We start from the raw sequence: 113,098 nt of genomic DNA, 5'->3' as shown, positions 1-113,098 counted from the left end.
AATATGCCCTTGCTCTGATTCATTTTACAAATCTACCCTATTCTGGTTCGTTTTACACCACATCTTAAAATATGTGACTTTGGTTATTCTAAGGTTTGTAATTTTCGAGTTCTGGATTTGTGTTTGGTATCACGAACAAGAACTTTGACTATTCAACTTTTTCTTCTCTTTTCCCCTTGCATTGTAGTTAGCTTTACTGCACTCACAACCGAAATCAATAGTAGGAGCACCGACGTACATTGCTCCAAAAGTTCTATCAAGGAAGGAATATGATGGCAAGGTATTTAACTTTCCCTTTAATAAGTGAAAGAAAAAGAGGAAGCTTGCTAGGATTTTGATATTTCTTTATGTTGGTACATGGTACAAAGGATACTAGTTCTAACCATTTAAATATGAACAATACTTGGGTGATGGTCCAAAAGTGCAATTACATTTCATCAAAACCATTTCATCCATTGCCATTTCACTAATATTTTTGCAAATCAGTTTAGAGAGACCTTTTCTTTTTCTTTTTTTTTATAATTGGGGGTCGGGGAGCATTTCAGATTGTATGACCATGTGTTCAATATTCACATAACCAAAAAATTCATAACTTTATTTTTTTCAATAAAGACATGATATAAAAAAGCATTTTAGATTATAGTCTGGATTTTAATATTTTAAATGGCCTGGAAGATTGTGAAACAGGATTTTTGTAGCCAACCCCATATAGCTGAGATAGGGCTAATATGAAGATGGTGATGAAATGGCATGGAAGCTTGACACTTGGATATTATGGATTATAGAGACCAGGTGCTTGTGTTGTTCACTTACCCAACAAATAGAACCTAATCCATTCTTTTACAACTGTCTTTTATTGCAACCTCAGGAATGAGTTTTCCATGACAAAACTCAAAGATGATTTCAATAATCAAAGAGATGCATGTTATGGATTTTATATCATTGATCTAGGTTTTATCTATAACATTCATGTTTTTTTTGGCATTTCTTCAATTGTAGATTGCGGATGTTTGGGCCTATGGTGTGGCACTTTATGTCATGCTGGTTGGAGAATATCCATTTGAGGATCCTGATGATCCTAGAAATATTTGGAATACCATTAGTGTGAATTCTTTTGTAGAACCATTGTAGTTATTACCCTTCAGATATGTATATTTGAACCCATAGTTGATTCTACCAGCAAACTAATCTTCTACAATATGCTTAACAGAGAATAATGGGGGTCCAGTACTTCATACCCAACCACATGTGTCTCAACAGATTGCAAATAGCTCTTCACTCAAACTTTTGTTGCTAACCTAGCAAAGGCATCTTTCTGTCAATGACTATTTGTTTCTTTTTCAACATCATCATAATTTTGACATGTTATGGTTCATCATCTGTCTTATCCACCTCGAAGAGGATCACCATTCTGGAGATAAAAAAAGCATAATTGATTTCTAAAGAATTTGCCAAAGGAGCTAGTTGAATATGAGAAAAATTATGAGGATCCAAACAAGGGCCAACCAACTCAATGCATTGAAGAAATAAATCGGCTTTGATAATCAGGGCAAATATTTGGTTGGGCTTCTTTGGGGATAGTCAAATTAGCCTTTGATAATCAACTCAGTAAAGGTGGGGAAAACACCAATAGGTCAAGGTAAATTCTGCACAATGTTTTTTGAGCTTGGTTTAGGTGTTATTCCTAGCTAACCCAAGGATCCAAGATGACCAACCTTGGTGTTCAACCTATGGCTATGTTTGGTTTGATATAGAACATAAGAGAGAAACAAAAAGTTGTTGGGGAAAAGTATTTTATGATTCACTTTTCTTCTATTTTTTGTCAAACCAAAGACAGTGTAAAGGTCCAGTTTAGTATGTTGGATATCAGATGAGCCTAATAAATTTTGAAAAATCTGAAATTACTCAAATTCAAGCCCAACCAAAAAGAGGCAAAGAGCCAAAAGTGCCAGCCAACAATATTCAAGTTGAAGGGTCCAGTTTAGGATAGCTGAAACAAGGAAGACTATGTTTTATGATTTCAGCCCCTCACCTATAAAGTGAATATATAACACTTTGAACCATACATAATACAGTAACTCCGATGGTTAAGACTTAAAGAGTGCAGACTAGAGAAGACCCACTAAATGGAAAATGAGCTCTCTTCTCAAGTAGAGAAGCATTTTACTTTACAGTCATACAGTGTGTTTTGAATAAAGTTGGTTGCTTTTCTAGTAACAAAAACATTTATTATGTTCTCTGAATTGAGTGACATCAAACCTCAATGGTCTATAAGAGGTAATACCATCAAAGGTTGAAAATGTGTTTATGTACATGGATATATATGTGTTTATGTACATGAATTGAGTGACATCAACCTTATGTGTTTATGTACATGGTAATACCATCAAAGCACCCCTTTGTCCTACAATTTTAAAATGTCGACTTCAATAACGGTCATATATAACAAATATTTACAAAAAAAATCTATACATGACAAATAATGGAAATTATTTTGGTCACCGTTTATTTGTTTATGCTTTTAGCTGTAGCATCATTATTAGTTTGGTAGCCTTGAAATTTTGCATGTGTTGAGCCAATTTGATACTTGTATTGGTTCATTGATAAAAGATAAGAATACATATGTTGATGGACCAGGTTTGGGTTGGAACCAATTTGAATAGATTGGACAATCTAGACATTGAATTGGACCAGTCCAAAATGGTCTAAAGCATTCATCGGCTTGCATTGGACCTAATCCATTTATAAGGGACTCATATTGGACCAAATCCAGTCCAATTGATACACCTAGCTGTGGACCAATATTCTTTATGCCCCACGCCTACCATAAGGGAATAGACTAGCTAAATGTTATAGCTATTTTGTAGGCCATAGGATCTAGGGGTGAGAAAATGGGTAGGTTCTACTCGGAACCAAATGGAACCGACCTCGAATTGGCCTTGAATTGGCCATACCCAATTTGTTACAGGTAGACCTGTTCATGGGCCGGCCCCCGGACGGGCTTGAACACACAAATGAGTCTACAAGCTTAACCCCAAGCCAAAAAGCCCAGCCCATAATAAATTTGATCCAGGCTCGGGATTTGCCAAAATAGCCTGACCCGAGCCCGAGCCAGCCCGGCCTATAGACTAAAATTTAAAATCCCTAACTCCCTAAGTCGAACCTCTCTTATCTTTCCCCTTAGTCGAACCTCTCTTCTCTTTAGTCTTCACATCTTCAGTCCTCACACTCTCAAGCAGCTACACAACGGCGAGGCAGCGAACATTCATCGACTCAACAACTCTGGCGATGAGTCCTCTCCTTCTCTCTCTCTTTCTTTCTCTCGTTTTTCTTCTCACTTCTCTTTCAAATCTCAAACACCAGCAAGGCGACGAATATAGGCACCGGCAGCGGCGGTGAGTTCTCTCTCTCTCTCTCTCTCTTTGACCCGAACTAACACACTTTTCATTATTAAAATCGCAGCTCATAGTCATCGCGAACTCAGATCCGACGAACACAGTCATCGGTGAACACTCATCGTCGGGCTTCGGGCTCGGGCCTAACAAATTTCTATTCATGAAGAGTAAAAGCTTAGCCTGAGCCCGACCCGGCCCATGAACAGGTCTAGTTACAGGGTAGGGTTTGGTTCTAAATTCTTGGAACCAACCCCCACCCAGGCTGGTCCTAGAGTCTAGGAGTTTACCCTACCCGAACCAATCTGATGAACTGCCCTTGGTCAACCTTAGTGGAACCTGCCTTGGAACCGAACTTTCCTTGAAATAAACCCACAAATACTTTTGGGGATGTAAAAATTTGAAACCAAGCACTCATGGTTACAAAGGCCATGGTCTGATTTGACCATTGAGTTACTTAAGTGATTTGATCATTTGTTTACATTTTAATATTTGAATGTGTACAATAAATAATATAAAATTTAATATTTACAAAATTTAAATTTAAATTTAAATTATAAGTTCTGAACCATATAATGATAATTTACGTATTAAGGGCCCATTTGGCAAGTCTTTTTGAGAAGATCTTCTTGTAGCTCTAACAGTCAAAAGACACATTGAGCTTTTGACATAAGATCTGGGCAGTCCGGAGACCGTTTGGCAGACACACGTTTTTCTGTGCATCATTTCAGGTCTTTCCGCACGAGAATAAAACACGAAAGACACGGGAAGCTTCATTTGGAGCTTCTCGAAATCAGCCAAAAATGGGCTTCGCGCGTCTTTTCGGTGTCCCATCTTTTGGCGGCTAGATCTTCCGCGTGCCAAATGGAAATAGACCAATTTTCGGTCTTCCTGGCTTGTGAACAGCCGAAAGACCGCATGGAAAGACGCGCTAAACGGGCCCTAAGTTATTCAACTTATTCAATAAAAATAATATAAGTTTTAAACTATATATTATATTTGGTGAAAATTAAGTTTTTAAAGAACAGGCTTTCTTTTTTTTTTTTTGAAAGGGGAAAGTAAAAGAATGAACGGATTCTAAGGATGGACCGTGAAACTGACCCCGGAACCACCAAGGCCAAAACCAACCCTAGAACCAAACTGAACCTAGAACCGACCCCATGCTCACCCCTAATAGGATCAACCATAGATATTTTATGGTATGTAAAGCAAAATGATTGGTCCCACAACCTTTAAAACATCTATAAATACAGCTAATCCACTCTCCAGCCATAAATGATAAGTGAAAGGTGAGTGGTTGTGAGCAATGTGCACTTTATGGCTGGTGTGGGGTGTATATGATTGGTCTCACAACCGGTAACACAACTATCAAGTTCCACTAATTTGCTCTCCTGAAATAGACTCCTCCTGATCATATCACCACAGAATAACGTGATGTCCATGTCCGATGCTCTCTCTTTTCAGAATGTATTTATTTTTTTCTCCTCTTGAAAATAAAGAAAACCCATATGCATGAATAAAGGAAAAAGTTTGAAAGCTCTAAGGATAACTCATGAATGGTTTAAAATCACCCACTCATTCTGATTTTTTGTGCATACTGTCTGTACTCTATAGATTGAGGACCATTCCATAATAGTTGGTCTTGACCTTCGAAACATCCCTTGTGCTAAAGAAAAAAGAAAAGTTCTTCAAAACATCCAATAACAAGCTAAGTCAAAAAGGCCCAAATTAAATAACCCCCATCAACCTCCTTTAGGCCCCAAGTCCAATAGAATCTAGACCTCCAAATCCTAACATGTTAATATAAATCCTCTTGCCTGGTTCATGTCAGACTCCGGATCTCTTGTCTATTAGAACTCTGCCCACGTCTACCCACAACATATTACCCCCGTGAATTTAGAATATCTCCCCTTACATAAGAGGATGAGATATTCTTCATGTGTAACTGCAATATTATATGAATAGACATAGACAGAATTTGTGTGAACAAGAGATTCGGACTCATAGGAACAGCCCCGCCTGTTTTTTCAATACCCTAACAAAAAACAAGGTCTTATCCACGACATGGTGCTCCATGGGTCACCCCTCAATAAAGGTGGGTCATCGTCACCACTTAAAAAGGTCAATCATGGTTGAAAGTATCGATAGTGTTTCAATACTTAATACCTTCTTTTTAGTTTTCTTCTCCAAAATGCTTGGGTCGATTTTAGGTCTGCCTACCTTCTCAAAAGGTCTAAATTCCAAAACACCCTTATTTAGGGTTTCGAATAACCACCAAATATCATACGATACACTTGATGCGGAGTATATTATATCGAAAATTTGAACCTTGAGATCAATAATTCAATATATAATATATAGTTTTTGGACCCAAAAACTCAACATCTAAAGCTCCCACTTTATATCAGTGCCACCTGGTCACGTTCCAATGGCAAATCGGGTAGATTCAGTTGTATTGTATTCAATATGCCAATTTTAAGACTTTTTCAAGGAATAATGTTTTAAACATTAAATAATATAAGCCATTGTCAAAAATGTGAAAAAAATGGTTTTTGATTCATCCAAACACATCACACCTGATATGCAATTTTGTACGTATTGGGTGCATGATGATTTGAACCTTGACCACCCTACTATATCCTACCCACCCATTCTGTTCCCATCAGTAGCAATCCCAATCAAATAATAGTTTGGTGACTTTGGTCCACAACATGGAGACCTAGAATAGTCTTGTTCTCCGCATGGTCGCCCAAATAATGCCCCAACCCCTCAATGAAAGCGAAACCTCATTAGCTGAATGCAATGGCTGTGATATGGACTGTGAAACAATGCTAGTGATCATTTCAGCCTGGCCCAAAATCAAGTCTAGGCCGGCTTGATCCTAGAATTGTGTTTTTGGCCTAGAACCTGGGCCTAGGTTATAGCCCTTATCATAAGTATAAAGTCTGGCCTTATCTAGCCCATGTTTATCTAGTGGTGTTCATGATTTGGTTAATTGAGTCATGGTTGTTGACATTGAATTGGCCTTACCGGTTTTTGTAATTTTTTGAACCAAAACTAAATTAGTATCACTAGTTAATTGGTTGATCAGTTTCGGTTCTTTATTTTTTTTTTCATTTTTTATATTTATAACATATATTATAAATAATAAATGATATATAATATATTATATATTATGAATATATAACCACAAATATAATATATATATATATATATATATTATATATATAATACATAGATAACAAGTGACATATATTAAATATATATTCATTTATAATATTATATATACATACATACATATATGTATATATATGTACAGGTCAGTTTAGTTAATCATAAGTTTTTTCTAGGTTAACAAAAAATCGAAGCGATCCTTTGATTTTTTTAAAATATCAAACTGAAATCAAATGGATGAATTTGGTTAACCATTGTTTATTTTTTCTAGATTAACTAAAAACCAAACCAATTATTCATTTTCAAAAATACCAAATAAAAATCAAATGGATCAATTCAATTAACCACATTTTTTTGTATGCTTTTCTTGGTTCAATTTGGTTTTCGGGTTTTTTTTTTATGAATACCCCTATGCTCAGCCCTATTGATGCCCCATAATAACCGTAAAGTGAAATATGAGGTGCGTTTTATATTGTTATCAAATAAATTTTAGAATTCATCACACCTCTAATCATATATTGTGTTGGGAAGCATTGGGATTTAAAATATAAATATTTTTATTACATTATGTTAAATCAATATTTATCAAGGGTTACAAGGTATGACTTTATTCTTGTAACAGACCGTGTACTTGGTCTTCGTGTCCAAAAGCGATCATTCGTTGTAACTTCTGATATTTTGTAACCGAAATAAATGAATTGTTTTTGTTTGAACTTAAAAAAAAAAAAAACTAAAAAAGAATGTACATTTGCGGAGACTCGGAGACACATTTTTATATATAATGAAATGGATATCTACCCACCACAAGGTCCACAATACCAAACAACACCTGACTACCTGAATTGGAGACCGCATCTGCTCTTCACACCTTACGCCTCACAGACGCCTCACATGCACATCCGCACTTATTAGTTATTATTGATGGGAGATATTCCCAATGCACGGTGAATGTACTTGTGAGGCGCAGGCGCCTATTGTAAGGAACAGATCCCGTCACCCTGAGTGATGGTTGTGGTACTATTGTCTATTGCCGTTTGGCACGGTCTCTACGCACAGCATTTCATGCCTCTAAGTACGGACCGGTGTCAGCCTATCGAATTTGCCTTTTTACGGATGAATCCGGATTTCTACTAAGATAACACGTTCCAACTCTCTATCAACACAATCTGATATTTTATTCATGGCGGGTCATGTGTGGTCTCTACACACAAAAGCCTATGACCTCCCATGCATTTCATGCCTCCAAGTCCAACTGAAGTACGGACCGGTGCCGGCCTATCGAATTTGCCTTTTTATGGATGAATCCGGATCTCTACCAAGATAACACGTTCCAACTCTCTAGTAGGAGATCGCCATGATTTATGGACGTCACTCGTCAGACTGAACGTGGGTCGTTGGCCTCATCGAATTGTGGTAATTTCGTTATTTTTCAGTACTCGAGGGGCTAAAACGTAAAAGAGAAGTTATTGCTCCGACATTACCATGGTTCCCCCGTAACATAATCCCGTTAACCTGTTGTTTGAATAACGAGAATCGAAGAGAAGACCGACACGAAACTTGTCTACTTCCCTCCGCCTCTGTCATCTATGTAATAAAAAATCCTAAGAATATTATTTTCACATTTGGATCAGTTCCTTTGCTGGCGGTCTCTCGGTTGACTATTCTGCTTGCATAGAAAAACTCGCATTGAAGTTTCTGATTCTCTGATTCTCTCTTTGCAAAGTAAGTGAGTGAAGGAAAGCAAATTCCAACTGGTTTCGTTGAGTCCCGTTTTACAGGTTTTTTGTTCATGGAATTCCCGGGGAGAATCTCGATATTTTAGTTTAACTTTTACTAAGTTTTTTTTTTTTTTTTTCACTTTTGAATCCCCAATCTAGTTATTCCATTATGATTGATTATGTTCTTTCTGGTGATGATTTTGGTGTTTGATGTGACCTCAGCTTGCTTCGTTCTGTAACCATGTCGAGAAAGATGCTTATCGATGGAGAGGTGGGCAGCTCCAATGAAGAAGAAGCGCAGTTCGATTTTGATCTGTTTGTTATCGGCGCTGGAAGTGGTGGTACGCGTGCCGCCAGATTTTCTGCTGGATACGGAGCTAAGGTAACTATTGGAAGAACTAGAAATGAATTACTTCTGAACTTGGCTTTTCTATTAAAGAATGTGGTACTCTTGTCTTATTTTAATATTATTTCTTTTTTGTGCTCTTTCTTTTTGCATGCATTTTATTTTCCTCATTTTCCCACATATTTTTTTTGTCTAAGCTCAAAAATACCTTTAAATGAATTCATATCTAATGCCTCTCTCTCTCTCTCTCTTCCTGGGGGCCACTGATGCATAAACTGACATTTTCTTTTTGTTTTTGGTTAATTTCTCTTACATATATCACCCAGTTTTCTTTTTCTTTTAAATTTTATATGGATTTTGGTTCTTCAAGCAACAGTTTTATCAACCTCATTGTTTTCCCCTTTTCATCATAATTCCGTTCTCGAAATTATTTTGCAAGGTTGCAATTTGTGAGCTTCCGTTTCATCCAATCAGCTCAGAAGTCGTCGGTGGAGTCGGTGGAACGTAAGTCGGTGATCTTTCCTCCATCTTTTTGATTCCCTATCTCAACATTTTCTTTGTAAATGATAAACATCTTTCTGGCCATTTTGCAGCTTCTGATAAAATGATCTTCTCTGTTTATACTTATATATCTGAAAAGAAGTGACACTAAGAATTTCATGTAATAGAAAACAACCCATACGTTATTTGTATCAGTTGTTACTTGCTACTTTTCTGAAAGCTCTATTTAATTCTGAACTGCTGACATTGGTGATGGTTACTATCTTATGGGTCTGAATGACTTATTGCTTTATCTTTTAGTGAATAAATCATAAAGTAGGAGATAAGCTTCTTAATGTCTAAATGGTGTGTTGGGGCATTTCCACCATTAAGTAGCATGCCCCATACTTATGCCCTACTAATAACTGCTGAAGTAGGTGCTGAAACTGGAATGCAGAAAAGATTCCAAACATAAAAAATGACTTAAATTTGGGGGTATTGTCCGTATGTGATAATATTTTTCAGGGTAAAATAATCACCCCAATGCCTGTGCTTCATCATTAAGCAACTAAGTAGGTCCTCGAGTTGCTGAAATGCTGAATGACACTTTTTAAAAATTTGAAATCTTTTCAGCAGTTATCAAATGCCACCTTAGTGAATATGCTTTATCGACTAAAAGGAAAAGCAACAAATCTTTCAGTTCAGCTAGTTCATCCATTGCCAAACAACCCCTTGGATTGCTTATTTTTGGAGAAAATGCATTTGCTTTTTATTCATTGCTTCAATTCCATTCCTTTTAACTTGCAAATTTTGATCTACTTCAGTTTTAAATGAACAACCCTATAGCTCAACATGATCAATCATGTAGTTTACATCAAATTCATAGAGATTTTTGTTGAAGATGATCTTTTAATGAACCACACATTATAGTGATTGTTGGTTGGTATCATAGTTTTGTTCTTATTGAGGATCTAAATTGGTGAATTTGTTTATAATTGTACACGATGTGATATGCTGATAGAACAATTGATATTTCGACACTAACATTGAATGTTTCCATGTTATCCTACAATTCTTTTTTTTATTTTTTATTTTTTTATTTTTTATCGTAGGTGTGTTATTCGTGGTTGTGTTCCTAAAAAAATTTTGGTATATGGAGCATCTTACGGAGGTGAATTTGAGGTGAGATCCTCCTCTGTTTCTAGTATATCCAAAATATGCATTACTTTGATGAAGATCGTAATGAATATATTTGCAACAAATTGTGATTATTCTTTAGTTGTTTTACTAGGCCATTTGACTTGTGCATTACATAGACCAATTTGCCTTGTCTGGCCTGTTACCCTTAATAATAAGCTATAGTTAAGTTACATCTACTTTTTCTGATTTCTCCCTGAGCCTTTGTAGTGACCCTTTTACTTGCATGTTGTTTAAAATCTCTTTTTTGAATCTGTTGCGGCTGAAAACTTGAGTTCTTCTACCCAAATTTCTTGTCAATTGACCTTTTAAATGAGGAAAGGTTATTAATAATTTAATACATTAAAATAAACAATATTAAGTATAAAAAACAATTATCTTGGGAAGAAATCAAACCACAAGTTAACAGCACCTTTTCCAACTTATTAATGCTTGCCATCCTACATTTCTGAAAGCTAATGAATTTGTTTGTGCTGGGCATTTCATTAGATGTCTTTGGGATAGAATGTGTGATGAAAGATATCATTGAAATTTCTATATCACCTTAAGAGATGCTATTTATTTTTTTATTACTTTTTATCTGTCATAGATGTCACAGAGAGAGAGAGAGAGGGATGGGGGAAGAACAGACAAAGGAAAAGACAAGTTGAAAGAATCTCAATATGTGTGGCAGGTGTCCAAACTAGCTTATTAGTTAGAGTATTTAAACATGGGAAAGGACATTAATACCCCTACATTCCAACTTGTTATAAAGCTCAAGTTGGGTTGTATATATATTCATATAATATATCACACTTACCCAACTTGTTACAAAGCTCAATATGACACAGGTTATTTATTTTCTTAATAAATATAGAGCAAGTTGCTCGTTCAAGCTTATAAATGGAAGACATTTTACCGAATGAGGTGCTTGTCAACTTCAATATGTTTCATTCTTTCGTTTTGAATCTAGTTATGAGCTATGTTAATTGCCACTTGCTTATAATAGAGAGACATTGAACCAGAAATAGGAAATCCCAACTCAAGAGGCAAGTTTTATATCCACAAGACTTTAGCAGCTCCATATGCCATAGCACCTCTGTTGTTGTTCATTTTACTATCACTTCTTTCATACTTCTCCAGGTTACTAAATCCTCTCCTATAAAAGTGCAGTAACCTGTAGTAGATTTCTAGTCATCAATTGATCCTACCCAATTAGCATTTGTGTATGCTTCCACTCTAAGATGGCCATGCTTAAAGAAAAGAGTCCCTCTTCTATGATGCTTTTTTAAGTACTTGATGGCATGTTTAATTGCTTCAAGATATGTAATGCCCTAGGATAGTGCATATGTTGACCAAATCTATGATCAAGTTCCATGGTGGTATCTATAGGTTTCAATCCTGTCTTCCCTATATGCTTAACAAGATGTAGGATGTACTTCTTTGCGGAATAAAGATGCCTTTATGGGACATGGCAACTTTAATTCCAAGAAAGTACCTAATCCAATTGATGATTATAATAGACCATGGGTCCAACCGATGGTTAGGGTTGGGGAAGCGAAACTAGCACAAGGGTAGAACCAAATAAGAGATCAGAAGAAGAAAAGAAGGGATTCAAAGGAAGTGGGGAATAGAAGTTTGAAGACTGAGGGTAAGGAGATTATGTATGGGCATTACAAGATTCATCTATAGGGACAATGGAGACAAATAAGGGTGTGGTGTGAGTGCATTGATGAGAAGAGAAGAGATGTCAAAAAGACTAGTTTGAGGAAAACAAAAGAAACAACTAGTTTAGAAGAGAAAACTCAAGAAGGTCAAACTAAATGTAAGATTGCATCAGAGGGGATCAAGGAACAAGATAAAGTGGAAGTGGTACATTTTTAATGGAACAAATAGGACACTGTTTTTTTTTTATCAGTAACAAATAAGACACTGTTTGAATAGGGAGTGTGTTGATTCACATGCTAAAATGAAAAGATTATATATTAATGATGTAAAAGGAGTGAGAAAGGACCGTTGTGGCCTTCTCTTACAAGAATAAAAGAAACTATACAAGCAATGATATGGTACATATGACATACAATACAAAATGCTCCAAAAGGAAAATAAAGTGAAATTAAGAATCAACCCATAGATTCTCTACAACCCCCCTCAAACTAATGCCAGGGAACAACTTTAGCCAATCCACAACTATTTTGGAATCACCTTCAATAATTAATCTTTCAAAACCCAATTCTTGGCTTTCTCAACTCCAAAAACAGCTGCCAAGATTTCTCTAATTGCCACATTGCCTTGCTCAATTGGACCTGAGAAGAAAGCACACTTATTTCCTTCCTCGTCCCTGATTACTCCTCCAAACTTGTGAGAGAGAAGGTTGTTAGTGGGGAGATCATTACACCCTATGTGAAATCTGAAGATCAGCTAGCCAACTTCTTCACCAAAGGCTTGAATTGTGCACAGATGAAGTATATCTGTAACAAGTTGGAGCTTTATGATATATATGCTCCAACTTGAGGGGGAGTGTTAAATTATAGTAATTTTGTCAGTAGGGTCAGTTTGGTCTTTTCCCTTGCTGTTTTCTTGTTATCTCTTTATTTATTTAATTGAGGGCAGCCTTGTAATTTCAGTTCTTTTATTAAAATAAATAAAAAGAAAGGCGAGAGTTGAGGTCAGTTAGTTCAATTTCTTTGCTTTTATCCATATCCTTCTTTTCTTCTACTTCTCTCTTCTTCTACTTGAACCAGAACAGGTTGAATTTCTCATCTGTTTTACCTTTATTTAAAGTTGCTTCAGACCAGATCACACTGCTGATTAGTAATTAGTCCTAAACTGACAAATCTACTCCTACAACACATCATAAACATTATAAATAAATTCTAAACATAAATTCATAAAATCGTTAGTCTCAAATTCCACAAATTACATACTCTTCTTTTTGAGAAACCTCAAATTTATTTTCAACAAACTTTTGTCATTGTTACCCTTCATGTTGTTTATTTTTACTATTCAATAGACTTTTAGTATTTGATACCTTTCTTTATGTCTTGAAAGTGAAAAGTCTTTGTGGAACTTATTGTCTATCTCATTTCATTGCCTAAGATGTTTTTATTTAAAGTATGCCTGAATTATGATTGGTTCACTTTCTTTGGTTCATATCAGTGCTTCTAATTTGAAGGTCATATATGGTCTTTTCGTTTTGTAGGATGCAAGAAATTATGGGTGGGAACTGAATAAAAATATTGACTTCAACTGGAAAAAACTGCTTCATAACAAGGTTAGTGGTAATTTTTTTTTTTGATGAATGATAATAAATTTATTAATTCAGAAACAGATTTAGAGTGAGTTCATACAACATCCCAGGGAGAGGTGTGAGCTGCAGCCCCTCCTTGAATTTTACAAGTAAACTAGGAAAGAAAAGCAAGAATCACAACTGAGCCCAATACAATTCTTTCCTATTTACCCTTTGCTTGGCTAACACATCTGACAAAGTATTTGCTGATCTCCCCACCCACTGTACAGTGACCAACATTATTCCTTGTCAACCAACTAAATTTCTTCATTTCATTCTTGTAATGCCACATAGCCTCTTCAGGATTTTTCAACCAACACACCACCACTTTGGAATGGTTAGTGGTAAATTATATGCTCCTTTTTATGCTACTACACTAACTTAAAATTGTTTTTAAGTTTGAACTCTTCAAGGAACACTCCTTTTCTATTCAACAATTTTCTTTTAGGTTACTAAAATGGGAAAAATAGGGAGATATCATTTTGTGTCAAGGAAACAGGTAATTGTTCCGAAAGCCAGAGAATGATTTTGATTTGTTGGGTTGATTAGTGCTTTATCTGTTGCATCATAATAAGTGACTTAGAAGGTATAGAATTAATTTTTTTTTTGTGATAAGTGAATAATGATTTTATTAATAAGAAAGGGAGTGTACATTCACCCAAAGAGGAAGCATGAGATGTTACCTCTCCTTAGAGGTGAGAGCATAAAACAAAACTTAACAGAATACAATCATAGAGTGGCAGAAAATAACTCAACCCTTGAGACCCCTTGTTTTGCCCAAGAATCTGCCATGGCATTTGCCGATCTGCTGACCCACTGATAGGTGACCGACTTATTCCTTGTGAGCCAATTAACTTTCTTAAGAAGATCCCTATAGCCCCATAGAACTGTATCTGGACTCGACAACCAACCCACTACCACCTTAAAATCTTCAACTATCAGATTTTCCACTCCTAGTTGGTTTGCAGCATGTATTCCTTGCACCGCAGCCAGTATCTCAGCCCTTGTTTAATCTCCAACTCCCACTGGTCCTGAGATAGGGATAGGATGTTTCTATCCTTATCTCTTAAGATCCCTCCTATGCCCGAAGGCCCTGGATTGCCTAGACTGCTGCTATCAAAGTTCAGCTTTACCACACCATCTGTAGGAGGTTTCCACTCTATTTGTAGTGGAGGCCACCTTTGCCCAACTTTTCCAAAGATCATCAAAAGAATAACCTTTGAACAGATCTGAAATTTTTAGCCAATGAATTGTTCTTGTCATAATGCACTCCTTTGCTTTGTCAATGCTTCTTTCCTTTTCTTGGAATATTCTAAAATTCCTTTCCTCCCAGATAGTCCACAAAATGGTTGCTGTGATGCACTTCCACATTAGTTTCCCTCTTAGTTGCCTGCCCAAAAGTAGACGGATCAAAAAGCAGGTTTGCTTCAGAGGGCAAGGTCCACCTGCACCCAAACACCGTAAAGACCCATTTCCAAATATTACCAGCAAAAGAACAAGATAACAGCAAGTGGTGGTGATCCTCACTATGCATTTTACACAAAGTACACCAGTTTGGGGATATACAAAGGAAAGGTCTCTTCTTTTGCAGGTTATCCATAGTATTGATCTTACTGTAAAAAGCTTCCCAACAGAAAACAACTACTTTAGGGGGAATGGGCCTTGACAAGATTTCTTTGACAGGGAAACTCCAAAGAGAGAGGGGCAGAACAGAGCAACTCAAGATAAGAAGCACAAGTAAAGGAGCCATTAGGAGTTAGGGTCCAAATTCTTCTATCGGGTTTAGAGAGGTCCAAACAAATAGAGTCCAAAAGAAGCAAGAGCTTAGAGACACAAGTAGATTCCCCATCCCTTAAACCTCTACGAAACCCAAAATTCCAGTTCAAAGACAAGGGGAGAACTGGGGGAGAAAGAAATCTTGAAACCTGCTCCTTTTTAAAGAGGGAGATAGTGTAAAGGGAGGGAAAGTGATCTTTTAAAGGTTGAGAGCCCACCCAAATATCTTCCCAAAAAAGAACAGAATTACCAGAGTAGACGTCATATCTTACATACTTGAGGAAATTAGGGAGGGTGCCTGAAATAGCCACCACCTCATGCCTTAACCTCTCTCTTTCCAAGGGAAACTTCCAAAGCCACTTGCCTAGAAGAGCTTTGTTCTTCCTAGCTATCTATCCTAGCCCTAGCCCCCCTTCTTTTTTGATTCGGCTCACTACTTCCTAGCTGACCAAATGATCTTTAAACTTTGGATTTGTTTAAAGACTTCTCAGCTGAAGACATTTACAGGAATTGGGAAGTGGTGGCTTCTACAACTTCCATGAAACCTATTGTGCAGGAATTGTGGTCCCCACCAACACAACAAAGAGTGAAATTGAACTTTGATGGGAGTTCAAGAGGTAACCTAGGCCCTTCGGGTATAGGAGGGGTATTCAGAGATGAAAATGGAAGAATTGTGGCTTTGTTTTCAGGACCAATAGGAGTGGGGGACTCATTGAGAGCGGAGGTGATGGCCTTGCTTCAAGGTGTAAGATATGCAAAACAATTGGGGTTACACCAAATCGAGATAGAGGGAGACTCTAAATTGTTGATTGAGTGGCTGCAATCTAGTAAGTTGGGAGCCTGGATTTATAGATAGCCCATAAGGGAAATCCTCAACATAACAAGGGAGATCGGTGCATGCTTCAAATGGACAAGGAGATCAGCTAATGGTTTTGGTTGACACGTTGGCTAAACAAGGGACTATGAGGGAGAGAATGTTCTGGGTAGTTTAGTAAGAAAGATTACTGGGGGCTCAACACCTACTTAGGCGTTGACAACTGTACTTAAATCTGGAAAGTTATTCTTAAGTTATATTAATGAAGTTACTGTTTCCAATAAAAAAATGATAATGTTGTCTGCAAAATGAATGTGGGTTATCAGCATTCTATCTTTACCTATTCTCCAACCTCTCAATAACCCAACCCTATCTGCATTTGACAAAAGTCTACTAAAAGCATCAACAACCAAAGTGAATAAGAAGGGGGATAGTGGATCACCTTGTCTTAGGCCATTGTAGGCTAGGAAAAAATCATTAACTATCCCATTGACTAGAACAGAAAAATGACAGGAGGAAAGGCATCCCTTCATCTATTTACACCATATATTCCCAAACCCGCACTTCCTAAGCACTTCTAACAAGAAGCTCTAGTCCACTAGATCATAGGCCTTTTCAAGATCCAATTTACAAATAAAGCCTTGATTACCTGATCTTCGCATCTCCTCCACACATTCATTTACTATTAAAATTTGATCAATTATTTGTCTCCCCTAAACAAAAGCACCTTGAGCTTGACTGATGATTGAGGGAGCATTTTGATCCTCAACGTCAAGACCTTGGCCAAAATCTTGTAAATGCTAGTCACCAAATTGATAGGTCTAAAGTCTTTTGGATGAATAACCTCTTTCTTCTTTGGAACCAGGGCTAGAAAAGTAGCGTTAACTCCTTGCCTTGTTATTGAGCTTTCCTCAAACTCTCTAAAGACTTCAAGCAAATCTTCTTTAATGACATTCCAACAAACTTGAAAGAAAGCCATAGTAAAGCCATCCGGCCCCAGGGCTTCTTTAGATTTATCCATAGAAAAGATAGCATGTCTAATTTCATCCTCCTCAAAGTGCCTTTCCAACCATCCTTTATTTTCCTCAGAAAGTGTTGGCAAAGTAACACCTTCCAACTCCACCCTGTTACCTAGAGGCCTCCTTAGAATAGATTTGAAGTTGGCAACGAAACAATTGGCTATCTCCTCTTGAGACTCATAAGTCATTCCATCCACTTCAAGCTTAGTCACCTTCCTTAATCCATTTGCATCTAGATTTTTGCCTCCAAGAGATTTCTTCCCTTATTAGTACCTCTTCTATATTCCTCTTCAACTTCCATCTCAATTCTCACTCCTACATGTTCATGGTTCTTTGAGACTCCTTCCCATCTAACTCCTCTATTTGGGTTAGCAAAGATGATTTTGATTCCTCTAATCTCCCAAAATGGTCTTTATTCCATTCTTTTAGTTTTGATCTCAAACTTCTCAGTTTTTTGTGGAATCTCACCCCACTTATATCTTCCCTCAACCATTCCTCAATCTTCATCAGGCTTCACACAGTCAGGGTGTGTCAGCTACATGTTTTCAAATCTGAAGGGTCGAGGACTATGCCTAAAAGGTTCTTGTCCTAACTCAATGGGACAATGGTCAGAAGTAACTCTGGGTAAAGCTCTAGTTACCAAATCCATACAATGACTTTCCCAACTTTCATTAAAAAGAAATCTATCTAGCTTTGAGCAGGTTGGGGTTTCTTGGTAATTAGACCATGTAAAGTGAGCTTGTAGCAGAGGAAGTTCCTTTAACTCGCAACTGTTGATGAACTCATTGAACTTCCTAATGTTAGTTGTTATGGTCTGAAGGGGGTTGTTTGATTCATTAGTGAAGCGGATTACATTAAAATCCCCCCTCCCCCCCCAAAAAAAAAAAAAAAAAAAACCAAGGACCATCCCACAAATACTGAATCCCTGATAATTCTCCCCAGAATTCATTCCTTTCTCTATAGTTACATGGTCCATACACATTGGTTTAGTACCCAACTGAAACCATCCTCCACACTTTTAAACTTGAGGGATATTGAGAAACTCCCTATTAATTCTTCCACAACCTCTACAACATCCTCTCCTAAAGGTGACAATACCTAAAGCCCCCCAAGAAGGTGCTGAAACCCAACTAATTCCTTTAGATTTCCAAACACTTCTAGTCCATCTTTTGTCAAGTTCAACTAACTTGGTCTCTTGTAACATTACAATATCCGGCCTTTCCCTTCTAAGGAGATCCTTTTGTTGAGAATGTAAGGGCATTTATGTCCTTTCATCCTTTTTTTGTATTTGGGCGCCTATTCAAAGGCCCATTTGTAATTTTCTTAAAAAGGTTAAGAAAGCTCTTCTGGAGTGAATAGTAACATACCTGATTTCTTTGACAAATTCCTCTTCTTCCTCTCTTCTTCTTCTTCTTCTTCTCCTCCTTCTCTTCTTCTTCTCGAATCTCAAGTACTTTAACTAGGTATCAGAGCATCGGAAGATCAAGGAGAGCATCCGACGCTGGTCGTGACTAACAGACGATCCTGCTGACGTCAGCACGCCGTTGGTTGACGTTAGCAGTCCGTACAGTCGGTGGCATTCATTTGTGGTTTTGACACCCCTTGATGCGCCTCATTTTTAGAGGAATTTTGATATACATTTCATGGAGGCTTGAAGCTATTTTACATTTTTCTTGGATTTTTTAGATGAAATTGGCAAAAATTACAGATTTGGAGTTTAGGCTTTGCATGCTCGCATGGTGGGCTGGTTGCTATTAAACCTACTTGCGTTTGAAGCGTGGTGATTTTTTTAGATTACAGGAAGCAGTCTCAGATTTTTTGGAGCCCTAAAATTATTTTTAGGAATTTTTTTCTTCCCCTATTTTGCCGCCAGCACCTTCTTTTCTTTTGTTTATTGTTGTAGCCCATGTTTAACCTTCAAGGAAAGGTGTTTGGGTGTTCATCTAGTGTTGGAAGATTGTGGTGTTGGTGAGAAAAGTGTTTTTAGAGGGGTGGTGATCAATGGATTCACACAAGGATGTGTACGTACCTACCTGTCCTCCCGGGAAGTAATGACAGTGTTGGAGGGCAAATTACTACTGTAAAACTTGATGGAACAAATTTTCTTGAATGGTCTCAATCAGCTAAGCTCACAATTGGAGGAAGAGGTAAGCTCGGGTTTATTACCGACAAGGAAGCTAAGCTGAAGCCTGAAGATCCAAATTATTCCGAATGGGAGCAGGATAATTTGCTGGTTATGTCATGGCTAGTATGCTCTATGCAGCCTCACATTGCCCGCAACTATATGTTCCTTCCAACAGCTAAGGACATTTGGGATATGTTAACTTCAACTTATTCTCAAGCGAAGAATACGACTAGAATCTATCAGTTGCGGAGAGAAGCATGTAATATGCGACAGGGGGAGAAATCGGTGGCCATGTATTTCTCTTCCTTACAATCAGTTTGGGAAGAAATGGACCATTTAGAAGCTTTGGAGTGGAAGAATCCTATTGATGTTGAACAATACAGGAAGTGCATTGAGAAAAACCGAGTCTTTGATTTTCTTGCTGGACTAAATGCCAATTATGATTTCACCAGGCAACACATCCTTAGTGCTGATATTTCGTCACTCTCCACGACATATTCTTTGGTACAGAATGAAGAGAGTAGGAGGATTGCCATGATGCAAGTTCCTGTCAGTGAGCACACAGCTCTTGTGTCTACAAAACCCAAACAGAGTTCTGGTAAACATGAAGATGTAGTTTGTGAATTTTGCAAGAAGCCAAGGCACACCAAGGATGGGTGTTGGAAACTAAACCCCCACCTAAAGCCTGAGAAGTTTAAAACCAGAAAGAAGGTAAATGCTCATGTTGCTACAACTAGTCATGATTCTCAGACTCACATGCTTGAGGGAAGTTCTTTTGCTCAGGCATCTACTCATGCCACCTCTGATGTAATGGAAAAATTGAGAGGCATCTTGCTCCATCTTGAAAAGAGTGGGTTGCCTACATCTGCTGGTTTACATACACCTTCCAATGCCTTTGCAAAATCAGGTACTGCACTTGCGTGTCATGCTTCATCCTCTGGCTCTTGGATAATTGACACAAGAGCCAGTGATCATATGACTGGTATGCCTTCCTACTTTACCACGTATAAAAGTTTTTCAGGGAAAGGTAAGATTATTGTTACTGGTGGATCTCAGACCCCAATCTCGGGTTTGGGTGAAGTTAAACTTACCAACAACCTTTCTCTAAAATCAGTTCTCCATGTCCCACAACTACATAGAAATCTCTTATCTGTTAGCTCTCTTACAAAGTCTCATAATTGTTCTGTAACATTCTTTCCATCTTATTGTGTCTTCCAGGATCTGAATACGGGGAAGATGATTGGCAGTGGACATGAAGTCGATGGAGTTTATCTTCTTGATCAGTCTCCAAAGTTTGGGTTAATGTCTCAGTTTGAGTCCTGTCATGATGAAAAACTAAGTCAATTGAAATTGTGGCATCACTGTCTTGGGCATGTGCCTTCTGGTTCATTGAAGGTTTTGTTTCCTAGTTTATTTGAGTCCTTGTCTAGTTCTGGTCTACAATGTGAAGTCTATCAACTATCAAAGCAATGTAGAACCACATATTTTGCAAGTAACAAGAGAAGTAATGTTGCTTTCCATTTAATACATACTGATGTTTGGGGACCTTATTCTATTCCATGTATGGGTGGTTATAAATATTTTATTCTCTTTGTTGATGACTACTTGCGATATACCTGGTTGTATTTGATGAAGAGCCGAGATGAAGTTCCTTCAATTATAAAAGGCTTTTCTAATATGGTGGAGACACAATTTGAAAAGAAGATTAAGATTATTAGATCTGATAATGCCAAGGAATACTTTGAGAAGCACTTACAAACTTTCCTTGAAGAGAGAGGAGCAATTCACCAAAGTTCATGTCCTCATACCCCCCAACAAAATGGAGTATCAGAGAGGAAAAACAAACATGTGGTTGAAGTTGCAAAGGGATTGTTATTCCAGACGCATGTCCCAACTCGGTTTTGGGGGGATGCTGTACAAACAGCTATATATCTTATTAATAGACTTCTTTCGCGGACCCTTCATCTCCAGTCTCCTCATCTGCTCCTTTTTCCCGATGAGGATACCTTCCATCTTCCTCCTAAGGTCATTGGGTGCGTTTGTTTCGTCCACGACATGAGTCCTTCCTGGTTGAAATTTGATCTGAAGTCTATTAAGTATGTCTTCTTGGGATATTCTTCAGTCCAAAAAGGGCACCGTTGTTATGACCCTCACTCTGGAAAAAGGTTTGTGTCCAAAGATGTTACATTCTTTGAGTCTACTCCCTTCTTTTCCTTTTCTCATCCTTCTTTTAGGGGGAGAATGCTAGTGAAGATCATATTCCTTTTTGTATGCCGATTCCTGCTCTAGTTGTAACTGGTATAATCGATCCTTCTCCTTCTCCTCTTCCTCCTTGTGGCAGTAGTAATACTCCTCTTGTGCCTCCTCCTCTGCCTCCTCTTCCTTGATCTTGGCACCAGTGGTTCGTTAGACGAAAAAAGATGATGACTCCAGAGATTGAATGTCCATTACAATCTGACTTCCCGGACTCGGGTAATCTGGATTCTGAACCTCTTCTTGTTTCTGATACTTGCGGTGAACCTGTTACTGAGCTTCCTAGTATGGTTTCTGACCTTATCCTTCCTATTGCGATTCGTAAAGCAAAAAGGACATGTGTTAAATATCCTATCTCAAATTATGTCTCTTATAACACCTTATCTCCCTCTTATTGTGCATATATCTCTTCCATTGCTTCTGTTTTTATCCCTCACAATGTTACTGAGGCAGTGTAGTTCCCTCATTGGAAGGATGCTATGAACTAGGAAATGGAAGCGCTTGAGAAAAATCAGACATGGGAAATTGTTTCTCTTCCAGTGGGAAAAGTTCCTGTTGGTTGCAAGTGGGTTTACATAGTGAAGCATAAAGCTGATGGCTTAGTTGAAAGGTATGAAGCTTGACTTGTGGAGGCTACACTCAATCTTACAACATTGATTATCAGGAAACCTTTGCTTCAGTAGCCAAGATGAACTCAATTCAAGTTATCATATCTCTTGCTGCCCATTATTCTTGGCTCTTGTGTCAAATGGATGTTAAGAATGCATTCCTTAATGGCAACCTTCAGGAAGAAGTTTAGATGGAACTTCCTCCTGGAGTGAACATCCCTGGGAGTGAAGGAAAGGTTTGTCGTTTGAAGAAATCCCTTTATGGCCTTAAATAGTTCCCTAAAGCTTGGTTTGACAGATTCAGAAAAGCTATCTTAAAAATTGGCTTTTCTCAATCTCAAGTTGACCAGACCTTGTTTATCAGGAGAGCAAATGGAAAAGTGACTATGTTGATAGTATATGTTGATGACATTGTTATTACAGGGGATGATATCTCTAGAATTGCTGAACTAAAGTCTTTTCTTGTTACTGAATTTGAAATTAAAGATCTTGGAAATCTTCGGTATTTTCTAGGTGTTGACAGGTGTATTATATGTGTTGTACGCAAGTTTAGTGTCTGCAGGGGTATTTTTGTAATTTTTTGTAGTCCTCTTGTATTGTACGGCCAGTATAGTATAAATACAAATGCTTCACTTGCATGAAGTAGTTCTTTTTGAGGCCTTAAGTCTGCAGCCTCTTCTCTCTTCTTCTTCTTCTTCTTCCTTCCTTTCTTCTTCTTCTTTTGCTCAACATGGTATCAGAGCGGGACCGACTAGGCCTGGAAAACAACCAACTGAGGTCTCTCTTCACTCCTGCGTAGAAGCTATAGTCCTGATGCTCGAAGACAAGGAAGAGGAAGCATTCCCTAATGCTGCGATTAGTCTTCATTGCCGAGTAGGGTTCTGCTACAAGAAAGCTGACTGTTCAACTTCCTAGCGCAGAACAAGGTTCTGCTTCATGTTTTCTGAGGTGGCTCGACTAAGAAGACTGTAGAAAACCATCCCAGATGTTCGAAGAAGGGTTCTGGCCTGCAGAGAAGATTGGGTCCATGAGTGTACTGCCTATTCACAGTTCGGGTGACCTGGGTACTGAACTGAAGTTTCTCTGTTTATGGTTCTCTTCTTGCACTCTTTCGATGGACTGTTAATGTCCAGAAATCTGAGTAGGGACTGCTCGGCTATTTTGTTTTTCCCTCCTCCGATTGTGTGTTGCTCTATTCAGCTCTCTAAGGGACTGTTGTTGAACCCTAAACCCTAAGTGACTGTTCGGCTGCCCTGGAAAGTGGATATCAGCCGATTAGGTGTGTTGAACCACCACTTGTATTGCTGTATTGCTGTTCCTACTGATTAGGTGTGGATATCAGCACTTGTATTGCTGTTCCCACCGTGAAGCTGCATGAAAGTTGTAAAATTGTAGGTCATCTAGACCTGGTTACACTGCAAGTGCAGTGTTCGTATATGGTTCTGTGGACTCCTACAAAGCGTAGGTCATACAAACTAGTACTGCAGCTGCAGTGTTTGTGATTGGTTCTCTGTGAAACCGGAAATCAGCAAGTGCCTAGTTGTGGACTGTAGCAGCTCTGTAAGGCAGTGTACCTTTGTTTTTGAGTTCTTCTAAACCTAGAACCATGAATAAGGAAAGATTGTGGTGCACTAATTGTCAGAAGCCCCGACACACCAAAGATACTTGTTGGGATCTCCATGGGAAACCGAAGTGGGCTCAGGATTTACCTAAGAAGCAAGGCTCAGATGGTATTAGAAGACCCGGGCAGCAAGGTACCAAGAAACACCACATGGCCAATATGGTTACTCGGGAGAATCAGCCCTCCACCTCCACTGTGACTCAACCACCACATGGCCAACATAACTACTCTGGATCCGACCCAAGGGAGGATATTGTCAACTCCTTCCGTGACCATTTGGAGCTTTATGGTAGAACAATTCGCCAGATGGATGCTCCTCCCACCACCTCTTTTGCATCCACATCAGGTAATCCTGCCACAACTTTCCATGTTGCTTCTCACGACCTTGACTCTCCATGGATCATTGATTCTGGAGCGTCAAAACACATGACTGGTATGTCCTCTTTCTTCCAAACTTATCACACTCTTTCTGGAAGAGATAAAGTGAGACTAGCTGATGGATCATACTCTCCCATAGCTGGTCAAGGAACTCTCTCTCTTCCCCTTGGCCTTACTCTTTCTAATGTTCTTCATGTTCCAAAATTTCCTATGAATTTGTTTTCAGTCAGTAGTGTTACAAATTCCTTAAACTGTTCCGTGACTTTTTTCCCTTCCTATTGTGTGATTCAAGATCTGGCCTCGGGGAGGACGATTGGTAGGGGTCGTATGGTTGATGGACTCTATATGCTGGAGAATACGGCTGGGTCACTTGTCTTTTGAGTCGTTGAAAGTTGTTTTCCCAGAACTGTGTAAGTCCGTGTCTGTTTCCAATTTTTCTTGTCAAACGTGTCAGTTAAGCAAGCACTGTAGAACTCAATTTCCTAAATGAAATAGTAAATCTGAGTTTCCTTTTCACATTGTGCATTCGGATGTGTGGGGCCCTGTTACTTTACCTTCTGAGAGTGGCTACAAGTACTTTATTACCTTCATTAACGATTATTCCAGATACACTTGGGTATATCCAATGCGAACCCGTGAGGAAGTACCAAAAATTATCCAAGATTTTCAGCGGATGGTCTTCACCCAATTTCAGACTGAGATTCAAATATTTCAGTCAGACAATGCAAAAGAGTTTTTTCATAGTGATCTCACGGAGTTCTTTGCTTCACATGGCTCTCTTCATCGGAGCTCTTGTGCCCGTACGCCACAACAAAATGGTGTGGTTGAACGGAAGAACCGACATCTACTTGAAGTGGCACGGGGTTTACTACTCCACATGAATGTTCCCAAACGTTTTTGGCTTGAGGCTGTCCTTTGTTCTACATACCTCATTAACCGAATGCCCTCTCGTTGGTTAGAGTACAAAGCCTCACATCAGCTTCTCTTTCCTAAGGCCCCTCTTCTTTCTATCCCTCCTCGTGTTTTGGGTTGTCGATGCTTTGTCCAAAACCTATCTCCCACCCGGGGAAAATTAGACTCCCGTGCTATCCCGTGCATATTTCTTGGCTACTCATTCTCTCAGAAAGGGTATCGTTGCTTTGATCCTGTTTCTCAGAGATTCTATGTCTCCATGGATGTTACCTTCTTTGAAGATGAGCCCTTCTTTCCTGTTTCTCCTTAGGGGGAGTGTAGGCATGAAGAGAAACTGGTTCAGCTTCCTCCTCTTCCTAATTCTTCTCCTTCTCCCCCTTCTCTTCCTGATCCTCCACCTTTCCGTGTTTTTTCTCGTCGTCATAAAGGCTAACCAAGTTCAAGAGCCGTGGGGAATCCAGAAGTTGTACCTCAAGTGCCATCAAACTCCTCAGGGGAAGATCATACTCTCTCAGGTAACTTGACTCCCAATGATGGTCCTGACCTCCCTGTTGCTAATGATCTTGACCTTCCTATTGCCCACAGGAAAGGTGTTAGGTTGTGCACTACTAAACACTCTATTTCCAACTTTGTTTCCTATGAGAACATCTCACCTTCATTTCGTGCATTCCTTTCCTCCATTGACAGTATTCCTATTCCCAAGAATGTGGCAGAAGCTCTCTCAGTACCAGAATGGACAAATGCCATGAAGGAAGAAATCGATGCTCTTCATAAGAATGGCACGTGGGATCTTGTTGATCTCCCTAAGGGGAAGGATCCAGTTGGATGTAAATGGGTGTTCACTGTTAAGCATGGGGCTGATGGAACTGTGGAGAGGTATAAAGCTCGTTTAGTGACAAAGGGTTTTACTCAAGTATATGGAGTTGATTATGCAGAAACCTTTGCCCCTGTTGCCAAAATGAACTCTATTAGAGTACTTTTCTCTCTTGCTGCCAATCTGAATTGGGATCTACATCAGCTCGACATCAAGAATGCCTTTTTGAATGGTGACCTTGAAGAGGAAGTTTATATGGTTCAACCCTTGGGTTTTTTGGCTCAAGGAAGTGAACAGAAAGTGTGCAAGTTAAAGAAGTCTTTATATGGGTTGAAGCAATCACCAAGAGCTTGGTTTAGCAGATTTCATACTGCAGTTCAGCAGAGAGGATACAAGCAATATCAGTCAGATCACACACTGTTTGTAAAAAGGGTAGAAGGTAAAATGGCTGCCCTAATAGTATATGTGGATGACATAATTGTTACTGGTGACTGGAAGGATGAGATTCAAAGTTTGAAGGGCTTCCTTGCTACTCAGTTCGAAGTGAAAGATCTAGGACCCGCTAAATACTTCCTTGGAATTGAGGTTGCCCGATCAAAAAAGGGTATCTTCATCTCCCAAAGGAAATATGTCCTAGACTTGCTTAAGGACACTGGAAAGATTGGGGTTAAACCAGTTGACTCTCCCATTGACCCCAACCATAAGTTAAATGACAGCCAAGGTGAACCTCTTAAGGATGTGAAGCAATTTCAGAGGCTTGTAGGGAGATTGTTGTACCTCTCTATGACTCGTCCAGACATAGCATATGCTGTTGGTGTCCTTAGCCAGTTCATGGATGCACCTAGGTCCACTCATCTTGAAGCAGCGGAAAGAATACTGTGGTATCTTAAGAAGTTCCCGGGTGCTGGCTTATTATTCCAGAAACATGGACATTTGAGAGTTGAAATTTACACAGATGCGGACTGGGCTGGATCTCAAAGTGACAGAAGGTCTACTAGTGGTTACTGCACCTTTGTAGGAGGGAACCTTGTTACTTGGAGGAGTAAGAAGCAAACTGTGGTAGCTAGATCTAGTGCTGAATCTGAGTACCGTGCAATGGCACACGGGGTAGCCGAAGGTATGTGGATAAAGAATCTATTGGGAGTGTTGGGTTTTCCAGTAGACAAATCCATGACTCTACTCTGTGACAACAAGGCAGCTATAAGTATCGCTGCCAACCCGGTACTACATGATAGAACAAAGCACATTGAAGTTGACAAGCACTTTATCAGAGAGAAAATCATCACAGACGAAGTATGCACTCCATACATCAGCTCTGAAGACCAATTAGCAGACATCTTTACAAAGGGGCTAAACAATTCCAGACACCAAGGTCTCTGTGACAAGTTGGGCATGATTGATATCTATGCTCCAACTTGAGGGGGAGTATTGATAGGTGTATTATATGTACTGTACACAGGTTTAGTGCCTGCAGGGGTATTTTTGTAATTTTTTGTAGTCCTCTTGTGTTGTACGGCCAGTATAGTATAAATACAAATGCTTCACTCGCATGAAGTAGTTCTTTTTGAGGCTTTAAGTCTGCAGCCTCTTCTCTCTTCTTCTTCTTCTTCCTTCCTTTCTTCTTCTTCTTCTGCTCAACACTAGGGATTGAGGTCGCAAGTTCAAAGAGGGGCATTTATATTTCTCAGAGGAAATATGTCCTTGATCTGCTTCAGGAAGTAGGGAAATTGGATTGTAAACCAGCTGAAACTCCAATTGATCCCAATCATAAGTTGGGAGTTGATGATGGAGATGTCCTTCCTGATAAAGTTGTGTATCAAAGACTTGTCGGTCGCCTTTCTACTTGTGTTTGACTAGACCTGAATGGGGAAGCGGTTCAAGGATGGATCCTTCTCTAAGGTGCAACTGTGGGATCAAGTTTGGTTCAACTGAAGCTATGTTAGCCATAGCAGCTGAAGTGACCTCTCCAAGTTGTTCCCCAAATGATGGATCTGCATTCAATGGCATAGGAGAGTTCTGTTCCACTACACTGCTAACCGGCTTGTGCTGCTCTGCTGAATTGGGATTATTTTTTGGTTTAGGTGTACCCTGACTCTCCTTTGTAAAGCCTTCCAAATTTGTTGCTTCCTTGGGTGAAACCGGGTACTGAGAGGGCTTTATCTAGTACCTTCTATCAAGCTCGAGCTTTTATCTTCTAGAAACAATTGTTCAGTGCTGAAACTTTCATTGTCAAGAAAGGCCATCAACATATGCTGATCCACACTTCCAAGACTAACTGTATCCTCAGTGTCGGAGTTTGACCAGTTCTCTTCCTCCGACGAGAACTCCTCTTCAATGAATTCAGTTTTACTGCAAACCACCGCTTTTGAAACCTCAAAAGACTTCGATTGATCATGCGAAGGAGACTTCTGGTATTTTGGATTGCGCCGTTCTGGGGAAACGACTTGTTTTCCTTTGCTTGGGACCCAAAACCAAGATGAAGTCTCTGCCGGTCTGCTGTTTCCTGTAGCAGAGAGTCGAGGGGTGTTCAAAGGGGACAATGATGGACCAAACTTCGCGTCCATCACCACGTCCATCATCGCCCCAGAAGGCTGGTCATGTGCCTTTTAAAGTGTGTGTCTTGTTAAGAACTGGGCCAGCCTCTTTTAAAGTATGAAGCCCACTAATTCTGTTGACTGGCCCATTTGTTTCAATTGGGTCAACTTTTAAATGTTCCTCCCCTGCCACATGACTGCTTAAAGAGTCACGTGATTGACCCCCTGGTTCAGATGATCCACCCGACTCAAACCCATTGTCCGGTGCCATACAGAGTTGGTGAAAAAAGGGGTCAACCAACATGATCTTTGATATATCTGTTGATTTTTTGGGCACAATTCAACAGATTGAATTTCTAGCATATAAGCAGCTTCAAAACTCTCCAAAAGTTCTCCAAAAAATAGGCAGTTTATGAGCTATTGACTAGACAACTTAATTTTTCATACACTTCGCTGATCCTAGATGTGTTTGGACTTCATTCAAAGAGAAAATAAAATCCTGCTCTGATACCAACCAGTATAATCTAATCAATGTATACGAAAAATGTTTATAGATTTAAGTGAGAAAAGAGGAGAAAACAGATGAGAGAAGAGGAGAATTTCAAGGCAAAACGCAAAATGAATCATTGGGGTGTGTGCTTTTATTCTGTTAATTATTTTTATAGGAAAATCAAATACAGGGAGAACATCATCGTAAAGCAGAGAGACACTCAATACATTGGACTTGTGTTTTAAATGAATTCAGAGGCCTCACTTCCAAGAATTTCAGGGATCATTGGGTGCAGATGGTTTTTTGGTCTCTAGCTTTGGGCGCTATTTGATATACCTCCTTTTTGTTTTTTCTAAGATGCATAAGCCTACATTTTTTTTGAAGAATCAAATAAAACTTCATTAAGAAAAGGAGGTATATCTTCATATCCTTTTATATATTTGCCATTTTTCAAAAAAAAAGAAAAAAGAAAAGAACTGGCAAATGTATACAATGAGATGACCAGATTCTTCATTTCTAAACTTTATTTTTTTTATGATTTGTTTTTAGATTTCTATTCTTTTAACTGTGAAATCTTGAAGGTAAGCTCAAGCTTTTATGAGACTGTATTAAGAAAGTATTTGTTTTTTTTTTTTCTTTCAAGGTTCTAGCTGTTAATAGATGCTTCCCATCATAGTGTAGTATTCAACAGGTGTCTTTTACATGGAGGTTTTTGACTCCAACTTGAGTTCCCAAATAAAAACACACTAAAATCCTTTTCTTGCAATTCTGTTTAATTGGTTGTTTTTGTGCCAACAAAAGGGACATCAGAATAAGTGATCCACTGATAGGAGTTTTGATCTATTTATTATTGGAATTGGAGATGAAATTATCCATTTAATTGTTTTTTATAAACATAACTTTATGCCAGTCGTGTGTTCTTCTCTTGATGCTATTTCTTCCTCCCCGTTTCTGTATTCTCTCTTATTTTTCATTTGTACCATTGGAAGGAATATATTTTATTTTCTATTTTTGATTGACATTGCAGACACAAGAAATAGTTAGATTAAATGGAATATACAAGCGATTATTGTCAAATACTAGGGTTAAATTGTTTGAAGGCGAGGGGAGGATAATTGGCCCCCATGAAGTTGAGGTGATACAGATAGATGGTACTAAACTGTGCTATTCTGCAAAGCATATCCTGATTGCTACTGGCAGCCGGGCCCAGCGTCCATCTATCCCTGGACAGGTGAATTTCTATATATATATATTATACCTAATGGGTGCTCACTAAATAAATACTAGACTTGGATAATATGATTGAAATTCTTACAGGTGTTGCAGGTTTTCAGTCTATGTGAACTAGTAATTAGTATTTATCATTTGGCAGATGGAAGAAGATTAGTAGAATGCTTTTTATCTGCTTCATTGACTTACCTTATCTTTTGCTATATGCAAGGATCAAAATTTTGCAACGTATTGGCCTATACGTATCGTATTGGTTGGTCACCAATACGCTAAATATGGGTTTTTTGGGGTTTTCACACATTTCAGAAGGCAGACAGGCCTTAGACAACACCCCAAGCATTTTTTGAAAAAAAAAAGTAAATAGTGTGATTGAAACACCTAATACACCCCCTCCAGCGCATTGGGGTGTATTGAAACTTTGAACCTTGGTTATATGCAATGCAAACTATTATCATTAAACATTGTTCATGGCATCCACATTAAGGTAGATAAGCTAAAGTACCCCAATTAATAGAGAAATAATGCGTAATTCATTGATAAATGTGGGCAACTTTTTCCTTTGAAATGTTTTAATTTCAGTGGTACTGTTTTTTTCTTCATTAACTGATTCTTGATGGGCCCTGAATACATATCAATCTGATCCACACCTTCTCTTGCAAGAAATCCTGCTTTTGCTGATGTCTTGACCCAATTGAGTAGATATTCAAATTGCTGCACTGAAATCCTGCTTCCCTACTGATGATATCATTCAGAAGCATTTTTCTTCTGGTGATATCATTCAGAATGGGAATGTAGCATATTCATTTTTGTCAAGAATGGCTACAATCAGATTTTTCTCCACTCCAGCCATTATTAAATTAAACTTTGATGGTTGTTGTTTTGGCAGCCCATGGAAATTGGGTATTGGTGGTGTTTTAGAGGTATGAAGGGTAATGCAGTAGTGTTGTTTTCTGCCCCTATTTGAAGGGTAATATAGTGTTAGTCTCCCAATTTACCAGATCTCTTTATATATTCAGTTTACCAGATCTCTTCTATGAAGGAAATGAATTGAGAAAGGTGAATAATCTGAAAGGTCTGATCAATGTTAGAAAGGGTTTCAAATTTAAAAATCAATTTGGAGAAGAGTTGTATTGCAGTAATTAACTTGGAGGAAGGAGTTCTTTCATCTATAGCAGCCTATTTGAAGTGTTCTACCACTAGTGGGCCTATGATTTACTTAAGTCTTCCTTTAGGTGCAAATCCCAAAGAAAGTAGCTTTTGGTGCCCAATCTTAGAGAGGTGTGCAAGAAGACTAGTGGGGGTGGAAGAGAAATTACATATCGTTGGGGGGGGGGAGTAGGATTACCCTAATAAAATCAATTCTAACAAACTTACCTCTTTAGTATCTCTCAATCTTCAGAATACCACAGAGGGAGGCTTGGAAGATAGAGAAAGGCATATACACATTATTGTAGAAGCTAGTCGAAAGATCCATATACACCTCCTCTTGCAAGTCCCCATTGAGAAAGGCATTCTTCACATCAAGTTGGAAGAGTGTCCAAGAGTATATAGCCACTAGTGATAGAAGAATCCGGACTGAACTTATCTTTGCCATTGGTGCAAAAAGTTTCCAAGTACTCTATGCCATAAGTTTGAGTACACCCTTTTGCAACTAGCCTCGCCTTGATCTTTCTATACTCCCATCAGCCTTGTACTTCACTGTATAAACCCATCTGCATCCAACTGTCTCCTTCCCATCAGGCAAATCCACAATCTCCCATGTCTGAATTTTAATCAATGCTTTCATTTCCTTTTGCATTGTTGTCTTCTACTTAGGTTTGGAGAGAGTCTCACTAGCACTCCTGGGTATAGAGACAGAGTCAAGGGAGGAAATGAAGGCTCGATAGGAAGGGGATAATCCATTGTAGGAAAGATAGTGTGAGATGCAATGAGCAGTGCACTTCCTCTTCCCTTTTCTGAGGGCAATAGGGGGATCTAGGTCATATGCAATGGTGTTAGCAGGTGTAGTAGTATCAATAGGAACTAAACCATAAGGGGAAACAAGAGGCATACCTGGGTCTATGTCAGTCGAACCTGGAATCTCCGATGAGCCAATAGGGATGACGTGGGTTCCCCTGTTGTAGAAATCATCATCCCAGTGCTGTCGTAGGTGATGTCGTGTAAAACACTGAGAGATAGGACCCAATGGAGGTGGCAAAATGGGTGAGACAGGTAGGTTAGACACTGGAGTAGGTAAAGGAGCTGGAACTGGAAGTGGTATAGATTGCTCACTTCCTCCAAAACACTCCCCTTGAGAAGAACTCCTCGAGAAAAAAGGTTTGTACTCATAAAAGGTGACATCCATAGTAACATACCGACTCCCGGAGATTGGATCATAACAACAGTACCCCTTCTGATTTCTTGCATACCCAAGTAAGACACACTTCTTCGCCTTAGGCTCCAACTTTGAGCGATTAGGACCAAGAACATGGACAAAGCATACACATCCAAACACCCTTAGAGGAATATGTAATGTCTCCCCCTCAGAAAAAGAAGGCTGAACAGAGTGCTATATCCAAGAACATGAAGAAGGCACCCGATTAATCAAGAAAACCGCTATAAGAACTACATCACCCCAAAAGAGAATTGGAGCTGTAGAGCTCAACATCATGCATCTTCCTACTTCCACAATGTCTGCTCTTCCTTTTTTGTACACCATTTTGTTGTGGAGTGTATGTACAACTGCTCTGATGGACAACTCCATTCTCCAATAGGTATGATGCCAGTTTTTCTTCAAAGTATTCCCTCTAGCATTGTCTGATCTAAACACTTTCACTCGTACCCCAAACTGTGTCAGCACCATCTGATGGAATTGTTGAACCAAAGACGGTACTTCATCACGGGATCTCATCAAATATATCCAAGAGTACCAAGAGTAATCATCCACAAACAAAAGAAAATACCGATAGCCACCCATAGAGGAAACATGGTATGTCCCCCACACATCAGTACGAACAATATAAAAAACAAAAGAACATCTTTTGTTACTTGCTTTAAAGGAATGTTTACAATGCTTTTCAAGTTGACAACCCTCACACTCCAAACTAGACAAACTGACAGACTCAAATAATTTTGGAAACAAAAAACACCAAGAAGCAAAAGACAAATGTCCTAACCGATTATGCCGAAGCATAATCTGACCCACTGAATTTGATTCAATACTCTTGCTGACATGATGACTTTGGTGACTGGGAAGCGCATCAAGAAGATAGATTCCATTCACCTCACGACCACTCCCAATCGTCCTCTTTGATTCTAAATCCTGCAAAACACAATAACCAGGGGAAAAAAATCAATGAACAGTTCAAGTTCTTTGTCAAGCTACTAACAAATAAGAAATTAGTCCTCAATCTAGGGGAACGAAGGACAGAAGGTAGGGTAATGGTATCGGTTATCTTGATAGACCCTTTCCTAGAAATTTCAACATGTGATCCATCAGTTGTGGAAACTCTTATCTCTGCCAGAGCAGAGGTGGTATGAGGTGAAAATGTTGGAACTTTGGTCATATGTTCTAAGACTCCTGAGTTTATAATCTAGGGAGGTCCCCCCTTACCTGTAGTGGTTACATAATTTGCAGTGGCGTGTGAACTACTTGTGTGTACAAACCAAGTAGAATGACTACCTACTGATCCACCTGCACCTTGTTGTCTACCTGATAATGAGTTGGAGTTGGTTGTATCCTTCTGATTCAGAAACTACTCATATCTCTCCAATTCGGTTCTCACTACAGCTGCTACAACAGACTCTAGTGACGTTGTAGTAGGTGGCCCTGATAAATCACCAGTTATTGCCATATTCACATTTCGCTTATTATTTTTGAGCCGGCTCAATACAAGGTGTGGGTAAAGCTTCCAACAAGTATCTCTTGTATGTTTGGATTTCTTACAGTAGTCACATAACAAATCCTTTTTGTCCTCCTTCCTCAGTCCATTTCCACCCTTGTCCCCACCTGGCTTAGGCTTCACTGTGCTAACCATAACTGCTCAAGGCCTGGGTTCCTCATCATCACATTCACCTTCTCCTCTCCAGACACAAAGGCATATGCCTGAGAGAGAGAGAGAGTTACACTGTCTCGAGAAAGAATATGCTATCGTGCAATGTCGTACTTAGGGTTAAGTCCAGCTAAAAACTCAAAAACCCTATTCCTCTCTACCAGCTTTTGATAAGTTGTTGCATCTTTGCCACTTTTCCAAACCACAATCTCCAAATGATCTATCTCCTCTCATAAGGTTTTGAGGGCTGAAAAATAAATAGCAACAAATTTATCTCCCTGCCTAGTAGCAATCACTTTGTTTCTCAACTAATAGGCTCTAACAACATTCTCATTCTGTGAATAGGCTTTTGCTACTCCATCCCAAATCTCCTTAGCTGTGTTAGCCCATAAAAAATTATTACTTATATGGGCCAATATGGAATTGCATAGCAAAGTCATCACCTCAATTTCCCATGAGCACCAATGGCCATCTTGGCAGATTGTCACCATTCTAAGTAGTTTGCACCATCCAACTTGACTGTAGTGATGGTCCCGACCCCGAAGAGGTCTCCAACACCTCCTCTCCCTGATCTCATTTCTCCTGTAAATTTGTTTTCAACTCCACAACCCTTTATAACTCCCAGAATTTATTAGGAAATCAATTTGAGATGAAAAAAAAGGGTATTTATCTCCTTTGGAAACCTCAAACACCCTCCTAGAGCCCTATAAGTCCCTCCCTCCAAAGTTTCCCTTTTCCATGGGAGCGGGAGAAGAGAGAGTAGTAGAGGTTGTAGCTCCCTCTAGAGACCTCCAAAAAGGCTGGGACTTGAACCACCCCCTTCAAAAAACCTCAAGGAACCCTAGAAAACTAGAGCACCACTTCCTTGGTCAAAGTCGAAGAGTCCTACTAAATCAAGACTCTCCCCCTTTCTCCAGTTCTTCCTGATTTTGGTGTAAAACCCTAGACCAGCTACAAGGGATTGCAATTCCACCAAAAATAAAAAAATAAAAAAATTGGGCTTACCTGAAGTCTTCAATCAGCCCTTTATCTTATCATGCAGTCAGCCGATCTAGGGCTGCATGATGGAGCAGCTCAAGAAATCTTGAAACTTGCTTCGATACCAAGTAGAAGAGTTTGGACAACCTGTTTTGATATAAAAACTGAAAAAGAAAGAGAAGAAAAAGGCTTCAGCTAAGATCTTAGAGACAACACCTTAGCCAGAAAGGTGGAATTCACACCCAGGTTAACCACTCCTCTCCTGTGAAATTCCTCAAACACCAACAATATATCATCTTTCAAAGTATCCCAACAATCTTGATAAAAGGCCACTGCGAACCCATCTGGACCTGGAGCTTTTGTTCTATCCATAGAGAAAACAACCTCCTTAATTTCTTTCAAATCAACCCCCACATCTGGCCAGTCCAAACCTTCCATCTACACCCCCTACTCACAGACTTCCTTAAGATAGATTTAAAATGTCCTACAAAGGCCCTTGCAATCTCATCTTGTTGTGTCAACTCAACTCCATCCACCTCCAGTTTGGAAATAAAATTCCTCCTCCTTCCATTAGCCAGAGAATGAAAGAAGCTGGTATTCCTATCCCCCTCTTGCAGCCATCTACATCTAGATTTTTGCCTCTAACTTATTTCCTTCTTATGTAGGAAGTCCTCTAACTGTCTTCTCATACTTCTTCTATGCTCCTTGTCTGCCTCTCCAAACTCTCCCCTCTCTTCCTTCACATCTAAGTTCTCAATTTGGTCCATCAAAGTTCTTTTTCTTTCCTCAATCCTTTCAAACTCCAATTGATTCCATTCCTTGATCTTTGTTTTCAGAAATTGTAAATTTTTATGGAATCCCATCCCTTCCCATTCCACTATTGGGTTGCATTCACTTCACCATTCCCTTACTCTTTTAGTGAACCCCGGATGGAGTAACCACATATTTTCAAACCTAAAAGGGGAAGGTCCTCCACTCCTCTGCTCCTTACATGTCACAATAGGCCAGTGGTCAGATGTCAATCTAGGAAGAACCCTAGAGTCTAAATTCCCCCAATGTTCTTCCCAATCCAAAGAGATCAGAAACCTATCTAGCTTGGAGCAGATGGGATTTGCTTAGAGATTTGACCAGGTGAATGTCTTATGGGCTAAGGGAATCTCTTTAAGTTCAAAGACATCCACAAACCGGTTAAACTTCCTCATACTAGTTGTCACTCTTTGATTGATATTATTGGTTTCCTCCTTGAATCTTATCACATTAAAGTCCCCACCCACGCACCAGGGCCCATCCCATAGCCCTCTGATATCAGTCAACTCCTCCCACAATTCCTTTCTCTCTCTATAGTCATTTGGTCCATAAACATTTGTAAGCACCCACACAAAACCATCCTCCTGTTGCTTGAACTTCAATGAAATTGAATATTTCCCAATCAACTCCTCCAGTCCTAAAACCACATCCCTCCTTCACAGTCATTATCCCCCTTGAGGCACCCCAAGAGGGAAAAACCACCCAACCGATCCCCCTAGCTTTCCAAACACTCATTGCCCATCAATCATTAAACTCCATTCTCTTGGATTCCTGTATTAAAACAATGTTTGGGTCATATTTCTTAACTACCACTTTGATTGTAGCTCTTTTCCTCGCACTTCCTATGCCCCTCACATTCAGCTAAGTATCTTCATAGTCATCTCTTTCTTACCTCCCTACAGCTCCTCACCACTACTTCATAGTCATCACTACTTCTCTCTCCTTTCACCCCAAAGCTCTTATCACCTTCCACATCTCTTTTCAATCTCTCCACTTCACTCATTTTCCTTTTCTTTGTTCTTATTTCCTTCTTTTGTAGTCCACTTTTCAAACCATTTAAGTCCTCTGATCTACATCCTAGCTTCCCCACAAAGCCTGCTATCAGGTCTTCTCTATTAACTCCCTCCACCACTTTTAGGGACACCCTTGTTCACTTTGGATATACACACACGGTCAGATCATACCCTCTTTGTGAAGAGGAGAGGTGCACTAGTTACCATCTTATTGTCTATGTGGATAACATTTTAGTTATTGGTGATGATATGCAAGAGATTGATAGCCTCAAGTACTTCCTTAATGCTGAATTTTTAAAGAATTGTGAGCATTGACATATTTCTTGGGGATTGAAATTTCTAGGTCCAAAGTCGACATCTTCACTACCCAACGTAAGTATGTGCTTAACTTGCTCACTGAAACAAGCAAACTTGGGGTACTACCTGCTATCACACCTATTGATTTGAATCATAAGCTCTCAGTGTAAGTATGTTCTAAAGGTTGCTAGGAAAGTTGTTGTACCTATGCATGATGTGCCTTGACATTTCTTATGTTGTTAATGTCATTAGCCAATTTATGCATGCCTTGACATTTCTTATGTTGTTAATGTCATTAGCCAATTTATGCATGCCCCTAGAGTTATAAATATGGTTGTGGTAGAGAGAGTTCTGTGTTACTTGAAGGGTACACCAAGAAAAGGTATCCTTTTTTCAAAGCATGGTCACAGAAAATTGGAAACATGTACAAATGTAGACTGGGCAGGATGTATTGATAAGAGGCCTACATTGTACTATGGTTGCTGGAAATCTGGTTTTTTGGAGGAGCAAGAAACTATCACTGGTGACTAGGTCTTTAGTTGTGGCAGAATATAGAGCCATGGCACAAAGTGTATCTGAGCTATTGTGGTTACAATCTCTAATGGAGAAAATGGGTGTTGAATATGACAAGCTCCTAATGCTGAATTGTGAGAATTAGGCGGCCATTAGCATAGCACATAATCCTATCCAACATGAAAAATCAAAGCATATTGAGGTACACAAACACTTCATTAGAGAGAGGGTGGCATCTAGGGAAGCTTGCCTACCCTTCATTGCATCTGAAGAACAACTAGCTGATGTACTTATCAAGGGAGTTCCTAAAGCTAAATTGCAACAGTATGTAAGCAAGATAGGTATGATTGACATCAATGGTCAGCTTGAAAGGGAGTGCAGAAATATTAGGGCGGATGGGCCTTAGTTTAGTTCAATTTTATGTTTATTATTTTTTTGTGTTAATGGGCCTTTAGTCTCATGGGCTTGTTAACCTTTTTCTTTAATTTTATAAGCAGCCACCTCATGCAAGGGTATTTATGTAATTTTTTGAAGATAAATAAAAAAGAAAATTTATTAACAAAACAGATTAAAGATACCATAGGGTGATAAGGAATCACCCAAAAAAGGAAAGACCAAGACTTTCAACTCAACCCCTTAGGCCTTAGAAAATCAACCCTGAAAACACCATTAGCATCCTGAGATTCCCCACCCCCAATACAAAAATGCTTAACCCGAATAACAGAAAAAACCTCCTTACACATAATGCCGAAATAAGCAAGCATAAGTAAGAGATCCCACCTAACCTTTCCCATCCGCTACCTTAAAACAATGACAACCACACTCAGCCTTTCTAATTCAAATATCACATTCTTTTCGAAAAAGTGAACTGCACCCAAGTCTTCTCTCTTAGAATTCCCCTCTTCCATGTTTTCGCCAATCTTCAAACTCTCATTCACTTCAACCACCAAAGAAACAGAACCAGCTACATTAATGCCTGAGATGAATGTCTCCTCCTCCTTCAACAGTTCTCTAGACTTTTCTTCAACCTCCTAAAAGATTACCCAGCAAAACCCTTCCCCCCACCCCTCCCCCCAGAAAAAATAAACCCAATGTTTTACTAACCTCTACCTCTTTGTTCAACACCCTTTCCATATCCACCACCCTCTCAATTTTGTGAGTCTCATCAATAATTACCTCCCCCTCTAAAGCCAAAGCTACACCACCCTCATCGTCAACATCCTCATCTTCTTGCAAAGGTCTAGTTCTATTTTTTTGTTTCCTGCTGTAAACTCTTGACGTGGAATTTTCTCCCTTTCCATCCTTTTCAACATTCATCTCCACTGTTTCACTAACTTTCTTGAGCTCAGCATCCTCCAACTCAGTCCCTGTTCGAATGTTGTCTCCCTCTCCCCCTCCTCCAGATTACTCCAACTCGGTTTTAGCTCTTTCTCTGCCTTAAAAAATTTGAGACTGATATGACAGTTACTTTAGAATGCGTACTGGAAACTTGTTTTTGGAGGGTTATTCAAATAGAGGTGATCTTTCTGGAAAATCTCTTGCCAAACCAAGTTCCGGGGCGCTCCCCTCCCAGCTCTCAACCCTCAGGACACTGTTCCATGCTTGCCTCCCAACCCAACTTCAAGCTTTAGAGTTTGTACTGGAAACTTGTTCAAGGAATAGATGGAGAAAATGAGAAACCTCGGGAAAATAAGAAACCTTGGAGAAAGTAAATGGCAGAAGGAGATTACAATAGAGAAGAAAAAAATGTTGATCGAGGAAGTTGGTGGATGCTCAAAGTTGAAGGTTAGAGAAAACAAAAGGTCGATGGTTATTCTAATTAAAGAAACTATCAACTGGTTTAAAGGATTCATGGATGGCACGGTTCTGGTTGGGAAGGAGAGATGAAGAAGGGAAGGTCTTCACAACAAGAATCAAATGAAATAGTAAAGGTTTTTTTGTCCAAGGTTTAAAATGTCGATGTCGATGGAAATGTCGCTTACCAAAATATAGGACATATGTCGGAAATGTCGAGGGGAAATATTATAAAAATTAGAGACATTGTGGAAATATTATGAAATATGTGAAAATATGCAATGATATTTTGTAAAATGATAAAAAAAGCATTAATACATATTTCTAGACTATTATCTTATTCCCAACCATTATATAAAGCTAAGAAACTAAGATCAGTAACAAATTAGTAAATGACGATTTACTCATTTATTATGCATTTTGATGTTTTTACAAGGTTATCTGATATTTTCTTTTCTTATTTTTAATTCTGATTTATTATAAATTCTAATATATTTATTTCACACTAGTAAATAGAAATACATTTATTCTGATTTTTTAAATATTAAAGCTATAATACATTATGTTTTATTATAAATTTAATAAACTGATTCTCCTTTTTGTAGCATTAAGGTTATGATAAATTCTGATTTCTTATAAAACTTAATGAATTTATTATGATTTTTAATACTAAATTTATAATAATTATGATTTAGTATAAAATTTAATAAATTTATTCTGATCTTTTATATTAAATGTAGAATATGATTAATTGCAAAATTTAATAAACATTTTCTGATTTTAATAAATATTTTAAAAATACTAACTAGTTAATATTTTATTACTTGAAAAATATTTTGTTTTATATTATAAAGTAATTAATTTATTCTTTTTGTTTTTATTTTTTGTTAATTCTTTTTTATAAATATTTTATAAAAATACTAACTTGTTAACATTTTCTGATTTTTATTTTTGTTTTCTAATGAATATTGTAAATTTATCTCAAATATTAATTTTCTCATTATTTATTTATTTTAGTGGCTTTTGTAGTGAGGGTCTACATTATTGTTGTAGACCTTCATGTATTGTAATAAGAGTGAAATAAAGATTCTATTTACAAGTTCCCTTTTATGAGGTCTATAATATTACAATAGACCCTCTTGCATTGTAACATGTTTATATAATGGTGTTTTAAAGATTCCATTTTAGGTTTTGCTATTGTGATGGTCTATAGGCTTCCATAGATCATAATGGACTATAACAAGTCTTTAAAGTTTAAATAAATTAAGGCTGAGGTTTCAATTTCATTCGGATGAACTTCAGCTTCCTCAAATGTCGAAGAGACGCAGAATGTGTCTGCAACCAGTGAGCAGTAAACCAGCACTCAATGAAGCCCTTCAAGAAAAAAATAGAAGATGACGAAGAGCATTCTCCTTCTCGACCTTGAGTTCACACCTTCCACTGCCCTCTCTCTCTCTGTCTCTCTCTCTCTTCTTTTTTCCTAGGTTTTTCATGGTTATTCACCGTGAGAGAGAAATAGGGTTATTGCATATCTGAATTAAGATGAGAGAAATTTCTTCAAAGTTTCATAAGCTGAACGTCCTGCTTCCAAGAAAAAGATATTTCAGCGCATGACCACTCTTGTGCTTGGTTAGATCCTGAAGTTGTACTCCAGCTCCAGGTACACAAGCTAAAACGTAAAACTCTCTTCTTTTTTTATCAAAAAACCCTCTTCTTTTTCCTGTTTAACGTCTCTTTTTGTTTGATATGAGATGTTTGTAGTTCAAATATATGCTGTCGACATATACTTGGAAATATTTCGATATATTATATATATATTTTTTTTGTTTTTTGGAACGATATTGTCGACATTTACCAAAATGGTCGAAATATCGACCGACATATTGTATTTTTTTTTTTAATTCATGTAAAATTTATGTCGCTAGGTCTCGACACCGACATATGTCGGGCGATATTTCCGACATTTCGCGACATTTTAAACCATGCTTTTGTCATACTCACTGAAAGACTAGGGGAAGGAAGGAGGTAGATTGTGTGTATTCCAGAAGGGAGGAGGAAAATGGGGTGGCATAGAATCTCAGAAACATTGGAGGAGTTCACGCACAGAAGATGATTTTCCCAAAATGTGAACGGACTTCCGAAGGAGGAACAGGGTAAGTGAGAAGAAACACAGAGGGATGAAGAAGAAAGTCAAAAATCCTTGGACGACGAAGTGCTTTGTGGTGTCTTAGGAGTTCCAAAAGTTTTGTTTGCAGGGAAGGTCAATGATATCTGTTGAGTTTTGGGCTGATATAACTTGTTTTTATTTACATAGTATAGTTAGGGAGTTATTGGGCCTTAGGCCCCTTAGTTTATATTTTAAGTTAAGAGTTCTTTATGTTCTCACAAGTAGCCAACTTAATAAGGGCATACTTGTCTTTGTACTATCTTTTATTTATGAGTATATAATCTAATGAAAGGGGCGGCCAGACCCAATTCTGAGCTTCTCCCATTCTCTTCTATCTCTCTTCTCTCTCTTTCTTAGCTATCTTTAGTAGTTAATTCTGATTGACCACAATCAGTTTGATGTAAAGAATTCCTTTTTGAATATGAAGAAGTGTATATGTCTCTTCCTCCTGGGATGTATGGGAAAGAAATGTAAGGTAAGGTATGTAAACTAAAAAAATCACCCTATGGCCTTCAGCAATTGTGGAGGGCTTGGTTTGATAGGTTTTTTTTTTTTTTGATCAATAACACAATTCATTAATTATCACAATAAATTACAGAGAGGAAGACAAACTTTCTTATCTTCCAGTTACATCAAGAGCCCCAAGAGAGGAAACAAGAGAGAAAGAAAGAACAGAAAAAGAAGAAAGTTAAATTACATCTTTGCCCAGAATATGACATCCCTAGCCCATCAGCAAAAAGAATTAGCTGATCCTTTTACCCAACTAATTTTAACTTCCATTCCTCGAACCAGCCATCTGAATTTTCTCTTCAAATTACTATAACTCCATAAATTGCTATCTTCTTTGTTCAGCCACCCAACCACCACCTCCGAGTCCCCTTCATTATGTGTTTTTTGATTTTCATCTCCCTAGCTTTCTGGACACCTTCCAAAACTGCGTGGATCTCAGCTCTGAGAGAGTCACTCACTCCAATTGGGCCTGAAAACATAGCAGAAACAACCCCATTCTTATCCCTGAAGACACCCCCAATCCCTGGTTGTCCGGGGTTCCCTTTGCTACTTCCATCAAAGTTTAGTTTCATGAAACCCATAGGTGGGGGAGTCCAAGACACACTCATCCCTGCTTTAATCTGGGTATAGCTAGCAATCTCACCCCACTTCCTCAGCAAGTCATCTACTGTATATTCTGTGAACAGCTCCAGGGACTTCATCCACTGAATAACACTTATGTGGATCAGGGCCCTCAACTCTTCATCACCTCTCTCTACATCAGAGAAGATTCTAGAATTTCTTTCTTCCCACAAAGACTAGCATATCTTATGGCCCTGGAACAGGGAAGGGGGGCTGCAAAGGTATGGTCTCAAAACCTGCTGTCTCTTCAACAACCAGAAATGTAGGAGGCTCAACTGCAGAAGTGGAAACAACCTACTCATCTTGAACCTTCGCCGCTGGTACCACCTCTAAAGGACAAGAGGAATCACAAATGAAGGAGGATGTGGAGGTAGTGGTGGAGGAATTGAAACAAAGGAACTAGGAGATGACTCAATAGGAGGTTCACCATTAGGCTCAATAGGAATAGGAAGAGGAAGATCAAATAACTCAGACGAACTCTCCCCCTTAGGAGGACCATAAAAGGGAAAATACTTAGAAAAAGTGGCATCCATGGAGACAAAACAGGTTCTACTGGCTAGATCAAAGCAATAGTAATCCTTTGTCGAGGCATATCCAAGAAATATACATTTGTAGGCCTTTTGGTCAAGCTACTTACAAACAAAAGGTTGGTGTGGAGTTTAGGCACATGAAGGACAAAAGTGAAGGTGAGGGAATCTATGGTCTTGATGTTTCCCTTGCTAGAAATAGGAGCAAGAGAGCCATTGGCTAGGGCTATTTTATAATGACCAGAAAACAAGTTATAGGAATTAAACGAAGTAGAAATGCTAGTCATGTGATCAAAAGCTCCTAATTCTATAATCCAAGGGGATTCTACAATTACATAAGGTAGTTGCATGGTTGGTAGTAGCACATATACCTGAATGTGAAAAAGCAGTGGAAGTTAAGTTGCCTAATGGATTAGAAGCTGCTGCAATTATGCTCTCAAGTGATTAATTATCCTCCCAAACTTCTCAAATTCTGCCTTCACTACTGCCATCTGCTCAATAGTAGCCTTCGCATTAGAACCCTTGTCACTGTTTGGAATCATGGCTGCATTGGTATTTCTAGTCTTTCCATTTCCAACTTTCTTACCGTTATTAGCATTCCTAAACCAAGCTGGAAAAAGGTGTGGGTGTAACTTCCAGCAAGTATCCTTCATATGTTTTGGCTTTTTGCAATACTCGCAATCTCACATATAACATCTTTCCTTAACTGCCTTAGGTTTCACCTTACATTAGCAAAGTGGTCAATTGGAACTGCTCCTTGAACTTGAACTTGCCTTTTGCTTTCCTCAGTACTCTTCCAAACAATTACCTCCATCAAATCAATCTCCTATCACATAGATTTCAGCATTGAATAATAAACTGCTAATGGTCTCTCCCGCTGTTGTAAATTATTCACATCATTTTTCAGCTTATATGCCCTAGCCACATTCAATTTTTGGGAGTACGTCTCTATAACACTATCCCAAATCTCCTTTGTAGAGTTTACCCACAAGTAATGTTGGCTGATATGAGGCTACTTTAAGTTCACCAACCAACCGATAATAATATAATTTTCTTGCATCCACTTCTCATGGGAGGGATCATCTTCCTAAGGTTGTTTCTTACTACTGGAGATATATCCCCACTTTCCTCTACTACAAACATATATTCTCACTGATTGTGACCAATTCAAATAATTGGTTCCATCAAGCTTTACTATGATCACGACTAGTAGAGGATCTACAGAAGCTCTTGGAACCTATTTGGATGTTGAGCTTTGCTTGATCTCGACTTCAGAGTGCTCCATTACTTCTAAAACATCAAGGAACAATTTTCATATAGAAAATAAGAATGACTGAAAAAGATAACAACATTGTCATTAACAGGACCCCCAAACCATGATTGCATCTTACCCAACAACCCGGGAGAAAATAGAAAATTCCAACCGTCCCTTGGATCAATCTCTATAAGGATAAAAAAGAACCCCTTCAAACATTGAGTGCTAGGTTGGAACCCCCTCTGGGATCCTTAATTCAAAATCTCCAGTTAGTTAGGGTTTCCGGCAAAAAACTTCAAAAATTGTCCTGGTCACTAATCTGATTGCCTCTTTTCTCCTGAAATCCTCTACCAACTGAGCTGATTATCTTCTTCAATCAATCAACCATTCAGATTTTGATAAAAAAAATCAACCATTCAGATCTCCATAAAACTGTGTATGGGATTAAAAAGAAAAGAAAAAGAGCAGTACAACTGCTCTGATACCAAGAAGAAAACTATCCAGCAACTGATTCTTTTGTTTAATCAGGAAAAGGAAGAAAGGAAAAAGAAACAGTATGGGAGCAAGAAAGCAAGAGAAGAGAGAAGAGGAAGGAGAAGAGTTGACCGTAAATAAATACCCTTGTGTAGGGTGGCTGCTTATAAACTTAAAGAAAAAGGTTAAAAGACCCATTAACACAAAAAATAATAAACATAAAACTGAACTAAACTAAGGCCCACCCAGCCCAATGTTTCTACATGTACTACTTCGACAATAATACTGCTACCACACATATATACAATATTATTACCAACTCATATATACAATTATTGTTGCCATTAGGTGGACAATAAATTATGAGCACTTAAATCGTTTCCATTAGGCAGACAATAATACTGCTACCACACATATGTACAATATTGATGCTAGCTCATCATGTTATAATACCATGTTTTGCATGGAAACAGAAATATGTTGTGGAAATGTTTGGAAGTATGTTGAAATTTTAAACTATGTTTAGATGTGATACTTGGCTTGGAAGTAGTCCTTATTTGTCTTGGAATTAATCAAATGGATAATATGAATTTTAGGAATTGGCCATTACTTCTGATGAAGCTTTGAGCTTGGATGAGTTACCAAAGCGAGCCGTGATACTGGGGGGAGGGTATGTGGCTGCTAACTCATCTCTTATCTTTTCATTCATTCTTTCTGTATATAACCCGGAAATGAGTGATATTGGCCTGATCTATCTTCTTATGTAGGTACATTGCTGCTGAATTTGCTTCAATATGGAATGGGATGGGTGCTACTGTGGACCTACTATTCAGAAAAGAACTTCCTTTAAGGTTGTAACTCCGGTTCTGATATATGGTTCTTTTTGGTCATATATAGTGCCAGGGAAACTGATCTAGCAGCCATTTTAACAATACTTGTTATTATTATTTTTGAATTTTCAGTTTGACAATCAAATAGATATGTCTTAGTAATTTAAATTTTCAGCTTTAAATAGGTTTTCACAGAAACAAGCAACGAGTCTGTGGGCATTCTAGGCATACCCATAAGTAATAGCTTGAACATGAGAAAGTCTATGATAGCTGTTGTAATTTTTAGTTATTGGGTGCAGGTGCAGCAATGTAATTTTATATTTTTAGCACACTCTGAATAAAAGAACTGTGGGGGACTTTATTCTATGTAATGTTACAATTTAGTAATGTAATTTCCTTAATTCTCTATGAGAGATAACATGGTATAGAGCATTTTCTGTCATAGATTTGATCTTCTTCAATTTATTCTCTCAGTTTCTTCTTTTTTGTCTCCTTTTCTGAAGAAACTGTATCATATCTTACTCCTGGACTGATCACACATCTAGCATTGACTTGCTCATTTTTTTCTTAGTCAAAAGACCAAGATAAATTCGTTGGAGTAATCAGAACTCACTGAGTATGGTTTGGGCAACCCTGCAATGTTCTTGGAGGGGTGGTTATTGTCAGAAGTCTAGTAGAGTTGGTACTGCATTATCCAGCAGTGATAGCAATGAATATAAAATGGAGAATATAGGATGCATCATGTATGAATGCAGTACATTGTCAGAAGTCTAGTAGAGTTGGTTATTGACTGCAGTGAGCAGTAACGGGGCTGATAACCATTTCTGTTACGGACATGGTTAGGGATGTCAATGGGACCTGGAGTCACCTGGCCCAGCCTGACCTGACTAATTGGAATAGCATTCCAAACTTGACCCACCCTGACCTATGAATGATATGTATATATATACATTTTTCTTTCAATGCCACTATGCGAACGGGGTGTCTCTGGTCCTGAACATGACCTGAAGCCCGATTAAGGAAAATCTGAACCTGATCCAATAAGGTTGGGTCAAGGTGGATTTACCCAAGGATCAAAATATTGATACTATACCCCTTATATTTGATGTATCATATCCGTGTTGGTGGTCATGAAGATTCATGGATGCACCGATACACAGGATTAGGGGTTTTTGAAAGTTTGGTATGGTAGAAGGCATTCCTCTCATGCTGATAAATTAAAAAAAGTAAAAAATAAAAAAAGCAAGAGTATCAGTCTTGTTGATACACACCAATACCCATTTTTTGGCATTGGGCTTATCGATATTTTGATCCTTGGATTTACTGCTTAATCCAACCTACTGACATCCCTAGTTATTGGTTTGTATAAACCTTAGTCTTCAATTTTTGTCTGTAGACTTGCATTAAGAACTGTTAACAGATGTTATTTTATATATGTATAGTACCGCAGGGGTACTATTGTACTTTTCCTTTTCTTTATGTTTAGTTGTTGTCTCCCTAGTATAAATATAACATTCTGCGCCGCCTGCAGTATCTCTTGGGACTCTCAGTTCTCTTGTCTCTCTTCTCCTTTCTCCCTTTCTCTCTTCTTCCTGTACAACATGGTATCAGAGCAGGACGTCCAAGTCTGAAGGGTGAAGTCGAGCAATCTGTCTTTTCCTCTTCCAGCATGTAAAAGACTTTGTTTCGAGGGTGACAAACTTTCAGAAGTTATCATCTGCGGTTCATCTGCTGTTCGTTTGCCGTGATGTTCGACTGAAACTTTCAAAAGTTATCTGTTGTTCATTTGCTGTTCGGCTGCCCTGGTGTTCGACTGAAGTAACCTTCTTTTACTTTGTTCTCATTTGCTGTTCAACTGTCTTGATGATCGACTAAAGTACCTTTTGTTTACTCTTCTCCTTTCTGGTCGTGTGCCTATGCTGGACCTGTTCTAGGTCTGCCGATTGGATGTGAGGTGAGCTGCACCTCTTTCTTTTCCTTTTTTGTGGGGTCATTTGATCCCTGTGAACAACAGCTTTTTGGTGGACTGAAGGTCTGGAAGTTGAAACTGTAGGTCGTAAGGACCTTGTTTATGTGCTGCAACAACAGTTTTTTGGTGGACTAAAGGTCTGGAAGTGGCTGGTACCTTCTGTAACAACTTTTTTAAGGTTGTGTTCCTCTTTTGGGTGTCGTTTTTGAATCTAAAATCATGAGTGGTGAAGATTCTGCTACATCTGGAGTTTCCTCAATGCTGAATGGAATGAGTGGGGGTGTTGACCCATCCTTTCCCATGGTTGTTGTCCCTCTTGATGGTTTAAATTATTTAGAGTGGTCAAGAGGGATCAAGCTGTATATCACTGCAAGGGGGAAGATAGGTTATATTAATGGGAGAATAAAAGAACCACATTCTGGGAGTGTTGAATATGATAGATGGAATCAGGAAAACAACATGGTTATGTCTTGGCTTCTAGTCTCTAAGCAATCTCAAATAAGGAGGAATTTCATGTGGGCTGAAACGGCAAATGAGATCTGGGAACAAGCAAAATCAACATATTCGGAACTGCAACACTATGCAAAAATTTACCAACTACAGGCAGAATTGTCTACTTGTAAACAGGGGGAGAGGTGTTTATCTGTATATTACTCTGACTTGACTTCTGTTTGGAAGGAGTTGGATCATTATCAGAGTGTGGAATGGAAGTGTGATGAAGATGCAAAACTGTACAAAAAACTCGTCTCCCAGCAGAGAGTGTTTGCTTTCTTACATGGTTTGAACCCTACATACGAGTCTATCAGGGTCCAGATCCTCGGTTCTAAGGATCTTCCATCAGTCCAGGAAGTTTATGCTCTTGTACAATCTGAAGAAAGCAAAAGGAATCTGACGAATAGTTCTGGTGGAGATGCAGTTGTGTCGGCCGTGAAAGGGAGTGTTACTACTAGTGGAGGAAATTCTTCCAAGGAGAAATTCAGAAAAAAATGGATGACAAAGATAAATTGTGGTGTACTCATTGCCAGAAGCCCCAACACACCCGAGATACATGCTGGGATCTCCATGGAAAGCCGAAATGGGCTCAAGATTTGAATAAGAAGCAAAGTTCAGATGTGAATAAAAGGTCAGAACAGCAAGGTACAAAGAAACACACTATGGCCAACATGGCTACTCGAGAGAATCAGCCCCCCATCCATACTGTGACTCAGACACATTCATCTGGATTTGACCCAAGGGAGGATATTATGAATTCCTTCTGTGACCATTTAGAGCTAGAGCAATTCGTCAGATGGATGCTCCTCCCTCAACCTCATTTGCGTCTACATCAGGTAACTCTGCCACAGCTTTCCATGTTGCTTCTTATACCCTTGACTCTCCATGGATCATTGATTCTGGAGCGTCAAAAGACATGACTGGTATGTCCTCTTACTTTCAGACCTATCACCTTCTTTCTGGAAGAGACAAGGTGAGACTAGCTGATGGATCATATGCTTCCATAGCTGGTCAAGGAACCGTCTCTCTTCCCCTTGGCCTTACCCTCTCTGATGTTTTACATGTTCCAAAATTTCCCATTAATTTGTTTTCTGTTAGTAGTGTTACTAATTCCTTAAACTGCTCAGTGACATTTTTCCCTTCTTACTGTGTGATCCAGGATCTGGCCTCGGGGAGGACGTTTGGTAGAGGACGTATGGTTGATGGACTTTACATGTTGGAGAATAAGGCTGGTCTTCATGTTACAGAGTCTAAGAGTCAGTCCTGTAAGAGTCAAGTTTATTTATGGCATTGTCGCCTTGGTCATTTATCTTTAGTCTTTGAAAGTGGTGTTTCCAGATCTGTTTAAGTCAGTGTCCGTTTCAGATTTCTCTTGTCAAACGTGTCAATTGAGTAAACATTGTAGAACTCATTTTCTTCCAAAAAATAGTAAATCTGAATTTCCTTTTCACATTGTTCATTTTGATGTGTGGGGCCCTGTTACTTTACCATCTGAGAGTGGTTACAAGTAATCTATCACCATCATTGATGATTATTCTAGATATACTTGTATATCCCATGCGAACCAGGGAGGAAGTATCAAAAATTATCCAAGATTTTCAGCAGATGGTCTTCACTCAATTTTAAAAGGAAATCCAAAATTTTCAGTTAGATAATGCGAAAGAGTATTTTCATAGTGATCTCACGGAATTCTTTGCTTCGCGTGGTTCACTTCACCGCAGCTCTTGTGCCCGAACACCACAACAAAATGGTGTTGTTGAACGAAAGAACCGCCATCTCCTTGAAGTGGCCCAGGGTTTATTACTCCATATGTATGTCCCCAAACGTTTTTGGCTTGAGGTTGTCCTTTGTTCTACCCACCTCATTAACCGTATGCCCTCTCGTTGGTTAGAGTGCAAAGCCCCACTTCAGCTTTTCTTCTCTAAGGCCCCCCTTCTTCCCATTCCTCCTCGCGTATTTGATTGTCGGTGCTTTTTCCAAAATCTGTCTCCCACTCGTGGGAAATTGGATTCTCGTGCTATTCCTTGCATATTCTTGGGGTACTCCTTCACTTAGAAGGGATACCATTGTTTTGATCCTGTTTCTCAGAAATTCTATGTTTTCATGGATGTCTCTTTCTTTGAGAATGAGCCTTTTTTCCCTGTTTCTCCTCAGGAGGAGTGTAGGAATGAGGAGAAGCTGGTTCAACTCCCTCCTCTTCCTGATCCTCCGCCTTTTTGTGTCTTCTTCCGTTGTCGCAAAGGCCCCAACCAAATTCAAGAGCTGTGGAGGATCTAGAAGTTGTACCTCTAGTGCCATCAAACTCCTTGGGGGCGGATCATACTCACTCAGGTACCTTGGTTCTCAATGATGTCCCTGACCCCATTACAATTGATACCTCTATTGCTAATGACCTTGACCTTCCTATTGCTCATAGGAAAGGTGTTAGATCGTGCACCACTAAACACCCTATTTTCCACTTTGTTTCCTATGAGAACATTTCTCCCTCTTTTTGTGCATTACTTACTTCCATTGACAGTGCCCCTATCCCTAAGAATGTGGCAGAAGCTCTTTCAATACCTGAATGGATAGATGCTATGAAGGAAGAAATTAATGCCCTTCATAAAAATGACACATGGGAACTTGTAGATCTTCCTAAGGGAAATGATCTAGTTGGATGTAAATGGGTGTTCACAGTCAAACATAGGGCTGATGGCACGGTGGAGAGGTATAAAGCTTGTTTAGTGGCAAAGGAGTTTACTCAAGTGTACGGAGTTGATTATGCAGAGACCTTTGCTCCTATTGCCATGATGAACTCCATTAGAGTTCTATTCTCTCTTGCTGCTAACCTTGACTGGGATCTACATCAGCTTGATATCAAGAATGTATTATTGAATGGTGACCTTGAAGAGGAAGTTTACATGATACAACCCCCTTGGTTTTCAAGCTCAAGGTAATGAACAGAAGGTGTGCAAGTTGAAGAAGTCTTTATACAGGCTAAAACAATCACCAAGAGCCTGGTTCAACGGATTTCATATTGCGGTTCAGCAGAAAGGATGCAAGCAATGTCAATCTGATCACACACTGTTTGTGAAAAGAGGAGAAGGTAAAATTACTGCTTTGATAGTGTATGTTGATGATATAATTGTCACTGGTGACTGGAAGGATGAAATCCAGAGGTTGAAGGGTTTTCTTGCCACACAGTTTGAAGTAAAGGATTTAGGGCCTCTAAGATACTTCATTGGAATTGAAGTTGCCCGCTCAAAAAGGGGTATCTTCATTTCTCAAAGGAAGTATGTCCTAGATTTACTCCAGGATACTGGAAAAATGGGAGTGAAGCCAATTGACTCTCCCATTGATCCGAACCATAAATTAGGTGACAGCCAAGGTGAACCTATCAAGGATGTGAAACAGTTTCAGAGACTTGTAGGGAGATTGTTATATCTTTCTATGACCCGCCCAAACATTGCTTATGCTGTTGGTGTCCTTGGCCAGTTTATGCATGCACCTATGTCCACTCATCTTGAAGCAGCAGAAAGAATCCTCCGATATCTTAAAAGGTTTCTAGGTGCTGGCTTGTTGTTTCAAAGACACGGGCATTTGAAAGTTGAAGTGTATACTGATGCAGATTGGGCTGGATCTCAAAACGACAGAAAGTCTACTAGTGGCTACTGCACCTTCATAGGAGGAAACCTAGTTACCTGGAGAAGTAAAAAGCAAAGTGTGGTGGCTAGATCCAGTGATGAAGCTGAATATCGAGCAATGGCTCATGGAGTGGCTGAAAGTACGTGGATAAAGAATCTGTTGAGTGAGTTGGGTTTTCCAGTGGACAGGCCTATGACCCTATTCTGTGATAACAAAGCAGCCATAAACATTGCTGCTAACCCAGTGCTGCATGATAGAACAAAACACATCGAAGTCGACAAGCATTTTATCAGAGAGAAAGTCATCACAGGCAAAGTGTGTACTCCCTATGTCAACTCTGAGGACCAACTTGCAGACATCTTTACAAAAGGACTACACCACTCAAGACATCATGATCTATGTGACAAGTTGGGCATGATTGATATCTATTCTCCAACTTGAGGGGGAGTGTTAACAGATGTTATTTTATATATGTATAGTACCGCAGGGGTACTATTGTACTTTTCTTTTTCTTTATGTTTAGTTGTTGTCGCCTTAGTATAAATATAACATACTGCGCCGCCTGCAGTATCTCTTGGGACTCTCAGTCCTTTGTCTCTCTTCTCCTCTCTCCCTTTCTCTCTTCTTTCTGTACAACAAGAACAAAAGAGAAACCATATACTATATTATTTTAAGTACTTAGAGAAAGACATAAATAAATAAAACCTTTGGATAGCTTTGTAGTTGATGTATTAGTCAACTAGTCTGCCTGGTTGATGCTTAATCATCCCAGGTTACAACATTATGAGTATTGACTGACTAGTTAGTGATGGTCGATCTGACCCTCAACTGACTAGTTGGTCAACTAACTGATGCTAACTGCATTTCTTAATTATCTTAGTTTTTTTTTTTTTTTTTTCTTTTCCTGCATTGTTCACTTAAATGAGAAGTAACCTGCAGGGTCCTTTTCAGATTGGGGTGGGATTGCATTTATCTGTGAATGGTACTTTTCAGTTTTAACTAAGCATGAAGTTATACTATATTAAGAAAATAATTAATCAATTCCTTGATATTTGAATTCATCTTTCTGTTAATCTTTGTCAGAGCGAAGCATACTTGAGCTTTGGGTATTATTCTGTCAACTTCTATTTTTTGTCTACAATGCATTAGTGTTGCTTATGACATAGTGTCATATATTACAGAGGTTTTGATGATGAAATGAGGGCTGTGGTGGCAAAAAATCTTGAAGGCAGGGGAATCAGATTGCACCCGGGAACAAACATATCTGAGGTATTCGTAACTTAGTTGGTCTATTCTCACCCTTGTGCATTACAGTCCCTTAATGATCATATAAATTTCTTTTTTATTGTGGTTTTTGTGCATTATCTTGTCCATAACTATTTTATTTTTCATTTCAACCTACTACTACTGCTACAACTAATTTTGCTTTCCATGATTTAGTTGATTAAAACAGAGGATGGCATAAAAGTTCTCACAGATCATGGGGGAGAGTTGATGGCAGATGTTGTATTGTTTGCCACTGGTAATTTCTGCCTGCCACTTATGATAAGTGCTTTCCACGTATCAAACTTGTTCTTTGATTTACCATTGCGAGTTTGTATCATAGTTTGAAGGGAGTTTAATTTAGCATATGAAAATGACACAAGAGATGGCATAGTTGGATGCACAAAATTCTTTTCTACTTATGCGCAAGACAAGTCTCCCCATCCTAGTGGTTGGCATACCAAGATACAAGAAGGAAAGAGAGAACATAGTTATCAAGGCGTTGCCTAGGTGCCCATGGCTGGGCATCTTGCCTAAACACCTTGACTTATAGCAACAAGGCGCGTACCTAGGTGACAAACATGACAAGGCAGGCACCTTATTACAATATCATTCATAGTGCTACATCTTACTAATATATTTACTAGTACATTCTATTATATACTATATATATATTACTTTGTTTTGAAGTTTTACTGTTGAAATTTAAATGGTCAAAGTGTTTTCAGAAGAGAAAAAGAACGAAAGAATAGTAGTATGAAGAACTTTCTCTTTTTTTTTTTGTTTTTTTTTTCTATTCTCTCTTTCATACATTAAATAAAACAGTAGGTCCACCCTTGTTCTTTTTTCTCTTTTACGTTCTATCTTGAACTTTTATCATATAAAGCCATAACCTTTTTAGTTGCTAATTGATATGAAATTGCTCTATTAAATACTTGTTATATTAGTAGTATTCTTGAAATTAATATATTTAAATACTTTTATCTTTTAGATATGATGATTTGCCCTGTTTTAAGAGGAAATTTAATATTCTTAATAAAGAGAATTGCTATTCTTTCAATCAATATGCATGCTGAATGGTATATAAAACTAGGGACCTAGCCAAAGTTTCATTCTTTAACTGATAAAATTCTTATCACCTAGGCACCCTACTGTCACCCTGAATTGCTTAGACAGCTTGACAACAATGAGGGAGAAACAATCAGTAATTGTTACTTAATCTTATGTTATGCATATTTTAATATATCAAAATTCTTGATCTTCCTAATTTTGTTACTTTTTAGGAAGCACATATGACTTTTCAATGTCTTATTTTCTATGGTTATTGGTTCTTCCCAACTTTGAAGACATTGATATATTCTCACTTTGCTATGGCTTTTGGTCTAGCCTTGGTGCTATACTTGAAGATGCTTGGCTGTTGTTGCTGGTATTGTTTTTATTGGTGAAAGCTTGTAGTTTTTGGCTTGTTATCTCAAAACTCCTTTTATTTAACTCTTTTCACTAAGATTTTTTAAATTTACCATAAAAACATATTTTTACAAGATAAAAATGTTAGTTTATTTTGATTGGTTTGAGTACTGAGTGATAGAGGTTTGAGAGATCACAAGCTAGATTAACAATCATATCACTTTATATTTATACTAATGCTGGATGGATTTGCAAGCATGGTTTAAAATATCAATATATATCGGTCCATATCAAACGAAACATATTGGTTTTTAGTGTTACAGATACGTAGCATGGGTGGAATGGCCAAAACTCAACATTATTCCACTTGTATCCATAACCAATATAGGCACCATGGTCTGTGTCAGTGTTGTATTTTCTTGAGGAGTAATAGTAAAATTTTATTAATTCAAAACTTGATTTAGAGTTGTGATTTCATACAACATCCCAGGGAGAGGTGCGAGCTGCAGCCCCTCCTAGAAGCTTACAAGTAAACTAGAAAAAAATACAGGAATCACAGTTGAGCCCAAAACAATTCTTCACTATTTACCTCTTTGCTTGGCTAACACATCGGACAAAGTATTTGTTGATCTCCCCACCCATTGTAAAGAGACTGACATATTCCTTGTCAACCAACTAAATTTCTTCATTTCGTTCTTGTAGCACCATATAGAATCTTCAGGATTTTTCAACTAGCCCACTACCACCTTGGAATCCCCTTCAATTATCAGATGTTGTACCCTCAGCTGGTTTGTAAATTGCACCCCTTGTACAACAGCTAATAGCTTTGCCCTGATAGTCTCCAAATCCTAAAGGACCCGAGTAAAGCAAGACAATCTCTCCATTCTCATTTCTCAGAACACCCCCCATTCCAGATAATCCTGGATTACCCATGCTACTTCCATCAAAGTTCAACATTAGTGAGCCTTCTGATGGAGGAGACCAGCTTGTATTTGTGCTCCTGTTCATGTACTTTGCTTGTTAAAGTTCTGCATTGAACTAAAATGTAAAAGTACCAACTTGCTTTTACATTTCCATGGAACAAAATGGCCTAGCAAAGGTCTAGACTTTCAGCAATATCAGTTGCGATTTATATAGGATGTGCCTTATGCTCACAATATCCACTCAACTACTGGGTGTCATAAAAGTTAAGATAGGTGTTCTTGCTTTTGTAGAATTGTATCCATAATAGAATTTGCTTTTGTAGAATTGTATCTACAAACAAGATGATCATCTTGTTTGCATGGTGTTCTTGCCATGAAAACTTGAGGGGAATCGCTGGGAGGTAACCGTCGATGTTTGAGGGTAATCGGTTTAAGAGGGGCCACCGCCCATTTAAGGGTGGCTACCAAAATAACCGAGGGGAGAGGGGTAGACAAGATGCGAGAAGTTCGCACTTTCTGCAATGGCTGGCTCATGGGAAGGTCTTTGTTAAAGCAAACTCCAGATCCTTCTTTTTGGATCTGGATAGTGAAAGCACAACGAAGATATCAGTCTTCCTACAATCTTGCTTGGTAGGAAGTTTTGATTGGAAAGGATTCGAGCTAGAGGATATACTGAAGTGGTCTTCAAGAGTCTGGAACTGCTCGCAGGGGATCGATGTGAGGCGTCTTGACAGTGACAGCTGGGTGTTTTTCCTACCCTCAAAGGTAGAAGCTCGGAGAGTTCTAAATACGAGTTCGAGATGTTTCAAAGGAGCCTTGTTGCATCTTGAACCTTGGTCGGAATCGGTGGGAGTTTAGTGGAAGAAAGAAGAGGTTCCAAAGCATTTTTGGGTTAAAGTATTTGGACTTCCTTTACATTTGTGGAGAAACGAAATTGGTAGGATGATTGATGACCTCTGTGGTGGTTTTGTGGAAGTAGACGACTCAAAGAAGTATACGAAGTCCTTTGAATGTATGCGGTTGAAGGTTCGCTGGGTGGGTTTACCCCCTTAATTAGCTAACATAGTGGTAGGCGAAGTGATGTACATAGTCATGATTTGGTTGAAGATCAAATCAGAAAGATTGGTGGTTCCGAGGAATTATAAAGATTCTATTCCAATTGGCAAGGATTTCATCTCTCAAGTGTTAGCTAGTGTACTGGTTGAATGAGAGTTTCGGTCAACGATGGACACTACCGAGGAGGGTCGGTGATCTTCCCCGTAGCTCACTCTGACGACCACCCTGTGAGTCCACAACCTGTCAAAGATTAGGAGGAAGAAAGTTGGAAGAATGTGGAGAATAGGAAAAGAAGAAGATAAAATCCCAACTGTAGGTTTCCAAAAAAATCCTACAACCAAGATAGAACTGGGGGTGAGGTGGGAAAGGGCTCAAAGGCAAGGCAATTTCGAAATTCAAAATTCCTAAATTTTAGGGAGGCTGATGTAGCATTTGTTGATAGGTTGGATGAGGTTGTGGTGGATAGAATTCAAAACCAAGTGAGTTCGAAAGAGATGGGCCCAGTAGCACACAACCTTAATAGAAAGGTCGGCCCACTTTGTAACCCATGTTAGATAGTGTATGCCCTTAGCTCCAATCAGATTGATGTATAGATACATTTATTGTAAATGAATGAAAGTACATTATTGTTTCATGTTGACATTGGTATGTTTCTGTGTAACCCCTTAAACCGAACACTTATGAGACTCGTATTAGTTTAGAATGTTCTTAGCCATTGGATAGACTTGGAAAATTTATCCTGCCAAGGCTAACACTGATGTACTGCCAAAGAAGTTGGGGCAGCTTGTCTTAGTTGTTAGGGTTGGACCCGAAGCACATGTAGTGTGTGTTTGGATGAAACACTAAACCCAAATCATTTTCCAATTATGCCCTAGACTGGACCTTGGAGATTGATGAGCAAAATTGGAAAGTTAGACATAACCCTTAGACTTGATTATGGTATTGCACTAGGTGTTGGATTGGGCTGTCTTTGATATGCCAATTAGTGAGACCCATCAATGGTCAAAACTTGGGTATGTTGGGGCAGTTTGAGTATTTATCTGAGTGGGTGATCATAGTGATAGGATAGGCCCCTTTGTCGGATAAAGTGAATGATAGGGCTTACACTCTCTCTGATGGAACCCTAAACTATTGGTAATGGATTTCAACTTTGTTTGAGATTTGGTTTTGCAAAATATATTTATATGATATATATTAATGTTTTATGAAAATTGTTTGAAAAAGGTTTTAATTCCCAGGATCCATTCGAGTGGAAAGTGTGACACTGCACCTTGCAGCCAGGGGAGAGGTCCTTCCTTGTCGGTTAGTGTTTAATCATTATGGGCTGAGAGGTTAAGTGTAAGAAACCATTAAGGGCTGATTACCTGATGGGCTTTATCTTACTTAAGTCCATTATCCTTGCGTCTTCATAGGATGGCTGAATTCAAGAATCATTTAAGTGAAAATGTTGGGCCCATAGTGATGTGCTTAGGGGTTCACTACATTTAGTAGTGAATTCGACCAAACCTTTTTATAGAGGCTGGGCCGAACCCATGTGGACTTATGTGAGGTCATTGTGGGGTCCCACACCATAAATATCAAGCCTAAGTTGTCCATGCAACACCCTTGGGTCGTGAGCCTTATAGTTGATGGGTCTAAGGCCCATAATTAATATGATTAATTAAGCTGGCACATAAGTCCACATGGGTTTGGATCTGGGCATGGAGCACCTAATCTTATAAGAAGATAATGTATATCTCTAATTAGAGTCCAGATCTGATTCAGATCTGGATTATCTCCTTATTATATTAGGAGATAGCTTCATAAGAGATTATAAAAGAGGATGTGACCAGTCCATGACAACTTCATATTTTTGCAATTTTTGGTTCTCTCATCATCCTCAATTCGATCCAAGCAGTTGGATCTCAATTTTGCTGAATCACCTTCACCTATACACTATGCCATTTTCAGTGGATGCTGGTTTTAGGAATGATTTGGGCGTGAACTTCCACCTTGGGATATGCATTTGTGGTATTCATATCAGGTACAAATATCCCTCTTTGTTTGGTTTCAAATCTAGTCCGGTTCAATGCAAGACCGATTCTGAAAAATACAGTTTTTCAAAACATAGGGAATTCAATTTCTAGAAGGATTAGGAAATTTTTGAGATTTGCTCAGCCATTTAGCATGATTCAGCCATCCATATGATGGATCCTAACCCTTCCAACAACCCAGGCCTGATCTGGTTAAAAAGCCCAATTAAATCTTTTCGAAAGAAGCCTAGTCCCAACTTCTCCAAAGGAAAAGAAAAAGTATTAGCCCAAGAGGGCGACTTGGTGTCTGCCTCCTCAAAGAGTGAAGAGTTCGCAGATGGTCGAGAAGGTTCGAGATGTTGGGAGAGTTGGAGAACAAACTCCCATTGCAATAGTGATAAAAGCATCAAACCTCTTTCTGACAGTGATTTCACAGGCGAGGGGTGCGTGTTTGAGGTAGAAAGGAAGTCTAGAGAGATTCCAAAAGAAGGAGAAAACTCGGCAGGTCTAGGGGTCCCCATCCAAACGAAGTCCTTTGCAGAAGTGGTCAGAGGATTAGAAGAACCGAGAAGAAGCCATTACCAGGGACGGAGATGCAGGAGGGTTTGGTACTAGCTGTCTCAACCTTAGAGGAAGACGGTGTAAAGGAAGCCTTCCTGCCCTTAGAATGGAACCAGACGTAGGTGGTACCTAAACTGATTGCAATCATTTTTCCAGCTGAAGGAGTTCCACAGACCAATTCGCTTTAGGTGAAAATGAGGTATGTTGAAGAGAATGAAATTTCTAATTGGGTTCTTTCTAAATTTTTAAGCTTTGGGGAGTTCCTGGGGGTGCCTTTCAAAGGGCTAGAAGAGGAAACAAAAGCCCTGCTAGTTGCAATTGAAAACAGGTTTTTAGTGGAAAAAGGTAAGAAAAACTGAAGGCAGTCGAAAGAACTGCTGAGGCTGGCCTGGGGATTAAATGACAATGCTGGGGGTTTGAGACGAAACAATAAAAACTCAAGAATTTAAGAAATGGAAAGGATTAAAGTTTTATCCTGGAATGTTAGATGTGTCTGCTCAGGCAGAAGAAGGCTGGTTATATGTGGTTTCTTAAAAAACAAAAAACCTGATTTCCTACTGCAAGAGACAAAACTGCAGAAGTTGACCTTCAGAGTGGTGAGGAGCATTTGGGGTTTTGGCTGCTGTGATTGGCTTGAAATTCCAGCGGTAAATACTGCTGGGTGTATAGCCCTTTTGTGGAATAATAAGGCCTTCAGGCTTTTAGATAAAAGGATTGGAATGCTTTCAATTTCAGCAAAGTTTCTGTGGAAAGCTAACAACCAACATTTAGTGGTTACAGGGGTGTACGAGCCTGTGGACTCTTGTTTGGAAGATGCTTTTTGGGAAGAGATAAATTCAGTTAGAAGAGCATGGGGGAACCTTGGGTGATAGGGGGGGACTTCAACGCCATTATCAACCTGGAAGACAAGAAAGGATGCACAGGGGTTAATAGAGGCATGAAGGTTTTTAAGGAATTTATCCAAATTTGGGATTTAATTAATATACCACTGTCTGGTGCAAAATATACCTGGATCAATAATCAAGACAATCCCTCTCTGGTAAGGCTGGATAGGTTCTTGATTTCTCCAGAATGGGAAGAGGCCTTTCCCAACTCAAAACAAGAAGCTCTTCCAAGGGTTGTTTCTGATCACATTCCAATACTGTTAGATACTGGTGGTTTGAGAGAAAAACCTTCTCCTTTCAGACTTGAACATTGTTGGCTGGACTCAGAGGAGTTGGGGTCAAGTATTCAACAGTGGTGGGCTGAAGCCTCCTTTGAAGGCACAGCCAGCCATGTATTTTTGAAAAAATTACAATGGCTGAAATAAAGATTTGGCAGAAGGAAATATCAAAGAAGGATGAGGAAAAGAGGAAAGAATGTATGCACGTAATTGCAGATTTAGATGCGCAGGAGGAAGCAGGTCCGCTGGATGAAGCTAATAGAAGGAAAAGAGCAGGGGCAAAAAAAGATTATGACTCACTAACCTACCAAAATGAAATCAAATAGAGGCAAAGAGCAAGGGCAATGTGGCTGTAAGCTGGTGATAGTAGTACAGCTTTCTTTCACAAAGTAGCCAATGCTAGAAAAAGAGTCAACTCAATAGATCATTTGGAGTTGGGGAGAGGACTGTGTTTCATGAGAAGGACATTGCTGAAGCCTTTGAAAGCTACTTTGAAAAGCTCTTCAATGACCCTTGTAGGATTAGACCAAAGCTGAATGGTCTACAGTTCGGGCTACTCTCAGATGAGCAGGCTTTGGAGTTAGAAAAACCCTTCTCAGAAGAAGAGGTAAAGGAGGCCATTAACAGCTTGGAAGGGGAAAAGGCTCCAGGGCCAGATGGGTTTTCTATTGTCTTCTTTAAGAAGTTTTGGAATTTAATTAAAGCAGCTATGCTAAAGGTATTAGAAGGTTTTCATGAGTCAGCTGCTCTGGAGAGAAGTTTAAATGCCACTTTCTTATCTCTAATACCTAAGAAAACAGGAGCTAAAGAGTTGAAAGATTTCAGGCCAATAAGTCTAATTGGTAGTATGCACAAAATACTAGCCAAAGTTCTGGCAACTAAACTAAGAGGAGTAATGGACTCTTTGGTTTCTAGCTTCTAAGGCGCCTTTGTCCACAACAAACAAATCCATGATGGAGTTCTTATAGCCAATGAGTTAATTGACTCAAGGAAGAGAAGTGGAAAAGCAGGGCTGGTTTGCAAATTAGACTTAGAAAAAGCCTATGATCATGTAAACTGGGCTATTTTAGACTATATGATGGAAAGAATGCACTTTGGACCAAAGTGGAGAAATTGGATAAAAGTCTGTGTTTCTACTCCAAGGTTCGCAATCTTGCTAAATGGGTCAGCAAAAGGAAATTTCAAATGCTCAAGAGGGCTGAGACAAGGAGACCCTCTATCTCCATTGCTCTCCCTCAGTGATGGAAGGTCTTAGCAAGTTGGTAGACAGGGCCTCAGAACTGAATCTTCTAGAGGGTTTTGAAGTAAGTCCTAATGGAACAAAAATCCCCATCCTACAATATGCAGATGACACTCCTTTTCTGCAGTACTTCGGAGGACAAAATACTTAATCTGAACTATCTACTATTTTGGTTTGAGATAATATTTCAGGACTGAAGGTAAACCTAGCTAAGAGTGAACTATTAGCTGTGGGAGAGGTGCCTAACATTCAAAATTTGGCTGATATATTGGGGTGTAAAGTGGTAGTCTGCCTACAACTTATTTAGGTCCACCCCTTGGAGCCAAATGTATCTCCAAAGCAATTTGGACTCCAGTCCTCGAAAGGATGGACCAAAAATTGGCTTCTTGGAAGGCAAGGTATCTCTCTAAAGGTGGTAAGGTCACACTCATCAAAAGTGTGTTAGCCAGCCTTCCAACCTACTTTATGAGCCTATTCTCCATTCCCTCAGAGGTAGCAAAGGAAATGGAAAAAAAGATGAAAAATTTTCTTTGGAAAGGCTGGAAAGATTCTCTCAAGTATCACTTAGTGAGCTGGGAGAAAATCTGCAAACCCCAATCATGAGGCGGGCTTGGACTAAGAAGCCTTAAGCTTTTCAACCTTGCCCTATTGGGAAGTTGGCTGTGGGGATTTTCATCAGAACCAAACAAACTCTGGAGGAAGGTGATTGAGGAGAAATATGGCTTAAGAAACAATGGAGATGCTGGTATTCCCTCTGGCACCTATGGTTGTGGGGTGTGGAAAGGAATTTGTATGGCTTACTGGCAGTTCAGCAGTGGTTAAATTTAAAGTGGGAGATGGAAGAAAAACCAGGTTCTGGTTAGACCAGTGGGCTGGTGACAACACCCTAAAAGAAGTGTTCCCAGCCCATACAATGTGGTTGTAGATAAGGAAGCCTTAGTGGCCGGTTCTCTGTGTCTCCAGGAAGGAAGGCTATGCTGGGTTCCTCTCTTTAGAAGTTTTAACAACTGGGAAATTCAGCAGATGGCAGATTTTCTTAATCTGTTACAAGACCAACAGCTAAGTTTTCAGGAGCAAGACTCAACAGTCTGGAAATGGTCAAAATCTGGAGAATTGACAGTCAAATCCTTCTACAATTCTGGTGGGAAGGCCTGAAGCCCCCTTTCCCAGCAAGGCCACTTGGGGGAACTTGGCTCGTCCAAAAATCAAGTTTTTTGTTTGGGTGGCTGCGCTGGAGAGGTGTCTATCCAAAGAAACGCTGCTGAATAAAGGTCTTAATCTTCCAGATTGGAGGTGCTGTTTTTGCAATATGCAAGTGGAATCCTCTGGGCATCTCTTCCTTCATTGCAAGTTTAGTTCTGCAGTATGGTCACACTTGTGCAAATCCCTAAATCTAAGCTGGTGCATGCCAGCCTCAGTTAGAGCTCTGCGAGAGGAGTGGCATATTCAGGGGTTGTTGAAGAAAGGGAAGTTATGCTGGGCTTCCATCCCTCCGGCAGTTATGTGGGCTGTGTGGTCAGAAAGGAACAACAGGACTTTTGAGGAAAAATCTACTACTGAAGCTGAGGTCATTAACTTGGCAATAGAGGTTTTGCGAAGTTGGATGTCTATACATAATTATTTTAGGGATAGTATATCTGATCATACTTTTTTGAGGATGGCCTTTTTTTGAGGTCCTTCATTTTGTACAGCTCTTTGTACACAAGACCGTATATTAATACAATTATACTTTACCTTCTTTCAAAAAAAAGAAAGAAATAAAGAAAGATTTCTAAAGTCTTCAGCCAAAGTATTGCCCTATGCAACACACAGTCTTTCAATTCCTGACTGCTCCTTTCCTTTTCCTGAAAAATTCTAGCATTCCTTTCTTCCCAAATAGTCCAAATCAGGGCAGCGCGAGCACATCTCTACATAAGTCTCCCTCTGTTTGTAGGCCAAGAGAAAGTAGAATGGTCAAAGATCATGCAAACTTCTGTTGGTAAGCTCCAACTACTCCCAAACAACTAAAGTAGCCAAGCCCAAAGGTTTGCAGAAAATGGGCAAGATATTAGTAGATGGTAACAATCCTCCTCATGAACTCTGCAAAGGATACACCAGTTGGGAGAAATTCAGGGCAAAGGTCTTCTCTTTTGTAAGTTATCTAGAGTATTTACTTTCCCATAGAATACTTCCCAACAAAGCGCCATAATCTTTGGGGGAACTGGCCTACACCAAATTTCCTTTGACGGAAAAGGTTGTTGAGCAGAAGGCAGAGAGGGACTTGAAATAAGAAGTACAAGTAAAGGTCCCTTTGGGTCTAGGAGCTCACACCCTTTTATTTGGCTTGTATTGGTTGTTGAGCAGAAGACTGTGTTGATCTTGTATTGGTTGATACAATACGATATTGTGAGCATATCGGCCGATATGTTTAGATTTTTTATACATTTTTGTATTCTCTTAAATTCAAATTCAAATCCTAGACATATTCCCTAATTAACTCTTATTAACTTCTATGTTTAGATTCATTAACTTCTATTTTGGAATTATTGAATGGTGAGACTGCCTAGGACCTCTTAATCTCCTATCCCTTTATTTGTTGTATTTGGGAATGGTTTCTTTCTCTTTTTGGATGTGTAGGTGGAACCCCCCTGTTGACTTGGACAAATTGTTTTGACACGTCTATGATGAGATGCTCAACAAGAAGGGGTAGAATCATGTAGAAATGCAAAAGGACAGCGATGATTTTGACAATTTGGGAAGAAGGGGATGCAAGAACTTTCGAGCAGAAAGAGAGTATGGAAGCACTAATTGAAATCATTATTTCAAGAGTGGCACATTGAGTGAAGACTTTGGAATTATTCTCAGATCACACTGTAGATGAATTTATTAGAAATTAGGGAGCAGTAACAGGGTCTTCTTCTAAAAAACAAAAAAACAAAAGAGGATTGGACACCTCCAAATAGAGGGTGGTTGAAGCTAAACTTCGAAGGCGGCATTATGGGTAATCAGGGCCTTCTGGATTTCTTTTTTTTTTTTTTTTATGGGGGGAGGGAGGGGTTAAGGGATGAGAAGGATGTAATTTAGAGAGGGGTTCAATGAATTAGTGGGTAAAGGGTACTGCTGATATCCTTGTTTATTGAATGTTTTGCACAAATTAATAAAATGTTGATAAGTTACCAATAAAAAACGAAGATATCAAATAACCTGCTTTGAGGGACACATACCAACCACCTTTTTTGAACTGCTGCTGTCACCACAATCTGAGAAGCACATCAAGACACAATTAACGGACTCTTTATACCTCCATCACATCAGGTAGGCCACCAAAAGAATGAGATTTCTTGGTCACACAACCAGGAAAAAAAAGTAAAAAAGGAGGGTTTCTTTATTGTCCAATCAGTTATTTAGAGATAAATCTGCTCCCAACAGCTTCAGTCAAAAGTAAGGAAAAAAGGAAGAGAAGATAAAAGGTTAGAGCTCAATCAGATCTATGACAGATAATGCTCTGATATCCTGTTATCTGCCATAAAAGAAGGGGGAAAGAAGAGAAGAGATGAGGAAAGAAGAATTTAGGCAAAAGTGAGTTTGGTGGCACTGACTCGAATGTTGAATAAAGAGTGTTTAAAACATAACAGTAAAGTACAAGAATGCTCTTGCACCACATACAGAGAAAGTACACCCCTACAACAAAACTTTTCCATGAGTTTTATTAAAGCTTGGTGTTTTCGTTTTGGCCTCTGGTTGGGAAATTAGTAGTGGATTGGGTTTCGGTGCTACCGGATTTTGATCAAATCAGTAGATTAGATATGAGGGAGAACTTCTGGAATGTTCTTGAAATTCAGTTGTAATTTGTCTTTAATTTAGAGCTGATTAGTTTTGTATAGTGAGGTGCCATCTTGTCACCTATCAGATTGTAACTCTCTCTCTCTGTTTTTTTTTTTTTTTTTATTTGATTAATGAATTTGCACTTTACTCTTCAAAAAAAAGTTTGGTATTTTGGTTTTGTTAGAATCTAGTATTTTACGCTTGAAAATGTAATAGATGTACTATCATTTTTTTTCTTATTCTTGTACTTGCATTGTTCCTTTCGTGACTGCAGGTCGGATTCCAAATACAAAGAGGCTGAACCTGGAATGTGTAGGTGTTGAGCTTGATGCCACTGGAGCTGTGAAGGTCATTATATTTTTCATCCATTTCACTCTTGCATATGTGTTTTTATCTGAGACACCATTGTCAAAATATTAAGGCAGACCTGGTTTAGCTGTTTACCCAGGTGATTGCTCAATGAACACTTGTACGACTGTTTTTACCAACAGTGGTCTATCATTTGACTTAGAAAAAGACTAGGGTAGAAAGTGTTGAATTTCTTTGCATATCTGTTTCTTCATTATGATGGGATACCATTGTGGAAAATTAATAATGATATTTGTATATTTTTTCCAGGTAGATGAGTACTCCCGAACCAATGTCCCTAGCATATGGGCTGTTGGTGATGTTACTAACCGAATGAATCTTACTCCTGTGGCTTTAATGGAGGCAACTTGCTTTTCGGTGTGTGGATATCTGGAGCTTCATTAATGATTTGAGTTTACCATGATATTTCTTGGTTGCTTATTCTTTGATTAGGGTAGAAGAGTATTCAATTTTTTGTTGAACTAAGTTTTTTCTTTTGCATTGTCTGCAGAAAACTGTTTTTGCCGATCAACCTAGTAAACCTGACTACAACAGTGTACCTTGTGCTGTGTTCTGGTAAAAAGATTCTCTCTTTTAGAACATGTGTTGTATGCATATTAGCATATGAAAATCATGTTATTACTTTCAGCATAAATTTAACAATGTTACTAATTTCAACATAAATTTCACTGAGGTTGATCCATTTTCTATAGAGAATGCTCTGAGTAGAAATGCATGAAGATAGCATCCTCTTGGCCTATTCCTTGCTTCTGCCACCTTTAAAGCTGATCTGGAGTATGAATTGTTCATTTGGACTATTTTTATAATTTTATCTAAATGCATATGGGAATAGCAATACTTTGCATTTCGTCAGGTTGGATTAAAGTCCTCTGGGGACAACTAAATGCAGATAAGAAACCATTAAAATTCTTTGGGGGCAACTATGTGTTCAACTAGAAATATATGGATTACCAGTTGTTGACGGGCCATGATCTCTGGGTTCTCAACTTTCAACAGGTTAACTTAAAAATCCTGAGACTCAGGCTGAAATAAGCAAGAAATCACTAGAACTTTCAAGAAATTTATGCTGTCCATGATGTCGCCATATGGTTGGAGCACATGCAGGTGTCTTCAGAAACTCTTGGAGTTTTCAGTGTTTTGCTTTAGTACTTTGAAATTTGAACTTGTTAGAGACTGAAACATCTGTTGTAGGATTAACACCGACAAATTAACCCAATAATCCAGAGCCATGTCTGACCTGGGCATATTCTTAGAAAGGCAATCAATGGTTCCCTCTTTGACAATTTAGATCCCATCTCTCATTTTCCCCGAGACTGAAACAAGTGCTGACATTTGATCAACTTTGGTAGGGAATTAAGACCACAAATTTCTCTAATATGCAAGATATTTTCACCTTCAGTTACAAGATAGACAGGAAAACAATGGAAAAAACCACCAGCCTCTGTCTTCACAGTTACTGGATACCTGTTAGGGTGTTATTCAATTCAAGATTCTAGCTGCAGCAAATTTCTTCCAGATAAGAGATATCAGTCTCAACAAAATATTTCCGCACTTTACCGTTTGAGCAATAAGGAGAATAATTGGGTTTAGAGATGAATTATCTCAACAAATAAACTATTCCACATTTGTCTTTTTACATCTGAAAACCCAATTGTACCCTTCATAACTCATGCATCACAACAAGGCATATTCTTCACATTGCTGACTGAACTGATGCAACAGTTTTGTCGGTTGTCCTTTGTTCTCAGAAGGACTTTACCAGGAGATAACCGTTGATTCTTTTTTTTTTGAAAGGTAAGATATAATTGTTTTATAATAGAGGGAGAGTTTCCCTCAAAACATGTAAGTGTGTAGAATCTGCGCATGACATATCAACAAAATACACAAAAGACATCTGATCAGCCTACTGCATTGGCAGAGGCAGGCTGGACCTTGAAGGTTTTGTCAATTATAATTTGACTCCAGTTTTAGTTCTGGAACTCCTTGGGTTGTTTTGTCCAAAAGGAGACAACCTTCAATCTATTAAGTGTTTTGAGCCTTGGCCTATTTCCCCAGAAAGTTGTTTCAAATTATGTGGAACTGTCTAGAATTTTTGGGAATTTTGGAGATAACCTTCAACTTATGTCATTTTTTTAACCTTGGCTTATTTCCTCGTACTCAGAAAGTTGTTTCACGTTATGTGGAACTATCTAGAATTTTTAGGAATTTTCTCCTCCATGTTTACTACCCTACTAGTTTTAGGCTTGCCTCAAGGGGCTTGGTACAAAGGCAGCTAGTAGAATCAAGAATGCAAGATGCTTTACATCACATTAGCTATTTGAAGTAATGCAATCGAGGAAAAAAAGGAATTGTGGGTTTTACATATGCTTGAAAATGTTTTATATGTTTGATTTTATTTTTAAATTTTCATTTGAATGCACTTTACATGTTATATTTATGTATTTTAATTTTAGATAATAGTTTTTTTAATATTTATTTTAAAATTTAAGTTTATATTTTTATTAATATTATGTTTAATAGTTTTTAATTATTTGCATTCGTTTGAATTTTTTTGGAATTTCTTTCTATTTTTGCACCTTGCTTTGAAAAGGAGTGTGCCTTGCATTGTGCCTCGAGCGCAAATTGCCTCTTGTGCTTTTTCTGCACCTTAGCTTTTAAAACACTGCTTGAACCTCCTTGGCTTACCACAATCCTTGCTACTCGATTACTAGTCCTTTGTGGATGTAGGCTACCGAGTCGGACCAAGCGCACCTATTGATAAGTATACATTATGTATAGAATACATACGTTTAAATAAACGTGGGCCGGGCCGCGCTTGAAGTAGTAGATCCAAGCCCAGCCGTGAAATATGCAAGCCTAATCTAGGCCAATGTTTTGAAACGTGGAGGCGTGACGCGAGGTGTTCCACTACCTAGAGGCATGAGGCGTAGTTCAGAACGTAAGAGGCGTAAGCCTCCCGAACATAAGGAGGTGTAAGCCTCCTTAAGAGGATGGGGATGAGGAGGAAGGAAGGAGGAAGAAGAGGAAGGGAGATCTCATTTAAGATTATTTAAAAAAAAATCTTTTATATTAAAAATAATGAAGATGCATAGCACTTTCCTTCTCCTTATCTTTCTTCCCTTTTCTTTTCTTTCTTTTTCTCTGTTTTCTTCTCTTTCCTTTTCTTTTCCTTTCCTTTCCTTTTTTTTTTCTTTTTTTTTCCCAATCTTTTTATATGAAACATGCAAGAGGCGTACGCCTCATGAAAAAGGTGTATGAGGCGTACGCCTTAGAGGTATCAGCGCCTCTGGCATATGCCTCGGGGCATTTTGGGGGGCGCCTTGCCTGGATCACGCCTTTTAAAACGCTGATCTAGGCCTAGCCCAGGCTGCTCTCAACACAAAACCTAGAACCAATCCCAGAATTTCCGAGCCAAGCTGAAAGGATCACCCTCGGTGATTGTTCACTTGGATCCTTTTTTTTTGGTGATGTGTACACTTGGACTTGAAGCTACTAAATTTATTTCTTCAATCAGTGCAAATTGCAAATTTTTATTGAAACCATTTTGCTCACTTAGGATCTGTTCATTTGCATTGAAGTTTGACATATAAATGCCTTTGAAATTATAATAATTACTTTTAGAGGTGTGTTGGAGTTTGTGAATTTTTCTTGGTTCTGAAGTTTGAATGTAAAGAATGTTATTCTGAAATCTGAATGCTAAGTTCTAAACAATGACAATTGACCATTTTAACCCTGGATATGAGATAGTTTGTTTAACTATTTAACAAACTAATTAACAATTAATTAAATGAATATATAACTAATAAATAGTGGAATTGATAAAATTTATAAATTACTAAAAACTTTTAAAGAATTGAATATCTATTAATTAATTAATAAGTGCTTAAGATAAATAATTACATAATTATTAATTAAATATTTAAGTTAATTTTTAATAATAATTTTTAATTATTATTAATGAATAATTAAAATCATTATTAATAATTTATAGTTATGTATTAGTTAATTAATTAAAATAATCAATTATTAAATACTTGAGTAAATAATAAAATAAGATTTACTAGATAATAAAATAATTAAATAGGTAATTAAATAATACATAGATAATTAATAAAATAATTAATTAATTTTAACTATTTAAATAATAATTTCTAAAAACCATATTTTTATTATTGTTATCATTATCATTATTATTATTGTATAGGATCATCATAGCCTACTTAAAAAAAGTAACCTTTTGGGGGCATTTTTTGAAAAACTGAGCATTAATGTTACTATACATGATGTGCTGTACATTAAGGCTGAAGGTAAAATGGGAACCAAACGCTCTTAATGTCTCTTAAAGGTATTAAGAAATAAGAGATAAGAGGCATTAAGCGCAAGCAAACAGACCCCTACTTGAAGTAGCAAATTTGTGACTGTAAAAGTATTTCTTTTCTTCATTTTCATATTTTAGAAAATCCGTTGATGAAATGAATTTTATATTATTTGGCAGTATACCTCCTCTTTCAGTAGTGGGCCTCAGTGAACAGCAGGCTATAAAGCAAGCAAAGGGTGATATTCTGGTTTTTACATCAACATTTAATCCAATGAAGAATACTATCTCTGGGTAAGTGCAAGCATTTGAAAATATTTTCTTGTTTTTTCTAAATAATGAGCCTATGGGAAATGGACTCCTATTATGACTCAAATTAAAAATGAATCTAAATTGAGATGCAAAGGGAAGGATTGATGAGATATGAAAATTTCATTTTAATTTTTCTTAGTTTGAACATTTCTTTCAACTAACCCAATTTATGTATTGTGAGTAGAAAAAGTTTGGATGACCTATTTTGATATAAAAATTGTAAAAGAAAGAAGAAAAGGTTTCAGCTGAGAAAGGAAGAGAAGAGAGAGAGAAGAGAATGGGAAAAGCCAAAAGAATTAGGTTTGGTCGCCCCTTTCATTAGATTATATACTCATAAATAAAAGAGGGTACAAAGACAAGTATGCCCTTAGTAAGTCGGATACTTGTAAGAACTGAATAAACACTCTTAACTTAAAAATAAACTAATGGGCCTAAGGCCCAATAACTCCCTAACTATGTTATGTAAATATAAACAAGTAATATCAGCCCAAAACTCAAGACTCCCCCTCAGGTTGGGAATAAATGTCATACATTCTCAACTTGCATAGATCATGCTCGAGCTTATTTCTTGCAACACCTTTTGTAAGAACATCAGCAAGCTGCAAGTCAGATGCAACATATGGTAAGCAAACTTCTTCAGATGTTACCCTTTCCCTTATAAAGTGTACATCCACTTTTATATGTTTCATCCTATCATGCTGAAATGGTTTGTGGGCAATGTTAATTGCTGCTTGATTGTCACATTATAGCATCAAAGATTCTTCAACTTTCACCCCAATCTCTCCTAACAAGGAATGAATCCAAAGGAGCTCTAAAACACCATATGCCATGGTTCTATATTCAGAAAACCCCTGATGTAAATCTCTTGTCATCTAGACACCCTGCCCAATTAGCATCTATGTAAGCTTCTAACATCAACTACCCATGGTCAGCAAACAATATGCCTCTACCTGGGTGTCCCTTCAAATAGGAAAGTATCCTGTCAATAGCCTCCCAATGCTAAACTCGTGGGGCATGCATGTATTGGCTCACTGCACTCACTGCATAAGAGATGTTTGGTCGTGTCATACATAAATATAACAACTGCCCCACTAACCTCTGATACCTTCCAACATCCTTCACTAGTTCACCTTCTAAAGCATTTATCATGTGGTTCTGATCAATAGGTGTATCAGCTGCCCTTGCCCCAAGTTTTCTCATCTCCTATGTAGATCTAGAACATACTTCCTCTGTGAGATAAAGATCCCATGCTTGGACCTTGCCACCTCAATGACCAGAAAGTACTTACGATCCCCAAGATCCTTAATCTCAAACTCTTTGTGCAAATTCTTCTTCAAGGTATCAATTTCGCTCAGATAATTTCTTGTGACTACAATGTCATCCAAATACACTATCAAAACCAACACCAATGACCCCCTCCTTTTCACAAAAAGAGTGTGATCGGATTGAGTTTGAATAGCCAAATACCACCAATGCACTTCTAAAACTGTCAAGCCTAGCTTTGGGTGATTGCTTCAAACGATATAGAGACTTCTTCAACCTACATACCTTTCCTTTTTCCAAATCATTGTAGAAGCCTACTAGAAGATCCATATACACCTCCTCTTGCAAGTCCCCATTGATTCTTCACATCAAGTTGGAAGAGTGGCCAAGAGTATATAGCTACTAGTGATAGAAGAATCCGGATTCAGCTCATCTTTTCCACTGGTGCAAAAGTTTCCAAGTAATCTATGCCATAATTTGATTAGGAGTTTCCAGATTTGAATATGATTCAAATCTGGACTCTTATTGAGTGGATAGGGACTTTCCCTTATCCTTTAAGGCTGGTCCATATCTCAGATTCGCCCCATTCAAGCTAATCTAATTAGCCCAGTTCGTATTGGGCTTTTGGCCCATTAAGTGTGTGTGCTCACTTAAGCTTTCCAAATTGTTGCCTAGTTGGGCTTTCTCTGTATGGCATGGGACCCAAACGTTGATCTACACATCAGCCACAAGGGTTTGGCCCAGCCTCTGTCACAAGGCCTAGCCGAATTCACTAGAAAGCCCAGTGAACCCCTTGAGCCCATCATATGGACTCTATGGGCCCAACACTTGCACTAAGTGGTCCTTGGGCCAAGCCACCTTATAACACCTAAGGACTGTGGGCAGATGCAAGATTAGCCCATCAGGTTTAACCCTCAAAGGTCTTATACTTAACCTCTCAGCCCATAATGATCAAACACTGCCCGACAAGGGAGGACCTCTCCCCTGACTACAAGGTACAGTGCTGTACTCTCCTCTTACATGGACCTTGAGGATTAAAACCTTTTGCAAACAATTTTGGAAACCTGTAATATATATATTATATTGCACAAATATAATTTGCAAAACAAAATTTCAACGATTGAAATCAACTGTCGGCAGTTTTGGTTACCATCAGAGAGAATGCATTTCCCCGATCATTAACTTTGTCTGATAAAGGGGCTGATCCTGTCACTATGATCACCCACTCAGATGGGTTCATGAATCGTCTCAACATACCCAGGTTTTGACCCCCTCTAAGGGTCTCACTGATTGGCATATCAAAGATGGCCCAATCCGCCACCTAGTGCGGTACCATAATCGAGTCTAGGGGTCAGGTGTAACATTCTAGTTTTGCCCACTAATCGCTAAGGTCCAGGGCAATACTGGAATTCTAGTTCGGTTCTAGGTCTCAAGCTGATCCCACACTGCATGTACCTCGAGGCTCACCTTGGTGGCAGAGACAGGCCACCCCAACCGACTTAGCGGCACATCAGTGTCAGCCTTATCAGAGTAGGTCTCCCCAGACCGACCCACTGGCTGTGAACGTTCTAAACCAACACAAGTCTCATAAGTGTCCGGTTTTAAAGGGTATTACACAGAAACACACCACATAACATGAATCAAATATGCACTTTATTCATTTACAATAAATGTCATAAGTACATCAAACTGATTGGAGCTAAGGGCATACAAAACTGTCTAACAGCTCCCACTTGCACTTAGGTCCAATCTGGAATAAGCCGGAGTCCCATACTTTCCACGTGTTTCTCAAACACTTTCTGTGTGAGTGGCTTAGTCAATGGGTCTGCAACATTCTCCGTTGAAGCTACCTTCTGAATCAGTATGTCCCCTCTACCAACAATCTCTCGCAGTACGTGGTACTTCCTCTCGATGTGCTTGGACTTCGAGTGGGCTCGTGGCTCCTTAGCCTGAGCAATGGCTCCATTGTTGTCGCACAACAACGGGATGGGTGATGTGTTGGATGGAACTACTCCCAACTCTTGGATGAACTTTTTCATCTACACGGCTTCCTTGGCAGCCTCATGTGCGGCAATGTATTCGGCTTCGGTTGTGGAATCCGCCGTAGACCCATATTTGCTGCTTTTCCAGCAAACAACACGATCCTATCATGAATATGTAACCAGATGTAGACTTTCTATCATCTGGCTCTGACTGGAAGTCAGCGTCAGTATACCCTTGGATCTGTAGTGATGTACCATCGAATACTAGACAAAACTCTTTTGTCCTTCGAAGGTACTTAAGTATGCATTTCACAGCGGTCCAATGCTCCTGCCATGGGTTGGCCTGAAATCTGCTTACTACACTCACCGTGTGAGCAATATCGGGGCGAGTGCACAGCATGACATACATGATGCTCCCCACGGTTGAGGCACAGGGAACATTCTTCATGTCTTTGATCTCCTCAGATGTCTTGGGAGACATCTTCTTGGAGAGAGTAACTCTGTGCCTAAAAGGAACGTTTTCCTTCTTGGAGTTCTCCATGTTGTACCTTTTGACGATTTTGTCAATGTAAGGAGATTGGGATAATCCTATTATCTACTTCGATCTATCTCTATAAAGTCGAAGACCTAGTGTATAAGACGCTTCTCCAAGATCTTTCATGGAGAATTGTTGTGAAAGCCATACTTTGACCGAGGTCAACATTCCCACATCATTCCCAATGAGTAGGATATCATCCACATACAGAACCAAGAACGTAACCTTATCCTCACTGGACTTCCTGTATACACAGGGCTCATCTGGGTTCTACTCAAAATCAAACATTTTGACGGCAAAGTCAAACCGGATGTTCCAACTCCTAGAAGCTGCTTAAGTCCATATATGGATCTATTAAGTTTACATACCATGTGTTCTTGACCAACAGCAATGAAGCCTTGCGGCTGCTGCATGTAGATCTCCATTCAGGAACGCGGTTTTGACATCCATTTGCCAAATCTCATAGTCATGGTATGCTGCTACAGGTAGTAGGATTCTAATGGATTTAAGCATGGCCATGGGTGAAAAGGTTTCCTCATAATCGATTCCCTCTTTCTGAGTATACCCTTTCGCCACCAAGTGAGCCTTGTAGGTGTCAACATTGCCATCGGGGCCCTTCTTCCTCTTATAGATCCATTTGCAACCAATTGCTTTTACCCCGGCGGGCAGATCTACTAGAGTTCAGACTCCATTGGCCTCCATTGAGTCCATCTCAGCTCTCATGGCATCTACCCACTTTTGGGAATCTATGTCCAACATAGCTTCCACGTAAGTCACGGGATCCTCCTCACTAGTCAAGGCTTCCACCAGGTAACTATCTTGGTCATAACCATAACGGACTGGTGGCCTGGATACTAGGGTAGATCTTCTAGGTTGATCACTACCTAGAACATGTGGGACATCTCCCACTACTCCTAAGCTCTCCTCATCAAGAACTTCCTGACGATGATTGTTTAGGATGTAATCCTCCAAGAAATGGGCATTCTGACTACATAACACCTTTTGTTCTCCTGGATCATAGAATAGATAGCCCATAGAGCTTTTTGGGTAGCCTACAAATAGGCAACGGCTGGTTCGGGATTCCAATTTGTCCGGGCTCGTTTTTTTAATGTGTCGGACAACCCCAAATCTTCAAGTGTCTGACACTTAGTTTCTTTCCGCTCCAAAGTTCATATGGAGTGCTCGGAACCGATTTGGTTGGAACCCAATTCAGCACGTAAATCGCAGTCTCTAATGCGTATCCCCAAAAGGATGTGGGTAACTCCGAGTGTGCGAGAAGTGACCGGACCATATCAAGTAAGGTCTTATTCCTCATCTGAAACACCGTTGAGTTGTGGTGTAGCAGGAGGAGCTAACTGTGATACAATCCCGTTGACCTTTAGGTAGTTCTTGAATTCGTCAAAGAGATACTCGCCACTTCGATTGGATCGAAGGGTCTTAATTTTCTCCCTAACTGTTTCTCGACCTCTTGTCTAAACTCTTTGAACTTTTCAAAGGATTCAGACTTGTGTCTCATTAGGTACACGTAACCATACCGCGAATAATCATCGGTGAAGGTGATGAAGTATCCGTGTTGGTTACGGCTCCTAACATTCAGGGGTCCGCATACATCACTATGTATAAGGTCAAGCGTGCCCGTACATCTTTCAGGCTTGCCGCCGAATGGCCGTTTTGTCATCTTACCACAAAGGCAAGGCTCATAGGTGGGAAGATCTTCTACAGTTAGAAAATCCAAAGGGCCATCCTTTACAAACCTTGTGATTCGGTCAATACTGATATGGCCAAGACGGTAATGCCACAGGCACGTGGGACTAACGGTATCACGAGTTCTCTTGTGAATGTCAACCGGCATAGTTCCCCGTATGTGATGAATTTGTGTTTCTTTTAATAGTAATCGTATTACTAAAGAAAACAGAATATCCATCAGCACACAATTTTGAGACAGAAATCAAATTTCTTCTTAAATTCTGTACATAAAGACAATCTTTAAGTACAAGTGATCATTCTCTAAAAAACAATTCTACGATTCCGATGGCCATAGCTACAACGCTTGCAGAAGTCACCTCTCCCTCACTCAGTCTTCTACTTATTCTGAAACCCTGCAATGTGTTACATGCATGAGTCGAAACCCCGGAGTCAATACACCAGGAAGCAGAAGTAACCAAGAAATTGGTTTCTATGACACAGGATTCGGGATTACCTTTCTTGGATTTCAGGTAGGCAAGACAGTTCCTTCTCCAGTGGTCGGTCTGGTGACAATGGTGACAGGCATCGGATGCCTTGTCCTTCTTCTGTCTCTTGGATTTGCTGCCCTTTTTCTGGGGCCTCTTCTTAGACCTCCTCTTCTTGCCACGCTTGCTTCCATAAGCATGGCGACGGGCTCATCCTTACGAATCAGTTCCTCAGCTCGTTGCAACATATTGTTGAGCTCTTGTAAGCTGACATTCAGCTTATTCATGTTATAATTCATGACAAACTGATTGTAGGATGGAGGTAAAGAATTCAGAATGGAGCCCGGACCCTAGGGCTTCCAACTCGTTTATGTATTCCATCATTTGAGCGGTCATGAACTGCTTCAAGACCTTCTGTCGAGTAGAACGATTCTGCTCTTCGTACATAGTTTTCAGACTGTCCAATATGTCCTTGGCCAGTTCGATCTAATCGAACTGCCTCTGTATTGGATTGTCCAGAGATCTATGATATAGCAGCGGGCCAGGGAGTTCTTTTCCTCCCACTCAAGGTAGTCCCTTCTACGGGCCTCAGAAGCCCGGACGCTCCGAGGTGGGGTTTTTGGCAACTTTATCCAATTTTTCAGAAATCAGTACCAGCATGAGGTTACAGTACCAGTCAACATAGATAAGGCTTTTAATCTATGTCCCATTTCTATTTGTTCACCGGGATTTCCCTCCTATCTTAGTGATGGAGACCGCGACAATTATGTCTCTTGGAAATGTGGGAAACCACATAGGGTGCATCGAACCAACTGTTTCTACTGCATAACCCCACCACCTTTCTATGAAGGATCATATCCACTCATCACATGAGCTTTCCCTTTGGCCTTTGTCAAACAAGGTTCATAGCCATTTACAGGTAAACCTTTATGTCCAGTGAGTGCTCACCCATCATATTCGACCACGCCAAGGTACCGTGAGAGAGTTCACATTTTTTGGTGAAGCCCCTCCCACATCGGTCTATGACGTCCCTATCATCATATGAAACAATCCAACAGATCCAGTACCAAATCAGTTGGGCCGAATTAATACTTGCAATTAAACATCAATCCCTAACCCAAAAGTGGGAGAAATCAGGACTAAAATCAGCCCCCATCGAACCCTAGATTCGGTCCAATCGATTTGGTCCAAATCTGGTTTGAATTGGTCTGGGTTTGATTTTTAATTCAAGATTAATGATCTGAAATTAAATACTGATAAAGAAAAACATAAATCAGTCAAGTAGGGTTGTTCGCACACTCCATTCTGCAAAACAGAGGTTAGAACACAGTTCGTAGTTTCTCAAACTGCAAATCGTAGATGGCGATTTTCATATTTGCGAATTCTCCTTCCAGTGCCGCCAACTTCGATCCAAAAATAATACAGAAATAGAAAAACCTTATTTTCTATTAATTATTACATCAGATCGAATCCTATACATTCAGTCTAAAAATTAAAAAAAAAATATTTACAAACCAAATGTAAAGAATAAACAAGAATCTGCAAATCGCAGATATCCACGTGCCAAGAATAAAAGATTTCGATCTCCATTGTACGAACAGCCCATAAATCAAGAAAATTATAAAGAACCATTCCATATAAAATTCATATTTATGTAAAATTTAATTCCAGATCATTCGCCCATAATTATGGGAACAATTTCCCAAAAGCAAAATCTGCGCAAATAGGGTAGAACGCCTTCTGCCCATTTGCGCAAGTTCAGATCTGAACAATTTTGATTCAAGATTTAAACCATGGCTCTGATACCACTGAAGGAATGGAAAGATCCATCATATGGCCGCCCGGATAAAGCAGAATAGAATGGGCAAATTTCAAAAAATTTCTTTCCTTCCTACAATTGGGAATCACATTCCCTATTTTAGAAAACTAATTTTCAAGGATCGATCTTGAATCAAGAACCGAACCAGATCTGAACAAAACAGTAGGAGAAGGAAATACCTGATGCAGAGAATTAGTATCCCCCAACGAAGGTGTTCACGCCCAGAAAAGTCACCAAAGACTGCTCCCACTGAAGATGGTGCAGTGTAGGACGGAGCAGAATCAGCAACGTTCTTCACAAGAACTAGATCTTTCGCAAAAACCCACTGGACGGCAGGTGAGCACAACTTCTTTTCAATTCTTTCACAAAGAACTGAAATCAAGAACGCTTCTTGATGACTCCCACGTGAGTGGAGATGAACTGCTAAAGGTGGCGGCGGCAGGGAGAAATTGGCACAGTCTCACTGTATGCTGATTTCTCTCTTCTATGTTGTATTTGTATCTCAAATGAGTGTCTTTAGAGACTACCGCCCCTCCTCCTTTTATAATCCTAAAGGGATCAGCTCCTAATCCTATTAGGAGATGTTGATCCCCTTAGGTGATAAGGTAGAGTCATTATCTAATCTACAGATCATGATTAGCCCTCCTAATTTGATTAGGAGTTTCCATATTCAAATCTGGACTCTTACTGAGTGGATAGGGACTTTCCCTTATCCTTTAAGGCTGGTCCATATCTCAAATTCGCCCCATTCAAGCTAATCTAATTAGCCCAGCTCGTATTATTGGGCTTTTGGCCCATTAAGTGCATGTGCTCACTTAAGCCTTCCAAATTGCTGCCTAGTTGGGCTTTCTCTGTATGGCGTGGGACCCAAACGTTGATCTACAAATCAGTTACAAGGGTTCAGCCCAGTCTCTGTCACAAGGCCTAGCCAAATTCACTAGAAAGCCCAGTGAACCCCTTGAGCCCATCATATGGACTCTATGGGCCCAACACTTACACTAAGTGGTCCTTGGGCCAAGCCACCTTATAACACCCAAGGACTGTGGGCAAATGCAAGATTAGCCCATCAGGTTTAACCCTCAAAGGTCTTACACTTAACCTCTCAGCCCATAATGATCAAACACTGCCCGACAAAGGAGGACCTCTCCCCTGACTGCAAAGTACAATGCTACACTCTCCTCTTACATGGACCCCGGGGATTAAAACCTTTTGCAAACAATTTTGGAAACCTGTAATATATATGTTATATCGCATAAATATAATTTGCAAAACAAAATTTCAACGATTGAAATCAACTGCCGGCAGTTTTGGTTTCCATCAGAGATAGTGCATTTCCCCGATCGTTACCTTTGTCTGACAAAGGGACTGATCCTGTCACTATGATCACCCACTCAGATGGGTTCATGAACCGTTTCAACATACCCAGTTTTTGACCCCCTCTAAGGGTCTCACTGATTGGCATATCAAAGATGACCCAATCCGCCACCTAGTGCGGTACCATAATCGAGTCTAGGGGTCAGGTGTAACATTCTAGTTTTGCCCACTAATCGCTAAGGTCCAGGGCAATACTGGAATTCTAGTCCGGTTCTAGGTCTCAAGCTGATCCCACATTGCATGTACCTCGAGGCTCACCTTGGTGGCAGAGACAGGCCACCCCAACCGACTTAGCGGCACATCAGTGTCAGCCTTATCAGAGTAGGTCTCCCCAGACCGACCCACTGGCTGTGAACGTTCTAAACCAACACAAGTCTCATAAGTGTCCGGTTTTAAAGGGTATTACACAGAAACACACCACATAACATGAATCAAATATGCACTTTATTCATTTACAATAAATGTCATTAGTACATCAAACTGATTGAAGCTAAGGGCATACAAAACAGTTTAACATCATTTTCTCCTTATTCTACAGTTCTATTGCAGATACTTTTTTTGTGTGTTTGTTTTGGAAATAGAGTGGCTACACAACAGTTGTAGCATGTCCCCAGGAATTTAACAGACAAATATAATTCAGAACCCAAGGAACAGAAGAAACAAAGTCACGGTTATCTAATTGACCTAATTCTGCTAACTACTCCACAGCTTGATTTGCTCCTCTTAACATGTTTCTTAACCCTACTAAAGATCTGATTTGATATTGTCTTTCATACATCACATCTGAAATTGTATATTATTTTTTCTCCAGAATCATCATGCATGATTGCAATTTCCTGCTTTCAAATTTTAGGGAATCTTATCTCTTAAAAGAAAAAAGAATATAAGCAAAGCCTGCTTCTCATATAGCATGTAGTGCCTTGGAATCTTGATTTTGCCTATCTTCTGATAACTCTACAGGAGGCAAGAAAAGACAGTGATGAAGCTTGTTGTTGATGCCGAGACAGATAAGGTTCTAGGGGCATCCATGTGTGGGCCTGATGCTCCTGAAATTATTCAGGTATGTATCTCTATTCTATAAATGTTTAACAACTAATTCCAAAGTTATGCTAGTTTTCCCATAAACATTGTTTCCACTCAAACATGAACTTACCATCATGATTTTTCTTTCTATCCCTTCACATGGAAGCGACTTAATTGTCAGGCTAGAATTGTTTTATAAACAGGTCTTTTTTTATTAAGCCTTGAATAGTCAAGTGGAGAACCTTAAAGGCATGTGTTTTCCTCTGAAAATGTAATTGTAATTGAGATTAACAAGGATATTTTGTTACTTCTGCATATCTTGTTCAAATTGCCATTAAAAAGGTTTGGAGATGCAAATTAGTGGAAGATAAAGACTAAATAAAGGGAATAAAATTTATATACCCAACCTCAAATTATTGGCATAAGTTTCTTATCCTGTTGCTGTTGATGATTATGGTTATTGGAAACTGCAGTAGAAAGGATAGTGATCATTTTTGTATTTGTTGAACTTGAGAGTGTCAGTATGGGCCAACTGTCCTTGTTTATGTTTGTTAGAAATAGGTTTATATTAAGAGTAGAGTAGACAGAAGGATATTTCTGTCCATCTACTCTAATTTACTCAAGTAGGGGTAGTTGTGTCCATTGCTCTCTCTCTCTCTCCTAACATTGTTCTGCTATCTTCTTTTTCTTTTTCTGTTTATTACCAACTGATCATAAGTTATGTTACATGGTATAAAAGCAACTTGTGTAACTTGCAATTGATATTTTCTCTCATTTTGATATCTGTGATTGCTTAGATCAGAATCCAGCTCTGATAGAGAGTCAGAGTCTGATCAAATAACTAACTTTTTCTGCCCTCCTTATGGTCAGAAGTTGTGGTTGTGGTGGTTGGATCATCATCATCGTCTAAGACTTATCCCAACTATATGAGGTCAAGGTTCAAAATTTCCATGCAATATGTCCCGTATCAGGTGTATTGTATCGTATCTTTTGACTCCCGATACACCTATTGAAAGGGAGTTTTGAGAAACCTTGTTTTTTAATAAACAAAGTATATAAAATAATACAATTCTATGAATTTTTGAAAAAAAAAAAACAGAAAAAAAGTAAAACTGGAAGGTTCAAAGTTGATACACCCCTTCTTCTGTATCAGGGTGTATCGATATTTTAAATCTTGTATGGGGTCAGATACATGAAACCTGTTTTGCCATTCCGTTCTGTTTCATCGTATATAGAAAAGGCCATTACCCAAAGTGGTTGTCCTCAGAATTGAACCTGCATTGAGCATTCTCACGCTTACCAGCCCGAGATTTTTCCACTACACCAAGCGATGGCCTCTATTATGTACCTTTGGCCCATATGACACCACACTCAGGTTAAAGTGTAGCATGTCACTTCTAGGAACACCCTAGCATTAGTATGAGAAGACAATTCAGGATCTACCATAAGAGTTTGGCAAAAGTTTTATGCCAATTGCCAACCTCACACAAAGGATCTGAAAAATGTTTGAGATGTGTAGCTGTAGTGTCTTGTGGTAGCAGATCCACTCTGCAATTGTGGTGCATTTCATGGGAGTGGTCATAGCTTTGGTAATACATGGGGAGGTTGTGGTAATGGTCGGACCACAAATCCCAGATTTTGTACCAACCACAGCCTTGAGGACCATACCATCATACACTGGGACTTTTATGTCATCCGTATATGTTCCCATAGTGGTCATGAAAGACATACAGTTGAGTTCTGTTAGGGTGCTAAATAGAAAGCCATCAAGTTACTTTAATCTGGAATAACTTGATTTACTTGAGGAGATGAGGGATGTTTGGTCCTAAATTGAATTGTCTAATTATTACTCATCCAAATATATCTTTGAATGTCGACAATGCTTCTTTCAATATATATATATATATATATATATTTTGAATGTTAGTATTGTCAGACAGTTTATGGATTCTCCTAGAGTTTCCCATTTGGATGTTTTCAGGTTATTACAGCACTTAAAATGCTTCCAGATCTTGGATTAATTTTAGGGTTCATATCCATCTGTTTATATCTGTTGTAAAATTGTTTCTTTTTAGTGTGGCAAGAATGCAATTTGCCTGGGTTACTAATATATATCTTTCTCTATGTTATGGAGAAAAAAAAAGTTTGTTCTTTCATTCAACTTTCCTTGTTTTACTTTTAATTTGTGAAACTCTTAATATCATTCTGGGATTTCTTTACAGGGCATTTCTATTGCACTGAAGTGTGGAGCAACCAAGGCACAATTTGACAGCACGGTAAGCAAATTTATTTTCAAGAGATAATAGGTAGCCCTAACAGTTCTTGATGTTAGTTACATCATAAAGTTCACATACTCTAAATATTCTCTATGCTTACACAGAAGGGGAAAGAAATATTCTCTGCAGTACTATTCTGATTTAATATTATAAATTTGTACACCCTGTTGGGATACTGCCCAACACAGGCTTCCCTTCGAGGGTGAAGCTACCTCCTGAATCAGATTAGACAAGGGAAAGGGAGGAGAGAGGGAACAAAGAATTTGGTTGAGGAAATGTTATTATCTTATCCATTTCAGACTACAGCCATCTCTTTTTATATTGCTCCTCTGCTTGTAATAGTCATGTGACCTTATTACAGCTAATTAGCCACTTGTTTCTTGATTGGTTACATGTAACTGAATCTTGATTAGTTGCCAACTGTTTCTTGATTAGTTGTGCTTAGCTGTCTCAGTAGCTGAGATGGCTTCTTCCTCTTCTTTCTAGAATATACCTTCAGCCTGCTTTGAGTCCCTAACACACCCACTGATAGACATATATAGATAATTAGCTTCATTTTAACTTTTTCTTGATCCAGATTTCATGACATGCACTCATTGTTATGCTTTCTGAGATAATGAAGAGAATTTTTTCTTTCTTGGTATTTTACATTGCATATTCACATTACAAGGCAGTTAAGGGCTGGGGGCAGAGTAGGGAGCATGTGAGGTCTACTGACCTTACCACAGAGAGCCTGCAGTTAAGTGAGTTTGAATATAGTATTTTCACTAAAGGCTCATGACTTCATGTCTTGTGGGTGTTATTTAATTCATTTTATAATAATATATAATATCTAAGCCACTTCTAATTCATTTTATTAATAAAATATAACATTTTGGTTTTTTTCTAGAACGGAATGGCAAAACAGGATACATGTAGCCAACCCCATATGGTTGGGATTAGGCTTAGATGATGATGATGGTGATGATCCAAATCTGACCCTTTACAGCCCTGAGCTTGTCAGAGTTACACAGACAGCTTTTCTGAGAGAAGATTAAGAAAGTTGTTGAAACTCAGTATTTTCAAGAAGTTCAACAATCTCTAAGGCCTTCTGTTGAAACTCAAGTGTGGGCAACAGGAGGTGGTTGGTTATGGTCTGGTAGGCAAATAAATTCTTGTTGGCCATGGCCTGCCTCTAATGAGACGCTATCTCAACAAAGTTTTGTTATTTCCTACTATGCAACACCTAAGCTTTTTGGTTCTTGGATCTAGTAGTTGATGAATGCACTGCAGCTCTCATATAGGTTAGTTAAACATATTATTTTTAAAATCTTCCTTCAACGCGAAGAGACTTTTACTACTAAAATCCATCCAACCAAAGAAGGGAAAATAGAATTTTCTTTTTTTGGTAAATGGGGGAAATAGAATTAGTGTAGCTGTGTAACATTGTCTCTCTTTATCTCGTTTGCTATCTATCTTTTTCTCTCTTTTTAATTCTTTCTTTTTATTTATAGTTGAAACTTAACATTGAAAATGTATACTTTAATTTGATAACCTTTTTAATTTATTTCCTTGCTTGTACAGGTTGGAATTCACCCTTCTGCAGCTGAAGAGTTCGTGACAATGCGTTCTGTAACAAGGCGTGTTTCTGCAGGGAGCAAACCAAAAACAAATCTATGAGGAAAAGAGATTTGAAATGATGGAGACCATTTGGAAAAGATTCTTTTAATTTTTCTTCTTGTTGTTCCACATCCTACACACCTGATGGAAATAAAAAAGAAGAGAGAAATAGATTGGGTATTGCGACTCTTGTCATTCTCATCTCTTGAGACTTGATAAAATCTACACTACATATTATAGCAGGGAAAGGGTGGCATGACTCTCCCAATGATTTTGTATTTTTTTTCAAAAAATTGTAAAATCAGATTTGCAGTGAGATTTGGTGTGTTTGTCTGTTTGTTTCCTCCTTTTTCTTTTTATTTATATTTTGTTGAGAGAGATGTTTTATGTTAATTCTTGGGAAGCAGGGTAATCGAGTAATTATCATAAACATGCCATTATTGTACTTTGCACTTATTCTCTATTAATATAGGGAAAATCTATGATGTAGATATGGTATGGGAAGAGTTTTGATCAATCAAAACCCACTCATGAATTTTGATAAATAGCACCTAATTGACTATCACGTTTATGATTTCAGTTGACTAGTCAGAAGTTTTTCAGATATCTTATCTTTTCCATATCATAGTCGAACCCATTAATATATATTCTGGGCCGACATTCTTAGAGATTAGACTCCAATTTTCTCTTCTAAGAGAAGTTTGGCTGTTTTCTCTTGGTCAAGATTTTATATACCAGTACCACAATACAGTGTCTTCGAGGTTTAAAGATCCATGGATGTATAAATTCTAATTTTTTTATAGATTCCCTCTGGCATTAATTTCTATACATAACTCCTTTAAATTTTTAATCAAGACGTTGATTCTCTAGAATGTCTTCTAAATTGCGAAATGACGAGATAATTTGGTTGGAGGTCCACTTTCTTTGCGGTTCCCAATGAGTGGATTCTCTTGGTTCAAAAAGACCTTGGCTGATGCGCATTTTTCTATTGATATGGAAGGCGAAGCCGAGGCGGGTTGAAAGACGAGAGAAGAATTCAATCTCCCCTATTTGTTCCCTTCTCAATGGTTGGTCAGTTGGCCGGAGGAACTATACAAACAACATTCCAGAGAGAAGAAAAAAGGAATAATGGTGGCCGCAAATACCAGTTTCCATTCTCCTTATTAATAAAAGTGCTACTCCTTTTGAGTAAAAAAGCGATAACTTTCGGGCGGCTTTCACATCTTAACCCAAAATGGCTGAGGAAAGGTTCCTTTTTGAGGGTACTCTCGGGAACAGATCTAGTGGAGACAGGATGGGGCCTGTAACTCAGAGGATTAGAGCACGTGGCTATGAACCACGGTGTCGGGGGTTCGAATCCTTCCTCGCCCACGATCGGCCAAAAAGGGAAGGACCTTTCCTTTACCTCTAGGAGTAGGAAAATCATGATCGGGATAGCGGACCCAAACGGCCTCCTAACCTAGAGCTGGGGGCCTCAAAACAGATCAAGCAGGAGTTTCAGTCAGAATCACTCTACTGTGCTGCCGATCTATTGATTCCATTCATTGCCAAAAAACAAGGTGGCTTGCTTTCTTTCAAGCCACTCTGGAAGGGAGGGGGCCTCTCTTAAGGCGGGTTGGTTGTTGCTCATTTGTGGATCATTTGGAAGACCTGAAATGAGGCTATTTTTAACAAAAAGCAATAAAGCATCCAGGTCCAATCCAATGAGAGCAATTATCAGAAGTTTAGAACTAGAGTAATTGGTAAACTCTCAGTTTGACCTTGAAGAGTGTAAGTACAAACACGGTTGCTAGTGTCATGAATGTTGAGTTGGGCCAATTTGTTTTTTATTCTTATTTTAAGCTATTTAGTTAAGAAGTTGTTGGGCTTTAGGCCCATTAGTTTATATTTTTAAGTTGTGACTATTCAACTACATTATTAGCCACCCTACTAAGGGCATCCTTGTAATATTTCATCATTTAAGTTAAGTATAAATATAATGAGGGGTTGGCGGCTAGGGTTAATTCAAAAATCCTGGTTGATTTTCTACTCTTTTCTCCTCTTTTCTTGTCTACTACTGAAATCTTTATCTTCCTCCCCTTTTCCTTTCACAAGAAATTCAACTAAATCTACAATCAGTGATTTCTACTTGGTATCAGAGCAGATCGATGGTTCCTTGAGTTGTTTACTCATGCAGCCCTAGATCGGCCGACTGCATGGTGATTTAAGAGGCTGATCGAAGCACTCAGGTAAGCCCAGTTTTTGGATTTTTTTGTGGATCTGTGTGCCCTGTAGCTAGTCTAGGGTTTCTCATCAAAATCAGAAAAAACTAGAGAAAGGAGAAGTCTTGTTTTTATTGGACTCTTCAATTTTGACCTAGGAAGTAGCACCCTAATTTTTTTAGGGTTCCTTGGAGTTTTCTATAAGGGGCGATTCAAGTCCTGCCTGATTTGGAGGCTTCTAGAGAGAGCGGCTGCCTCTTCTCTCTCTTCTCCCATCCCACAGAAAATGAATCTTTTGTGGGAAGATGGTCCAAGACACCAGAAAGGTGTTGTTGGTTCCAGAAGTGTTTCGTTTGATCTTGTTACATATTTCAGTTATTTTCTTTACATTTTTTTAGAAGCATGGAGGGTCACGGAATTGAAAATAAGCGTGGGAGTGAAATGAGACCAGTGGGAGGTGTTGGAGACCTTTTCGGGACTGGGACCATTACTACAGTTAGGTTGGATGGTGCAAATTACTTAGAATGGTCACAATTTGCAAAGATGGCCATTGGCGCTCGTGGGAAATTAGGGTATATCACTGGTGAGGAAGCGAAACCTGAAACTAGCAACTCCCAGTGGGTACAGAAGAATTATATGGTAATGACTTGGTTGTGTAATTCCATGTTGCCCCATATAGGTAAAAATTTTTTATGGTCAAATACAGCTAAGGAAATATGGGATGGGATTGCAGAAATCTATTCACAAAGGGAGAATGTTGCTATGGCTTATCAGTTGAGAAATCAGATTATTTCTACAAGGCAGGGAGATAGACCTGTTGCAGCCTATTTTTCAGCCCTTAAAACCCTATGGCAGGAGATTGACCATTTAGAGACATTTGCTTGGGAAACCACTAAGGATGCAGCTACCTATCAGAAATATCTAGAGAAGTATAGGGTGTTTGAATTTCTTGTTGGCCTTAATCCTGAGTATGATATTGCAAGATAGCATCTTCTTTCCAGAGACAATGTTACCCTCTCCCAGGCATATACCTTTGTGTCAGGGGAGGAGAGCAGAAGAGATGTGATGATGAAAAATCCTGTCTCTGATCAGTCTGCCATGGTAAGTACTGTGAAAACTAAACAAAGTGGAGATTGAGGTGGCAGTGAAATCAAGAAGGAAGATAAAAAAGATTTGAACTGTGACTACTGTAAAAAGCCTAAACACACAAGAGATACTTGCTGGAAGCTTCACCCACATCTTGTGCCGACTAGACTGAAAAATAAAAGGGAATGCACACATGGCAGTTACTGGTGACAATTCGGCCCCTCCTACTACAACTGCTCTAGAGTCTGTTGTAGCTGCTACAGTAAGGGCCGAACTTGAGAGGTATGGGCAACTTTTGAACCAGCGGGATATAGCCAGTTCCAGTTCAGCAGCAAGTGAACAACAATGTACAGGTGGCACTGGTAGAGTCCACTATACTGTTTTTGCTCACACAGGTAATTCACACATCACTACAAATTATGTTTCTACTTTAGGTAAGGAGGGACCTCGTTGGATTATAGATTCTAGAGCCTTAGTGCACATAACCCATAGCTCTACTATTTTTTCTTCTTACCAGCTCTGTTCTAGCAGAGATAGGGTCTCCACAGCTGATGGATCCCATGTTCCTATTACTGGGAAAGGATCTGTCAAGATTAGTGATTCTATTTATCTCCCTACAGTCCACGGCAGAATGATGTTGCAGAAAGGAAGAATAGACACATTGTTGAGATTGCAAGAAGCATGATGAGTACATCTACAGTTCCAGTTCGTTTTGGGGTGATGTAGTTCTCACAGCAATATATCTGATTAACAGAGTGCCATCTCGTATATTTGGATTCAACACTCCATTCAGTCTCCTTTTTCCTAAGGGGGAGATGTTTCATATTCCTCTCAGGGTGTTTGGGTGTGTTTACTTTGCACATGTCATTGGTCCTCACCGCTCAAAGCTTGATCCCAAGGCAAAGAAGTGTGTATTCCTTGGATATGCAGAAAATCAGAAAGGGTACTGCTATTATGATCTAGTCTCTGGGAGCTAGTATGTTATCATGAATGTCACTTTTTTTGAATCCACATACTTCTTTTCAAAGAATCCTTCTCAGGGGGAGTGCTTTGCGGAAGTGAGTTAGCAGTCTATTCCTCTCCCAGTTCCAGTCCCTGTGTCTACTCCTGTGCTTGACCATCATGTGTCTACTCCTGTGCTTGACCATCCTGTGTCACCTACCTTACCACCTCCTTTGCGTCCTATTTCTCAGCATTACTTACGACAGAGACTTCACAAGGAGGTTCATTTCATTGCAGTAGAACTCACATCACTTCCTGTCGATTCCTTAGAGACTCCAAATTCGGATGACATGGATTCAGGTATTCCACTTGGTCCCGCTACTGTTTCAATTCCCATTAATACTACTAACCATGTTACAGATAACCTTGATCTTCCTATTGCTCTCAGAAAATGGAAGAAAAAGTGTACTGCTCATTGTATTTCACAGTATTTGTCCTACAGTGGACTTTCTCCTTCCTACCGTGTTTTTCTTTCCTCCCTTGACTCGGTGTCTATACCCAAGGGTGTTAGGGAGGCTCTCTCCAAACCTGAGTGGAAGACAACTATGCAGGAAAAGACGGCAGTTTTGGTTAAGAATCAGACATGGGACATTGTGGATCTACCAAAAGGCAAGGAGACAGTTGGATGCAAATGGGTTTACACGGTAAAATATAAGGCAGATGGAAGCATAGAAAGGTACAAGGCAAGATTTGTTGTTGTTGAAGATTAATTAGTTTTATGATGTTTTTTTGAGTAGGTGGGGACCACAGTAATTATGTGAGTCCAAATTTTATTATGTTTTTTAAGTGTTATATATGTTGTTTTATGTTTTGTCACTCTATAAGGGCATAATTGTCTTTGTATTGCTCTATTATTTTAGTATAAATAATAAGTGAAGGAGGCGACCAGAATTATTGCTCTCTTTTCTTTTAACTTCTCTTCTTCTCTTCTTCTCATTTTCTCTTCACGAAACTACTTTCTTTCATATTTTTTAATTCAGCAAATTTCTACTTGGTATTAGAGAATCGGCTAGGGTTTCTTGAAGCATTCTCATGTAGCCCTAGATCAGCCGATTGCATGAAGAAGTAAAGGGTTGATCGATCTGCTATAGATTGCCCAGTTCTTGGAGTTTTTGGTGGGATCTAGACATCAAGAAGGTGATCTACTATTTGGCATCAAAATCAGGAAGAACTAGAGTACGGGGAAGAGTCCCAGAAAAGTTGGACTCTTTGTTTTTTATCTGATCTTGGGTGCCCAGGTATTGTTAGTTTTCTTTTGATTTTCTGAAGAGGGCGGTTTGGTTTCTGAAATTTTCTAGGCCTCCCGGAGTGATCGATTCCCTTCTCTCTCTATTGAGGGGCATGGGGAGAAGAGAGATTTCCCTCCAACTAGGGTTTTCTTCTTCCGAAAGGGTTGGTTTCTGTGTGTGTGGTATTAAATTATTTTTTGAAGGTCTCCAATCTATTTTTTTCCTACTGTTGAACTGTTTGAAGTAAAATGGAGAATTGGAATACCGAGATGAAATCTACCGGTACTGCGGGACTGGGTATTGAAGGTAGTATTGATATTTTTTGGTCTGGGATCATTACTACAGTAAAACTTGATGGCACAAATTATTTGAAGTGGGAACAATCAGCTAATATGGCTATTGGTGCCCGTGGAAAATTAGGGTATCTCACTAGGGAGGAGAAGAAACCTGATACAGATTCTTCCCGATGGGTGCAAGAGAATTACATGGTAATGTCTTGGCTGTGTAATTCTATGTTACATCATATTGCAAAAAATTTCCTATGGGCTAATACTGCCAAGGAGATTTGGGATAGAGTGACTGAAACCTACTCTTAGAAGCAAAATGAAGTCAGAGCCTATCAATTAAGAAATTAGGTTATAAGTATGAAACAGGGAGAAAAACCTCTTGCTGTGTATTTCTCCATGCTGAAAACCCTATGGCAAGAAATAGATCACTTAGAAAATGTGGTATGGGAAAGTGTAAATGATGCAGCAACTTATCACAAACTGGTAGAGAGGAATAGGGTTTTTGAGTTCTTGGTAGGGCTGAACCCTGAATTTGACATTGCTAAGCAGCATATTCTTTCTAGGGAGGGTGTGACACTCTCTTAGGCCTATGCTTTTGTCTCTGGAGAGGAGAGTAGGAGGAATGTAATGCTGAGACAGCCTGGGATTGACCAGTCGGCTATGGTTGGTACAACAAAACCTAAGTCGAATGGAGACAGGAAGAGTAGTGAGACTAGAATGGAAGATAAGAAGGACTGGGTGTGTGATTATTGCAAAAAGCCCAAGCATATCAGGGACACTTATTGGAAGCTTCATCCAAATCTTATGTCTGCTCAAATAAGAAACAAGAAGGGAAATGCAAATGTAGCCACTACAGGAGACTCTTCAACCCCTCTCTCCCAAACTGATTGGGAATCCATTGCACTAGCAACAGTGAAAACAGAATTGGAGAGATTTTGACAACTTATGAGTAAGAAAGATTCACCTAGCCCTTTCCAGATGGATAGCAGCCAACTACACCATTTCCTTTGCACATACAGGTAGTCCATATGCAACTGTGAATCTTGCATCCACTTCAGGTAAGGAGAGACCTCCTTGGATTATAGACTCAAGAGCATCTGAGCATATTACTAATGCCCCAACCATTTTCAATTCTTATCAGTTGTGCTCTGGTAGAGACAGTCTCTACAGCAGATGGTTCACATATGCCTATTACTGAGAAGGGGACAGTTAGAGTGACCAATGATATAACTTTGTCCTCTATTTTACATGTCCCTAGACTTCATACCAACCTACTGTCTATTAGTTCTTTGACAAAAAATTTGAATTATTTTGTGACCTTTCTTCTTGGTAATTGTGTTTTGTAGGATCTGGAGTCAAAGAAGATGATTGTGAGTGGTCGTGAGGTGAATGAAGTCTACCTTCTGGATGAGATTCTGAGACATCAAGGCTATCATGTTAGCAGTACAGTAGTAGTTGGTTAGAGTCAGTAAACCAGATTATGCTTTGGCACAATCGCTTGGGACATCTTTCTTTTAATTCTTTCAAATGTCTTTTCCCAAAGTTATTTGAGTCTATTCAATTATCTACTTTGGAGTATGAGAGTTATCAGTTAGAAAAGCATTGTAGATAGTCTTTTAAACCAAGTAATAAAAATACTTTTGCTTTTAATATTGTTCACACTGATGTATGGGGGCCATATCAAATCCCTTCCATGGGAAGATTCCGTTACTTTCTCTTGTTTGTAGATGATTATACACGATATTCTTTGTTATATTTGATGAAATCACGTGATGAGGTTCCTAACTTAGTACGACAATTCCACCAGATGGTTCACACAATTTGGAGTGAAAACTAAGGTTTTTAGATCAGATAATGCCAGAGAGTACTTTGAGAAGGATCTAACCGCGCATCTCTAAGAACATGGTGTAGTTCATCAGAGCAGTTGTGCATATACACCGCAACAGAATGGAGTTGCTGAGAGGAAAAACAGACACATTGTGGAGGTGGCAAGGAGTCTTATGGTGCGCGCTTCAGTCCCTGTGCAGTTCTGGGGAGATGCAGTTCTTACAGCCGTACATGTGATTAACTATGTTCCTTCATGGACTTTGGGGTTTAAGGTGCCATTTTGCCTCCTCCTTTTTCCAGATGGAGAGATATTTCATATACCTCTGAGGGTTTTTGATTGTGTTTCTTTTGTTCATATTCTTTGCCCTCATTGCAAGAAATTTGATCCTAAGACCAAGAAATGTGTGGGTATGCTCAAAACTAAAAGGGGTATTGTTGTTATGACCTAGTGTCGATGAGCAAATTTGTCACTATGGATGTTACCTTTTTTGAATCCACATTCTTCTCGAGTGGTTCTCCTCAGGGGGAGAGTTTTGGGGAGGAGAACTCACTATCTGTTCTTCCTATTTCTGTGGTGCCTCCATCGGTTCAGCCAGCACTTGCACCATCAGTTCAGCCACCACCTGCACCATCAGTTCAGCCAACACCTGCACCTCTAGTTTCATTACTTGAGCCACTACGGGCAACCTCACAGCAATATCAACGCCGGCAGATGATGGTTAACTCCACACATCCTCGACCCACACTACTCTCTATCAGTCCTTCTAAAACTCCATATTCGGCAGATACAATTCCAGGTATTCCTCTTGAGCCGGTTATGTTTTCTGATGATAATGTTTCTATCCCTAACACCAATGTTGCAACTGATCCCATTGACCTTGATCTTCCCATTGCACTTCGTAAAAAGAAGAGAAAGTGTACAACCCACTGCATTTCACACCATCTTTCCTACAGTGCCTTATCACCCTCCTACCGTGCTTTTCTTTCTTCCCTGTATTCTGTGTCTATACCCAGAAATGTTACTGAGGCTCTCTCCAAACCTGAATGAAAAACAACAATGCAAGATGAGATTGATGCTTTGGTCAAAAACCAAACTTGGGAAATAGATCTTCCCCCAGACAAGGAGATAGTCGGATGTCAATGGGTATTCACAGTGAAGTATAAGGTTGATGGCAAGATAGAGAAGTACAAGGCAAGGTTGGTAGCAAAAGGGTATACTCAGACCTATGGTGTTGATTATCTTGAAACCTTTGCACCAGTAACTAAGATGAGTTCAGTTCGTATTCTTTTATCTCTAGCAGCCACCTATTCATGGCCATTGTTCCACATTGATGTCAAAAATGCTTTCCTCAATGGTGATTTACAGGAGGATGTATATATGGACATTCCAACAGGCTTTTATGAAAATGTTGGTAAAGGAAAGGTGTGCAGACTCAGAAAATCTCTGTATGAACTAAAATAGTCACTTAGGGTTTGGTTTGACAGGTCCAGATGGGCATTCATCCGTTTTGAATACACACAGACATAGTCTAATCACACCCTCTTTGTGAAGAGGAGAGATGCTTTGGTGTCAATTCTGATTGTGTATATGAATGATATAGTAGTGATAAGAAATGATCTAGAGGAGATTGATGATGTCAAAAAATCATTGTAGCAAGAATTTGATATCAAAGATCTTGGTGAGCTCAAAAACTTCTTAGGGATTGAAGTTGCAACATCCAAGCATGGAACTTCATTTTACAGAGAAAGTATGTACTTGACCTACTACGAGAGACTGGGAAACTGGGGACCAAACCAGTAGACACTCCTATTGATCCAAATCATAGAATTAATGGTGTGGATGGCGAATTGGTAAAGGATGTGGGGAGATATCAAATAATGGTAGATCGACTGCTGTATCTGTGTATGGCACAACCAGATATTTCTTATGCTGTCAGTATTGTGAGTTGGTACATGCATGTACATCGGGATCAACACTGGGAAGCTATTGAGATAATACTTATATATCTGAAAAAACACCCTGGCAAAGGTATTCTTTTCTCAAATCATGAGAATCTGAAGCTAGAATCCTATACAGATATAGACTAGGCAGGACGCTTAGATGACGGGAGGTCTACATCAGGAGTGTGCACCTTTGTAGGTGGAAACTTGATCTCCTAGAATAGTAAGAAGCAAGCGGTTGTGGCAAGGTCAAGTGCAGAGGCTGAGTATAGATCCATGGCTCATGGTGTCTCAGAACTTCTTTGAATTAGATCTCTTTTGAGTGAAATTAGGGTGAAAGCAGAAAAATCTATGATGTTATACTGTGACAATCAAGCTGCAATCAATATTACCCACAATCCAATTCAACATGATAGGACAAAACACATTGAAGTTGATAGACACTTTATAAGAGAAAGGGCAACAACCGGAGAAGTTTGTTTGCCTTATGTATCTTCAGAGTTGTAGCTGGCTGATGTTCTCACTAAAGAAGTGGCAAGGAACAAGCTTGAACATGATCTACACAAGTTGGGAATGTGTGACATTTACTCCCAGCTTGAGGGGGAGTGTTGAAGATTAATTAGTTTTATGATGTTTTTTTGAGTAGATGTTTGTGTTAGTTGTTAGATAGGAGGTGAGGACCACAGTAGTTATGTGAGTCCGAATTTTATTATGTTTTTTGAGTGTTATATATGTTGTTTTATGTTTTGCCGCCCTATAAGGGTATAGTTGTATTTGTATTGTTCTATTATTTTAGTATAAATAATAAGTGAAGGGGGCGGCCAGAATTATTGCTCTTTTCTTTCAACTTCTCTTATTCTCTTCTCATTCTCTCTTCCTTCTCTCTTCAAGAAACTACTTTCTTTCATATTTTTTAATTCAGCAGATTTCTACTAAAGAGTACACACAGACCTATGGTGTTGATTATTTAGAGGCATTTGCACCGGTTGCAAAGATAATCTCTGTTCGGATACTTCTTTCTCTTGTTGCCTCATATTCTTGGCCTTTGTTTCAACTTGATGTGAAGAATGATTTCCTAAATGAGGATCTGCAAGAGGAAGTGCATATGAATCTTCCTGCTGGCTTTTACAGTAATACTGAAAAGGGAAAGGTATGTAGGCTTAAGAAGTCACTTTATGGCTTGAAACAATCTCCTAGAGCATAGTTTGACAGATTCAGAAAGGCCTTGATTGCTTTTGGATACACTCAGACTCAATCCGATCATACCTTATTTGTGAAGAGAAGGGGATCTTTGGTGTCGGTCCTAATTGTTTATGTGGATGATATTGTTGTCACGGGGAATGACCTAAGTGAGATTGATTGTCTGAAAAGGAATCTACATAAAGAATTTGAAATTAAGGATCTTGGAAAACTGAAATACTTCCTATGCATTGAAGTTGCAATATCAAAACATGGAATTTTTATCTCTCAAAAGAAGTGTCTTGGATCTTCTTCAAGAGACAGGGAAGCTTGGAACAAAGGCAATCAGTACCCCTATTGATCAGAATCATAGAATCAATGCATCAGAAGGTAAATCAGTAAAAGACATTGGGATATATCAGAGACTTATGGGTCGGCTACTATACTTGTGTATGACAAGACCAGACATTTCCTATGTAGTAAGTGTGGTAAGCCAATACATGCATGCTCCACGAGTCTAGCATTGTGAGGCAATTGACAGGATTCTTGCTTATCTAAAGGGACATTCGGGCAGAGGCATATTTTTTATTGATCATGTACAGTTGAAACAAGAGGCTTATACAAATGCAGATTGAGCAGGATGCCTTGATGACAGAAGATCAACTTCAGGAGTATGCACCCTTGTCGGGAATAACCTTATCACGTGGAAGAGTAAGAAACAAACAGTGATGGCACGATCAAGTGTTGAAGCTGAGTACAAGGCCATGGCACATGGAGTTTCAGAACTTCTCTGGATTCATTCCCTATTAGAAGAAATTAGTGTACAGGCGGAAGAACCTATGATGTTATACTGTGATAACCAGGCAGCAATTAACATTGCCCATAACCCAGTCCAGCATGACCGAACTAAGCACATTGAAGTGGATAGACATTTTATTAAAGAAATAGTAACTTCTAGAGAAATTTGTCTTCCATACATTGCTTCTGATCTGCAACTCGTGGATGTTCTTACAGAAGGTGTTGCAAAGAACAAGTTGGAGTATGATCTACGCAAGTTGGGAATGTGTGACATTTACTCCCAACTTGAGGGGGAGTGTTGAGTTGGGCCTAGTTGTTTTTTATTCTTATTTTAAGCTATTTAGTTAGGAAATTGTTGGGCTTTAGGCCCATTAGTTTATGTTTTTAAGTTGTGACTGTTTAGCTACATTAGTAGCCGCCCTACTAAGGGCATCTTTGTAATATCTCATCCTTTAAGTTAAGTATAAATATAATGAGGGATTGGCGGCTAGGGTTAATTCAAGAATCCTGATTGACTTCCTACCCATTTCTCCCTCTCTTTTCTTCTCTACTACTAAAATCTTTATCTTCCTCCCCTTTTCCTTTCACAAGAAATTCAACTAAATCTACAATCAGTGATTTCTACTATGAATAATCAGGTAATTATGAAATGGAATCCTTCCCTAGTTGGCTAGTATAGGATTAATTTTTATGGAGAGACTTTTGCTGCATTATCTAGTGTTGGTGTGGTGATTAAAAATTCACAAGGTCGGTTTGTGGCATACTTGTCTAGATCTGGTTATCCCTGTTTGGATATTGAAAACTGAAAACTTGGCTTATTCTCTTGGACTTTCATGGTGGTTAATCTTAACCTACTGCCTACAACATATATTTGTTGGAAACAATTGTTAGGACGTAATACATTCCCTATTGGAAGAGAAGGCTCTTCCTCCTTGGCATATGTATTAGGGTTGTTAAAGGGCCGAGTATATCAATGGTTCAAAGTATCGATACGATATACAACGCCTGTTTCCAGGTGTTTCGGACCCCCAATTTTTTTTAATAATAAAAAACAGGTTATAAGCTTTCCAAAAATCCAAACTTTGAAAAAAAAAATATTTTGGCCATTTCTAAGTGCCAATACAATACGGCCGAAACTCGTATCGTATCGATACTTTAAACCTTGGGTCTATCCGACAGAATTGGGCCAATCAAACCAGAAATGTCAGTTCTGCTCCGTGGTTTTGTCCTGATTAGTAATTGGGTCAGGATAAGTTCCCGCTGTTCCAAACCAATTATACAGTTAATAATATATAAAGGCCACTTGGTTTTCTTATAATTTTTGTTAACATTTTATGTCCAAAAAGGGTAAATTTCATAGATTGCATGTAAGAATTTTGTTTAAAAACTTGTTTTATCAACATTATCTATCAAAAATAAAGTTTATGTTGTTATTTATTATATGTAACTATAGATCTCAACTCTCAAGTATAATTGGATTTAATTGGGTCAGACCTAATTGTCCGATGGTTCTGGTCTGCCATATGGAACTGGTTAATAATCGGTTCGGGACCAATACAGCCTGTCCTGAACCAACCCATTGATAGCTTTAGTGTACTCATCACTAGGTGCAGGAATTTACTAAAATCTTTTTTAATATTTACTAGTTGTCTGCTCAGTCTAGACATGTGAGCCTCCTTGTATTAGTTAACTACTGTATGAGGTTTTCCTTTATGTTTTGATCGATAGTTGAATGAATTTGGCTTATTAGCTTAAAAAAACTATAACATTACTCTCTCTAAATCCTATATTTATGACAAGATTTTCAAATTCAAATTTGTTCAATTGAATTTTTCATATGCCATTAAATTCCTCTAATAACTGTAATCCATAATTTTTCGTATAAAAATGCCAAATGAGAAGATGTGAACCTTGGTCTAAATTGAGAGCTAACAAATCTACTACTTGCTCCAATTACTCGTCACAGCTAGTTAACTACATGAATTTTGAATCTTAACTTTTATAAATTTCTCCTTAATGTTCCCAATAAATATAAAAAATTGATTATTAAAACTTATATATTTATAAACATGAAGACAAATTATATTCCATCATTTTTCAACATTTACCAAGTGTTGTCTTGTAGTTCACATAAACCATTAAAGTATGCACTTATATATACATTAATTATGGATTTTTTTAGTTATCTAAAACTTATATTTATTATTACGGATGGAATTTTTTGACATAATTACATATCTTAATTTCCAAAGCATATCGCCAAACATCTCTTAAAATTGTCTTTTTATGATACTCTTTGTATTTCCTATAGTTTTCAGAAATTGAATGATCTCATTTTAAAAGTTCACTCTTTGTGCAGGGGTTTTGATATCTAAAATATGTAACAGAAACATATGTTGATACGCTGATAAACATCATGTAGGTAATACATACACATGCAAACGCATATATCATCCATTGATTCCTTTCCCTTCACATACGTCGCAGACAGTATATCCAAGGCCTTCACAATATGGACACTTCGCTCCTTCGTCTACCCACTCCAAAAACTACACAAATGACAAATCCAAACAAAATATCAGTAAGGGATCCAACAAAAGGGAAGAGCAAAGTATCGTGACGCTGTAAAATGACAACTTACCTGTGGTTCAATGTTGGGTTCACCTGTTCCATCACATTCTGCAACCAAGCAACAGCTTACATTTGTAAGTCCGCACAAATGTACCAAATTATTCCTATTTTTCCCTTTTTTAGTATCAATATCTTTTCCTCCCAAAAAAGCCTGAACCCCACAAACCTTTTAGTAATTTTTTTTCCTTTTTTAGATAAGTTTTTTTTTTTGGTTCCTTTCTCTTGAGGGGAGAGCTCTGTAACTAGACTTCTAATTGATTCTTTTGGAACTGTTAAACATGTACTGATACATGCAACTAAAAGATCGCCCGACTTTCTTCTCTCCTGATTCTCAAATCTCAATAACTTTGTTGACCATGGTATGATAACAAAATTTCAGGACTTCAATTTTAATATATGTTATATGTACAAAAGGATCATAAAACTTCTCTCTAGATCAAAGAAAAGGGCAATATCCCTCAAATAGGCTAATTGTTGTAGCAACATAAAGCGAATGCCCACCTGTGCACAATAAGTGGCCTTCTCCGCGACAAGCAAGGCACTTTGTTGTAGGAGATTCAGGTTTATCTCCACCAATTTTTTTATCCCTGCCTCTGAGTCTGGACGGTTCTTCCCACCGGTTCTCTCCAAGAAGAAATACTCTCTGTTGAGATACTTCAATTTCTGTAGCACCATCTTCCTTCACAACAGTCTCCTGAATCTCAGAGATTTCTGTCACAGAAACAACAGCAGCTCCATTTGCACCCTCCTGGGAAACAGAGAACCAGCTCAATCATGAACCTAGAAACCATAAAGCTACAGTGAGCAATGATAATATGACAACTTTGAAGCTTTTTGGGTATTGCGCTAGATTTCCAACATACAAGGCATGAACCAAATGTTTCCAATTGATTCAATGGCTCAAAAGGACGACTTAGTTTTTATGAAGGAAACCAGTGGTATCAAAACAAGTAAATCTTTCATTGAGCACTCTATGGCTATGTTGCCCAGATACAGAAATAGCACCAGCATAGACAAAATTCACACTAAAAATTTTGGTGTCTCACATGGATACCACCAATTTGAATGCACTAGGGTAAGCTAACATCAGAAAACTGTCATTAGAATGGACAATGAGCATAAATCACCAAGGCCTGTGAACAAAAGTGACAATATAACAGTCATCAGTAACTTTTCTCTAGTTCACTGTGATGCATGTCTTGATGTTTGTGTATGTTACATTATTGATTATCCCTCAGATTCTCTAGACAAAAAAGTTATGCAGCTCATACTGTCAGACCATCATCATCCAGTCATTTTGGAATGCCACCCATGTGTCATCCAAACTGTCCAAACTAAGACAAAAGGACAGAAAGGATCATGCTGCATGGTCTGACATTGATTCCCTTATCAGTTCAATGACTGGCCGACATAAGGACCTCAAATTAATTAGTGGCATTAAAACCACCACTTTATTTGGCCTCAAATCAAATACTCTAAATGGAACAGGTATGATTGCACATTGCAAAATTTGTTCTGTGCTTGGATCAGATGGATAACCCTTTTTTCACTGCTATAAAAGTACAAGTTGATATTTGAATCCAACATTCATGATCAGAAGACTCTTTTGCTGCGAATAAAGGAACCATGGATATCAAAAGCTTCCCAAAACATGTCCCAGTCTTATGATATAATATTAGTTCCAAAAACACACTGTATTTCACAAGATATGTTAGGTAATGCTCTAATAAGCCAACAGTATCACATGTTAGGGTAGACAAGAATATCAAGATGCCATACCAGGTCTTGTATATAGAAGAAAGTAACTAAGTATACCTTGTCAGGTACAACAACATCCCCTTTCTGATATGCATTTGTTTTCAAGCTTTCGTTCTTGCTCCCTTGTTTCATGTAAAGCCTTTGCAAGAGTTCAGCAGTCATAATCCCATCTTCACGAGCACCAATTGAGGCCTTCCAAGAAAACCAAGTGTGACTTTCAACTCATGAGGAAAAATGCATAAGATGGACAAAAGAGTCTGTGTCCGTGAAACAAAGAGTGGATGTTGTAATAATAGTCAAATTCCTTTTGTTGGTGATTCAACTTTAATGTTCAAAAAACTGTTTTGGTAGAGCAGATTCAACTTAAAACAGGAACACCAAAGTTTGCAACGAGCTTTGCAGACATGGGGCGTTGGAATCTGAAGGTTGTTCCTCATTTATTTGTCCTATGTGGTGCCAAATGGTTCCTCCATGTTTGAAAGAATAAAAAAATATTCTATTTCATGTTCCATGCCAAATCATTTTTCTTTCTCTTTCCCATGAACTTGAAACACACTAAAATTTAAGCTTAAATGCTTCAGCTTAAAACACCCCAGTACCAAATGCCGTCTTTGTGATCATAAATCTTGGCAAAAATGCAATAGATCAAAGATAATACTCACTTGCCAGGTTTTCACAGCACGTTCAGTCCCACTTGAAAAGCTTGAAAACTCCATATCTTCTTCACCCGAATAAAATCCTAATATTAACAATGCTTCCTGCCAAAACACAAGCAACATCATCAAAAAAGATAATTTCAGATCCACCTAATTAAAAGAAGGGAAATTGTCTAAAACTTACCATGAGTTTTCAGCATTTCTCTTAAACTCACAACTTTTCAAAATGTCTAAAACTCACCATGTCAGTAAGTTTTTATTTTTCAAAACTTACCTTCCGTTAGTGCACCATTAATGCTTCTTAACAAAGGTGTCCACATCAGCATAAATAACAATTTTCATGACCAAATTACCCTTTGATGGCGAGTTAGAGGTGATGAAGGGTGATTTGGCCCGACCTAATAATAGGGGGACATGTGGACGTGGCCTAACTAGTAAGATGACAGCTCAGCCCGACATGCCAAGTCCGCAACAGATCGAACTCGGATAATCAAACCACCTCGGGACGAGTTCACCTCGGTGTAAGGTCGGATCAGGACCACTTCGATCCCAAGGCACTTCGGCGTTCACCCCAGGCCGGATCTAAAGAGCGGTAGCTCGGGTAATATTAACAAACCACTACGTGGCAACCCCGAAGATCTCGCCATCAGACTCCGGGCCTTGCGGGATCACGCCGCGTAACAGCTAGCGTTATCTCCCCCGTCCGATTTGGGCGGACTCGATAAGCCCCGTCAGTTATCCCCATTATCGCGGAAACGGACCTCATCATGTCGGGGATCCCGAAACCACTCCGCGAAACCCGCGAGGACTCCACTATAAAGGCTTCACCCCCCGGGGGTGCAAGGTATGTGATTTCCTGCTCTCAAGCTCTCTCATTTTCAAGCAATTTTAGCTCGCTACTAGCCTACTGACTTAAGCATCGGAGCGACCTCGCCAGGTTAGCATCCCGGGGTTCTCTGATATCCTTGTAGGTTCATTCCACTGTCCGTTTGGAAGCCAGGTCACCTCCAGCTGGGAGCAGCCAGATCGCGCTCCATCAAGAGGAAAAGGGTCTTTTCAGTTTTCAATTTTCATTTTTATTTTATTTTTTTGCATTTTAAGTGTTTTGTTATAATTTCCAATGTTTTTTACATTTTTCTATTTTCTACAATCTATAAATTTTCCTGTATTTTTTTGTTATTTATTTGCAAATTTCTGTGCTTTTCAATAATTTTTGGTGTTTTTCTACAATTTTTATTTTCTCATTTTGTTTTTCAATTTCTATAGTTTCTATAATTTGAAAATAATTTTTTATTTTGTTTGCAATTTCTATAATTTTTTGAAATTTCTGTGTTTTATGTATTTTATATTTGAAAATATTTTTTGAACTTTTTCCTGTTTTTCATGTCTAATTATTAAAATATATGTATATATTTTATATTTTTCTATGAAGGTTAAAATGGTAATATATTAACACCCGTTAGTTTATTTAATGTCAAGTTAGTGACATGGTGAGTTTTAGACATTTTGAAAAGTTGTGGTGAGTTTAAGAGAAATGCTGAAAACTCAGGGTGAGTTTTAGACAATTTCCCTTAAAATAATAACGCCATATGTGCATTAAAACACATGACAAACAAAAAGAGTGTCCCGATAATTATAGCTCAACCCTAGGCTAAATTTTCTTCCACTGATTGGATGATTGCACACAGTGGATAATGATAAGTAAAGCAGCACAAATTTATGGCAAAATCTGGATGTCTTAATAAAAACAGTCTTACTTCTCGCTTCTAAATAGAGCACATATAAGGTACTTACAGATCAGCTCATTCAACATAAAATTACATATTATAACTACCCTGCATAATAAAAAATCATGAAACAAATTTCAGTTCATCTTTCTCAGGTACTAATGTATCTTATGGTTATGATTTAATTTATATATACACCCCACCGTTTATACACTTACCTATCTAATGACAGAGAACTTTTTTATGCTCTCTTACTGTCTCTTGTATTTCAGATGGTTTTAAGCTTAACATTCAATCCTCAAGTTCATGTTGTTTCCGGACAAATTGATTCAACATCCTTCAAATAATCAGAAGTATGCTTCCTCAAGAATATTTTAGTGTATTTAAAAACATATTACAGTTCGCGTATAAGAATATTAAATTTCAAAAACCTTTTAAATGAAAACTAAACAAACTAAAACTCGCCTTTTCTTTCTTAAATTTCACAGAAGAAATGCATTTCGCACGCAGACCTGCATTGCTTGAACGTCTTCGCCTTCTGATCCCATTCTCAAGGATCGAACCTCCTTCACCTTTTCCTGCTTTTCCTCCTCTTTGTTCTCTTTGCTGCTCTCCAACACCCTAACTTCCTCAACAACCGTCTCCTTCACCTTCTCGCTATCCAGTCCCAATAGCATTGGCGTCGGCCCTGAACCACTCTCGGCAATTCGATGTTGCTTCGGCGAATTCAGCTCGGCATCCTTCAGTGTCTGCAGGAGCGACGCGATGTTGGCAACTGTCTCCGACATTGAAGCTCCTTGCAAAGAATTCTGGCGTTCTAGGGCTTCAATTTGCAGTTTCAACTCAGAGATTTCTCGGAGGAGCGCTTCCCGCTCCGAATTCCAGCGCGATTCTTCACGAATCCACCGTTGCTCTTCGCGGAGCCACCGTTGTTCTTCTCTGAGCCATCTTATTTCTTCTCTGTCCCAATCCGACGTATTCGAAGACGATGAAGAAGCGAAAGCTGGAAATCTCTTGAGGGGGAGTGAGGAGAACTTGCGGATTTGAAACGGGGTGAATTTGAGCTTTGAGAGGTTTCGAAGCCCGTGAGATAGGACCGGAGGTGGCTGAGGAGGGTGGAGTCGGAGAGGAACGGAGGACGCCATAGAAGCCGAATGAATTCGAGAGAGGGAGGGGAGATGTTTTAGTGTTCGAAGGTTTGAAGTTTTGAAGTTTTGAGCCACACGTCCGTCTCTGTGTTTGGGTGGCGGGACTCTAAAGTACGCCGAGGGAGCGATGACCTATGGCAAGGTTTTAAAAATCGATTCGAAAACGGAATCGTTCTGATTAACGGTTTTCGGGTCAGCGGTTTGACCGTTCGAATTAAACGGTTTCGGACGGTTTGCATTAGGGCAAATATTTATCATATAAAATTTATATAAGAAATAGAGATGGCTGAGAAAGAAAAAAGTAAAACAAGAAAAGAAGGAAAGAAAGAAAGGAAGGAGAAAGGAAAAATTAAAAAGGAGAGAGGAAAAGAATGAAGGAAGAAGGAGGAGGAGGGAAAGAGGGAAAAAGAAGGAAGAGGAGGAGGATTCGATGCTCACTGGTGACAATAATGGTGACAGCGACGGGAAGGCGGTGGCAACAGGCATAGATATCAGATCTCAAATCTGAGATTGATTTCTCTGCAACTTTGTAATCTTCTTCTTCTACTTCTTCTTCTTCTTCTTCTTCTCTCTCTCTCTCTGTGTGCTGGATCTCAGATCTGAGTTTATGTCTTAGATCTATCCTCTACTGCAAGTTTCTTAAATCGCGAGTCGCTGTCCGAGTCAAATGACTCAACGGTTCAATTGCTCAAGTCAGCAATTTTCTGACCAAGTCAATGATTTTTGACCCAAGAACAAGTTAAGGGTGAAATGGAACCAGTTGCTTGGATGGTTTTTGGGCTGAACAATCTAATTGTCCAAGTCAACAACAGTTCAAACATTGCCTATGGGTTCGGAATGTTTGGAACTTTGGAGTTTGGATCCTTGTGTTCAAATCTTGAATTTAGGTGCGGTTCGAGTTAGATCGGGTCCAGGTCAACCATAATTTCACCAAAGTTTCCAAACCCAAGGTTCAAAATATCGATATTTTTTTACTAATTTTTTTAATTTTTTTTCAAAACTAGTTTATGGGACCGATTTAAGGCTCCTCCACCCCCTGAACCGGTCAAAACCCCGATACACCCTCTGTAGGAGCATATCGGGGAGCTCTCGAAAGATACGTGACAATACATTGAACCTTGGTCGAACCTGCATTGGGTTTAGGCTTTGTTTTTTTTTACTCCATGGGGATGGGGCTACACAACAGGGTGCTCATCCCCCTAGCTCTAGGACTGGTAAAGTAGCAAATTCAAAGAGGGGTTTGTAAATTCTAAATCCTACCCGCCTTTGTAAACCTCCCAATTTGTATCCGCCCCAAAACTTATAGTAGGTTGGATTTTGAGAATCCAAATCCTTCTCGTACATGAAAATGCATAATAACCCTTCTTGACCCTATCCTCCATGCATTCAAGGGTAGAGTAGGTTGGGTTTAGAATCTGCATCTAATTTCCTATTATTTTTTGTTATATATAAATAAAATAACATGAGCAAACAACAAATTTTCCCATTATTTGATTAAAACATGTAAAACACATAAATTATTAATTGTCCTTCATATAAAATTCAAAATATTATTAAATTCAATATCTATACACAAAGCTCATATGCTTTCCAATAATATATGAGTCAAGTTTTGCCTAATACCATGCCATATTCATACACTACAATAGAATTCCAAAACCCATCATCACCCCAAAATCTGTTCTTCAAACAAAAAAAAGAAAAAAAAAAAAAGAAAAAAGAAAACTACATCCCAAACCCATAAATCCATAACCCCCAATCCTAGGTATTAAATGGGATTCAACCCCAAGTCTCCACTATTAAGACTTCCAACTACAAACTCTTCCCACAACCCTACACATAGAGCACTACAAGCGTGCATTGGCAGTAGTGTACTGTGAATTGTGAGAACCCTACACATAGAGCACTACAAGTACAAGCGTGCATTGGTGATAGTGTAATGTGAATTGTGAGTCATATTCCTGGTACATAGTGATAGTGTCTTAAGACTTCCGTCAAGACAAACCCAAGCCGAATTTGTGGGTAAAAAGGAGGGAGTTTGTAGGTAGGAGCCAGTTGGCACCTTGCAATTTCTTTTTATTATTATTATTATTATTCTACCGTTTTTGTTATTTCTTCTATGTTAGTGTTTAGTTTTATTGTTAGTGAATGCTATATATTTTATTATATAGTTTTAAACCTATTTTGTGTTATGTATTTCATTTTATATTTGCAAATGTATGTTTACTTTTATATTTTAGGGAAAATTCCACTTTAGTACCCTTAATTTTGGTAAGTAGTGTCAAGTTAGTACTCAAACTTTCAAACGTGTCACTGCAATACCTCAACTTTCAAGAAGTGTCAAAATACTAATCGCTGCCACTAATTAACCGTCAGTTATATATTGAAAACGTTAAAACTACCCTTCAAAAGAAGGCATTGTTCATTGTCTAATATCTTGAGACTGAACCGGCCGAGGTGTTTGAGATTCTAGACTAATGAAGTCATTGTCTTCTACCTTTAGACACATTCTTATCTAGTAATTTCTTTGCTTTTGGTTATTGTTTCCCTCTATCATATTTCATTTTTTTTTCTCTCTTTTTCTTTGAAGATAACCGATTCAGTCTCAAGGTAGAAGATAATGAACAGTGTCTTCTTATGAAGGGTAGTTTTGACTTTCTCACTAGATAACTAATAGTCAGTTAATGGGAAGGACCAACTTGGCACTTTTTAAAAGTTTAGGTACTGCAGTGACACATTTGAAAGCTCGGGCTAACTTGACACTACCCCCAAAGTTCAGAGTATTAAGTGGAATTTTCCCTATATTTTATGTTATACTTAGTTATTAATCAAAATAATAAAAACTTATGTACTAATAATGTATTTATCTAATAATACTTGCATTATTTTTTTTGAATTAATTCACTTAATTAGTTTAATTATCATAACTAAAAATATGAAATAATTTTAATTGTTTAATCTGAAACAATCAATATAATTTTACTTTATCTCAATTTATTGAAATTAGCTTATTAAAAAATAAGGATGAATTATTTAAACCACCACTAAGTTTTGATTAGTATAGGAAATATCCTTCAAGTGTCAAATAATTAAATATGCAAATACATCTCTTCCATTTAATTTCAATAAATAGAGATCTTGAAATTACAACAATTTAACTTAATTAACCTAATTTATTTAACTAAGATAGTTTATTTAATTAGATGAATTAACTTGATTATCTTATTTAGGTTAACTTATTATCAATTACTCGATGTACATAGCTTCATTTAGCTAATGTATTTATCTCATGCATTACACGAGGCCCTATTAGTATAACATTAAATAAATGGATAGATCTCAAATGTTAGGATTGGCTTGAGCCTAGCCACTAGCCAGAGAGGTATAATTGGGACTATGAACAAATGGATCAAATTTGGGTATTGTATTATCCAAATACTATATCATAAGGATTGAAGTGATTTGTATTCGATTCATTTATTGGATATTCAATTCAACATATAAAATTAGTATAAATTTGTATAAATATAAAAACAAAAATATATATTATAAAAATAATTTGGATTAGTTGAACGTAAAGGTTGTATAGTGGGTGATAGGGATGGCATTTCTTCAATCTTAAACGGCCAAGATGGGGTAGGAACGGGAAAAAATATTTTTGTCCCAAATCAGGGATGGGCCAGGGTTGAGAATTATATTTAAAATGCCCCAAATCCAATGGTAAATAATTAAAATACCCCTAAGTTTAATATTAATTTCTACTAATTTTTTCCCAAATTCCTAAAACCCTAGGATCCCATAACCCCATTTCAAAAATAGCCTCAAATTCCTATAATGCTATTTCTAAAATATTCCCTAATTTTGATGTATTTTTAAGTGGTTGCCTCAAGACAAGAAAAATTCAAGGATTCCCCATCCCCAATAAAGAGGAGGTGCCCTGCCCCAAACCCACCTTACCACTGAGGATGGGGCAAGGATGGGGTGAGGGATTTTGGCTACATGACGAAGATGGGAAGGGGGTGCCCTGCCCCGTTGCTATTCCTAGCTGTGGAACCAATGATAAGTTGATAGCACCCCATGTCAGTTATAAAATTCTTGGGGCCTGCAGTGAGAGGCTGAGTGGTTATGGGCCCACGTATTTTATGACTGGTGTGAGGCATTACCATTGGTTCTACAGCTCACTGAACAATTATTGCATTCAGCTAATCCCTATCTCATATAAAATTAAAAAAAAAAAGTTTATCTAAATCCCAAGTCCCACTTAATTCTAAAGAATTTTGATACTAAAAATAATTAGATTGGATCAAGCAATATCCAGATTGCGTCCAATTAATAAATGGATCATATTTTCATATCCAATAGATCCAATTATGGCTAAGCCAATATTCGAATCCAATGTAAGCAAATTGGATTAAATCCAATCCATTTGCAACCCTAGGATGCAAGACTGCAAGCCAGGCCAGATAGATTGGGTGAGGTAAATCCTAATGCTAAAATTCCAACACTATGGGGGTGTTTGGTACAGTGGCATTGTATTGTCATTGCGTTTTGAGTTTATCAATATAAATTTGTGAGAAAAATATATTGCCGCATCACAGTGTCATTTTAATTAAAAAATGCATGTTAAAAGCATCAAATTTGATGTTTTATATTGAAATAGCAATTGTATTCATCAACTCAAAACATTTGATGTAGAAAAATCTTTTTTAGACAAATTTGTATCGATCAACCCTAACATCAAATTCGATTGAGTTCTCTCCTCTCCTCCGCTGGGTACGGATTTGCTCAATTTCATATACGGATTGGTCCATTATGGTTGGATTGGGCTGGGTTGGGTTGCCCACGTCTCAACCAAAAGTTAAACTTTGATATATTTTTGTTTCAAATTTTAACTTATTTTGTTTGACTGTAGTACAAATGAAGTAAATTAAGATAAGACGCAGAGTAAATTAAGATAAGAAGCAGAATAAAGTAATACTCAAAATAAAATTAAACAAGAATTTGCATTTTTTTCATTTACACTCCTATACATTTGTACTAGTGCAAATAAAATTGCATTGCAACCAATGGCAAGGCTTAATGTGAAAAGAGTATAAATACAAATATATACAATACAAAACCTTATATTTTGTGTTACTATACTTGTATTTTCACAGTACATATTTGCATTTAAACTCTTCCCATTTTCCCAAACTGCAAATATGTACAGGTTTATAAATACCAAACTAAAAAGAGAAGAAACAACATATTTTGAAGGACAAACTACATATCATACACTCTTTCAAAACTTACTGAGTTGATCAACAGTGATTGAACTCTGACACTGAAGCCCTTTACTGAGATTCAAATGTATTACAGCATGTTGAGTTCAGAAGTGATTGATAATTGTTATAGCCCTATATTAATTAGATCCAAACTCAGGCTCCAGAATTGTACATACACATGCAGAGCTGAATCTCAAAAGAAATTCAATTGTCTCTGTCAAGGCGTTGCATGCATCCATGCCCTTATCTGTGAAGGATCTTTGGTCACTTTTCTCAGACAGAGAAGCACATACGCCACAATCCCGCACACAAACCCAAGCGCTGCACTAGATCCAACCAGTGAAACCGAGGTGCACACAAGCATCACGAATGACTCCTCCTTAGAATCCATGTCCCTGGAAGCCATGGCCAGCTCAATCCCAGCAAACAGAAGCAGAACCCCCAGCAAGCCCACAGGAAACTGAGCCAACACCTTCACCAAAGAGGTCCCCAGCGCGAGACCCAACACCAACTTGGCCGCCCCCAGAATCGCCACGCACCCTCCGCTCCTTCCGCCAAACTTATACTGCCCCGCGAGTCCTCCCGCGCCATGGCAGCACGGCATGGCCCCGAACCAGCACCCCACCAAGTTCATCAACCCCACACTTACCGACACTGAAGTCGCCGAGAAGTCCTTCCCCGGAAAAAGATCCGACGACATCTTACAAACTGCGATTACCGAATTCAGCACCGAAAGTGGTAATTGAGGGACTGTGCCCTTGATGAATCCTTGCTTCCAGGCATGCCTAGACATCTTCACCACATGTATACCAGAAGGCCCCAAGCCAATCTCCTTCAGCACTCTAGGCCTCCTTATGATGGCCAAGACCACACCCAACAGAAAAACAATCATGGCTGAGGGTAGAGACACCAGAGCTCTCCAAAACCGTCTCCTTGGAGCTGGTGGCCTTGATTCACCAGGCAACTCGCCTCCAACTTCATCTTCTTCCTTGTCCTCACCTGCACCACTAACAATCACAATAAAGCAAGCACAGACAAGAGCCAAAACCAGGCCATCTAATCCGAACCAGGGTCTATTCCCAGCAGACTTCCCCTTGGAAAGTTGTTGAACGTTTCGAATATACTTTACTGCAGTGAAGGCAAACGACAGACCCTGTGAGAGCTGAATTCCTCGAACAACAGGCAAGGGGATGAGCTTGTACACGAGTCCCATCAACCCCGTGATTCCCAATAAGAAGAGTACCGCCGATGTGCAAATTCCGGCAGCCATGACCTCCGGGATACCAAACTCTGGACCATCGGAAATTGCAACAGCCGCGATGGACTTCATGGGTTGAACTGGCATAGGAACGCCATAGATGGCACCTGTGATAATGTTGTAGATACCAGTGAAGAGAAGCGTTACACCAAGGTTAAGGTCCTTGGCTAGTGTCAAGGCCATAACTATAGGAATGTATGTTCCCAAGTCTCCCATGGCTCCATTCAGTTCCGACCATTTCGAGCTTCGGAAAGCAAGGTTCTCCTTCACCTTGGCCAGAACATTTGTGGGAAAATTAGATCTGAGGGTGTTGCAGCTGGTCGCCGAGTAGTGGTTTTGGTCCTCCATGTCCAGAGAATCTCAACCAAAAAAAGAGCTAAAAAATGAGCCACTGGTTTTTCTTTTTTTTTAATTTATTAATATTGCATAATATATATGCAATTGCAATCTAAATTAAATTCGATTCAAAATAACGAAACCAAATTTGAATCTAATTATATTCCATTTGAGCAAATCCATTTGCAGCCCTAGTATCAGGGCTGGAATGGTGTGATGTGCCACCCTCAGCCACCACTTGTCTGTTTCAAGAAGACTCTTGGGCCCCATATGGGTCCCAGAGGAAGGAGAAAAAAGAGGGCAATCAACAATCAATGGTAGAGATTTTCTCTTCTTTTTGTATCTATTAGGAGTTATTAAATCATGCTGATTTTTTTGCATAAAAAAATCCATTTAAGTAGGACGCCATGAGCAGGTTTTGGTGTGAAAACATTAATGTCTTTTGACTTGTGTAAATGTTGGCTAGTGAGAATTCAATGTTTTTTCTTGTATTCTCTTCCAATTGACTTAAAAAAAGTTTGAGTAATTGGGTCAGGAATTGCAGCAGAGGACAGAAAGGGGAAGGAGATGTCGATTCTTTTTTGTTGGTGTTCTGCTGCTACCCTAGTTCATTCTCTTATTTGGCCCACATATGAATTCATATTATTTCATAAGAACAGAAGGTCAACTTACCCTCCAGGTATACCGTCTTGTTGGGAATTTGGGATATTGTCAATTTTTAATGGGAAAGAATAATTGATTTTAATTTAAAACAATACTGACACACTTTTAGGTTATGTTTGGTTTGAAGAAAAATATAGGGAAAAGAAGGGAAAGGTAAGGAAACCATTAATTGGTTCCCCTGTCTTTTCCTTCTTTTCCCTACCTTTTCTTTTAATGTGACTGTTCTTCAATAGTAACCACCAACCAAATCAAAGATCCAACTTTATAGTTAAATCCGGACAAGACAATTTTTCGAGGAGGAGATATTGTTTGCTCTTAAGATCAAGGTTCAAAATTTTGTTACGTATCGTCCCGTATCGTCCGATATGTATCGTATCTTTGAGGTTTCAACATGGGAAATGGTATCAAATCCTTAGTACTATTTCTTTTCGTCATGTCGGAAGTGTATCATGCCCGTATCAGTAGCATTTTGGTGAGTATTGGCCTATTTCGCTGTTGTATCGTCCAATATGCTACCGATACAATGCGATTTTACTGTTGCAGAAAACGGAAAAAAAAATTATTCGAAAGAAGGCTTCTAAACCCATTTCAGAAGCCTTTTTTCTTCCCTAAACCCTCTAGAAACCTTTATACCATTCCTAGAGATTGAAATCTAGCCAAAATCCACCAAAACAGCCACAAATTTGCAAAACTTGCAAAACAAGTTTTGCACGATTGTTAAAAAATAAGCGAAAACATGTATGTTTTTTCATTTTTTTACAATCTCAGCCAATGCTTTTGTGTTTTTTTAGTTTGGATTCTTAGAAACATCTTGTGTATGTTGATATGTTATTCTTTGTGCAAAAAATCCCACTTATTTTGCTCCTATATGTAGATCTTTGTGAATATTTGAAAAAATTCTAAAATATTAAAAATCTGAAAGAAATGAAAATTTTAGGTTTTTCTTATGATCTACCTCTAAAAATTGATTATGCTGTAGATCTATGGATGATCTACCATGTCCATAGATAAATTGAAATTTCTTCTAAATAATTGATTTTTTTATTTTATTTTATTTTCAAAATAATATATAGATAATTTCTTTGATTTTATGTGATCTAACCCTATAGGTTGAGTATGTTGTAGAGCTAAGACTGACATAAATATATTGAAATATCATGTGAAAATTTTAATTTTTTTTTTATTTTTTATTTTTAGACTATAAATATTTATTTATTTCTCTAATTTTTTTCTATGATTTAAATTCTAATAATAAATATTTACAATAAATATATGGATGATCTATATGTCCATAAACCCATTTAACTTTTTGTAACATATTTACTTTTTAAATTTTATTTTAATTTTTAGAATAAAACATTCAAAATAATTATTTGAATAAAAATAAATAATTATTTAGTTCTTAGAATGAAACAAGCAAAATAAGTATTTCATCTATTATGTCCATAAATCCATTCAATTTTTCTGTTACATATTTACTTTTTTAATTTTAATTTAATTTTTAGAATAAAACATGCAAAATAATTATTTGAATAAAAATAAATAAGGATCCTGAGTTCGGCTTTGCAAGGAAGGGTAATGTCAAAGGCC

The 113,098-nt window shown here is 38.6% G+C and overlaps 3 protein-coding genes across 6 annotated transcripts; 1 reads left to right on the top strand and 2 right to left on the bottom strand.

Annotated features, from left to right (window-relative positions):
- The first annotated feature begins 7,959 nt into the window (after window positions 1-7,959).
- Window positions 7,960-85,032, top strand: LOC104585819 (glutathione reductase, cytosolic). Of its 4 annotated transcripts, none has more exons than XM_088894175.1 (17): window positions 7,960-7,979; window positions 8,507-8,666; window positions 9,070-9,134; window positions 10,223-10,292; window positions 13,489-13,560; window positions 29,947-30,150; window positions 45,733-45,806; window positions 45,904-45,987; window positions 53,233-53,320; window positions 53,492-53,573; window positions 65,754-65,827; window positions 66,098-66,205; window positions 66,339-66,403; window positions 70,344-70,457; window positions 80,580-80,679; window positions 82,865-82,918; window positions 84,482-85,032. In XM_088894175.1, the coding sequence occupies exons 2-17, from the start codon at window positions 8,526-8,528 to the stop codon at window positions 84,575-84,577; spliced, it is 1,491 nt and encodes a 496-aa protein (XP_088750301.1). In that variant the 5' UTR covers window positions 7,960-7,979; window positions 8,507-8,525; the 3' UTR covers window positions 84,578-85,032. The 4 variants fall into 4 exon arrangements, with proteins under 4 accessions (XP_088750301.1, XP_010241121.1, XP_088750317.1 ...); XM_010242819.3 differs by lacking the exon at window positions 7,960-7,979 and adding an exon at window positions 8,073-8,288; XM_010242820.3 differs by lacking the exon at window positions 7,960-7,979 and adding an exon at window positions 8,207-8,344.
- A 13,369-nt stretch (window positions 85,033-98,401) lies between these two features.
- On the bottom strand, window positions 98,402-104,084 carry PTAC5 (plastid transcriptionally active 5). Its single transcript, XM_010242818.3, has 6 exons — window positions 103,352-104,084; window positions 101,119-101,214; window positions 100,514-100,648; window positions 99,200-99,446; window positions 98,709-98,746; window positions 98,402-98,616 (listed from the first exon to the last, which is right to left on the bottom strand). Exons 1-6 carry the CDS (start codon window positions 103,982-103,984, stop codon window positions 98,518-98,520), a joined length of 1,248 nt encoding a protein of 415 aa, XP_010241120.1. The 5' UTR covers window positions 103,985-104,084; the 3' UTR covers window positions 98,402-98,517.
- Window positions 104,085-108,973: 4,889 nt separating this feature from the next.
- Window positions 108,974-111,007, bottom strand: MOT1 (molybdate transporter 1). The gene has a single exon (XM_010242817.2). The coding sequence runs from the start codon at window positions 110,855-110,857 to the stop codon at window positions 109,469-109,471; it is 1,389 nt and encodes a 462-aa protein (XP_010241119.1). The 5' UTR covers window positions 110,858-111,007; the 3' UTR covers window positions 108,974-109,468.
- Between the last annotated feature and the right edge of the window lie 2,091 nt (window positions 111,008-113,098).

This window comes from Nelumbo nucifera, chromosome 1, assembly GCF_055504915.1.
Source record: "Nelumbo nucifera cultivar China Antique chromosome 1, China Antique-T2T, whole genome shotgun sequence".
Classification (NCBI taxonomy): domain Eukaryota; kingdom Viridiplantae; phylum Streptophyta; class Magnoliopsida; order Proteales; family Nelumbonaceae; genus Nelumbo; species Nelumbo nucifera.
Note: the sequence above shows the minus strand (reverse complement) of the source record. Positions and strands in the feature narration are given on the sequence as shown.

Coding starts and splice junctions, on each gene's coding strand:
- MOT1 (XM_010242817.2), bottom strand. CDS start 110,857: ATGGAGGACCAAAACCACTACTCGGCGACCAGCTGCAACACCCTCAGA.
- PTAC5 (XM_010242818.3), bottom strand. CDS start 103,984: ATGGCGTCCTCCGTTCCTCTCCGACTCCACCCTCCTCAGCCACCTCCG. Junction 100,649..101,118: donor GTGCTGTGAAAACCTGGCAA/GTGAGTATTATC, acceptor TTTTCTTGGAAG/GCCTCAATTGGTGCTCGTGA. Junction 98,617..98,708: donor AACCCAACATTGAACCACAG/GTAAGTTGTCAT, acceptor TCATTTGTGTAG/TTTTTGGAGTGGGTAGACGA.
- LOC104585819 (XM_088894175.1), top strand. CDS start 8,526: ATGTCGAGAAAGATGCTTATCGATGGAGAGGTGGGCAGCTCCAATGAA. Junction 10,293..13,488: donor CTTACGGAGGTGAATTTGAG/GTGAGATCCTCC, acceptor TTCGTTTTGTAG/GATGCAAGAAATTATGGGTG. Junction 66,404..70,343: donor GTACCTTGTGCTGTGTTCTG/GTAAAAAGATTC, acceptor ATTATTTGGCAG/TATACCTCCTCTTTCAGTAG.